General features: G+C 36.1%; 5 protein-coding genes and 2 long non-coding RNA genes across 7 annotated transcripts; 3 read left to right on the top strand and 4 right to left on the bottom strand.

Annotated features, from left to right (window-relative positions):
* Positions 1-8,121: 8,121 nt before the first annotated feature.
* LOC136818833 (uncharacterized) lies at positions 8,122-11,106 on the bottom strand. Its single transcript, XM_067075066.1, has 3 exons — positions 11,068-11,106; positions 9,136-10,622; positions 8,122-8,126 (listed from the first exon to the last, which is right to left on the bottom strand). Exons 1-3 carry the CDS (start codon positions 11,082-11,084, stop codon positions 8,122-8,124), a joined length of 1,509 nt encoding a protein of 502 aa, XP_066931167.1. The 5' UTR covers positions 11,085-11,106.
* A 25,466-nt stretch (positions 11,107-36,572) lies between these two features.
* LOC136818857 (uncharacterized) lies at positions 36,573-37,957 on the top strand. Its single transcript, XR_010848371.1, has 2 exons — positions 36,573-36,705; positions 37,088-37,957. It is a non-coding gene; the product is annotated as an uncharacterized lncRNA (long non-coding RNA).
* A 9,847-nt stretch (positions 37,958-47,804) lies between these two features.
* Positions 47,805-49,619, bottom strand: LOC136818832 (uncharacterized). Its single transcript, XM_067075065.1, has one exon. The coding sequence runs from the start codon at positions 49,617-49,619 to the stop codon at positions 47,805-47,807; it is 1,815 nt and encodes a 604-aa protein (XP_066931166.1).
* Positions 49,620-50,141: 522 nt separating this feature from the next.
* LOC136818831 (uncharacterized) lies at positions 50,142-51,251 on the top strand. Its single transcript, XM_067075064.1, has one exon. The coding sequence runs from the start codon at positions 50,142-50,144 to the stop codon at positions 51,249-51,251; it is 1,110 nt and encodes a 369-aa protein (XP_066931165.1).
* Positions 51,252-66,308: 15,057 nt separating this feature from the next.
* LOC136818828 (uncharacterized) lies at positions 66,309-66,710 on the bottom strand. The gene has a single exon (XM_067075062.1). The coding sequence runs from the start codon at positions 66,708-66,710 to the stop codon at positions 66,309-66,311; it is 402 nt and encodes a 133-aa protein (XP_066931163.1).
* A 9,864-nt stretch (positions 66,711-76,574) lies between these two features.
* LOC136818842 (uncharacterized) lies at positions 76,575-77,291 on the top strand. Its single transcript, XR_010848366.1, has 3 exons — positions 76,575-76,653; positions 76,841-76,948; positions 77,224-77,291. It is a non-coding gene; the product is annotated as an uncharacterized lncRNA (long non-coding RNA).
* A 17,796-nt stretch (positions 77,292-95,087) lies between these two features.
* On the bottom strand, positions 95,088-103,717 carry LOC136818827 (claspin-like; the record flags this gene model as incomplete). The annotated part of the gene is made up of 7 exons (XM_067075061.1): positions 95,088-95,195; positions 96,091-96,170; positions 99,976-101,347; positions 101,456-101,644; positions 102,300-102,425; positions 102,767-102,931; positions 103,657-103,717. Coding segments are annotated over 7 exons (2,101 nt in total), but the record flags the coding sequence as incomplete, so codon positions are not given.
* Between the last annotated feature and the right edge of the window lie 995 nt (positions 103,718-104,712).

Below are 104,712 nucleotides of genomic sequence, written 5' to 3'. Positions count from 1 at the left end.
TCCATTGTAAAGAGATTTTGGATATCTAAAGCGGGCGACATCATAATTTTATTTACGTGATGAAAAGGGAGACATTGAATGTCACGTTAAAAGTTATTTGGGCTAAAAATATGCATTCCTCAATCTTCAATAGCTCTTCAAAGTTTGCTCCATAAATTCGCCGAGAAAGTCACTGCGAGAATAGCTTTACCGTCAGCCGAGAAAGATCTTCTTAAACGAATCCCAAGAGAAACATAATGTGATTTCGAAGCAATTATAGAACTTGTTCTGACGTCACCAGGCATTGATGATAAACGGCAGATAATTTGGTGCTTTATAGTATAAAGTAAGGTAAAGGGAAAACCCTTTTTTATTAGAAGTCGATGATGGTGGATTTTCTTCATTAGAACATTAGAATATGTCAAAACAATTCTTGAAAATGCTTGCTTGTAAGTCACCATCTGATCCACATAATATGTTGATGCAAATTCTAATGATTTAAATCTAAGATTATGGTAACTAATTAAAGAGCCTCCGGTACACTTGAAGACGCGTTTGTCATGCTCTTTCCATGGTGGTGTGACAGTAGTGTATGTATTTTAGGCGTACAAACTTTCGCGAGCAGAAACTTTCACGAATCGTTGGATATAAATGAGAACTTTTGAATGAAAATTGCCTTAAAATGGAAAAAATATTACCTTAAATCGATAAAGACTGTTGCTCTTCGACTATAACAGGCATTAAACTATAAAATGATGTCGAAAATTTGATATTTATTACGATTTTGAGGTTCTATAGATTTCTAATTCTTTTGAGAAATTTTTACGAGCATAAACTTGGCCTGTTCAGAATTTTCAAAGACATTTACTTTCGCCAAAAAGGGCCAAAATTTGGCAAAAGTCGCGAAAAATTCTGCTGGCGAAAGTTTATGCAGAAAAGAAATTTCTCTTTCAGGCCATTCGCGAAAGTTTATGCAGACGAAAAGTTTTTGACGCAATAGAAAATCTGTAAAAAGCTGTAATAAATATAAGATTCGCACGGATTCATTGCACTTTTAGCCTGAAAAAGCCTCATTCACAAGTCAAAAGACAAAGGTTGCAATCTAATTCATTCAAGAATTGTCTGTTCCTTTAATAAGCCATCATTTGTTTAAAAATTTTAAAATTAACGATTCGTGAAAGTTTGTCGTAAACTTTGCGCTATTTCGGCCTCGCAAAACTTTGCGCTCGTTTGTACGCCTAAAGTGATCAGTGATTTCGCCAGATCCAGGTGCCGAATTTCTCCAAAATAAATATAATCAATTTATTGTGGCTTTGATGTGAAAACTACCCCTAAGTTATCATCATTCAGCCCCTTAACAATAGCTAAAAATAGTTTAAAAACATTTTTATCATCTCGGTAGTCAAGACAGGGGTGTTTCCACTTAAACATTTTGTATTGAATGGTTGTGATAGAACCTGTTTACCTGTTCCTTTTTTGCCTAATGTTAATGAATGTGTCCCCGGTGAAAAAAATACTGCAAATTGACAATCGAATATATCATTAGCAAAAAGGCCGCTTTGGTGATATGACAGCCGATGGTTCTTACAGCTGCTGGCTTACAATCATTTTGACTCAAGAAACCTCTGTATCACTATGTTACTGGAGGGTTTATAGGCGGTTATAGACCCTGTCGAACTTATTAGATCAAGAGATTTGTAATTGTAATTTCATTGTCTTTAACTATTGTTGCACTCCTTCGTATGCTTCCGACATACTTGCTCTATCGTCTTAAATCCGTAAGTGGGTGTATATAGTCGATATAATTAACAAACTAAATTTCGTAATCGTAACATTTAACCTTTAACTCAAATCAAAAGACGATAAGTTCAAAAATTTCAAAGCCGTCAAATGGTATGTGCTTATACACCCTGTGTCACAGATCCTCCAGCCCCACTGGAAAATTTGGCAAAATAATCAATGGGAATTTTTATCCTCTCTGTTGGAAAAAAACTCCACCGGGGCCACTGTGAGATAGGGGTGTCTTATTTAAAGTAAGGTAAGACATATACAGCTGTAATGAAGCAGAATGAGATACAATATTATGTTTCTAGTCTACCATTAAAGTTCTTACTTACTCGGTAGGTATTTTGTATTTATTTCTTTTCATCTCTTTTTAATCTAATCTATAAAACCTGCATCGACGAACTTGTGAACCGCCCGTAGTCCCACTGGTAACAAACATTTAATTAGTATTTAATGCGTGATTTACAGTACGGCGTTTCGTTCCAATTTCTTTCACTACTAAAAATTAGGCAAGCCTTGTGTAGTATATTGGGTTACTTTAACCATGATCTTGATCGCGCTAACTTCCTCGCACGTCCACCTGGTCCATCGTCGAACAATTATCTAAATCAAAATTGTAGTCTACTGTTGAATATAAAGTCAATTTTCTATCTCTTGATAAATCGGAAACCTCATCAAAGACTGGGTTTTATTATTCCGCTGGCTGTGTAGAAAAAAGCCGTGACCTCCTAGTATATTCAAGTTGAATATGAATAAAGTCAACAGTAACTCAAGTTATTTAAAGCGATATTTTTAGCGAACATCAAATTTCACTTGAAACAGCCATTTGTCCACAGCGATGGCGATGGCTTTTTGCTGATTTGATCCTGATTCATTGAAACCACTAAAGTGCATGTATACGTAATACGGGAATGTATAATGTAATACGGGAATCAAAACTAAATTCTCATATTGCAAAAAATAAAACTTGAAACAGTTTTTTCACAATGAACATTTAGCTCTCTCGCTTATCTCTATAATACCCATGTTTCACACTCAAAACAACACTAAAAATAGGGTTGAAATTTTTATCAAATCTATTGGGGTGTTTTGAAGTACTTTTTTCAATTTTCTAATGCGAGGTTGAAATTGAAAAGATGTTTCCCCACCGGGTACGAAATCTCGGCCCAATTTTTCAAGTGGAGCGGGAGTCGACACAGGGGTGTTTTAAAAAGACCGTTTGCTACTTTATTTGAAAGTCGGTAAAGTTTATGGGCTTCCGAAAAAAAATAATATTTAGAACTTAACATCCGAAAGTCCTGCGAAAAATAAGAAAAATATCTAATGAAATATAACGATATGATAGTAACCATAAGGAAACGAGACAGTCTAATCGAAAAAGTTCTTATAAAACGTGTTTGTTTCACCAATTCACTCTGAGGAAGACCCTCTCATCACGTGTTTAGCGTCCATAAAAAATTACGTGCAAAAAACTAATGATTGGTTGATGAGTTTTATTATTCACACTTCCATCGCACGCCCAGAAAATTAATGACCAATTAAGCGCAATCCGTATCTTTATGTCGTTAATTTCTCGGCTCACGCAAATTTGTCTCTTGGTATTTTTTAACAAATAGCACTTCAAATTCAATGTTTTTGTTTTGAAATGGCGCAGCATCCAGTCATGATGGTAGATCGTTGGAGTGACGGCAATTCATTCCGAAGTTTAACATTTTACGAAGTTAACCTTTCTGAACTTGAGATGGTGTTTCTTTCATAATGACCTGGCGGATTTACTTGTAACGTTTGTTTTCTGAAAGACAATAACACAAATGTTATGTACAGTAAGTTTGGTTGATTCTTTTTTTTTTTTTCATATTCCAGGAGAAATAAAGAAAAAACTTGAAAATCTGTCCGAAGTTTCCCCGACCTACGGTATGTACATTTAAAACGTGGAAACTTTTGTGATAAATTTGGAGATTTTCTTACACGTGCATTCAAAACGTAGAAACTTTTTTCGTGAACTTGACATTTTCTTCCACATGCATTTAAAAAATGAAGAAAACTCAAGTGATTTCCTTGCATGACAATTTATTTTATTTTATGACATTTTTTTGGAAATTTTGATTGTTTCCAAGTATGTGACATTTTTTGCTCTTGCAGCATGCTTTTGGAAATCAAAAAATGGCTTCTGTTAGGGGAATTTTTTCCTATCGACATTCTTTCAGATTATGAAATGTTTCCCAGTATATATATAAAAATGAGATTTTTTTTTTTGCATTCTGTCGGAAAATATGAAATTGTTTCCCTGTTTTGAAAGATTTTTACTTTTTAGCACGTACATTATTTCAAAAAACTCCAAAAGTTACTTTAAATTTTTACGTTTTTTACAATATTTTATACGGCAGGTACAAAATGCATAAAACGTAATGCATATTGCATAATGCATAATAGTATTGTGTAATTTACAGAACGATTTTATATTTTCTAAAACTCTCCTTTGCAGAGGCTAAAACCACGAAAACCTCTTTAGAAGAGTTTCTTGTAAACATTCCAATCAGAGGGATTTCCCCAGACATAATATTTACTTTTCGAATCCGAACGATAACAACAAAGGGTTTTCCGTCAGCATAAATAATAAGAAGATACAACAGATCAGAAAGGTTCCCCCCTTCTTCTTTCTCAAAGAAAACATAAACATTCGAATGTATAAATATTCGAAGTCTGTTTTCTTTGATCTAGCTTCCGGAAGCTCTTTAATTTATATTGGCTGGATATTGGCTTATCTAACAAAAAGCATTCACATCATGGTTAATGCTTTGTAAAAGGGAAAACCCGTTGAAATTTATTAGCAATTGTTCGAAAAGAATAAAGATCTTGCTATAAAATTTACGTTTTCGAGTTAGAAAAGTAATATACGGAGGAGATATTTTCGTTTTTTTTTCTACATTATACTACGTTCTGTAAAATACAACTAAGAAAATCAAAATGGCGACAAGCATTTTCAGTGGATCATGGATTTTCTTCATCATCCAAAATTCAAATTTACAGCTTTCTACCCTTTATTTTCTGGTAGAAAATGGTATATTTGTTTTGTTGAAAGTATTATCTTTCAAATTCTCCTTATTATAGCCTCTAAAATTGACATTTTCTAAATATTATGCATTATGCATTATGCAATATGCATTATGTTTTATGCATTTTGGACCTGCCGATATTTTATATATGAAAGTATAATGCAAAATATTTCATCTCATTTTGAAAATATATAAAATTTTCTTTGGTTTTATTACTGTGAAATATTCTCCTTTTTGTCATTCTTTCATTTTAAATATTTGCCCTTTTTGGCTATATAATATTTCTGGAAATCAGCGCTTAAAATAATAATTATATAATCAGGTCTTTTGATGTGTTCAACAACACTCTAATTGGCGGTGCGCACCTAACGAAAATTAAAGTTCCAGCCTATTTGATTACTGCATTGTTGTTCTCAGTCGGGTTCAGCTTGGATATATTCCGTGATCCGTAGCTTTGAACCTACAGTCATCTTATGAATAATCCTGTAAATACTGGCAATAACATAAATGAAATTTTGAAATTCTTAGGGACTTGTGTTGCTTGATGTTATCTGAGATTTAAAGCACTTTGAAATCTTTTGAGGACATAAATTATTATTTTAACATTTGTAAAGGAAATATTTATCCGCATCTTTGCGGCTCTTGTTTTTAATCAAAAGAATTTGCTTTGAATGAGGTGCTCCATTCACCTAAGAATTTCTTTCACATCCACGCTTTTTGCAGTAGCGTGTTGACTTGACCAAGACTGGTGAAGAAAATAGGAAAAATATTGTTTTTTTCTCTTAATGAGAGCGGACAGTAAATTGTTTCAGATATTTTTTCTCTTTTTGACTCAAAAATTTGCTATTTTGAACAAGAAAGGAAATTTTGAAAATACGGATAAAAACTGCCAGAGCCTTAAGAAAGGTTAGTACCCCAATTTGAACAGACAATACCATGATTTGTCAAACCTTAGCACCTGACCCCGACTGTCCATGATAGAGAAAGTTTCTCAACATAAGCAAATAGTCTTACTCTTCAATCAGTAAGTGAATTTACTTTTATGTAAAAAATGTATACTCCTTTTTTTACAAACTTCTCTGAAAAACTGCACCAAATTCTCAGTTTTGCAACTTTTTCGACTGAAGCAGCTAGGAGGTTAAGGCTTAAAGTATGGTATTTTTAGCCGACTGGAGTATACTTACCTGCATCATATGCTACTGACATCTTTAGATTCTGTGATTCAGACTAACTGCTAGTTTGCAACATCTTCAAGTCTTTTCCTGCAAAATATGCTTTTCTTTCGCTATTTTTCATCAAATTTCTCGAGTTTCAACTCAATATCTAACAAAAATCTCTGAAATCAAGATAAAATTCAGAAGTGACGAAATTTCATTGCGCCGGTTAATCTTGACTCTCCCTCAACAAATATTTTTCAATTTTACTATTGGGAGTTCTAAGGCTGACGATGTCCTGATAGTGCTTTTAGACTTAGTCAGTAATTCAATTACACCCCCTTCTCAAAGACATGTTAGGATATTTTTCAGCCAATGGGCTTTAAAAAAAGGGACTGAAACTCGATGGGATCGATATTTCCTTGCTTTTTATGGCTGGGAGCTGCTGGGAGACGATATCGGGCCAATTTTTCCACCGGGTCTGCGAGAACGGGGTGTAGAATTAGTTGCTATAGTATTGTAGCTACCTGGAGGGTACTAGGTTTGCGAGGTAAAGGGTATGTCTGAGCCAAAGTTGAACTCGTTGAACTCTTTGAGAGACTGATTTCGACGTTTTTGCGACCCTTTAAAGATTATTTTTCCAATATTTAGCTCAGATGACCAGATTTTAAGACCTTTTGAGGGACTCAATTTTTGATATTTTGTAAGTTTGGGACCCCTTCAGAGAACCAATTTCTAATTTATCGTTTTTTGTACCCCTTTTAGAGACTTTCGAGAAGGGATCCTTATGGCTCACACATACCTGATATCCATTTCGCCCAAGTAGTAATTTGAGGCGACTTTGCAAAATATCTAATTGTAAATAAAGTTGTAAATGAGGCTTAGTTAAAGCACCTAATCCAAACATTTTGTTGGTATTTCAAAAGATACGAGGTAGAAAGCCATCGCGTAGGCTATTCTAATAAAACGAATCCTACTTACTTTCATAACGGAACAGAACATCAACAGCTACTGTGTAAATGTCAATATACTAATAAAGCCCTGCCAACAAGTTTACGATATTTTCCCCAATACATCATAACTATGCTGGTCCAATAATAGCAGGGGTCGATTTTCGGAGGCTTAAATCCTACATTACCATCATTTTAGGATAATAGCCTTTTGTTGTGCCGATGTTGGAAAACTTTCTCTATTGTGACAGTTTCTAGTGAAAAACGATCTTTCTTCTTGGCTATTTTGTCTTGTAATCAATTTATTCACTTCTAGAAAGTGCAAATACAGGCTTTTTTACATTGAAGTCGGCTAATTAGGGAAATCATTGTCAGTAAGACTATTAAAGTCTATTCACGATAAGTGCGCACTCTTTTTTCTTTTACCTATAACTTTTGAAGGAATTCTTCAATCTTTACAAATTTGGTATCATCGGAAAGATATAAGTGAGTGGAACAATTTGAAATAAAAAAATATTTAAAAAAATTCTAAAAATGAAGATGAAAACGCAAAAGAAAAAAATGAAGATCTAGTAGAAAAGTGCTATAACTATCATTTTCACTGAAGTAAATCCTTGATTATCGAACGTTATCACTGTGAAAAAATATTTCAAAAATAATCATTCAGTCAAAAGATATCAAACAAAGTTATAAGCTGATTGACGTCTAAAAACGCTGTTTTCTGCTGTTTTTTGCTGTTTTTTGGGGTCAATCACTTATCAACTTTATATCATAACTTTATATTGAATAAACATTTTAATGAAATTTTTTCAAAGTGATGACCTCCTAAGATCAAAAAATCTCTCCAGTGAAAATGAAAGTTATAGCATTTATCTACAAGATCTTCATTTTTTTCTTCTTCATTTTCATCTTCATTTTTAGAATTGTTTTAAATATTTTTTATTTCAAATTGTTCCACTCACTAATATCTTTCCGATGATACCAAATTTGTAAAGATTGAAGAATTCCTTCAAAAGTTATAGGTAAATGAAAAAAGAGTGCACACTTATCGCGAATAGACTTTAAATACTTTTAGGGGCCGTCGACAAACGATTTTCCTTTTTTTTAACGGCTTCTGGCCGTAAGGGGTGGGAGGGGGTCACTGCAATGCTGTTAAAAAAGTTTAAAAAAAAAGGAAAGTCTCACTTACAAATTTCATCAGTCTAAAATGTAGAAACATGTAAAGAAAGGCTAAGACCAAAGCAACCACACGACATTCACCTTATTCCCGGTCACCAATTAATGCTTCGACAAGAAAAATGACTGGTCACGTGACGAAAGTCGGCAATTTTTCCCTCCGCCTCAGTTGACTCCTTGCTCCACCCATCCCGCCCTGACTTGCTGCGGGGCTTGGAGTTTCAAAATTGAAAGGTCACGGCTCAAAACCACATGTTTTTTCCGTGCGAAAAGAAGAACTTTGAGGATTACGAATTGAAAGAACATGGCGGCCATGGACCAGTGAAAGTATTTACTTTTGAAGAATTTTCTTGGCCGCTAAGACGTAGGGGGGGAGGGGGTCTGAACCTTAACGGCCTCAGGCCGTTAAGAAAAAGGAAAATCGTTTGTCGACGGCCCCTTAAATCAACATCTGTGAACTCAAGACACCAGCTAATTTAACAAATTATACCAAGAATGATGACGTCAATTTTTTCACTTATTTTTATTTTACTCTTATTGAGTATATTTTCAGTAATTTTTGTAAGCAAGAAAGTTGTTCAGAATTTTAATTATCTTTTCAACGATATATAATATGTAGGAGTTTGAAACACTTTTGGTTTTGAAAAAATTTTATTTCAAACGATGACGTCATTTTTCCAACTTTATTTTGATTTTACTCTTATTGAGTACATTTTCGGAAGTTAGTGTAGGCAAAAAAGTTGTTCAGTTTTCAATTATCTTTCCAATGGTATATAATATGACATGTTTTGGAGTGACATATTTGTTTGTCAACAAATGCTGACAGGGAGTGACAGGTGACATTTGACACTTGTCTCCCCTTAAAATTTTCATCTATAGACCATTTTGGACCACTGTGCAAAATTTTACGATTTTGTCACGATTTGCACAATTGTTATCCTAACTGACTCCACAAATTATGGTACACTTTTGTTCGAGTAGTTTACTAGTACCCCTCATTCTTAAATTCTACCCCCCGCCAACACAAAAAGTTACAATCCCCATTGCACAAGTTGAAGAGTTGGAAACAAAGGGTAGAATCTTCCCAATCTACCCAACAAATTCTCTTTTCTCTTCTGCATTGTTCGAGGCACTGTTCTTCTAGTGGGTTTGAATCTACACTTTGGTGGAATGAGGGCGTTGAAAGGCGTGGTGTTGCTGTGGATGATCTTTCTTCATTTTCTGAGGTAGCTGTACTTATTGGTGATTTCGAGGACCGCCCTTTTCTTTTTGTTAACCATTCAACAAGGTTGAGCGATCGCAGTGATCCTAGCTTCTCTTGTCGGGTGTCAGATACGGAGGTAGAGATTTTTAATCGTGGAAGCTTGCCGGAAGATTGTAACGCGAGTCCCCTGACTACGGAACTAGTTCGTTTCAACATGGTAGTCGCTCGGTTACATTTTTCTTTGCAGAGATTTGAAGCTCTTACACAAATAATGGGGTCGCGATATTCAACTTCTAGACAAGAAACCTGCTCCTTTTTACACTCTGTCAAACACGTACTAAGGATTCTTTTTGTAGTCGGCTTCACGGCTGGAATTTTTTTCGCTTTACAATGATGCAAGCAAGTGTCTGAACAAGCTTGCATACACAGGAGAGTTTCTTGGAAATCTTCAGTTTTGATTGTGAAGCAAATACGTTGTTTGACTTTACATCCGGTAAAACATAATTCGTCAGTTGTTTGCACATACTCATCTCCTGGAGTTGTACTTTCGTGTTCATCTGTGGTCAACGGATTATTCGTGGTGAATTTGTTCTCAAAGCCATCTCCTTTGAAATGTACCAAACAAGTTCTTTTACATAATCTATCTTCCTCTTCACAATCGACCAATAATTCAGTTTCTGGGCCAGGGTTTTCACACCTTTTTCTTTCTACCTTACATTCTGATTCACACTTGTCAAAATCTGTTGGTTTGGGACTGGGAACGAATCTATGTGAACATTCGTATTTACATGCTTGAGCAGTCTTTCGGTTTGATGTTTTTCGAAGAATAAGACAAAATGCGACACATTCAAGCTCGTCCCTGGGAACCATCCCAGCGATTATATTTTCGGTTGTCGTCTCATTGGATGTGACTTCAGTTGATGTTATTTCAGTATATGTATTTATTTCAGTGGTAATCACTGATAAGGGTGGTGATATCGTTCCAGTGGATACATTTTCGGTAGACATCATTTCACTGGTTGTGACTTCAGTTGTTGTTGTTTCAGTAGATGCTTTTCGAGCAGGGCTTGCTTCACTGGATGTAGTTTCGGTTCTTTTGCCATCATCAATTTCGAATTCAGTTGTCATAACTCGTGTTGAGTAAGGTATAGGGACAATTTGTGATTGTGTTGGGGTTGGCATGATTCTCGACGCCATTGGGTCAGGTACATACTCTGACTTGGATGGAAGTGTCGAAGTCGAAGATGAGGGGGCTGGAACGAGTCTGCATGATATATGCTGAATCAGCAAATATGCCACCAGTAACGATGCTAAAATACTAAACGTTTGAATAGTACATTAAGAACATGGAGTTTTATTTGCAGGTTTCTTTAAGAGCCCAGTTGGCACACAACGTTGTTTCAACGTTAATCTAACGTTATATGGACGTTGTGAACGTTAGATGAACGTCGAAAAAACGTTGTGTGCCAGCTGGGAGAGCAAAAACTCAATACTCTCGCCCTTAAAGAAGAATAGAACCTTTCCCTAATCAAGATGTCTGGCGGTAAACATTTTACCATCCTATTGAGTTTTTTCACGTCATTAAAAGTAAGTACCCGATGAAATTCTTTTATTTTCCTTCACTGAGACAGGGGTGTTTCCCTTCTTCAACGAGTTCTTCAATACAGAATTTATACCGTATAAAATAGATAAAAGGCTCTAAGTCGAAGGTAGGTCGAAGTTTTGAAAATTTTTCTAAGACTGAAATATAGTAGACTCATTACCTTAGCTTGAGTGCCATTTTTTTCTTCTCCTTGGTCCCAGCAACAGTAGTACTTTTTGTAAAATAGGGTGTAAAATCATAGAAATTTATATCCTAAAGACCTGTTTACACGGTAAACGAAAGTGTGGAGAATAATGTTATTTTTCTTGTTTATAAAGAGCCTTAAAAAAATCATGAAATGCGTCACGGACTGTGAACTAACAACATTCCAAGTTTTCCAACAGAGTCAAAAATTTGCAAGAAAACGAAAAAATTTCCGCGTATGCGCTTTTTTATACGAACAATTTTATAAGAACAAAAGCCTGAAAATTGACCAAAACCTATGAACAAATTAAGAACAATCTTGAGCCCCAGATTTCAGAAATTACTAAGGGAGTACCGATTTTAATTCAACAGAATTTAAACCCATGTTAAGTTTTTAAATAAAGAAATTAAGAACATTGTAAGAAGTCTGAAAATTTTCAAAAAATTAAACCAGCTCGGCCTCAACCAAAATTTACTGGTTCTTATAAAAAAGGCGTGTATGATAATATAAATATAGAAAAATCTAGGGAACAAAAAATAAAAGGTCAATCTTTTCCAAAAATGAAATTTTAAGAAAATTATATCCAACAAAGTTTACACCGAAAGATGAAGTGAAGCATTTATTATGATTCATGGCTAAAAGTTTTTGTAATTTTTACACTTCTGTGTTGAAAGTTTCCTCCACTTTTTGCTGAAATTCTTTAATTGTGTCGAAATCTTAGGTTAAAACTTCGTCTTACATTGGGATTGACACCGAGCGCGTCCTTTCTAAACATGATTCCATCTCAGCAACAAGAAGGTGGTTCTTATTGATGTGTATTTTCGTGCATTGCTGATCACAATTTTACCTTCTCCACCGGGGGGGGGGGGAGGGGTTGGGGCGGTACTCAACAAATCAATGTGAGGAAACTTGTAAAGGAAAGAAACAGAACGCAAATACCAGAATTAGGAGCGAATTAATCTCAGTGAATAGATTCCATTCTTGAAATTCGAAAACTTTGCTTCTGCAAAATAGAAAAATGTTATCTTAAAGATTCAAAAAAGCCTCAAGTCGTCACTCTCTAACAGTGGATTTTTCATTTTTTTGTTGCAATTTTTCGATATAGTTCAATATATTTCAAAATTCTTAATACATACATTTAACATTTTTACTATAAGTAAAAACCATAAAAATTAAGCAGAACAAAAAACTTCTATAGAAAAATTACAAAAGTTAAACTGTTAAAGATATTCTTTTTCATGCTGAAAAAGCAGAATTATCAAAAGAAATTTTGCATTGAGTCTTTTTGAAAGTGGTACCCGCATCGAGAGCGCTAGATCTACTTTGCTCTTGCAGACTACTGATTTAGCCCCGTTTGTCAACGGGCAAAGTTTCAACATTACAATGGCTTTACGGGTATGACTTAAAAAATTCCAAAGATGGCGGATATAGCTTGGTCAGGGGCACTGAAGGGCACTGATCTAACTACTTGATTGGATTGGGCTACCCGTATATAGGAAGCTTGCCCGAATTTAGAGCTAACTAGTCTGCCATTATGTTTTCAATTTTGGTCGTCAACAGCACAATTCAAATGTTTTGAAATTCTTACGTTCGAAAATCCAAGATAAATTTGAAAACAACATGTTGAACTAGTCGACTTCAAAACTGGACACACTTCCACGAGAAATCTGTAAGTAGTGTAGTCATTTCTAGTGTGTAAAAGGGTATGATATCTGAGGTCCGGTGTTTTTAATGGTCAGTGATTTTAACCCAGACTTAAACCCAGTCGTTTTACTTCGCTGTTTTATGATTTTGATAACGCTTATCAAAAGTACGGTATCACGCAATGAAGATAAGCCCAAAGGGCTAGAAGCGAATCTCTAACCTTTCTCAAGTAAGAAAAAGTGAAGCCTTAAAATATGAATCGTATCTTTGACAACGGATTGAATCTAACCATTTCTTTGTTTTGGAGTGATATTTTTTTTCGAAATTATGGACTAGGTCCGAGTTATGGACCATGAGCCATTCTGGTCTGTAAAATACTCCCATGGCTTATAACTCGAACCCAGTCCATTTTGAGATGCGTGTTGTGATGTTTTTTGGAATCAGTGTAAAAATACCTTTCCAATGGTATATGGTATGCCATGGTTTGGAGATAAAAATATTTTTTTGTATGCGCGGGAGCCGTTCTGGTCTGTAAATTACTCCTATGGCTTATTTCACGGACCCAGTCCATTTTGAGATACATATCATGATGATTTTTATAATCAGTGTGAAAAAACCTTTCCAACGGTATATGATATGAAATGTTTTGGAACAAAAATAAAAAATTTTTTCGGGCATGCAGACTGGTCTGTAAATTACTTCAGTAGCCCATAACTCGGACCCAGTCCATTTGTTTTTTAGAATCAGTGTGAGAAAACCTTTCCAACGATATATCATATGACATGCTTTGAAGATAAAAATTTTTTTTCTTCCCTGGGAGGCATTCTGGTCTGTAAAATACACAAACAGGTGTTCCCGAAGTGGGTCAGAGGCTTAAAATATTTCTTACCCCCTAAGGTACCACTGTACCAAATTTCATGCTTTCTAGTCAAAAATGCACAATTGTATTCATTTTTAGCACACTCTCCCTGGACTATTCGGAAACATAAACTTCTGTTTTGAAAACAAGAATATTCCAATATTGGAATTGACACTTTTTTTAAAAATGTTGATGGCATTGTAAAATATAATGGTTCTCAGGTCATTTTATTAAGAATTATATTTATACTCAATGTGATGCAGGAAATCTAAATGGATATGAATTGACGGTGGAAATGGCTTTTCATGCTCTCAGCGCACGTGTTTAAGGGAAATAAGGTGTTATATGTATTATATGTGTTATATGTGTTATACATTACTCTCATATTACATTTACTTTCAAAATCGTACTTTTGATGTATGTTTATTCTTTTTCGGTTGCCAGTAATTTTTTCAATATCTCAACTAAAGCTACTTGCCACTTCCCAACTCCAACGAAGCAAGTAACAACTCCTCGACCAGAATTGTTCCCTAACTCCTTCCCCTTCAAGTGCTTTTTACCAACATTCCAACGGATCGAATTTTTTCTGATATTTGACCCTTTTTTCATCAAGATCGCGCGTCTTTTAGATGACGGTGTCGGCGTCGGCGTCGGTGTCAGAATTTGATCAAACACTTTAGGGCATTCATCTTTACATTTACCGAAAGCATTCCAACATTTCGAATTTCTCTCACTTTCATCTTGAAAGGGACCAGTAGTACATTTCACTTGAGCGTCGTTGCACTTTTTTATACATTTGTTGATGTTTGCTGATGATACAATGTGCTGAGTCAGCAGTATGAAGAATACCAGTAATAAGGCACTATAACACAAAAAGATGACAATCATTAGAACTTAAGCTAAATGAGAGCATTCCCCTCCTCCCTTTGCCAAGATGACTGCCGTTTAAGCATGTAAAATTAAAAGACTGTCATTCCAATGGCTATCATATGGGCAACCGGCAATGACCCATTGTCCACAAATACAGCAAATTTTCAATGTGAAAGCAGTGACTTACGGTAAGTTCTAGCCTGGATACCCAGACCGTAAACTATTTCATCATCTAGTTTTTTTATAATCTTGTCTCTGGTTTACGGTCTGGTCCAACCAACTCCTCTGCAGGGATATTTGTCCCTGCATATGCGAGTGTATCTAATTGGTCAGTACGCGCCCAGTCACTGAGCGGAATTTTTGCAGGGTTTTCGATATTTCTCGATGCGCGCGCATAATTTATGGAAAAAGCTGACAAAAAAAAAGATAAACAAATGAAATTGAAAACACAGGTTTATTTCTAAACAAAATGGCTGATGGAATGAGCCTTTATGATTGTGGCTGACGTTTGGATATAGTTTAAGTAGTTTTGAAAGTTTATTGAGTTTGTAAAAGGTTTTATGGTAAGTTATTATGTGTGTCTGCCTGGGTTTCCAAAGTTTTGAGATTCTGTCAACAAGGGTTCACTCACAGACTGTGTCATTCAAAATTGTATCAGACTTTTTTAGTTGCACCAGACTCTAAAATTTTAGAATAAACTTTGTATGTTGAGGTAAGAGTTTTTTTCTGAAATTTTGAGTCTGGGTAAGTTCTACTCTGTACCAGAGTGTATCTCACGATTATCGTAGCGTAGTACAATGTACGACAATGACAATGACAACAGACCCTCTACGGCAATGAATTTTGAAATTAGCCGTAGATATCGGGTTTGTGTACAGACAAGGTAAGTTCCCAAGTCAAAAAACTTCACGTTAATTGAAACAGGGATATGTAATAGCGGAGCTGGATAACGCACTTTTGAAAAAGCCTTGTTCTGTCTCTGTACCCTGACATTAAAATTTGAAATGAAAATTAACTTTTTTAATGACAAACTCGTGAAATTTGGATTTTTTTGCTTCTGTATTTATCCTTCACGATTAAAAACTTTTGATTATTAAGAGGGTCTGTAAAACATTGGCGAATGACAATTAAAAAAAAAAAGAAAAACATTGTTTTCATTAGTAAAGTTATAAGAAATTTCTTCTGTAAGATTATAAATATCACTTTTTCATTTGAAATACCGCGCTACACCGCGGGGTGCATCACTTTCTAGCTGATATTTTCAGATAGCGAGTCGGTATGTCTGATTATGGAAAAAAGTCAATTGAAACAATATTTGTAAAAATATTTACATCCAAAATTTTAAAGAGGAATCATGAAAGCTTCTCAAATTTATAACACACACTGATAAAATTAGATGTCATTTACAAAGAAGCTTTTGGGGTATCTTCTGCAAATATTATTTTGATGAAAAGTGGGAACATCATAGCAAAATATGTACAGACGTACTGCATGAATACTTTGTCTGCTTCATTTTTCTTATAAAATTTTCTTATAAACACTCAAGGGGACAGAGATGGATTTCTATTATGAACAGTTTACAATAGAAAAGACAAAGAAGCAATCCGCTAAGGAATTCTCGTCCTTCATCCAGCTTCGCTATTACATATCCCTGATTGAAATAAGTATTCTTACCTGCTTTTCGAGATCATTTTAACCTTATCAACACGCGTGCTTTATATAAAAATCATATAAATCAACCACTACATCTCATACCTTCACTAGTTTAACATGTCGATAATCAAGTCAATTCGTATATTCGTAAACTTTCTTATTATCACAACAACCAAGACCAAACAAAGGCTTTATACTATTTATTTGGACTCGATGGAGATGTCGACCAAAGGAAATGCGTAACAGACAAAATACACACGGAAAATGAAACATTATGAGACATTATATCATGTAGGCTTGAAAGTCTTTTGCCAACAGTGCCGAAAGACCTAGATTACACCACATGATCCTTTCTCATACAAGCGAGCATGTATTCGAAATAAATCGAAGGAGACGGTGTAGAGCAAAGTTGACATGCCGTCCAAATCACCGTCCACTTTACTTGACGACGGCAAAAACATCAAAATAGCGAGGTTAAGCAAGTGTTTATTTAACCGTTCAATGTGATATCGTAGGCCTGTACATAACTTGACAAAGCAAACCATGCAAGTGAAATCTTATGTACAGGCCAACGATATCGCATTGAACGGTCTAGATAAACACTTGCTTAACCTCGCTAATACCGTCGTCTGTGTAGGTGAGCAAAGGCGAGTCATACATCAAGTATCGACTTTGCTTTGCGTCGAATTCTCCTATCGTTGCCTTTGATATCCTCCGGTATATAAACTCAAATTTGTCTGGAAAAGGGTTAAAGAATTTGTTTTTAGATAAAAGTGATATCATATTTAATTTACAAGCTTTTTAATTTTCAAAAATTACAACAAAGATACGATAAAATGTGGCACAGTATAGTAGTGTTCTCGTCGGGGGAGGACAATCATCTTAAACCTCTCCTCTCCAAAAAGAGAAAATATACAGTTGATTCTCGCTAATCCAAACTCAAACGGGAAATTGTTTGTTCGAATCTCAGAGAGAACCGAGTTATGGAATGTACATTATAAAAGTTTCTCCTTTACGAGGACTGGGAATAAGTTCGAATTATAGAAAGATTCGAATATAATAAAAGTCCTACAATGAGTGTAAAGGTGGGAAAATATGGCGGGGTGGTGTTATGGCGGTATACGGAAAAAAAACGGGGGAGAGTTTCGACTGGCAAACTCTACCGACTGTAAACTCTTTTCGGCAAAAAGCCCGTTTGCGAAATTTCTTTGGCTTTGGGCTTATTTCTTAGATGGTGATTTGTCTTAGACTATAGCATATTCTATTTGAGTAAAAAAAGGTAAAGATTTTCAGAAGAAAGAAGAACAGGTGTTAGCATTTTCTTGAATTAGACAAGATTGACCATTGGTTAACTTCATTAGACATAATACAACCCGTATCACACAACAAGTGGGACCCCCACCCCCACCTAAAATGAAAAATTTTTGCCAAAACTTAGTCCCCGGTGAGAAACTAACTTCAAAACTCAAGGAAAAGAATTGCATTTTAAAACAATCGCCATTGAGATTTCGAAAGAAATTTTCATCCCAACTGTGAGAAAAAGCCCCTCTTAGCGGGGCTGTGAGACAGAGGCGTCAAAATGAACCCTTTTCGAGGGTAAATGGTATAGTAGGAAAAAGACCTATTGACCTACAATGCAAAGCTCTTCGAAACCATCTCACTTCGCGTCAAACTCAACCTATGACACCTAGACTGGGTATAGAATACACCTAAACTGGGCGGATTACAATTTCTTTGTATTGTCAATAGATATTCAATTCCCAAGATTATTGAGTAGGTTTTTGAGATAAAAATATTAAGTATACAAGTCATAAAATTTGGCATAAATTATAAGGATTTTACTTTATATAAAAATTTGTCCGCTTTTTACGGGACAGACTGTATAAACAATTACAATCAATCAAGCAGAGCAGAAAAGCATCTACAAAAATTATATTAAGTTAAACAGTTTTTTCATACTCTTTTTCGACCGTAGTCTACTTAATTATTTAATTTTTTTTGACACATTTTTCTATTGTCTATAGGTGGGGAAAAAGGACTGGGACGGTTTTAGTGGGATAAAGTGGACAAAAAAATGCCCGCGTGGCAATTGGTGGCTACGGTCGAAAAGGTGTATTGGTTTCCATGTCTGTCAAATTTATTAACAAAAATATTAGTGGAGTCTCCATAACTCGAACATTGATAGGAGTATGGTTTATACGGCATTTCAAACTTCCAGCCCAGAAATCTTGTTCGAATTAAGGAGACATTCGAATTATCGAGGTTCGATTTAAAGAGACTCCACTGTAACAAGACTATTTGAAAAAAAACTGGACTCCGATGTTTTGAATATCGTATTTTCTTTCAAGATTCATTATTTTTAGTCAATCCCAGCCAGCGCCTCATTCAAAAGCTTAATAAAAATATTCAATGTTTTCAAAATTGTACCTTTTCAACTTTTCAATTCGTCATTCTCTGCATCCCATTAGCCCCTAGAGCCGGGATACTTGCAAAATGGGCGACCTGTTATGAGATTTATGATATCACAACTTTTGATATAATTTGGGATTTTACATTTTCTGAAACAAAATCTTCTCCTTCGAAAACAAGACATGCGATCACCGAATGATTGTGAGAAGGCTAGACATTGATCTTGATTTGCGCTACATTTCTTTCGACAAGGATTGTTTCGTTTCAATGATTTACCCCAAAAACTGAACGGACTACTGTTTCTAATATCGTACCATTTGAACATAGGCGGGAGTCTTCTTAGTGTCGTTGACGGCGTCGGCGTCGGTGTCGGAATTTGATCAAACACTTTAGGACATTCGTCTTTACATTTACAGAAAGCATTCCAACATTTCGAATTTCTCTCATTTTCATCTTCAAAGAGACCAGTGGTACATTTTACTTGAGCGTCATTGCACCTTTTTATACATTTGTTGATGTTGGCTGATGACGTAATGTGCTGAGTCAGCAGAACGAAGAATACCAGTAAAAATGCACTATATAAAACAATAAAGAAAATTTCTTATTTCTATTTCAAACTTTGTAGTAGGTACACGTTCCGGGGTACTACCCTTGCCGACTGACGGGATCACACCCCTGTGCCCCTTTTTGCCCAAGTACCTACGGACTCTAAGAAAAATACTCACAAAGCAGTGAAAATAAGAACATCTTAAGAACATTTTAACCTTCAAAAATCGATGTTTTTGCTAAAAATGTCCCTATTCCCTTTGCAAAGATGATACCTTAATCAAATTAAAAGAATGTCATGGCTATTACATCCTTAATTATACGACCTCTATGATTATAATACCTACTACTAAAATCTCGCAAAAAAACTCTAGATGTAAAATGAAAAAAATTATTTTTACCCGCTTTTCAGCATCATTTTAACCTTATTACCACGCGTGCTTTATAAATATTCAAATCAAAAATTTATTTTTCATCAAATCATTACGCTACCTTCGCTAGTGTTACAAGATGATAATCAAGCCAATTTATATTAATAAACTTTCTTATTTTCTCAACAAACAAGACCAAACAAAAGCTCTTTCCTATTTTATTTGGACTCGATGGATGTCGATCAAAGGAAATGCGTAAGAGACAAAATATACACGGAAACTGAAATAAAACGAGACAGTAATTTTTAGTTCTGGCAATTGTTTGCCAACAGGCCAGATTCAGTGTGTCCGGGAAAAAGGAGAAAATAATTCATATAATATTGGAAGGTAATGTCTAAGACAAAGCTATCTCACTTCCAGGCAAAGGTAGCTATTAGGTTCCATTGGCTTGAATTTCTTTCCCGAAATGGAAACAATGTTTACTGTCAGTCATTTTACACCCAGTTAGTTTAAGGAATGGTTGGGAGACATTTATTCGAGGTGCTGGCATAGCATGAAGGTAGAGCATCCAGCTACGGTGGACGAGCTCGTGTGTTCAATTCCCAAGCCGATCAAAACCAAAAACTTCGTACTTAAAGTATGTCTCAAAAGTATGTGGACACTTAATAGTTTTTGAGCTTTTCTCAGCACCCATCCATGCTATGTTAGATAGTTAAACACCGTTGGAAAGATATATGCAAGTAGACTAATCTAAAAGATAAAAGATTTTTTAAAAATTGAAAAATGAAGAAGAAGAAGATAAACAAAATGAAGATTTTTCCTATTTTTTTTTAAATCATGACATGAATTTTTTTACATATTTAAACCTAGAGCATCCAGCTACGGTGCACGAGCTCGTGTGTTCAATTCCCAAGCCGATCAAAACCAAAAATTTCTTACTTAAAGTCTTTCTCAAAAGTATGTGGACGCTTAATAGTTTTTGACATTTTCTCAGCACCCATCCAGGCTTTGTTAGATAATTAAACACCGTTGGAAAGATATATGCAAGTAGAATAATGGCGAATCTCGCAAGGAAAATGGAGGAAAAAATCGATGAAAATGACCAAGAATTGCCGCTTGAAAATGAGGTTTGCACCCCAACAAAATGCATTATTAGAGGAGAAACAACACCAAAAGACACTCTGACCTGCAGGAAGTGCCATAGAGATGTTCATTATAACTGTTCCCAGCTACCAATCTACCAAATACAGATTTGCTTAACGTTTAAATCTAGAAGTTTCCAATGTCAAAGTTGCGTTAAGATCTCACCAGAGCTGATGGAACGAGTTGAAACATGCAGAAACACCAAAATCGAAGGACTTCAAACGGAAATTAAAGCATGTGAAAACATCATGAAAGCTCAAAATGAAGAAATCTCCCAACTGAAATCAAATGACCTCAACGTTATTACAAAAGAAATCAAAAAAAACCTGGGAACAAAGATGAGCATACTCGAGAAGAAGATAGAAACAAAGATCGAGAACATCATAATCGAAAAGAAGCAAGAGCTGAAAGAGGTTAGTTATGCTGAAGCTGTATCCAAACAGATGAATCAACAATCAAATAAGGTGGAGAAAATGGCTCGAAGTGAAACAGTCGGCAAACAACGATCCACAGCATGCAATCTAATTCTCCATGGAATCAAAGAAAATTTGGAGGATCCCGAAAATACAACGAAAATCTACGACGAGAAATTCATAAAGTACAGAATCCTTGGATTACAACTGGGTATCAAGGACATAAAAATTGTAAACACACAGAGGATTGGAGTATTCACGGAAGAGAGAGAGGAGGAAGGGAGGTATCGACCAATCAAGGTAGTTTTCGAAAATGAAGAAGACAAGAACAAAGTCTTGAGAACCATCACGACATAAAAAGGCCCTCCTTCATCCTATCGAGCAACAGAAGACCTTACAATTATTGAACGATTGACAATCAAAGAATTTAGCAAGAGAGCACGCGAGCTTAATGCTCAAATGAAAGACAAAACTATTCAATTTAAAGTCAGGGGAAGCCCCAGAACAAAATTATACTTAAAGAAAACTGTAACAACAAGCGTTTGTAAAAAGATAGGTTCTTAGAGGCCCACGGCGCGCCTTGAACCTCAATCCTTTAATAAATAAATAAATAAATAAATAAATAAATAATCTAAAAGATAAAAGATTTTTTAAAAATTGAAAAATGAAGAAGAAGATAAACAAAATGAAGATTTTATTTTTTAAAAAATCATGACATGAATTTTTTTACATATTTAAACCTACCTTGCTGATTTCAAATATGTGTTCAGATTTTTCGTATCTTTTTTTAGATAAAAAGTTACAGCCCGGGGGGGGGGGGGTACTTAGGCAAAAATGGATGATGGGTATGTGCGGACGGTAAGGGTCGGTTTTTCAACTTTCAAAGTCTCTCTAAGGGTCGGAAAAATCAGAAAGTTTTAAATTAGTCTCTCTAAGGGTCGGAAAATTCAGGATTTTTAGGAAATGTTTTGATTTCCAGAGAAAAAATTGTAATAAAGTCTCTCTAAGGGTATGACTTTTTTCAAAAATCGAAAAAAACATTTCAAAAAGTCTCTCTAAGGGTCACCTTTTCAGCAAAAATCAGTCTCTCTAAGGGTCGGTTTTCGGAGGTTCCGTCCGCACATACCCCTCATTATTCGCCAACCCTAGTACCCCCCCCCCCGGGAGCTCCTAAAAATAAATTTTCTAACACCCCTGTTTCACACAAAAAATGTAAACATTACAAAAGCAGTTGAGGGATAATACGAGTGATGAAAGTCAAAAAGGCTGCAGCCAAAGAACAGATAAGTGCTTGAGAAGAAATTGGTCGAATGATATTTTGTATTGTCTTCAGCAGCAAAGAGCATACATTGAACAGTGCAGGAAATAAAATTTCTCCTCTATCTCACAAAACGATTCTTTCTCTGTGGTAACAGGAATGAAAAAGGGGAGCTAGTAGGTGTGAACACCAGAGCTGCCAGGGAAAACAAGTTACGTGTTCGAAAAACAAGAAACAAATATGACTCTAAAACGTTTCTTCATAATGGTACTGAAGTCTGGAATAATCTACCCAACGATCTCCGTCAATCCCAATCTATCGTTATTTTCAAGTCTAAAGCTAAATGTCATTTCTTTCAATAATTAAATATTATCTTTCTGTTTTTCATTCTCGTTTCGAATTTTGTTAAGTTACCATTCTGTTTTGTTTGTGGCCCTTTGTGGAAACAATTCCTCAGTTGTCTAAAAGCAGTTGAATTTTTCGGAGCATGCCACGTCAAAAAATAATTTCTGAGAGCGCGCGCGAATAGATTGTATCACGTCCATATATCAGTAAATTCACAAAAAGTGTTGCAAGTGGCTTTGGGAATTAGACTCCAGAATAGCATTAGAATTCGAGTAATTGATTATTAGAGTACAAGGTACAAAATTTATTTCCGAATGGCTAAACCTATTCTTCTCTCAACGTTTGTGAAAACCCAGCTGGCACATAACGTTGTTTCAACGTTTATCTAATGTTCACAACGTCCATATAACGTTAGAAGAACGTTGAAGCAACGTTTGTGAAAGTGCATAGCTCTGGATGTTTTATTGGTCAAGACAGATTCAATAATGTTGAAAAAGAAAACAAATGATGTTATGGGAGTGACAAATCAAAACAACTTAAAAATTTGAAAATATCTTGCTTGTTATCGTCAATTTATCTTCAAAAACATAATGTTTCTTATAACACAGTGTCTTATCCTGTTTTCAAAGCTATTTGGAGCATCTTTTAGGTCAAATGTTTCAAATATAGTTCAATATTGCGTATATAAAACGTCAATGTATATCTTTAATAGATTGCAAACGTCTTTGCTGCAAAAACACCTGGAAAACTTTTTTTCGACGTTTTTCAAAGAGTTCATAACTCTTGAAAATGACATTTGCCTGGTCATTTTGCCAGTGACGCCTTTGTCAAAATTCAAACTTTCTTCTTCTCGAAAACTGGTCCATATCATGACTCCAATAGAAGTATCCAACACCTTAGCCAAGGAATAGATATTGGTCATATTAGTCACTATTTCCATTTCGATCATGTCTTATGTTTGAATTATAATTCAAAATCATGCAAAAGACGAGATCAATCAAGGGCTTTTAGATCTCTTCGTATTGTACCACTAGTGAGGATCCATGGTCATTGTAATGTTACGTTTGATAAACCTGATGTGGGTCATTTTCTCTTCGTATTTGTACCACCACTGAGGATCCATGGTCATTGTAATATTACGTTTGATAAACCTGATGTGGGTCATTTTCACGGTCCATTTCTCGTGCAGTACAACTATGCTGACACAGCGAATTTTGTTGCATACATAAAATCATTTGCTGGTTACTCTTGTGCGAAGTCTCCATACATTGATTATCGGCTATTTCACACTTTCGCATACAGCACAGGTAGTCTTTACATTTTAAAGCTTCACAGAAAGTCCTTTTCTGGACGCATTCGTCCAGCTTCTTAGCTCGATATACGGGATTGAAAGCAGCGCGATATTTTAACGCATTGTTCGTAATATGTTCCGCATTCTTTGAAGCACGGAAAGGTCCGATCGATGACCGGTTTCTCGTAATGATGCCCGCTGGATGGGAAAGCAGAAACGAAAGATCCGGCGATTGCCATCAACAACATAAACTTGCAGAATCTATAAAAGGAAATATACGAGAAATGTTTACAAGTTGTGCCAGACAAAACTAGGTTCCCATCACTTTTTGTTATACAGCTTTTTTTACAAAGCTTTAAACACACGTCTACTCTAAAACTGGACGTTTGATTAACAGACCCTATTACCCCATTATGTCCTATTTAGTAATAAGCAGACTAACCTTTTCTTTTATATTATTTTTCAAAAGAGTATTATATAGGAAATTCTTAGAGTACTGTTGCCTCTCTAATTCGATCTTCAAGGAACAAAATTCGAGTTATTGAGAGCATTTCGATCTACTTTCAAGCTCAGAGGAGCAATACTTTGGTTATTATAGAGGTTCAAGTTGAGAGAGTTTATTGCATGCATATTGAAATGTGTGGACCTATAAGTTGTAGTACAGTTAGGAAAATAATCCTAATGCCCTAATGCAATGAAAAAGCAGTTGATGCAGACTTTGTAAAAGACTGAAGCTAACCGATCTAAGCAAGTAACTAAAAGCATTTTTCTCATAAGATATTGTTTAAAATTTACGCATATATTTACCTCGTGAAACAAGCCATTCTAAAGTACAATCACAAAGCTCGACGTATATATCCAATCTCTGTTAAAAACCACTAAACAAGTTCTATATTTTGCAAAACCCTTGACACAACTCCTCTTATATAGGTGTTTACCCCTCAAATTCCGTCATATTTGTCAACAAAATAATCTCCTACCAAGCAACAACAATATGTTGAAAAAACGTTCAAAAAACGTTGAAAAGACCTTAACAACAATAATGAATTATTTTCTCAACAAATAGTACCTTTACTCATTCAAAATCCTTTCGTGATAGATACAGCATTCCCTGATGAAGGAAAATACTTCAAATGTGTACGACTTTAAAAGGTTTCTGTCTAATAAGAAAGCAAGCTATAAGTCAAATTCCCAGAGCTCACCCACTCTCCTTGACCGTAGTGCAAAGGTAGAGCATTCGGCTGCGGTTCGCAAGGTCGTGGGTTCAATCCCTGACCAAGACATACCAAAGACTTCGTAATTAGTACGAAATTGGTACTTGATACTACTCAGCTTGATACCCAACAACCAACAGCAGACACACAAGAGATGATAAACTTTGTTATTGTTAAGAATTTGCTTATGAACATAATAAAGATGTTATTGGCGTGTCTTATCTCGCGTTCCCCTAACAAGCTGGCACACAACGTTTTTTCAACGTTCATTTAACGTTGTATGGACATTGTGAACATTAGATGAACGTTGAAACAACGTTGTGTGCCAGCTGGGTAACCAGCAATAGAATCCGTTATTCAAATATTATCTCCGTGGAATTCTTACTGAGATTCAAAATATTTGCATTTTGGAAAATATTTGCCATTACATAATCATAAGAAAATAAGTTTTGCGCTGGTGCTAGTACTCATCAGCGGTTTGCGTGAATGCGTGATTGGGCTTTTTCAGAAAAAAATTTTACACCCATTGTTGAGGATATTGATTTTCCGAAGTATCGAATCCCCTGCGGGATATCCTACTTTATTAGTAAAGACTAAAGACTCCACTTTTTAAAAATATGCTCAACCCCCTGGATATCCTCTCTTATAAAGATGCTTACCCCTGGATATCGTATTTTTTACTTGAAAAGACACTTTACCCCCTGGATACATATCCGCTCCCTTGTAGATATTTAACCCCCTTGATATCCACTTTTGAACAAAAATCGTTAACCCCCTGGATATACGATATCCTCAACAGGGGGGGGGGCACGAACTATTTCTGGAAAAGCCCAATGGGATAGAATGAGTTTGGAGGGTTTTGCTTTATACGAATCTGTAGACTAAATAGACTTTCTATTGCGTTATTTCACACACTTTCAACCGTCATTCAAAATTCACTGATTTAGGACCTAGAAACACTTGAAAATTTTAGGCTTAAACGCGTCATCGATTAATTCATAAGCCTTAGTTTCAACTTCAAAGTCTCTTAAAAGATTATCCCTTTTAAACAAATTTCCTTCCTAGCGATTGAGTTGTAGCAAAATAATTCAGATATCTTAGATTGACATTTTGTCATTACGGTTCGTTTTGCATATGAATGTGACTATATTTCCCGGCTGTTAAGCATTCATAAAATGGGAACCACAACTCGAACCTCGTAGCTACAACTACCATTTCTAATACACATTTTCGACCCTAACCGCCAATTGCTGCGCGGGTGTTTTTGTCCGTTTTACCACCCTAAAACCGTCCCAGTCCTTTTTTCGCACCTAAAGATAATAGAAAAAAGTGTAAAAAAAGGATTGGATCGAGTTTAGGGTGGTAAATTAAATAAAAGTGGCACGCGCCTGACCGTGCGACTACGGTCGAAAAGGTGTATAGCCCGGTGAAAGTTTTTCCTACCGTGGGTCGAAATTCCAATGGAGTTAGAAATTTTATTGTTCTTAAACTCGAAAAACCCAGTGGGGATGGTTTTAGAAATTTTTTCCTTGAATTTCAAATAGGGATGAACTTAAAGTTATCATGGCCCTGAAATTGTAGGGTATTACCATTGGGCTTTTCCAAAAGAAAACCGTATACCCCTGCTGAGGAGATTCGACCCTTTGTTGCTGGAAATGCTGTAACCCCCTAGGATTCTAGGTAATTCTAGGTTTAAATACCTCTGGAATTTTTGTAGGATTTTAAAAAGTTACCCCCCCCCCATGGAATTCCAGTTACTTTTGACAGATTTTCGTATCATCCTATGGAATTTCACGACATACTTAAACCTTATCTTCTTGGAACGGAAATTGACCTCCTCAACAGGGATATATGTTTTTTTTCTGGAAAAGCTCATTTTCCTTTTGATGAGATATACTGAATTCTCGAACATTTTAAGGTGGCTAGTACTAAAGACTAAATGAGGGGTAAATGAAAGTAACGGAGAAAAAAATCACTATCCACTGGGCTAAAAGAATTGGTTTCTATCATGATGTTCTAAGATGTGGTTTCTATTGATATTATGATAGAATTATCTTCTAGAGAGAAACATTTAAGCCAACCTTGTCCCCCATATATGAGGCCCCACAGCGGTAACTCTGATCATGATATCACGCAATTTTTTGTTTTCAATCACGATCACGAAAATCAGCCAAAAAATGGCTAATCACACACCCTGTGAAAAAGTCCAAATTTTGTATCACGGCTCAAAATGTTTTCAAATCACGATTACGTTTCAACTTCTCATCACGCAATTACGGAAAAAAATTCCAAATCACGTAATCACGCTTCAAAAAAGTCCCTATCACGTCATTACGCAAACCGCTTAGGGGGCCTCATACATCCTTGGCTTAAATTATGCGACTGATGGAAGCAATTGAAAAAAGGAAATCTCAGGGTAATATCTGGTTCTATCAGTAAGCAGAAAAAAACCGTTAGTAGACCGCCATTTTCACCCATGATCAGCCATTTTTCTAAGAGATGGCAGAAATAATATGTACAGGATGGTTTAGTATCATCTTGCTTAGCTCCAAGGCTTTTGGTGGTCCCGTTTGGACCAGTGTATAGTTTCAAGCTTGTTTTTGTTTCGTGGGTTAAAGTGAGTTAAAATTATGTGAGTTAGGAGCAGGCAGCTTGCTTGAGATTTGGTTGAAGATAGTGTCTGACTGGATTTTGCTGAATCAGTCTATACGCAGGAAATGAGGCTTATTTTAAGCAAAAATAGCGGTAAACAAATACATCTATGTAGTAGGAGGGGGGATTTTTTAAACCCAAGCATCATTCGCAAATAGGGGGAATAAACTTAAGAGCATTGCTGTGGGGAGGGGGTGAATTTTTGGCCAATCTTACAGGAGATTAGGAGCCCCATCTGACACATGTCATATTTACTAGACTACAATCCCCACCGTAATATTTGGCACAAAAGCGGAAATTCCCTCACATTTGAAAACCACAAGTGATTTTTAAGTGCTTCAAAGTACGGTTGGAAAGCAGAGTTTTAATATGAAATATAACACTTAGGACCTTTTAGGATCTCAGGATCTAAAAGCTCAAAAATGTTCCAATAAGGCTGAGAATATAGCCTAGAAGCCACTTAACCCCTCCCAAATCGAAAAATCCAATGAAACAAAGTGGAAGTACTGAAACTGCAATTCTCGCCCGATCTTTAAATTCTGAAAAACGTTAAAATACCCAAAAATGCCCATATATTTCGGCGCCAATTGTAGTCGCATCAAGGGTTAATTTTTCATATTTGTTTTCTGCAAAAAAAACCACGAGGAGGTGACTCAATATGATCATCCTTTAGAATCAAAACACACAGTGATTAAGTATTGCACAATCACCAGACATGATCGGTGATTTGGTTTTCTAACGTTGATGGAATATTGTTCTTAGAGAAGAGAGGCGCTAACACACCCGGAAAGTTTGTTTTTCAATTAGAGAAGGGATTTTCTAATATTTAGAGGTCAAGTTTGTAAGAGTTAAAACTAGCCGAGAGATAATAGCTCGATCTTGTACCCATAACTAAGGGACTGGATATGAGCTTAACTTACTTGTCCTGTAGAGGAACGAGGCCTATATAGAATAGGAGGCACCACAATATATGAGGATTTTTAGAATCCAGACGTTAATATTTTCTAAAGTAATCTTGAAAATAATAAACTTTGTGTGTCCTGATTTTTTCTTTCTTATAATTTCTTTGCTGTGGTGTGGGAGGTCCAAGGCCAACCAATACCTGTGTCAAATATCGATCACCAATACACCGATACTTTCATCTTATCTAGACCGTGGACAAGATGAAACTGTAATGACCCCGTTCCCATACTCAGTTGACCATATTGAAGCTTATCGGTGACTGGAGTAGGATTTTTATCCGACACGCTAAAGCTCTGAAGAATGGGAAATTTTAAACATCTGGAAAGTTTGAGTTATGGAATTTTGCCAGACTGCGTCAAGAAACTAGAATCGGGAGGCCTGAACTTAGCCCTTGTTTTTGGGATTGTCAGGTCGAATCACAGAATCTTCTTGCTTACGCACAAGAAAAATTGGGCCGAATGGGGATGTGGCACATCAAAAGCTCAACAATCCCTCTCCAATAAGCCCACTCTGAGCAAGGGTGGCCGCCAATCCACCACTAGAATATTAGATAGCATTAAATACATATACTGTGCGCCAGTGATTAAACTAATGGTTCTAATAATTGAGTTTAAAGTCCCGAAGGGGGTGTAGAGGAATCTACAACCTTTCTCAAGCAAGAAAAAAAGAAAATTTGAAATTTGCACCGCATTTAAAATGACGGATTGAATCTAGTACTTTCATATTTTTCAGAATCTGGCGAAGGGTTTTACTTTCAGATTGGCGTTTGTGTGGCGTTTGGATGGAAAATAAGTGGCTTCATTTCCAACCCAACACTGGGCGAAATAAGAGATTTCCAATCCTGGAAATATCTTGAAAATATGATATTTCCATATACTTTTGTAGATATGGAAATATGACTTTTTTATATTTCCAAAGTTGTGGAAATACCATATTTCATGATATTTCCAATTCTAAAACTTGAAAATATGATATCTCAGATTTGGAAATATCATGAAATATGGTATTTCCACAACTTTGGAAATATAGAAAAGTCATATTTCCATATTTACATCACATTTTCAAGATATTTCCAGGATTGGAAATCTCTTATTTCACCCAGTGCAAGAATTTCAAATCTAACCCTGCTCAATGACTCTAATCCAAGGGGAAGGAAGTTGAAAGTAGTGACTCAAGAAGATTCCAAAAAAGTATTACGTCATGTCCAAAAAAGTTTTTTATTACAGATTAACTGAAAATTTGAAACCAAAATAAAAGTTTATTTCCTTATTATGAATTCAAATAACAATAAATTTTGAAGCAAAATATTGCGTGTTTTGTATACTAATTGACCAAAACATATGTCAAATTATATTCCTTAAATGGAAAATTGCGATGAAAAGAATCATCAACGAATGAAATTTCTAGTAGCTTATATCAGCAGAAATATTGAGTAATGAATGAAAAGGGAAGGGCTAACATAGGTAGCTTGAAGCTGTAAAGGGGAAGGGCTATACAATGGAGTTTTTATAAGTCAAACACGCACAGGGAACACAAATTTGTTCGAGTTATGGAAATTTGAGTTACCGGGTGGGCAAAAAAAAACAAGTCCATATTTCATTCTTAATTGACGATAGATCGAAAAAAGATGTGCAATCACGATTTTGCACTTTTATTCTATAAGTATTTTCCCGATTTTTTGCCAAGTTTTAGCATCGAAAAATTTCATGGTATTGTTTAGTTTCTCCCCTGTTCTGATAATATTTTCACTTGACGTCAATTTTTAAACAATTTAAAAATAGATAGGTCCCTGAAATATCTTCTAACTCTCTTTTGAATGCGTGAAACTTTCTCAAACTTTCACAGAATTAATATAATATCTTTATTTTTTTCTATCCAAAGATGCCAGCTAAAAAAACGAATAGTGCGTCAAACATCCTAATTTGAAATTTGGACTTGTTTTTTTTAGCCCACCCGGTATAGAGTAAAATTAACTGAAAGGACCTGAAAACTTGTTCGAGTTAAGGAGTTATTCAAGTAACAGAGAGGTTCGAGTTAGACTCCTCTGTATTAGCTAATTACTGACTGGTTGTCATCGAGTTTTTTTGTAAAACCTAGATTGAATTACGATAAGGCTACTTTTCCTGGCGGCGAAGCATTGCATTGTACTCAGTTTTATTGAGATCGAATATTCTATTTTTCGGCCTATTTGGAGCAGAACATATAGTGGCAATAAAAACGCCGGACGATAGTGATCGTTAGCTTGATAGCGCTATGTGGGCGGTACTAAAAGGCAAATGATGTTTGAACAGGCAGCCAATAGCTTTGGTGAACAGGTTGACTATGTTATAGTCTAAGACGAACCACTATCTAAGAAAAAATCCCAAAACCGAAGAAAATTCACAAACGGTTTTTTGCCAAAAAAGGTTTACAGCCGGTAAAGTTTGCCAGTCGTCTCTTCGAACCTCTACCACCGATTTTTTCTGTATGCCACCATAACGGCTGTAAACTATACCGCGCGTATAATATTTTAAAGTCTTTACTATCAATGTACGGACGATAACATCGTCTAGTGATGAGTAGGTTGAGAGCGAACGGCCAGGCAGATGGGCGGAAGAAAGTGTGACAGAAATGGAAAATTCCGAAATACAAAGCTTAAGCGTATCTGCAACTGGTGCTGGATTTGCTCTTGACTTAATTTGAACTGAATGACTCATAGTCGAGTAAATACATTTAAAACATCACGAAGGAGGTACCATAGCTACTGAATATCTCAATATTCACCAACTTGGCACGCGTTGGCCTCGATATGCCAGTATACATAAAAGCGAAATCAAAAGAATAAACGGGATATACAAACAGAAAAAAGGATGAACTACAGATTCTATTTACGTGACCGTCAAGGAAGTAGAACTATTTGCTGATAAAAGACAGGCCCGCCTTACAAGCTTAAAGTTACGGTCCCTTACTAACTTAAAAACGGATTTTTCGGATTAAAAAGAATACCCCTCCTTCTAGTTATTGATTATTCAATTCATTAATCAATTTAATTTTTTTAGAGTCGATATTTTACGTGGATAACCCAGTAATTTAGGACTTTTAGACAGTTTTTCGATTGTTTTCACGGGGTCTAAGGCCAGCCGACTCGGCTATCTATGAACTGAACGGAACATTGAAAAAAGTGGGGATTCGAACCAAGAATCCCTGTTTTGAGGCGCTGAAGCCTTTGACCGCTTGGCCTTCTGCCCCTTCTTTTCAACGACCTTATTTTTTGTCCATTTTAAGGCAAAAAAAAGGGCTTTTCCGTGTCCATGTCAAATATACTTGACATGGGCACGCAAAGGGTTAAGATATAGGAATACAAAGTCGCAACATTCAGTTCGCCCTTAACCCCTTATTAGTACGAATTTAGCACGGCGAGTCAGAACCCTTATCATCAAGTAGACTAGCAAGCTCATCGTCTGCGTTTCCTTGAACAGCTTATAAAATGTTTGGAAAGTTTTATTCAGTGAACGTAGTGAGTTCATTGAATAGGTAAGCTGTAGCGAAATACAACGACGTGGTTTACTACCGTAGTCTAATCATCAAGTGAATTTCAAGCTGATATAGCCTCAACTCTATCCTACACAAGCCTTTCTCTTTTGTGCTTAATTGTAGGGGTAGGTGGAATAAGCAGGGGGGGCTGATACACCGGGAGAAAATCCATAAAATGGGGGCGGGTCAATATTAAGTGATTTCGGGGTGACTTCCCCCAAAAAACCCTAGGAAAATGAAGGTTTTGGCACTTTTTGGCACTTTTTCAGGAAAATTTCATAAAATGGGTGAGGTTATTATAAAATGCTATTGGGGTGATTTTTTCCGAAAAACTACAAAGTTAAGCACAAAAGTGTAGTCTACATTCTTATATGGTTTTCAAGCTAAGTAACGTATGACGGACCCTAGAGAGCCTACCTATTTCCATAAAAGGCTTTCTCATAAAATAAGGAGGTTACAACAGCCATAATTATAATTTAATTCAAGGATTAAAAATTGAAAGAATGAGAAACTACAATCCAATACTCCTTTTATGAAAGATGCCCGCCTTCCCGACATAACGGAGTGGTCGTTAAAATAGCGGATTATGCAATTCTCGAAAACCTAAATTATTTTAACCAAGCAACTCAAAGAGAACTATAGCTTCATAGAGCGTTAAGGCGTACCCGAGGGAGAAAAAATGTCTGGTAATGAAAATCTATTTTATCTCTGAGTCGTCAGGCCGACTAAAATAAACGCTTTGGTTTGAGCCAACCCCTAGAACATACCGTATCTAATAGGTAACGGTCCCCTTAATAAAACAGATTTTACAACGACATTTAAGCAAAGCACGAGACCAGCATTGAAAAGAAAAACAAATGAGTGGGCTTGAGTACATCCTACTTTCGACACATTTTTTTTATAAGCAACCAAGTCGTTAAATGCTCCAGGGCTCAAATTAGCCAATTTTTTCACCATCTCGTAAAGTAAAAGCTTTTTGGATATTATAACCATGGCAAACGATAGCTATTGTTCCAATAAGAATATATGGTATAAAATCAAGAGTGGTCAAAGCAAATTTTTCACAAAATGAGCTAGAATGCTAAGTAACCCCAGCCCTGGCCCAAAAACTGGAGTTGCTTATAAAACAAAATGTGCGCCGTACAGCAAGCTCATTTTCATTCATTTGTTCAATTTTTAATCGTCCGTCCTTTTTTTGCTGCCATAACTAGCCTACATAATAGAAAGCTTCAGGATTTTAACCCTTACACGCAACAAGTGTTTTACGCTCGAATCGAAGTTAGATATGGCGTAGCCAATTCAAAACTAGTCAAATATCTTAAGGCATCTAAGTCCTTAAAACAAATTGAAGCAACATTAAAGGTCGTAAAGAAGGCGATATTTGGGCGAAGGACATTCGGCTACGGCGGGTAAGATTGTGGGTTCAACCCTTCTTTAGTCTGAATCACAGAACCTCTGTGAACCACAGGTAAGTAAGTCTGCGACCGCAGTCGGAGGCGACCCGAAGGCTCCTCTTTCGATAGCTATCTACCCGAAGGTAGGGGAGAGCGTCACTCTTTCTCCCTGGATTTCTCCACTTACCCTTGATCCTTCTCTTAGTTGCTGGGCATCAAGCAAAGAGGCATCAAGTACCATTTTGGGAATCTTTGGTATGACCCGGCTGGGGGTTGAACCCACAACCTTGCGAACCGTAGCCGGATGCTCTACCACTGTACTACGGTCGCTATTAACCACAGATAGTATGGGAGCACAAATCTGAATGTCAGCACCTAACCCTAATTTGGGTCTTACAAAGAAAAGTAAGTGCAGAAATCAGTACCGTGGTGGCTGGAGAATCAGAGGGGGAACTGTCCCCTCCAATAAGCGGCCGATTTTTTGGGTGGCACCGAAAAGCAAGGGGTGGAATAAGGCGCCTTCGACAAATAATTTCGGCACCTTTTGCTTTTTGCACCTTAGTAATAGCAGTTTTTAGCCAAATAGAGAAAAATATCCAACAATTTTCCTTTTCGTATCGCTTGCATCATTTTTAAAAAGATACTTTACTTTTAAAAGGGGGGGCAAAAATCCCAACTTTCAAAAAGTGCTTCCTCAGTTTCGGTAGACCTATGCAACACTACTATACTAAATCTACCATTGGATAGACAACTACTCTCGGGTACCTAATAGCCGGGGGATTGGAATAAGCGGGGGGGGGGGGGGGGGGTTGGAAAAAATCTCAAAACTTAATAAGCGAAAATTTTTGAAAAGGAGGCTAATACAGCAGAATTAGGGCAAAAGAAGGAACTTTCAAAAACATTTTCCCAAAAATTAATAAGCAGGGGGAGGGGGTTGGAATAAGAATGTCCTGGAAAAATTAATTAGCGGGGGGGGGGGCGGCGCTATTAGGTACCCGAGAGTAATGAAAGAGAGTGCCTTCGGGTCGCCTTCGAATACAGTCGCAAATTGGAAGGACTATATTTTCCTTTGCATACGTGTCAAATAAATCTGATTAATCAAATACTTTGTATCCTTGTATGGAAGTGTAACAAGCGTTATTTATTCCAGTGGTAAAGACTTAAGTGATAAGAAATCCCTAGAAGAACAATGTCGGCTTTTATTGAGACTAATAAAGGTTAGATAAATCTTTCGAAAATGGTAGAAAACACACCAATTTGCATGACATTTTGATAAGGTCATAGTACTGTTTTAGACCAATTTCTCAAAAGATAGTAAAATTTATGTACATTGATGACGTAGGAGACCAATTAGCATAACATAACTTTTCAATAAGGTCATCCATCCCTAAAATACAAATTCTTGTATCATCTTTGGAAATGTTTTTTGAACCAGATGCCATCGATGAGAATGGAGTTTGGTCAATACGAGTCACATGACCAAATATGGAACAATCAAAGCATCTCTTCCTAAAGGTCAAACTGATTCTACTAAAATACAAACTTGCAAATATATACCTTATTAAGCCTGCATAGAACTCGAACTCGAAGCAACCTAATCCGTCAGATTATCACTTTGATGCTAATTCGACATTCTGTGAGATCTCCCGTCTGTAACTTTTAATCCCTTTTAATGTGTTGACTATAAGAACAGTTGTGCTTATGCTTAATTCGAATGTCGCCAAAAGAAAAGCAAATAAAAGTCAGTACCCAGCTGGCACACAACGTTGTTTCAACGTTAATCTAACGTTCACAACGTCCATCTAACGTTAGATTAACGTTGAAACAAGGTTGTGTGCCAGCTGGGTATCAATTAAAATGTACATCAACAATGCTAACAAAAACGCTATCAGCGATTGATAACAATGATAGTGCTCAAAAATCTATACTATCTTGTTTATATAGTGCAGTCTCTTTAACTGGAACCTCTATAACTCGAATATCTCCTTAACTGGTGGAACATTTTCGTTCTTTCAAGTCAATGCCATAAACCTTACTCGATAACTCGAAATTTCCTTAACTCGGACAATTTTGTGCCCCCTCCCTGAGTGGAGATTATGAGAATTATTGTACTATACTATTATGAGAAGCAGGTAAATCAAAGTACAGCCGAAAAAAAGTTTCAAAGCCACCTTAACACGCTCAAGGGACTATCACTTATTACCTCTAGTTGGAAAGGATCATTGTACATATACCATATCAATACTACATCCTTCTAAAAATTTATAAGGAAGTAGTACAGTAGGTTTACGTCCGCGTTCGAGGGTTAACTTCTATTTAGATGTCTACACGAAGGTAGGAGTCACTTCTTTCCCTGGATTTCTCCACTTACTCTTGCTCCGTAATCTTTAGTTTTAGAGATACATCAAATGACATTTTAAAATTTTTGATATGACGTGGTTGGGGGTCTAGTATAGGCTACGCACGGAATATAATGAAAGAAATTTAGAATGCATCGCAAGATCGATTCCTCGATTCCTTTGATCGATTTCTTTGGTGAGATCCACTTTCATGATTTTCGGAAAATAGAAGCCTTTGAAGCAAATTCGATTTTCTTGCTACTGCGGGAGCTTCGAAAGTTTAAGTGATGTCAAAAAATTGAATGTTTGGAGCTCAAAAACCTGGGCTCAAAACATTCGAAAAAGTCGCAAAGTGGAATAGACGTTAGTTGCGTAGAAAAACGCGGGTGACGTCTAATATAGGCTACGTACGGAGTATAATGAAAGAAATTTGGAATGAATCGCAAGACACTTCGATTTCTTATAAACTCAACCCTTTGCCTTATCAAGTTATCTCCTTAATATCCAGCTTAGTAATATCCATTGTCTCTCTGATTAAGTACTTTATGACTTTTATCTATACCTTTTATCTTTTACCTATACATGGGGTAGCGAGAGGGGAGATTGTTATAAAAGAGAGCTGAGACCTGAGATTGCTATTCATTTACTAGAAACTCTCTACTGCGCACAGTGTTAACCAAAGGACGAACAAGAGAAAACTGAGAGAACGGAACTTTGCAACATAACAATTTCGCAAGGTAAGGATATGTCAATCTTCAATATTGTGAGAAAGGAAACATCTTCAAAGGAGACAAGTTTTTTTCGATTCAACGTGACATTTTGACGGAGCGCTCTTTGTTATAGTAGGAAATAATGAGAATCCATTTAACCTACATAGCTATATCAGAGGAATTCCTCTGGCTATATGAAATGTTTTCTTGTGTATGGTCTGAGCCTAAAACTCTAACACCTCTAAGAGATTCTTCTTTTATTCTTCTCTTGATGCTTTGGGAATTATGTCGACGATTCCTTGCGTAGAAAACATTCAGGGTGACTAAAGTCAAAGTAGCTTTCTCATTTCCCCTTGGTATTAGTATCAAATACAAATCTTCTAAATATTTCTCATTTTCCATTTTCCAGAATCAACAAACAAACACGCCAACAAGATGAACACGTATACAACAATCTCAATCCTGGCCACCATATGCTGTATGGTCACACTCACTCAATCAAAACCCATGATGGATGATTCACTTTTCCTATTGGAAGAAACATACCCACAATGCTTTGGGGAGCAAGGAGCTAAAGATTGTCAATGTATCTGTCAAGGTGCTTTCACTAAGTGTCTGGCAAAGAAAGCGAAAGGCACAAAAGAATTTATCCCGAACGCTTTGTTTTGCGTGCGAAATCAAATGGTATGTAATCAACCGAACGTTTGTAAACCAGTCGAATTACTGAAGCTCAAAAGATGGGCACAAAATGTTAGCAAATCACTGATCTAAAGAAAAATGGGCTGGATATGTCACGCTGGAGTCTAAACCCCTCGATTGCTATGAAGCAGAGAAATGTCACGAAACGTCAGACAGTATCCTGGATGACTCCAAAACACACTATTGACAAATGTTTGAAGATCAGATAAAACTCCAATAAAAACTATAATGATATCGTGCTGCACATGCGTGCCAAAGGAGCGTAAAATCACAAACGATCAACTTTCTAAAGTCAGTCAAAAGTGGTAAAAATGCAAGAACTGTAAAAATATCTTTCTGTCCTACGTCCTCTCGGATCTAGATTGACGAGGTGATGATGATGAAAAATATCGTATCTAATTTAATAGATAGCTAATTATTATTCTACAATAGTTGATTTAAATTCAATTTTTCCTTTGTAAATAACAAAATTCAAATTTTATATATCATAGTTTAACAATGTAAATAGACCCTAAAAACGAAAAGTTTATATCTATGAGCCAAAAAAAAGATGAAAAATAAATAAATACTATAATTACAACCTAAAAAGTTTTAGACTGTTGATTTGAATTTAACCTAAGATGAACCCAATGTGTAGAAAGGTAGTTTTATACTACATCAACAAAAACAATCGAGAAACTCGAATCTAACCTAAAAGTCCCGGCCAAAGTCAAACAGCTTCGATCATTGTCAAACATTAGGAAATTCTTCGCAACACAGAACTATTCGAGAAAAAGGAAATCTGCCAGAGCGAATAAGGAAAAGCGGAAAATGGTAAGGGCTTAGATTGTAGTTAAATGAAATTTTGAGTAACAGGGAACTCTATAGAGTGAGCTTTCTGTATTTCTAGGTTATGTGATTTAGATAAACAGGATATTTGCCCACGATTAGTTAGCCTGTACCAACCCTCACACCGCATATTTGCTTTTTTGAGTTACTGTGGGATTTCTTCCTGCGAAGAAGAGTTTGGTACAGGCTAACGATTACTCCCGGGTACCTAATAAACGGGGGGCTTGGAACTTAGTAAGCAAAACTTAAAGTGTTCTGGGTGAAACATTTTTGAAAATAAGGCTAATACAGAGCATAATTTGGGCAAAAGCATTTTCCTAAAAATTGATAAGGGGGGTGTCTGGAATAAGAATGTCCTTTGTTGACGTCAAATGCACGTGAGAAAAACGTTAAATGAACGTTAAAAAGATCTGTTTTGGATGTTGTTATGGACGTTCGGTCGTTGGTTGATGAATAGAATAAACGTATACACATAATTATTGACTCTCTAATGAGTGCAACAAAAGATATCTGGAATGACGTCAATATCACTGGTAAATGACGTCATCAGATGTGAAGTTTTCCCATGATTCAAAGTAACATAAAAGGAACTGACGTCATCTGAAATACCTCGAGCATTTGAGCATGCATTACTGAACATTGCAGTTTAGCATAGCTTCAGAGGCCAGTGGATGGGTCCATCAAATGCAAAGCCTTAAATTTTAAGCACCCCTGTCTGTATATGACGTGGCAGTTGATTTTCAACGTTCACTTGGGCAAGTCATAAATAATAATTTTAGTTGTCTATTTCAGTTCAAACGAGATGATCAAATTGATCGCCCAGTATGCTAGACTTATTTCCTGAAAGCCTCGTTAAGGTCTCGTGAATGATTTTATGCCCGAGGTTCAAAGACGAATGGATTATTTTTCAATGAAGTAGGTCTGCATGTACTGAGCAAAGATACAAAAAAGTTTTCGAGAGCAGAGTATCAACTCGATTGACTTTAGATGGGCGATTAGATGGGTGAAGTATCGCTGGTCTATATTGGGGCTAGGTTATTCGAGAGCTGAACATCAAATCAATTAACGTTAGATGGACAAACATATCAAGGCACAGTTTTCAATTACTTCTGACTGCGAAAGAAAATTCCTGAAACAGTGCTCCAGCTGATCACAGGTGGTTGAAACTTGTTATTTACAATTCATGAAATGGATATAACAGTTTCTCGCTCAGTCAGTTTAGGAGCGAATGGAATAGTTTCATAGAGATGGCAGGAAAACTTCTAGATACAGTTACTCTGAGATCTCTAGCTTAGAGATGTCTGCTTTGAATACAATGCATTATTTATGCCCAATTTCTAAACGACGGCATGTGCCGCTAAAAAATGGCGTTCAAAATCGGACCCGTGCAGTACAGCTCTTGAGTAGTGAAAAGGTACTCTTCAAGTGCATTTTACCGAACGTTTCTGACCCCCTTTCTGAAAATGTAGTTTGGTTGCATGACTTATTTTGCTAGAGCCATCTGAAAATGAGCCTGAGAAGTGGACACAATGTGAAAAACAAATCAAAAACAAATCAAGATTTTTACTACCAGAATTGCGATAAAAACCGTAAAAAATGGTGTCACCGGAAAAACCTTTTTGAGAATATTTGTAATGGTAGTTGAATTTGAAATGACATAATTCTGCAAGTTTATCAGTAAGCAGTGATAAGAGTTTGAGTCAGATTTTGAATTGAGATCTTAAATTGAGATTTGGATATAAGATTTTGAATTCAGATTATCATTTTTTGATCAGCTCTATTGGTCATGAACAGAAAATGGAAAATGAAGAAATCATTCGATCGATAAGAGGTATAATGATTTCACAGTGATAATGACAGAAAATGGAAAATGACCAACGCCAGCATCAAGCATGAAGTCGGTATAATCAAGGACTTTTGGACAGTCTTTCGATATCATTAATTAGCAGGTTTCACGGCCAGTCGATTCATACCACCCTCATTAGTCTGGTATAGAATTAGTTGAAATTTCGCTTAAATCTGGTCAAAATTCCGAACAACTTGAAGTTGTTAATGAAATTGAAAAATATGCTTGTTGGGGTCGAAAAAGGGAGAGTCATCCTCAAATATCACCACATCAACTAAATAAGCGTTCTGACATCAGTACTATGCACTTATCTTAGCCTCCATGGCTACCCTTCATGGATAGACGGAGCGTATGTTGATTTTGAAGACTTTGAATAGCTTTGAAAATGTCAGAATTAGCAAAAAGGCTTTTTCTTATTCACGTATCCCCTGATTTGAGGCATTGCTCCACCACTCTCAAAGAAAGCGGGTGTAGAAAGATACTCAGCAGCTTATCTTATGGCAAGGAAACTAAACCTCACAAACTCCATAGGAAATCGAAGGTAGTTTTTTATAAAATCCTTCCATGCGGAAATCTTAAAAAAGTAGAAAAAAACATCAACAGAATTAACAAGATCAATCAAAAGCATTTAAATGAAGGTATAAGATGTAAGGAAAAGACTAATACATAAATAAATAGGTTATTAGCTACCAATTATAAACATCAGTTATATTTTCCGACCTTTGTAGACAGCAATTGCACAGTCAAAGCGGTAAACTTGAACCAAACCTCTCCACGGAGGAGATACTTTATGTCCTTTTAAGGAGATTCGAGAGGTTTTAGATCTCTTCTTCTCAGGAGTTGGGAAGATTGTCCTGCTGGTTTTAAGGTGCGACTGGCGACATGATACGTGAAAGTGCCTCAATATCAAAACAAATTTTTTCCTTCTTTCCAGAATGAATTCATTGACCAAAGATATACCAATGAACAGTCTATTGTATGTCCCCAGCGGGCACAAAACGTTGTTTCAACGTTCATCTAACGTAGTGAACGTTAGATAAACGTTGAAACAACGTTGTGTGTCATTTGGGTCGGTATAATGGAGAAATCGACTAATCTAGGTGGGAAAGTGGATTTTGACTTTTAAAAAACCACTAATTTGCATACACAATAGGCTTCAAAGAGCGGTATTTTGAATAGAAGTAGATGGATGGTAGATTATTGGCAATTGGCCATACACGACGTAAACAAGGCCTCAGCTCACGTGCAGAAATCTTTAGCAGAGCAAATTTTTGAATGACAGAGGATTGACTTGAGACATAAAATCAATTATGACAAGGAGATCTCCCAAGCTCCCCAAAAATGTAGACAAAGAAGCTTTTTTCATGATTCCTTAACCATGATAAGAATTTTTCACTTGTGACGAGTCTGTTATTTTAGGATATAATTTGAGTGAATACATATGAGGTGAGAGTGCGTTGACCCATAGTGGCTCACATCGGATTACCGCACTTGATCTAAAAACTGTTAGTGTTGTTAGTGTCTCGCAATCTAGCAGGCAGTATAAACTACAGCGTAAGATGGTTTTAACGAGACGACTCCTAGACCACTTACAAAACCGGGCATCCTCTGTAAGGAGAAGCCAGTCCTCATCATAAGGTATAAGATTATGGCTGCTAAATAAACAACAACAACAACAACAACAACAACAAAGAAATTGACAAAAATGACTGAATTCAAGATCACAATACGGTCCATTTTTGAATATCGTAGGAAGATCATATAATTCAAGACTGATGGTATCTATTTTCAGGACGTCAGGATTGGTTACCAAGCAACGAAATCGATGATGTCATCATGTTCGGACGAAGTGGTGGGAACGGAAATACCAAGACTTAATAAAAAAGGCTGCTTTACAGACTAAAGAACAAGGAAATGCCATGCCAGATTCATCAACAATAAGTATCTAGAGGCAATACCTCATTGCATTTACATGAGGGCAAACAAGGCTTTACTAACCAATATCCAACTTGAATATTATTTACACTCTGAATATCCAGGCTAGTTAACACATCCAAATCTTTAGGTTTGTTTAGCATTCCCATAATAGCGAGTTTTGACCCACAAAGTTGAGGACAATAAGAGTATTATTTATTGCTAACATTCGGCAGTAATGATCTAGCCCAAATCAAAGCCTCAGTAAACAGAGCACACATACATAATGAGCTCGACTAGCAAACTAGTCTGTTAATTAATCATGTCAGAGGGCGGGAACATAAAAGCGGCGGGCGTTTGCTTACTTTTCCCGCGTGATACCATTCCAGCCCGACTGGCGTGCCAGTCTAATAATGAGCTCTCTAATATCGTTTAAAAAACAAGGGAATAAGTTCTAAAAATGTGACGTAACGTTCAGACCATGTTGTTCTCACAGAAATATCACAAAAACGAGTACAAATAAAAAGCCGAAAGCCGAAGCACAGTAGTAGTAAACAATACTAAAGAATAACCAAAATAAAAACCCCCATAGGGCCAAGGGAGACAGACACGTGTGGATTATACAATTGTCGGTGAAAACTTACACATGATTCAGGAAATGGATCAACTTCCTGAACCAGGGTTTGTATTTTATAGGTGATTTTAAAATCAATGGTTGACTTGAACGGCTAATTACTACTTGCCGAGCTTTGTCGGTGTTGATTTTAAATAGAATATTGATTGTTAAAACCATTTAATAAACTTTTCAGTATTATAACCGATATCTATTTCTATACAGCTCATAATGTCAACACTTTCCGCTTCCTGTTGCATGCTGAGTACTTACTAAAAAACACTAAAGTAGGCTCAATTAAGTTAGGAAAAAATAAGAAGAAAGGTGTTTCTTCATTATACAAAGTTGCATTGAAAAATGCAGGGTGAATAATAACTACGGACGAGAATGTATAAAAGAAAGACCAGAAAAATCCAGTAATTTCAATATATATTACTTTTACTCTGAAAGCCAAAAAGTCTCTCCTGTAATCTTTTATGGCGCGCCGAATTACTTTTTATTACCAACTTTTTTTTCGACACCAACTTTTTTTTTCGACACCAACTTTTTTTTTTTCGACACCAACTTTTTTTTTCGATATCACACTTTTTTTTTGATACCATTTTTTTCCTTCCTACCAACTTTTATTTTCTTGTCTCGATTACCTGCTAACGTTGATTACTCAAAGTGTAAAAAGGCCTTTACGTTTATATAGCGGTAAATACATGCACATGCGCATCTGATCACAGATTTCTGTAAAGCCCGAAGGGCTAAGTGGAGTGCTTTAAGCTCTTCCAAGTAAAAAAAGTGAACATTGGAAAAAAAGTAGGGTTGAAGTTAAAAAAAACAGAAAGCTCACAAACCAAATTTGAAATAAAACACAAAGTACTTAACTATAAGGAATGACTTCAAGTTCAACCAAAACAAACTTCCAGACTTTGTCCTAAAGTCAGTCAGTATTCATGCTGGTGTTTCAGCTTTTTATTTTTCAATTCCATCTCGAAAAGTTTCACTTCATGGCGCGCAATTTGTTAAAGCCCCTTACACACATTATATTAATCAGGTTGGGTGGGCGAGACAATAACCAAAAAGGTTGACTTCGTAAAAAAGAAGTTTCGTATCCGGGTCTCGAAAAAAAGTTGGTATCGGAAAAAAGTTGATGGTGTTGGAAAAAAAGTTGGTGTCAGAAAAAAAAAGTTGGTGTCGGAGAAAAGATGGTATGAAAAAAACATGAGGTTTGTCCACTTAGGCACGTATTTTGATTAATTCGTCTCAGACGTCTGAGATCATCTAAATTTCATCTCAAATCTTGACTATTTTTTCCTTAAAAATAGCGTCTCAGACGTCTCAGATCATCTGGGATCTTTCGAGATCATCATTCTGAGATTCGTCTCAAATTTTGACTATTTTTTTCCTTGAAAACAGCGTCTCAGACGTCTCAGATCATCTGAGATCTTTCGAGATCATCTGAGGTTCGTCTCAAATTTTGACTATGTATTTCCTTAAAAACAACATCTCAGATCATCTGAGATCTTTCGAGATCATCTGAGGTTTATTTCAAATTTTGACTATTTCTTTCCTTGAAAGCAGCGTCTCAGATCGTCAGAGATCTTTTTTCATTGTAGATTTAACAGGTTTTATTGGTAAAAAATGAAATTAAATGTTATGATTTGACTGTACAATTTAGTGATCATGTATCTTCACAAACAGTTGATATAATATAGGCTAATCACAATTTTTGGAAAAACTTCATTTAAAAGAAAGAAATGACCATAAGACTGAGACGTACATCAGATAATCTCGTAAGACAATAAAATTGAGACGAACCTCAGATAATCTCGAAAAGTCTGAGGGCCCTGAGACGTCTCAGATGCACATTTTAAGGAAAGGAGGACAATAAAATTGAGACGAACATCAGATAATCTCGAAAAGTCAAAGGGCCCTGAGACGTCTCAGATGCACATTTTAAGGACAGAAAGACTTTAAAATTGAAACCAACCTCAGATAATCTCGAAAAGTCTGAGGGCCCTGAGACGTCTCAGATGCACATTTTAAGGAAAGGAGGACAATAAAATTGAGACGAACATCAGATAATCTCGAAAAGTCAAAGGGCCCTGAGACGTCTCAGATGCACATTTTAAGGACAGAAAGACTTTAAAAATTGAAACCAACCTCAGATAATCTCGAAAAGTCTGAGGGCCCTGAGACGTCTCAGATGCACATTTTAAGGAAAGGAGGACAATAAAATTGAGACGAACATCAGATAATCTCGAAAAGTTAAAGGGCCCTGAGACGTCTCAGATGCACATTTTAAGGACAGAAAGACTTTAAAATTGAAACCAACCTCAGATAATCTCGAAAAGTCTGAGGGCCCTGAGACGTCTCAGATGCACATTTTAAGGACAGAAAGACTTTAAAATTGAGACGAACCTCAGATAATCTCGAAAAGTCTGAGGGCCCTGAGACGTCTCAGATGCACATTTTTAAGGACAGAAAGACTTTAAAATTGAGACGAACCTCAGATAATCTCGAAAAGTCTGAGGGCCCTGAGACGTCTCAGATGCACATTTATAAGAACAGAAAGACTTTAAAATTGAGACGAACCTCAGATAATCTCGAAAAGTCTGAGGGCCCTGAGACGTCTCAGATGCACATTTTAAGGACAGAAAGACTTTAAAATTGAGAGGAACCTTAGATAATCTCGAAAAGTCTGAGGGGCCCTGAGACGTCTCAGATGCACATTTCAAGGACAGAAAGACCAGAAAATACATCAGTATAAAGGTATAACAAATGCATAAACAATCTATTATTGAGACGAACCTCAGATCATCTCAGACGAATTGTGCAAAATCCGTGCTACACTCGGTTTGTCGCAAAAAACGAAAAGTTGGTTTCAGAAAAAAAAATTGATGTCAAAAAACAAAAGTTGGTGTCGAAAAAAAAAGTTGGTAATAAAAAGTAATTCGGCGAGCCATAATCTTTGTTGCAAACGACTTTGGAATCTTTCTAAAAGTGAACCCCAATAAGGTGATTCTCATCGTCAAACAAGGATGCGAACCTATTCTTTAAAAGAAAGACCGGGAAATAAGAAAGAGTACGTTTATTTCAACTAGCATTCAAATTTTTCTTTAATTCAAGCTTCACGGTTGTTAAAGTTAGATCCTTATAAAAGATTTCAAACTTCTCGAATTGTAAATCGAACATAATACATCCATTGAGTTTGAAGCCCCGAAGGGGCTAGAGGTCAATCTTCAACCTTTTTAAAGCAAGAAAAAGTGAAGCCCTGCATTTAGAAATTTTGTTTGAAAAACACCACGGGTCCCGTATCCAAAATGGGAAATAAATGGCTTCATTTCCCATCCTAGAGTCTTGGATCTAGTTCCTTCGGGGCTTTGAAATCAATAAATATATTCCTCACTCAAGTTCGAATTAGAGAGTTTAACTGTTTTCTGAATGGGCTTTTAAAGATAATGCATAGAGGTCTGGCTATGATTACTTCCGTTAAGCCATCAAAAATAAGTATTTTTATAACCATGTTGGACAGAGTTCAATCATAATAATTCATGAAATCAATAAGTATACAATTGAAATTCTCAGTTTGAATTATATGTTCATTTTCCCACGAGTAGTACAACACTATAAAGAGATTATTTATTTTGACTGCCGAAATGTTGATATGAATTAATGAGTTTTGGTTCATAGAATGAATGAGCAAATAAAAAAAATTAGAATGAGATTGATACGGTACAAAAGCGTCAGTGAGGACCAAGGAATTATAAGAGACACTGGATAAATGACTCATAAAACGGAGTAGAGCGACCATTGTATTTCCTTTGTTTCAGAAACAATTGATGTTCTAGCTATGTCCGTAAAGGACAACTGTCATGGCGTCTCAAATGTATCGATTTTGAAAAATGTTTATTAATCTCATTTTAAAAAAGTTCTCTAGCGTTTTCATTTCGTACCTTTGCAGGGAAAAAACTTTGAAAGTAAGGCTAGAATACCAAACCGGATACATTTGTGAACTCTAATGTGAGAAAAACATCATTAGACAAGAAAAATCAAACAAAATGCTTATAGTAACACGAGATTTTCAATTGGGAATATCTTTCCAAACTTGTTACCACAAGAGCTAAAAGTAACAAACACTAAACTTGAGTGTCTTGGTGTCACTGTGATATGAAAATCTTTAGGAGGCACATGGTGGCAAGGTGGTTTTCTTGTGGTTGAAGTTTGAAAATTTCCGGTGTCAACATTCAATTTCTTATACACAACACGTCTTTTGGATCTTTCTCAGAGCTTGAAACGTCATAACGACATATAATTGGCAATTAAATAGAAGAATCTGACTCTCACAGGAAAGTTTTAAGTCTCTTTTGGGAATTGGATGAGTTATTTTTTATATAAAACGCAATTAAAATGTATCGAAAAATCATTTAATCAGAGAAGGAGAGTGAACAATAATATCATTACTGCGGACATAGCTAGAACATGAGAAATCAGCAAAAACCAGGTACTTGTATATCCAGTGTACAATAAATCCTTGTGAGGACAAAGTCCTATTTTAGAAGAACGAATTAACGTCTCTCCCCCGTTTGTCAATTTTTTTAAAATTCCCGGACCCCCGTTTATGAGAATATTTTCAGCTATCATAAGCTGAATTGCTTTATAAGCAGCTTGGTCTTAGTGTATAATTCCCTTATTTTGGTGGTTCAGAGGAAATTTTCAACCCCCCCCCCAGAAATTAGGCACCCCTGTTTATTAGATTTTGAAGATCCCCCCCCTTCCACTACCTTGTGAAAGAAAGACAAAACTGATTCTAAATTGTAACAAGATTCATTTAAATAATCCAGATCCAGCTGACAATTTCAAATAATACAATATAAAAGAAAGTCCGAAAATGTTCATTTTGACTTTTCAATACATGAAAAACAACAAAGTGAGTTTTTTAAAATTACAATATTTCGTACTCAAAACTAGTACATCATTCAGGTAAAAGTTCTCTTACAAACGTGTCGATGACTTTTATGTAAAAATCTTGCTAATTAAAATTAAAATTAGAAAATGTTCACTAGAGGATAAAACAATTAATCAATAAAATGTGGTGAATAGTAAACAATAGAAAAATATAAGACATGAGAACATAATTAGTCAAAATCCCAATGGAAAAAGAAAGGCTAAAACAAAGAGGCCTGAATAGGAGGCAAGACGATAGAAACGACTCAAGAGACAAAAATTAGACAAAACCTAGGAAAAAAGATATAAATCTCTTGAGGCTTTGAGGCCGTGGTTCAAAATAGGTGATTTTCTTTTAATGTATAATGCTTCTTTTATAAGAAGAATGTTCCAGTTTGAGGCTGAATCAATGATCTTTGTATTGTTCTCTACGCAGTTTAGGTAGTAGTCTCTCGTTTCAGACTTTGTCAATTCACCAAGTCCATGATGTAGAAGATTGGTCATGTAACGCATTTCTTGGCAACTGGTCAGATGATCATAAATTGCAGTATTACATGACTTATTCTTATTAGAGGTGGCATGCTCCACACAACGCTCGTGAAGATTTCTATCTGTTTTACCAATATAGTCGGCACTACATCCAGGACAAGTAAAGTGGTAGACGACACTTGATTTTAAAAGACTTGGTGTTTTATCTTTCATATTTGTAAAAAATGATAACTTGTTTGTAGAATATATCACTTTAAACTTTATTTTCTTGTCGGGCTGTACTGACCTTTTCAGCTTCTTTTCAAGTCTGTCAAGAAGTTGTTCACATTGGGTCCCATGATAGGTGGTCTTGATCCAAATGGTGGTTTCAGTTTCACGATCTGTATCAGGTTCCTTTGATACAGTGTTTTGGAGAGTTCGGAAAATCAAACTTTTGCACACGTGTTGTGGGAAACCATTCCAAGATGCGAACTTCTTAATTAGAGTAAGTTCGTGTGGAAGTTTATTATCAGAACATAAACGATTTGCCCTTGTGATTAAACTCCGTATCCATGAGGTTTTGTATCTCCATGGGGTGTGACTTTGAAAATTGATATACTGTCCAGTGTTTGTATCTTTTCGGTAGACAGACAGACCATCAGGAGAAATTTCGATATCAAGAAAATGTGGTGTTTCATTATCAAATCTATCAACAGTAAATTGAATGCTTTTATCGAAAGTGTTTAATTTTTGATGAATTCGATCGACGTCATTTGGTTTCACAAGGAGAAGCGTATCGTCTACATAGCGTCCGTAGAACTTAATTAATCCTTCATTTACAAGTGGCACAACAATAGACTTTTCAAGTTCGGTCATGATAATATTGGCAAGAAGAGGACCCATCGAACTGCCCATACTTACACCGTCAGTCTGCTCGTAGAGTTGACCATTACAGGAGAAAACGGTTTTCGTGCAGGTGTCTTTAATTAGTTTTTTGAGAGTTGATCTTTTAAGGGTGGTAGCTATCTCTTCATCTTTGTAAACCCGGTCGAGAATGATTTTTATGGTGCGTTGAAGGGGGACGTTTGTAAAAAGCGATACGACATCAAACGATACTAGCACATAGCCTTGTTCAAAAAGTTCATTAGGTATGTTTCGAATCCTTGTTGTTGTTTCAAAAGAATCTTTCAAGGTAAATTCATTAATTGTCAATGGATTGAGAAGATTTGCAAGATACTTCCCAACATTGTAATGAGTCGATCCGGTCGTATCAATGATGGGTCGAAATTTTGGGATTCGTTGGTAAGTTTTGTGTGTTTTAGGTAATCCGTGTGCGCGGGCCGGTTTAGCGTGTTTTGGTCTCATGGTTTTGTAGTCATCATCAGAAAGTTCATCACGACCGTTGAGAGTTTTTAAATATCGCTGTATTGTTTTCAGACGTGTATAGGTAGGATCAGTATCAATCTTTTTGAATTTTTTGGAATCAGAAAATAAAGAGTCCATAGACTTTTTGTAGTCAGCTATGTCGATTAGGACAACTCCATTACCTTTATCTGGTTTGAGGATTGCGACATTGCGACGTAGTTCTTTTACGATTTTGATAGATTTTAGATCCTGGAAAATTCTTTTGTCTTCCATATCAATAATATTGAACGAGAAAGCGCGAATCGAGTTTTTGGCTCTTTCAACACTGCGAGGATCTGTTTTCAGTACTTTTGAACGGTAAAGTTGCGACCAGACATCTTCAGCAAGGGCAAATGTGTCGATTTCGTTTGGAAAGGTAGCTAAGCCATGTGATAGACCAAAACGTAACAGTTTGTGTTGTGTTCACACTACAACTTTTCCAAACCAATAAACGAAAAACTAAACCGTAAAATTGACATTCTTTTTGCTGCTCGAGACAAACTGAATAAAATCACACAAAATCCAAATGTTATTATCACCAATCTATCTTCGCATATTCTTACGAACGACGAACACAAACTGTTACGTTTTGGTCTATCAAATGGCTTAGCTACCTTTCCAAACGAAATCGACACATTTGCCCTTGCTGAAGATGTCTGGTCGCAACTTTACCGTTCAAAAGTACTGAAAACAGATCCTCGCAGTGTTGAAAGAGCCAAAAACTCGATTCGCGCTTTCTCGTTCAATATTATTGATATGGAAGACAAAAGAATTTTCCAGGATCTAAAATCTATCAAAATCGTAAAAGAACTACGTCGCAATGTCGCAATCCTCAAACCAGATAAAGGTAATGGAGTTGTCCTAATCGACATAGCTGACTACGAAAAGTCTATGGACTCTTTATTTTCTGATTCCAAAAAATTCAAAAAGATTGATACTGATCCTACCTATACACGTCTGAAAACAATACAGCGATATTTAAAAACTCTCAACGGTCGTGATGAACTTTCTGATGATGACTACAAAACCATGAGACCAAAACACGCTAAACCGGCCCGCGCACACGGATTACCTAAAACACACAAAACTTACCAACGAATCCCAAAATTTCGACCCATCATTGATACGACCGGATCGACTCATTACAATGTTGGGAAGTATCTTGCAAATCTTCTCAATCCATTGACAATTAATGAATTTACCTTGAAAGATTCTTTTGAAACAACAACAAGGATTCGAAACATACCTAATGAACTTTTTGAACAAGGCTATGTGCTAGTATCGTTTGATGTCGTATCGCTTTTTACAAACGTCCCCCTTCAACGCACCATAAAAATCATTCTCGACCGGGTTTACAAAGATGAAGAGATAGCTACCACCCTTAAAAGATCAACTCTCAAAAAACTAATTAAAGACACCTGCACGAAAACCGTTTTCTCCTGTAATGGTCAACTCTACGAGCAGACTGACGGTGTAAGTATGGGCAGTTCGATGGGTCCTCTTCTTGCCAATATTATCATGACCGAACTTGAAAAGTCTATTGTTGTGCCACTTGTAAATGAAGGATTAATTAAGTTCTACGGACGCTATGTAGACGATACGCTTCTCCTTGTGAAACCAAATGACGTCGATCGAATTCATCAAAAATTAAACACTTTCGATAAAAGCATTCAATTTACTGTTGATAGATTTGATAATGAAACACCACATTTTCTTGATATCGAAATTTCTCCTGATGGTCTGTCTGTCTACCGAAAAGATACAAACACTGGACAGTATATCAATTTTCAAAGTCACACCCCATGGAGATACAAAACCTCATGGATACGGAGTTTAATCACAAGGGCAAATCGTTTATGTTTCTGATAATAAACTTCCACACGAACTTACTCTAATTAAGAAGATCGCATCTTGGAATGGTTTCCCACAACACGTGTGCAAAAGTTTGATTTTCCGAACTCTCCAAAACACTGTATCAAAGGAACCTGATACAGATCGTGAAACTGAAACCACCATTTGGATCAAGACCACCTATCATGGGACCCAATGTGAACAACTTCTTGACAGACTTGAAAAGAAGCTGAAAAGGTCAGTACAGCCCGACAAGAAAATAAAGTTTAAAGTGATATATTCTACAAACAAGTTATCATTTTTTACAAATATGAAAGATAAAACACCAAGTCTTTTAAAATCAAGTGTCGTCTACCACTTTACTTGTCCTGGATGTAGTGCCGACTATATTGGTAAAACAGATAGAAATCTTCACGAGCGTTGTGTGGAGCATGCCACCTCTAATAAGAATAAGTCATGTAATACTGCAATTTATGATCATCTGACCAGTTGCCAAGAAATGCGTTACATGACCAATCTTCTACATCATGGACTTGGTGAATTGACAAAGTCTGAAACGAGAGACTACTACCTAAACTGCGTAGAGAACAATACAAAGATCATTGATTCAGCCTCAAACTGGAACATTCTTCTTATAAAAGAAGCATTATACATTAAAAGAAAATCACCTATTTTGAACCACGGCCTCAAAGCCTCAAGAGATTTATATCTTTTTTCCTAGGTTTTGTCTAATTTTTGTCTCTTGAGTCGTTTCTATCGTCTTGCCTCCTATTCAGGCCTCTTTGTTTTAGCCTTTCTTTTTCCATTGGGATTTTGACTAATTATGTTCTCATGTCTTATATTTTTCTATTGTTTACTATTCACCACATTTTATTGATTAATTGTTTTATCCTCTAGTGAACATTTTCTAATTTTAATTTTAATTAGCAAGATTTTTACATAAAACTCATCGACACGTTTGTAAGAGAACTTTTACCTGAATGATGTACTAGTTTTGAGTACGAAATATTGTAATTTTAAAAAACTCACTTTGTTGTTTTTCATGTATTGAAAAGTCAAAATGAACATTTTCGGACTTTCTTTTATATTGTATTATTTGAAATTGTCAGCTGAATCTGGATAATCAATCTGTTAAGAAAAAATAAAAATAACACCTTTTTGAGAAGCAGAAAAACAGAATTAAACAGACAGATAAAACAACAAATAAGAGATAGCGATGATGCATTCGGTTTCTAATGGTGATTGGTGCTATATACTTGATACACCTTTACGCTCGGCGAAAAAATATTTCATTGAGAAGTATGAAAATTATGTTTGAATAAAAAAGTTTCTCGTCACTTTTTGCTCAACGAAAACAATTTTGCTTTCCCACTAAAAATCGTTAAAACTAACTTTATTTAGTCCCCTTGAAGTTGAACAAAAATTGAAACAAAATGGAAACGAAAATGAAAAAATTCCACCTCCCTTTGTTACCGCCTTTTTGTACACGAAATTCGGACAAAATATACTTACGCAAATTTTCGGCCTTTTCGTGAAATCGTTTTGCATTTCTCTTTCACAAAATTAAATTTACGCGAACAAATACATACATGTACATAAATCATCCACTTGAAAGTGATGACATGACCATGTCTTTCCATCTGACCCTGTTGTGCGCCAAACGAACCATCTCGCCTTTGTCAAGTCCAGTGTCTTGTTCTAAGACTTTGAGTAGTGTCTTGTGTGGACGACCTCTCTTCTTTGTTAAGAATGTTGGCTGCCAAAGGAGAAGTTTAGATGCCGGCTCATTTCCTCTGATGACGTGACCTGCTAACTGCAATCTTCTTTTCTGGATAAGACTGCTCAATCGGTGCAGTTTACCGTACAACACTTTGTTAGTAATGTGGACATTAGACTGGATGTTTTTGACTTTTCTCAGCATTCTCGTATACGCCCCGTCTAGTTTCTTTGTCAGAGTAGACGTTAGTGACCATGATTCACAGGAGTATAGGAGGATGGACTCGACAGTTGACTTGAAGAGTTGCACTTTTATACTGAGTGAAGCTTCTGATTTCCAGATTTTCTCAAGTGAATTAAGTGCCGACCAAGCTTGGGCAAGTCTTATCTCTATGTCATGGTTAGAGTTTGTGTAAGCTCCGAGGTATTTGAAATCGTCAACCTTTTCCAGGGCGATACCATTAACAGATTGGATGCCATCGCTTGTTGTAGGGTTGATGTGCATATATTTGGTTTTCTTAGCGTTGAGAAAGAGACCGATAGATTGAGTTGATATCTCTAGCTTGTGTAGGAGGTTTTCAGCTTCGACTACTGTTTCATTAAGAAGAGATATATCGTCTGCAAAGTCAAGATCTGCTAGTTTCTCGGTATGATGTCGTCTACTTCTGCGTTTTTCAATAGTGAATCCATCTTCAGAAGTAATGGCTGTCCTCAGAGCATAATCGAGCACAATAATAAAAAGGTAAGGTGCTAATGGATCACCTTGAAGCACACCAGTTACGACATCAAAGAATTCGGTTTCTCCTTCAGATGTCATTACATTGGCTCTGTTGTTGGTATACATAATCTGGATTGCGTTAACAAGCTTATCTGGAATGCCGTAGGCTAGGAGGATTTTGAACATTGACTCTCTGTTAACACTATCAAACGCCTTTTTAAAGTCGATGAATGTTAATACAGCTTCAACTTTATGGTTGTTGACTTCTTCTACAAGGCGCCGAAGGGCAAGAACTTGTGATGATGTCGATCGGGACGGACGAAAACCATTTTGATTGAAACGAAGCTTTTGATCAATCTCAGGGCGAATTCTGTTTAATATTAGTCTGTTGTAGAGTTTGGCAGCAACTTGAGTTAAACTAATACCGCGATAGTTGTCAACTTTGGTTAAATCACCCTTTTTGGGCACAGGTACAATACAGGATAGGCCCCATTCATCTGGGCGCTCACCGTTTAGGGTTGCATTGCAGAAGTGTAGAAGAACGGTACTGAGAGAATCAAGTTTCCAGAATTCCAGAGGTAAACCATCAAGTCCAGCAGCTTTTCCGTTTTTCATCTGTTTAAGTGCCTTGTTGACTTCCTCAAGAGTAAAGTCATCAATATTGATTTCCTCGTTCAATTGGAACACTGGATCAATTTCATTGGTCTCGCCATTTACGTTTTCAGGAATATTGTTTAGAAGGGTTTCAAAATGATCTTTCCACGACTTTTTTGGGTCGTCACTTTTGATAGAGACAGATGCTGCTTTTTTCTTCCCGCTTAACTCCTTGACAAGTTTCCAAGCATTTCTTAGACCATCAGTAGATTCTGATTTGTTTGCCTGGTTGAGTATATGAGTTATCCTTCTTTCTTCTTCTCTGACATAAACGTTTTTCAGATTGGTCTGGTTCCTCTGAAGGTCGGTAACTTTGGAGTGTAGGACCTGTCTGCGTGCGTTTGTTATTGATATGGGTTCACTGTCCTTGGTCTTTTTCTTGACTGGTAGGTGGTTCATACAAGCAGCCATACCGATTTCTGAGAAGTGCTTATAATCTTTTGTGGTACATTCAGTCCATTTGGTTTGAATTTCATTTTTAACAGCTGTGGCAATGGTGGGGTTTTCTAGTATATTCCAGTTGAGTCTATTTAAAGGTTTCTTCTTGGTAGAGCGAAGGCTCAATTTGCATTTGCTAACGACGATGCGATGATCTGATCCAACGGGATCGGATGATGAGTGGGCTTGGCAGTCGTGGATGCTATTTCTCCAGCGCTTTCGGCATAGAATATAGTCAATTTGTGATAACTGGTTGGAAGGTGATTTCCATGTCCAGAGGCTAGTTTTCCTCTTTTGAAAGCAAGTATTAGACGCGAGAAGATTGCATTCGTTCATGAAGTCCTGTAGATACGAACCGTTCCTGTTGTTTTCTGAATGGTACGAAAAAGCTCCTTTGAGATGGGCATTGAAATCACCACAAACGGATACGAAAGAGTGACGAGGAATAGATATTAGATGGTTCGTGAGGGGTTCAAAGAACTGTTCGACTTCAAGATCAGAGTGGCCAGAATGAGGCGAATAGCAGGAGATGATTGTTGTTTTTGGGTTGCCTTTAAATGTGATAGACACAATGCGATCCGAAATCTTGTCGATTGATTGTATTAGACTGAGAAGTGACGACTTGACTAGAATCCCAACACCGCCAATTGTCGCGTTAACTGAAGACTTCCAAGCTGAGGCTGTAAAGAGCGTATATGGACCTATAGTGTTGGTGCATATAGGCGGGTCACCAGCGGAGTGCATTATTCTATGTTCTTGTACAGCACAGATTGAGATATTGTAATTGAGGGCCATAATTGATAGCTCTTTTTTTGCAGACAAAGAGTTGAGGGTGCGGCAGTTGAGCTGACCAATAAACACATAAGAGGTTTGTTTTAAGAGTCCTTTTCTCTTTCTGAAATCAGTCTTTACCCTCCCAAAGGGGTTTTGGATATCAACTTCATTACGAGTCCTTTGGACACGATCAGACATGAGTATAGAACGAGATAATTCAGGGGCTTCAACCCTGGTGCTGTTTTGAGACATTATCATGTTTTCTTGTAGCCGATGAGATGCAACGATGATTGGCCGGATCTGTCGTTGCCTTGGAGTGCTCTGTCGCAGAGCAGTGCACCAAAAGAGCTGCAATGTGAACAAAGCCAGAGAGTCGATATGTTGACACCTGCCTTTGACACTACGACTACCCCCAAGAGATAGAAGTTGTTTGGTTTTGAAATCAGAGATTTCCCTTCTCCTAGGATAACTGCTGGCAACACTAACGAGCTCATCCCACCCGGGTTTTGAAATCAGAGATTTTCCTTCTCCTAGGATAACTGCTGGCAACACTAACGAGCTCATCCTACCCGGGTTTTGAAATCAGAGATTTTCCTTCTCCTAGGATAACTGCTGGCAACACTAACGAGCTCATCCTACCCGGGTTTTGAAATCAGAGATTTTCCTTCTCCTAGGATAACTGCTGGCAACACTAACGAGCTCATCCTACCCAGGTTTTGAAATCAGAGATTTTCCTTCTCCTAGGATAACTGCTGGCAACACTAACGAGCTCATCCTACCCGGGTTTTGAAATCAGAGATTTTCCTTCTCCTAGGATAACTGCTGGCAACGCTAACGAGCTTATCCTGCCCGGAGCACTGGTTATGGCGCCAGTTGACCCGCCTTTCGCCCACTCCTATCGGTTTAAACAGCCCCACCACGAGAAGGTTGGAGTGGACTTGACTACCATAGGCTATATATTACGCAAGTCCGTCTGGAGCATTTTATAGATATCGACTGCTCATTTTCGATATCACCCCGGACGATGGTAGACCAAACAAGGCCAAATAATAATAAATAATTAATAACAAATAATGAACAGCAAAACATTTAAAGAGACAATTTTATATAAAGTGAAAAGCACTAACAGACTCATAAGAATTTGAATTTATTGAAAGGAGTTTTCCAATAAACAGACAGTACCTTTATAATCATAAAGGTTGGCGAGCCCAGTCAAAACACAGATTTGATCTACAGCATCACGCTTCACCTTGCCTCAATAGTTAAGTCAAATTGAAACAAAACATTGCAAAAACAAACTCTGGTATTAGTTTCTTATTATTTCAGAGGAGTAAATTTTATATTATGACTATTATGGCACACAAATGTTTTATTCCCAAACGAATTCCAATTGTTGAGAAAAGCTTTGTTTATTCGATTGGGATAAAAAAGCTGGGTGATCTAGATAATACTCCTGTGACAAACACCGTAAACAAACCAAGATTGGTCGCTCTCGCTGGAAGTAAATTTTGTCTCCTATATCGCAAAGTGTTATAGTTTGGAATGCAAAAAGCTAAAATCTTTCTTCTCTAGGAAGGTTTTCAAAATTGGAAGCAAGCAACACAGATAGGTCTTATTAGGAAAAAAATCTTTCCTTGTATTAAAACGACCTTGCAGTATTCATTTTATTTTGCCACCTATGGGCCTAAAAAGAAGTATCAAGAATATCTGCTTTGAAGCAACCACCGATCTTTGTCATGAAAAACATTTAAAGCACATCAAAACACAAAAGTATCTGAAATGCTGGGTTTGGTTTCAAATGAAAAGCTGCTTGTACTTGCTATCAAAAAGAAAACCACTTCCATTCTGTTATCAAAGCAGCATTCTGTTTTTAACAATGTTTTAAGAGGCATTTGAAAAAAATTCATTAGTTTGATATGAACCCCAAGCACTCGTTTCCACTTGTTTTCATGTTTCCAGTTGTTCAGTGAGAGCAAAAAGTGACGAAAGATTTTTTTATCCAAACAACATTTTTACAATATTTTCGCCAAAACGTAAAGGTCCATCAAGTATATGGCACCGATCACCATTAGAACCCAAATAGAACCCGAATGCCAATTTATCTTTACCCCTAGCACTCGTTTTCATGTGTTTCCAGTTGTTTTTCATTCGTTTCCACTCGTTTGCATTCGTCTCCACTAGTTTCCCACCCGTTTTGGTGTTTAGTATCTACGCTTAAATACACTTTTTCTTGTAACTCGTACTATCATTTGCAAAGTGGAAACATTAAAAAGAATACAACGGCATAAGTAACTATTTCATGACCCCTAAAAAATCGTAACACTGTATTCTCCACAAACCTAGCATTCAGGGGCAAATAAATGGGACAGAGTAAATTCATCTACATTTTTTAGGGGGAGGGCTTAAATTATCCCTTGGTTTAGAAGGCTTCACTCAGGCTTCACGCAGGCTTCACGAAGGATTCAACAACAGGGCATATCAATAGGTTAAATAATTTTGAGGGGTTTTTATTATGAATTTTGGATATTACATCACCTCGGGTTAATAAATCTAAATAACCAACTTTTACCTATTGAATATCTGCTTAGTATAAATCAAAAAAGTTTTATTTTGCAATATTAATGTTGTTTTTTATATCTAGAACTTAGAGTAGTTAAAGTAGTTAACTTAGTTAGTTTACCTTTCAAGAGAATTTTCGTGAATTTTTCTTAAAATTTGGTTAATTGGATTACTGGAGACAACTGGCGGAAGCTGTGCGTTAAATTTAAATTGTATAAAGAAATAAAATACCCCAAGCTGTTTTCATGGCACGATTTTAAAAGATTTGTACTTTTTTGTAAATATTTGTGTATATTTTCTGTATTGGAAAGGCTTCATTTTTCAATTTTGAGCCTCCACAGCGAAAACGAAAATGCTAGTGTTAAAAATGCAATATGTCCTAAAAGATAAAAAATCTTTAAAATCTTTGGAAAATTCTTTTTCAGACTTATTTTTTTTGTCGTATTTTCTTTCCAATATGTGAGCGTTTTCTCAAAACTTAATTAGATTAGCTCCAAGAATGTTCACAAAAATCAATGTGTGTTAAATTGGAATTTCAAAATTTGAATAGAAGAATAGTTAACATAATGTGCACCATTTTTACCCCTTCCCTAACATATAACCCCCAAAACTCATCGTAAAACAAAATGTTTCCACCTAACCTAGAGAAAATAAAGTAATACCTGAAAATATTGGTTTTCACATCGCTGTCATACTTTTTGTGTATCTTAAAATAAGGAGTATCTTAAATGGAGTCCAAGAAGAAACCTATTTGGAGCTATCCTAAATTTTTTATATATCGTAAACTCCTGTGCCTGTGAACCATTGAGACCCGCCCCACTGGTCACCTCAGTGGAAAAGTTCCCCAAAAAGTTCCACTTGCTTGCCCCAGTGTGGAAATGGTCACCTTAGTAGAAAATCGGATATTTTCTCTCGCCCCAGTGGTAAAACAAAGATTTAAAAAGATCCGACCCACTGAAAATATGATGAAAGAACAATAAAAGAATTTTCTGACCCCACTAGAAAAACATTACAATTTCACCTGACCCTGTGGGTTTTAAGACTTGACTTTCATATCATTAAGCTTTTAGTACCCACTGAGGCACAGAGACAGGAATGTCATCGTGGTTCTATTTGCTGTGCAGGGGGTATTCAAACATGGAAAGTTTAAAGTAAATCCAATCAAAGTTTCAGTTTTCAACAAAATTGAAACTTTATATCGCACGCTTTAGTATATCATATATAAGTATATCCTCATTTCGAGACCAACTTCATTCCGTAAATGAGCATGGTGGTGATTACAGAAAGACTTCTCATTGCGGAGTATTATCTCCATCAAAACCTAACTGCCTACCGGCCAATTTTGGAACACTTTTTAAATAGTGTGCAAAATAAAATAAAAGAAAATGATATTCGCTCGAACCAAGAAAATAAAAAACGAATAGATTCTATCTGCCAAAAAGCATATGAATTTTGCAGGATTAGAAAAAGAAATATCCAAACAGAGACTATGGTTTCGACCCTATTTTAGCGCTGCTAATATCTATAAGAAAACTGCTAATGTTTTCGAATACAAAATGTGTAAATACAAGCAAATGAAAATATTTGACCTGGTCCCTGCGTTATAGTAGGGACCTCTTATACCTTGTCATTTACCCAGGTTAAGTGGTAAATATTCTGAGCTTCATTTTTACAGACCCAATGGAACCCTATGTTTATTGCGGTTTTGATCCTGTTAAATTGTATCGATTAAAATGTATCATATCTATTTATTTTCATGAAGCAGAACAATTGCAATTCGGTACGCTAAACTAGATTCAGCTGACATAAACATTTTCAACAGATTATGATGCAGGGGTGTGATTGATAACGACAGTTTGGGAAAGTTCTCAACAAGTTAGCCGTTATCGTATCGTAGTTATCGGTTGAGAGCAGCGAGATTTAGCAAAAAAAACGCAATCCTAAATGATTGAAAGAAATTAATTAAGACAAATAATCATTGCTCTCTCTGATTCGAAAATAATTTTGAATCTGATTCTATCTGAGTTAAAAAATAAACATGTGCAAAAGTTACTGTATAGAACTGAAGCTAATCAAGTTTTACTTCAAAAAATAGACGATTTTTGGTTGGATGACCTTTTTTATCAGCAGGTATAAAAATGAAACGTAAAACCAATAGCGGTGAAAAACAATCTTCCACTCTACTCACGATTTCGAAATATTGCGGAAAACTAAAGTTATGTTCATGGGGTTACGCGCTTTTTTATATAAGAATACGCCATGATGAAATTGGCCAAAAAAGTTAGAATTGTCCTAAGAATATGCCCATTCTAAAATTTTGTAACAAAAAGCAAGGATGTCCAGTTTAGAGCTTTTTAATCTGTGTAGCACCCATTTCTTAAACTGACCAAACTGACAAAGCGTCAACAAAATTCTTTAATTTTCCTTCGTATATAGGGTAGGGTTTTGATTTTAACCTAAGAATGCCTTATGGATGATTTCGACTAAAAAGTTAAGAGTATCATCTTAAAACAAAAATGCACCACCCTTATTAAAAAAAAGAGTGTGAATCAAAAACCTTATTTTTTTTATTGTAATAGGCCATCCCTAAAAGTTTTTCGTCTCCGCGTTACCGGTAGCCTGGAGATCCATGCTATAATTTCTTATTTTATATACTGATGGCGAGATATATAGCATGGTATGGGCTGATAGTTTGAATTTCCCAGATCCTAATAACGGTTGAAAACACAGCCAATCAAATTCTGTTATTTTTTCACTGGTCGCACTTTCTTGGAGAAAACGCAACTTCCGAAATTTGGTTTTTATTTTAAAAAGTGAGGACAGCGCTTAATGCGAATTTCCCACTGGTTCACAGGTCATACCCGTCCTGTATACATCAGATTATAAAAATACAGGACAGGTTTCCTGTCTACCTTACCGGGTGACGAAAGAAAAGACCTATTTTGGGTTTTACCAACTGTTATATCAACAAAACCAGACCAGACAGCTTTGACCATGCAAATAATGTCCCAAATCTAGAGAAAGTTTGTAAAACGAAAATAATTTATTCATTTTCTTGAGACCGGTTGACTCGAAAAAGATTATCAACCGGCGGAAACAAGTAAAATTTGTGGTGGCTTAAGGATGGAGCATTTTCCAAATAGAAAAGACTTAATAAGTCGTTTTTCGTTTTTAAAGGCATTAAATTAATGTCAAACTGATATCTTAGCTCTGACATTCTTATACATGACATCATTCAAACATTCATTTTTCAAACATATTTAAACGTCTAAAATGTTACATCGAAAAGATATTGTTTTAATATTTGTTTTATGATGTCTGAATACCGTATATCTATATGACATCGTTATCAGGGTCTGTAAATTACTTCTCAAAAAAGACATTAAATTAATGTCAAACTGACATCTTAGCTCTGACATTCATATACATGACATCATTCAAACGTTCATTTTTCAACATATTTAAAACGTCTAAAATGTTACATCGAAAAGATATTGTTTTAATATTTGTTTTATGATGTCTGAATACCGTATATCTATATGACATCGTTATCAGGGTCTGTAAATTACGTCTCAAAAAAGACATTAAATTAACGTCAAACTGACATCTTAGCTCTGACATTCTTATACATGACATCATTCAAACATTCATTTTCTTGTCTGATTCTGATGTCACTAAAAGAAAGATCATTGGCCCAGCGCTAGCGATAGGGCCTTTCATTTGCAACTTTCCGTCCGTTGCGTCCTTCCGCTGTCTGTCCGTCCGTTTTGGTAGAAACGGCGCTTGAAACTATAGTAACACACTTTTTAATTTTGCCGTTTGGAGAGGGAAAAGGTTGCTAAAGTCGGATACTGGCTATAAATGATATATTTTCTGATTTCGCGCTCCTTCAAAAACAAATTTCAAAACAAAACAAAATGGCGGTCGAAGCGAGGAGGTCGATTCATACTTTCTTGAACATTTTCTTTGCTTTAGTGGTCAAGAGACTTTCAAACCAAAGATATTTTGTAATGATTTTCTTTTATAAACCTTTTTCAACATTCTGCCATATCTTATAGTCTTTGCTCAAGTTTTCATAAAGTTTTATGAGTGAAAATTCTACCTTAAAAATCACTTTTATTTTTAGTTTATTGCTTTCGAAAAGACTTTATTTTTAGGAAATAATGACTTCTGACATAGAAATAAATAAACTGAAATGCAGCTCATGTGTAAATTTGAATAAGATTGGAACTTTTTCCTTGATGCTACACAAGAAAACAGTCACTTCTGGATCTGTCGCTAACAACGGTCAGTGGCTGCTGGTGGGACGTGGTATAATTTTCAAACTCGACACATGATTATTAAAAGTAAACTGATTCTGGAATTTGGTAATGGACACTAAAATGGAGCTCATGTGTAAATTGGAACAAGATTGGTACTTTTTCCATGAGGCTACGCGTGAAAATGGTTATTTCTGGATCTGTCTCGTTTGACGATTGGTGCGGTGGTTTGATTTTTCAAACTCGACACAGAATTATTTCAAATCTGATTATTGGAATTTGTTAGCGGAGACTAAAATGCAGCTCATGTGTAAACTTTAACAAGATTGGGACTTTTTTTCATGATTCTACACATTAAATAAAATGGTCAATTCTGGATCTGTCGCATTAAACAGGCGGTGGCTTGATTTTTCAAACTCGACTCACATACCGTCAACCGTCTCTAACTTGGGACGATTGGTCGAAACATGGGACTGTTGCATATCTGGTCTGTATTTTCACTTACTGTAAAATCGAAATAGAAATCGTGCATTTTTAAATACGCCTTTCCCTAACTCAAATCAAATGACTTTGGAAGTTCGGTGAAATGGTGGCCGATTGCCGTCCCATGTTTTTTCAGATAGTCCCAAGTTGGAGCAGTTGATGGTAATTATTCAAAGTATATAAACTGATTCTGGAATCTGCTAATGGCACTAAAATGCAGCTCATGGGCAAATTCAAACTAGATTGATCATGGTTGCAAGGCATGAACAGTGAAAATGGTCATTTCTGGATCTTCGCATTAACTGTTAACTCACATTAACCACATGAATTTTATTAGCTTGTATATGCAGACCGTAAAAACTATTTTACCGTCTAGTTCTTTAAAAATCATTTTTCTTGTTTACGGTCTGGTCCAACTAACATGCCTGCAGGGATATTTCTCCCTGCATATGTGAGTGCACCTAATTCGTTAAAAAGCGCCCACTCACTAAGCAGAATATTCGGGGGATTTTTTTATATTTTTCTATGGGCGCGCATAATTTATGGAAAAAGCTGACCTTGTGAAAAAAGATGAACAAATGAAAATGAAAACACAGGTTCATTTCTAAACAAAATGGAAAATACCTCAAATATGGCCTGATGTGGCTGATGTTTTGATGTAGTTTAAAGTAGTTTTGAAAGTTTTTTGAGTTTGTAAAAGAGGTTATATGGTAAGTTAATTATGTGTGTCTGCCCTGGGTTTTGATAGTCTGTCAACAAGGGTTCACTCACAGGCAGTATCAAACAAACTGTACCCGACATTTTTAGTTACACCAGATAAGATTTTTTTTTCTGAAATTTTGAGTCTGGATACACAGGCTAGAATTTTATTCGGTTAGTGTAAAACGCAGGTCACAGGTCACAGGTCGCAGGTCACAGGTCACAGGTCAGTGATGACAGGTTAACTCTAATCAATGTCATTGCAGAGGAAAGTGTTTGGAAAACACAAAGAATTATCAAAAACATAATTCTCAAGCAATTTCATCCATATAAAACCATTTCAAACATCAAAATTTAACCATGTGCTTTTATCGATCTTTCGCAGTTTGCGCCGTGTATAACGCAGACCAGAAAATATTTGAAACCATATTATACGTATAACAGGTATATTACATATTGTAATGTTTGTAATGTTATATGATGGTTACATATAATAAAACAAATCGCTCTAAAACTACCTTCTCAGAGAACTCACGAGCTACTGATTGGTGTAATTTTATATCCAGCCATATTGTTATCATCGCATTCGGCATGCTGAATATTTTTGGTGTTTTTCTCTTGCAAGACATGATATTTTGTAATTCTGTCAATATTTTTGTCAAAAATTGTCATTAAGTCATTATAATGACAATTGAATAATTAATTAGTTCCATCCTTCTAAAACCACTCTCTTAGGGTCCTTGCAAGCTTCTGTTTGGTGCCATTTTATATCCATTCACACCATCCACATCACATTATGTATAATAAATATTTTTCGTGCTTTTGTCTTGCTAAGCATCATATTTTATGATTTTGTCATTATTTTTGTAAGTAAGTGTCACTATGTCAAAATAGGTTGTTATTCTATTCAATTGTCATTTTATAATATCTAAATAGCTGTATTACTTTTTTGTAATTTAATGCGCTATGTATTGATGTTATGTTATGTATATGTTATGATCTTATTTTTTTTCCGGTCTGCACTTTGTTGACCTGTGACCTGCGACCTGTGACCTGTGACCTGCGTTTTACACTAACCGAATTTTATTGGAAAGTTGAACCTGCGCCTGTGTAGGCCCGGTTGGTAGGAGATCATTCAATAAAATTTCAAGCGTCTAACCAATGAGAAGTACCGCGGTGATTTTGAATTTTTTTTCCTGTCTTCACTTTGATCCATGTCAACGGGGTCATGCATTTGCTGTTTTGCACGCTCGTTTTCAACACGTTACTTTTCGCTGGGCCTTCACGCCCAACGGGCTTCTTGTTTCAACATCAAATGAATGTTCGGATACAAATGTCGTGTAATCTGATGTCATATTGGTGTTGAATTTACATCATATTAGGATGTGACGTAAAAATGATGTAAATTGAACGTCATAATGACGTCATGTGTTTGCTGGGGTCTGGATGAAAAGTACGAACTTACCAGGGGGTATAGCCATTTGCGTACGCTTGCGTACAGGGGGAGGGGTATCTGATTTTCGACATTTTAGTGCGTACGTACTATGTGGACGGCCCCATATCATCCGGGTTAAAATTTACACGCTTACCTGGTGTTGGTTGCTTATTCTTTTCCTCACTATTAATTTAAATGTCACCTTCAACTTCTTCTTTTTGAATCATATCTGTTTCACTGCTATTTTCTTCCTGGTAGTCCTCGTCATCGTTTTCTCCATTAACACTTTCCTCTGATTCAGAAATATAATATTCATCATCATCTCCAAAAAAATACGAGTAAAAAGAGTACGAATTAAGAACGACCACACGATTTTCAGATTACAGAAGCTCAAAGGATTTCGGGAATGCAGGTGAAATATGTTCGTTTTTTGCTCGAAATGTAAGTTGGTGGTTGGTTGAGTTGCATTCTGCTGTAAGTTAAGTCAGCCATCATTGGAATCTCAGGTTTGTTTTTTAATCTTTGACATTCAACGCATGCTTTGATGACTGTTTTGATTTCTTGTCTTCCACATAATATCCAATATTTCTGTCTAACTTCGGATAAGGTTTGATTTACACCACTGTGACCATTCTCTTTGTGATATTTCTCAGCAATAAGTGATGCAACATCTCCTTTTGGAATAACGATTTAATGTTTTGCTTCACGTGAGACAGGGGCATTCTTGAGTCTACCACCGATTCTCAAGATACCATGTTTGTCCAGGAATGGTTGGAATATATAGAGTTTGCTCTCCCTTTCAAATTCCTGTTTCTTTGTAAGGTCATCGATTTCTTCATCGAATTCTGATAGCTGAACATCCTTGATGACGATAATTGTTGCAGCTTTGATTTCTTCTGGTGCTAGGTATGGTTTTCCTTTATATCGTTCCTTCTTGGATTTCTCACGTTTCCTTTTAGCTTCAGTTCGAAGGTTACGGGTATAACGAAGAACCCAAGCCATGTAATCATGTAACGTACAATCTTGTTAAAGTTTGAGTAATCCGTGTAGGGTAACCAGGTTGAACTGTCCTGTCTAATCATTGAAATGAAGGTTTTTCTGATTTCGGTATCACCAGGGTCGATTTCTTCAATCTTCTTGTCCTTCCAAGTTGATTCGTTAAGAATGCCATTAAGAATGATGGTTCTTTGAGCCAACTTCGTTTTTTTAATTATTCGAATTTTCTTCACCATTAACGTGATGCCATTGTGAAGATTGTGTCACTTCTCGAATTTCTGAGACTCTGTTTGCTACGAAGGTCTTGAAACGATTTCTTTCATTTGTTATGTATTGGAGGGTCAGTGTTGAGTCACTCCAAAATGACTGTCCTCGATTGGCAACTCAATTTCTTTGATGATTAATCTGTATAATCGTACTGCAATCGTTGCTGCATTCAATTCCAATTTTGGTAGACGGACTTGTTTTGTTGTTGCAACTCTTCCTTTGGCTGATACAAAGCTAATGTTGATCGGTTCTGTGGTTGTTCTGAGATAAGCAACTGCACCATAAGCGTTTTCTGATGCATCGCCAAAGATGTGTTGTTGAATCTTGAATGATATCGGAATGTTGTAGCATCTCTCCAACTTGAACATGTCGATAGTGGATAGGCCATACTGCCATTTGTTCCACTTTATTTTAATTTCGTTGTTGACCGGTTCATCCCAATTTGTGACATCTTTCCATACATCTCGTAGTATCATATTTGCAGTAGTGGTGAAAGGTGAAAGAAACCCCAGTGGGTCCTACAGGGAGCTAACAAAGCTGAAAACACCAGATTGTTTCCAGTTGTTGACTTGACAGCTCGAAGTTGAAGGTGTGAGCCTTACCAACGAAGCTCAGTTGTGGTTGACGACGTGACGTGGATAGACAGCGTCGAAGCAGATGAGTTGAGCACAAAACAAAGTTATAGTGTGAACAGAGCCTTACCAATGAAGCTCAGTTGAGGTTGACGACGTGACGTGGATAGACAGCATCGAAGGAGTCGAGTTGACGACGTGACGTTTGATAGACGGCACTCGGGTAAGTTATGGCATGTCACAAAAACTGAAAATTACCATAATTTTTAGATCGCATTAGTCGACAGAAAATGACCAAACAAATGACTGAACATGAAGGGTGCTGCGATGAAGTTTCTAACCTGATGTGTAACCTAATTGTTTTTTCGCTGATTTTCGCGAAAAACCGCAAAAACGGATTATTACGTCATAATCGATGACGTCATAAAAACTAAAAATTAAATTTCTCAATAAAGGTTTATCCAATTGTCTTCAAACTTTCACCAAAGATGCATCTCACTAAAGAGGATCATTAGAAAAAAAAATTATTTTGAAATTTTGATGACGTCAGCAGAAATTAGTAAAAAACGAAAAATCCTATTTTTTGCTGACGTAATCAGAATTTCGAAAAAAACTTTTTTCCAAATGATCGACTTTAGTAGGATACATCTTTGGTAAAAGTTTGAAGACGCTTGGATAAATAATCCTTGAGAAATTCAATTTTTAGTTTTGATGACGTCATCGATTATGACGTAATTATCAGTTTTTGCGGTTTTTCGCGAAAATTAGCGAAAAAACAATTAGGTTACACATCAGGTTAGAAACTACATCATAGTACCCTTCATATTCAGTCATTTGTTTGGTCGATTTCTGTCGGCTAATGCGATCTAAAAATTATGGTAATTTTAAGACATGCCATAACTTACCCGAGCATCGAAGCAGTCGAGTTGACGACCTGACGTTTGATAGACGGCGTCGAAGCAGTTTAATTGACGACGTGACTTTTGATAGACGGCGTCGAAGCAGTCGAGTTGACGATGACGTGACGTTTGATAGACAGCGCCGAAGCAGTTGAGTTGACGACGTGACTTTTGATAGACGGCGTCGAAACAGTTGAGTTGACGACGTGACATATGACAGACAGCGTCTAAGCAGATGAGTTGAACACTTCACAAAACAAAGTTAAAGTGTGAACAGACAGAGCCTTACCAATGAAGCTCAGTTGAGGTTGACGACGTGACGTTTGATAGACAGCGTCGAAGCAGTTGAGTTGACGATGTGCCGTTTGACAGACAGCGTCGAAGCAGTTGAGTTGACGACGTGACGTGTGACAGACAGCGTCGAAGCAGATGAGTTGAACACTTCGCAAAACAAGGTTGAAGTGTGAACAGAGCCTTACCAATGAAGCTGAGTTGAGGTTGACTACGTGACGTTTGATAGACATTGTCGAAGCAGTCGAGTCTTTGCAGCTAGAGTCAGAGCAGTTATACCGACGTGCAAGCAGCGGTCTTTACCAAGGTCCCGTGGCTTGACTCGAACTAAAACCACCAGGTTGTCCTCAGTCGCAAAATTTGAAGCAGATTTCAAAGGAATTCGGATGTAGATAGAGTCTTACTGAAGCAATTGAAATCTTTGCAGATAGAGCAGCGGTCTGTACCAAGGTAGCGTGGCTTGACTCGAATCAAACCAATCTCCGTTGACCAAACCAGCAATCACCTCGATCCAACAGCCAGCAATCCCCTCGATCCACCAGCAAGCAATCACCGTTGATCCAAACATCAGATGTCACCGTTGATCCAACAAACCAGATCTCCTTTGTTCCAAACCAAGAGTCAAAGCAGTTGTCCCGACGTGCAAGCAGCGGTCTGGGCCAAGGTAACGTGGCTTGACTCGAATCAACGAAAGAATAAGAAAATACGATCTTACTCTTTAACAAGAAAGCAGCATTCTTCTTTCATCATTATGCAACTACTAATTTTGAAATCTTTATGTAGAGAATGAGTGTTGTGAGGTTGTTCAATAATTTGATACAAGTTCTGTCAAAAAACCATTTCAAAATTTGGCGTGAGCTACCCTCGCAACCTTCTCTGGTTAAATGAAAATTTCCACAGCTTTTATAGCATTTTAGACTAGTAAACTAGTCGGTTATTACTTATATAACCTTATAATAAAACTGTCAATCAAATAATGTAAAAATTAATTGAATACTCAACGCGCGTGAGAGAAAAGGAAAATAACCGACTAGAAGCTACTTCCAACGCATTTTTTTCTTCACCTAAAATCGTAAGGAGAGACATACAGATTTCTGTATGTCTGACTCGTGCGGGATTGCATTTATTTTTCTTTCTGTTTATTGTGTTTTTGGAAATACTCATTTATTTATATGTTCCCATGTTTAATGTTACTATGAAATATCATCTAGTCAAAAAAGTGAGATGGATTCTCAAAAACCTAAAAAAGGTTGTAAAATTGAACAACGTTTTTTGAGGGAAGAAGCTTCTAGTCGTTGAAATTCAGAAAAGACACGCAACCTCACCTCTTCGATTCTTTTTTTTTGGAGCTTGAATTTCTAGATAAGCTAGAAATCCCTAATTCCCTAATGACTGGATAAATTACAAACAAATTCTTCTAAGTCATTTGGGAATCAACACGTATATCAAATAAACTATTCATTTTAACGTAAACTAAATTTCGCATGTCATTTGGGAATATGACGCCAGTTCAGCAGCAATTAAACACAAAGAAATGCTCCTTTGGTGGATCGTGCGTCGAAGTCAGTAATAACACTGTTATTTAAACAGAGATTAGATCACACTTACAATTCAAAAAAATATCTTGATACAAGATTGCAAAAAATTCAAATGTCCGGCAAAGGTGGTTATGCAAGAGATTATCCGATTTCCAGAATATAAAAAGGTAAATTTTGGTCAAAATGTATCTTTAGAAAAAAACATTTTTTACTTTTTAGAATTTAGTATGATGTCAATTTCAATTCCTTGGAATGTTCTGTAATAATGTAGCGATTTAAAATCTTAGGAAGCATCCTGCCCTCTATCGATTTCAACCTTCAAACGTAACACTCCAAGATAAAGGTATTAATTATGAGCGAAGAATTTTGCGAAGAAAAGACAAGAAGACAATCAGGAACCAGATTGAAATTCATTTTATTACCCGTTAGGTAAACTCGGCAACAAAAGAAGAAAATAATGTCTCCCACGTATTAAGAAAGAAGAGTAATTTTCAGTTACCACGGGACGTGACCATTGCGGAATATTATGTTATGGATAACTAGCCATACTGAAACGCGCGCAAAATTATGAGATACTCATCCAACTTCCTTATGCGTACGAAACTATGAATGCGCTTTAGGCCTCCTGCGGTGGCATTAACACTAAAACAGTCTGAGAAAAGGAGTTTTCTTATCTCAATTTCATGAAAACTCTGTATCATCTGATTTAATTTTGATTTCGTAACTTTTATTACGATTGAAAGGGTCTGGATTCTATCCTATCATAAGCCAAACACATATCTTTGGAATAGACTGGCTTACGTTTTATGTGCGAGGTATCAGTGAAAAGGTGTGGTTCTACTGCGTTTTGGGAGCAAAGTGTATCAGCGGAAGGATCTAGAATCTAATGCGTTTTAGGTGCGACGTGTTTCGGTGGAGGAGTATGGTTTATCGCGTTTTAGGGTGAAGAGTATCAGTGGAAGGTTCTAGGTTCTAACACATTTTGGTTTCGAAAGCGTATCAATAGAGGGATGTGGCTCTATCGCGTTTTTGGTGTGAAGCGTATCAGTGGTAGCGTGTGGTTCTAACGCGTCTTGGGTGCGATTCGTATCAAACAAGGCATGTGGGAAGAGAAGTAGGCTTTTTACCTTATTGATTGTTTAAAATCTAGTTGTATGTTATTATTTAAAAAAAACCATTCTTTCAACAAATAAAAGTTGTAAAACAGTTTCAAAGGCACTCTACGTCTGGATTCCTCGATTTGGGAATCCTGAAAAACAAGAAAATCAACTCACGTTGCAGACCCAGACCAAGACACAAATTTTTTTTTTAATTTTCAAAAAATCACCCGCGTATGCGGGATGGGATAGGCTAACTTTGGCTGAACTTTGCTTCCTGATAATTTTGACGATACTGAGTTCAGTAAAGTATGTAGCCAGTAGGTAGATTCAGGGCATAAAAATGAATACTTTGACAAAAATGGCGCAATAGTCCGGGAGCTGGAGAGGTCAACTATGACAGTCGTAGAGGCACGTGCAAACATATATCATCATGTAGTGCTACGCCTGAAGTTTCCGAATTTACTTGTTTGCCGTCCGAAATTTTCTTGTAGATGTCTATTTTACGGACCGGAATGCAAATATAGCGATATTTTTTTGAGGTCAATTATATTTACTAAGTTATATCTAACTTTTAAACGGTTTATTGAATTCAAATGAAACTTTGCCAATCTGTTACTGATAAAACGGGCTAACTTTCAATAGCAAAAACATTGCTGTATCCCTTCCAGTTTTTTTCATTTCTTGGTAATTATGCAAAAGTTTTACCTTTTTTTCTACTCCTGCCGACTAACGTTTAAAAAAAAACATGTTTAGAAATTAATTTTTTGACGTATTTTTACATTGAATTAATCCTTAGCATGTAAGTAAGCGCTGTTGAAAATTTTGTTTCAAAAGCTTAAGTGAAACTCAAGATATTCTATTTCAAAGACAACCATGTATAATAAAAAACATAACAAAATGATAAAACTGACGTCAAAAAAGGAAAGTAGAAAATGCAGACCAGAAATATGAAGAATTTTAATGTCAAAGATGATTAAGATTTTCAAGCATAAAATTGAAACAAATTACGTAAAAATAGAGGAAATTAACATACGCAATACCTAAAGTATCACAAAATCAAAACTAACACACTCTTGCAGAACACTGAACCAACTAAACGAGCTTCAATGTTAAAGAATTTTACTTTATCCTAGGGAAAATTGTAATTTGAATTGGATTAATTAATGAGAAAATACAAAACATACAACGACTGAAGTAATATTCCTAACGATTGAAAGTAGCATGTCAATATTGTTATAAACAATGATATAAAATAATTATCAATCAAAATTACATTCAAAACCAATATTAACATAGTAAATTTCTCTGGTAATGATGCACATCTTCAATTAAAAACTCGCTAACATTTCATTGAATGTATTTGGATGAAAGTTAAAAGATTTAGCAATGAATAGCAACAAAGTAGAAAAGTTTAACTAATAAGGCTCATTTTTTGAGTAAAGAAGGAATAAAAAAGCTATAAAAAGTTATAAAAAGAACTGTTCATCGCCTTCATCCAATAAATCTTCAAAATCGATTACGTCAACGTCCATTCCCTCGTCATCACCGACGACTTCGTCGTCTTTCTGCTCTTCAGAGGCGATTGGTTCGTTCTCACAGTTCACACATTCACATAAATCGGTGCAAGGGAGTCCAAGCGATTTACATTTACATTGCTTGTTACAGCATTTAGTTTTCTTGCACTTGCAAGATGCAAACTCGAGAACTGCGTCAGGGGCGGGCTTGTTTTCCATCCAGTTGACATTAAGTACGCATCCTCCAAATAGGCCAAAACAACCCTTGTTAATCATAAGCCTACCGACATCTTTAAGTTCGATTTACTACCTTTACTAGCGTATTTGAAAAATTTGGTCAAAAATTAGCAATAAATATGAACGTACCATGCCCAACAGGGGATTCCTATTGATAAAACCGGTCCATTGCCAATTTCCACTCTCGGGTTTGGTAGCTAGCTCGTTTGATGTGTTGATACAATGCGTCTCTCGTTGGTGGAAGTCTTAAAGTAGAAATAAAACAATGTCCAGATCTTTACCAATGCTAGTGCCACATCAAAAGGATATTTCATTTAAGACTTTTGTAAGCTTAAATAGGTTGAATTTCATTAGCCTCTTGTAGCTATTTATTTCATGTCAACGGTAACAAACAATCACAAATAAACAAAGGATGCTCTATAAGGTAGAAGATACTTTTTGTGAAATTTCAAGGATGTGGACTGAAAACATACCTGTTCGGATCAGGAATTGTTTTTGACTTTGTAAACAAATGATAACGGACTTTGTTGATATTGGTATTATCAGTCCCGTACAGTTTGCACATGTATTCTTCTAACGTGTTGATAACTTTGTCCGATATGTTGTAGTTGTTACCGATTGATTTAGCTGCCTCTATGAATCTTTTATTCGACATCATCACTGTTTTGCATTTTACCTACAAAAATATTATCATAATATATCAAAATATATAAAATATATATTATATAAGTCAAAACAGATAAAACGCTTATTTCTCAAAATGTCAGAGAATGCCACAGTATAACATATTTAATAAGAATCGCGCACGGAAAGGAATTCTCAAATTTAAATTCTAAGTTGAAAAAGATCGCGTTCAAGCTCCATGCTCTTTGTTAAAAAATTTCATAGCATAATAAAGTAGTTGTACCTTTCCGATTTCGCTGAATGCACTTGTTGAATCACATCCACTGATTGCATGAAGAGCTTGTAGAATCTCTCGGAGATTATTGTCGATAGTGTTCCTCTTCAGATCAAACAATTTCGTTTTCGTTGATGTTTCGATTTCCAAGTATAGGGATCTAAGTTCCATACTTATATATTCCATACTTTTGATTTCTTTAGAATGCTCCAAAAAATTTCAACTGCTTTTAGGCAGCTGCCCTTTTTTTCTTCCCTGGCAACCTGTCAATTGGTGGTAATCTGGGTACTTTTCCATTCACCGTACTTGTAAGCATTTCTACTTTTCTTTTTCGTCGCAGACTACCACAACGGTGACGTAGAAAAAACTTTATTCCCATTATTTTTCAATTTCTCTTTGAATAATGTTAGTTTGGATTGAAACATAAGATTAAATCTCTTTCTGCATTTCTGAACATTCATAAATTCGACATTGTCTGCTTGGGTGAAACTTTTCGATAATTATGAGATCAAAAAATGCGACCATAAGACCTCTAATAATAAGAGAGATGAAACCCCCTCCCTCACCCTCCCCCTCACCCTCCCCCTTCATTTATCATATCTGTTAGCCATGTCATATTGATAAAAAATAAGAGATTAGAAATTCTAAAGCAAAACTAAAGCGAAATTTTGGGTTTTATTCCATCATCAGGCTTCTTCTTTTCATTTATGTTTTTTTTTTCCAGCAGAATATAATATTAATAGCAATAATGGCCAGACGATTTGTTGCATACAACCCAAACCTCATCGAAGATTTGATGAATGACAACCACATTAACCCAGATCAACCTCAACCTCCTGATTCTCCTGATCCTCCTGCCTCAAATGCCTCTACAATAGCTTATGTAAGTATTAGATAGCATCTGAGTTGTTTCCTACAGTTAGAATAGTTCTCAAGAATTTGTCAAAACTTTAAGTGATCCAATTCTAAAAGGATTTTTAGCCCCACTTGGTTGACACCCTCGGGATGTTTTCTTCTTTCTTAATTTTTGGGTCTGAGAACAAGTCTAACTTCTTTAAGAAGGAAAAGATAGCTTAAAGTGAAACTGGTTTTATCGGATTCATGGAACATTTCTCAGTTTTTAGGCAATTTTTGTTTGGTAAATCATTTTCATCCGACAAAGTTCGCAAAAGTAGATTAAAATTTGAAGCATTTTGACAAGAAATATACATGTTAGTTTAATTTTTCTTTGTATCAGGGCATTAACGAGGAAGGGGTCACAGCTGACCTAGTCATAGATATAGATCAGCCAGGCTAGGAAGATTCAGATCAGCCAGGCCAGGAAGATTCAGATCAGCCAGGCCAGGAAGATTCAGATTCAGATCAGCCAGGCCAGGACGATTTAGACCAGCCAGTAGAGCTAGCACAGAACAACAACGCTCCACAGAACAACAACGCTTCGCAGAACAACAACGCTCCGCAGAACAACAACGCTCCGCAGAACAACATTGCTCCTCTGAACTTCATTCCGCAGAACAACAACGCTGTAGGGATTCACGGAGTGGGGAAAATAAATTGGATAAGCGGTCACAAGTGTTTGTAACATGTGTGATGTATGATATGTTCAAACTGAAAATTGAAATTGAAAAAATACTAAATATTAATCACAAGGAAAAAGCTTAAGTCTAAAGTAAAAACTAAAGTATAAGCCTTTTTGAATGTATAAATTTGAATATTGATTGATGAATTGATTGAATAGTATTAGTTGAAAATAAAGTAAGCTATTCGTAGCCTAATCTTAATGCCTTATGATGCAAAAGCATCAAGAAAGAAAAAAAACAAAATGGCCGACAAAAACAAAATGGCTGAAAAAACTTACCAGCTTGCCTGAAGTGTGAGGCTTGAATAATCCAGGCAGTGGTGTGATAAAAATTTAATATACTGAACTCATATTGATGAGAGAAAAGTTTATAAGTTATGTGACTAAGTCTTGTTTGAAGTTGGACTTAGAAAAATTTGATGTTCACTCCACGAAATCTCTTGTTGAACTGATGTGAAAATGAAAGTCCTCGCTTAAAAAGCAAATTCTAGAAAATGTGTAATTTACAGAATGATAAATTCTAGGTCATAGGTCAAAGTTGATAAATGATAAAAATGTATAAATTACTGACCAAAACCAAAAATTGGAAAAATGCATATTTGAATAAATTAACATAAATAAACAAATTAGAATCCAAAATGATGAACACTGAGAACTGAAAAACCGAGAAAAATGAGAAACACAGAGAAAACCTGAACAAAATGTGAGGGAATGCCAAAAATGATGAGCAAAACACTGAACTGAAAAGGCTTGGCCGTTACAAACGCTTCACAGAACAACAATGCTCCGCAGAACAACAACGCTCCGCAGAACAATAACTCTCCTCTGAACTTCATTCTGCAGAACAACAACGCTCCGCAGAACAACAACGCTCCACAGAACAACACCGCTCCTCTGAACTTCATTCCGCAGAACAACAACGCTTCGCAGAACAACAACGCTCCGCAGAATAACAACGCTCAGCAGAACAACAACGCTCCGCAGAACAACAACGCTCCTCTGAACTTCATTCCACAGAACAATAACGCTCCTCTGAACTTCATTCCGCAGAACAATAACGCTCCTCTGAACTTCATTCCGCAGAACAACAACGCTCCACAGAACAACGTTGCTCCTCTGAACTTCATCCCGCAGCAGCAGATCGCTCCTCTGAACTTCATTCCACACATTCCGCAGCAGATTGCTCCTGTTGCTGTTGCTCAACACGCTCCTCTTTGAGCAAACCACCGGGGACGTGGAAGGGGACGGGGACGGGGACGTGGACGTGGACGTGGAAGGGGTCAGGGCCGTAGAGAGCCCATGCTCGAACTGCTGAGGCTTCAAATAGAAATACTTAATCGATTTTTGTAATTTTTTTTTCATGTATTTCTTGGTTTTTTGTGAATGTTTTAAAAAAAAATGTTTTTATGTATTTCTTTTGTTACTAAAATTTTTCTCTCAACTCAAATTCTCCCTTCTTCAGGGGGTTTTCTAGGGTCACTGAAAATTGTTATACTTTTCTTGCATAGATCAACATTATTTTTTATAATTAGCATCGTTGGTATTAAACTTAATGGATTGGCGGTTTTCGGACAACACATCTAAAACTTGTTTACTTTGTTCCTTTGCTGAATATAGGTCGATTTTCTCACTTTTCTATTCTCTCTAGTCGCAAAGATTTGTTGATTTGATAAGTTTCTGTTTGTAATATTCCTATTTCTTTTTTCAGAGGAAAAAGTTTATAACAATAATAAATTGAAATACGTTGGTTATCTTGGTTTGAATTCGAATAGTAAAATATGGCGTTTACTGGTAAGTAGCTTTTTTATCTAAACTGGATCAATCTGCATCACCGTTGATGAATGTCTGACAATATTAAAGACGTAATTGCTTTCGAAGTCCCAAAGTAACCCAGATTCACGTTTTTTAATTTCACAAGTATGCATACGTCTGCCTCTGAACAAACTGTTCTATATTTACTTCCGTACCTCTTTTATAGCTTATCCTATAAATCGCAAGTGATTTGCCTCCTATCACGGCACGTGAAACAATAGCATTGGCATTATAATGGCATTATTAAAATCGTGGTGTTTTCGTTTCGAAATAGGTAAGATGAATCTGTATGAATGAAACGAGGAGGTAAATCACTTCCAAAAAGTGTACGAGATTGAACATTTTTTGTGATTTTGGAAAATTTTGGAAAGTTTAGATTTTTTTGGATTTTATTTTGGAAAAGCGTACAATATTCTTTTTAGTGATTTACCCCTCGAAACGAAAAATAAAATTGCAAGTAATGGAAGAACTTTTAAGACTTATGTTGGCTAAGATACATTTGGAGGCTTTGCTGATTTTGAGTTTATTATTCAATTGCTTTCATTACAGAATTGTTTTGCAACATTGGTTTACACCTCTGGTATCATACTCGATTGTCAAGATGTATTCAATCATTCAATTTGATTTCATAATTGGAAAGATAAATTTCAAGAGAAATCCTTCACATCTATTTACTTTCTTGCAATAAAATACCACTTTCTTATCCTCCCGCCCAATGAAGTGAATCTCAACATCTACAACAAATGAATCTCTAACCTTTCTCAGGCAAGAAAAAGTGAAGCCTTAAATTGTGCGCTCTACCTTCGGGGGAAAAAATGTCGGAGTTTTTTTTCGTCGGGAAAAAATTTCGTCACTTTCACCCGACTAAACCGTTTAAAAGATTTGGTTTCCTTCACTAGCTCGAAAATGGATCTTGTAATTCGACGTTTAAAGTGCTAATTTCGGTAAATAAAGGTCTCAAAATATCAGATTCAAATTTTGGTAGCGATGATTCCGTCCGTCATTCTGAAAACGATACAAATTATTTAGGGCTATTCACTTTCCTTCCTTGCTCAATTCACATCGGGATGGGTATTCTTCAGATTCCAAAATAAATTGTTAGGGGGGGTTGAATATTTTACATCCTTACACTCTCAAGTTGAAATGTACAGTTACTCTCGGGTACCTAATAGCCGGGGGGTTGGAAAAAATCTCAAAACTTAATAAGCGGGGGGGGGGGGTTGGAATAAAAATGTCCTGGGTGGAAAATTTTTGAAAAGGAGGCTAAATCAGCAGAATTGGGATAAAAAAGGGAAATTTCAAAAACATTTTCCCAAAAATTAATAAGCGGGGGGGGGGAGATGGAATAAGAATGTCCTGGGTGGAAAATTTTCGAAAAATTAATTAGCGGGGGGGGGCGGCTATTAGGTACCCGAGAGTAGACCCAAAATCAGATTTTTATATCTAAATAAAGGACTTTTGAAAGCGCAGATTATATTTTTGTGAATTAATATACCAAGGTTGCTAACGAATCTTGCTCTGGCTGGATTGGAAAAATCGAAAAATAAATAATTAAAAAAATATCAGATTCAAATTTTATTTTGATTGCGGTATAAAATTTCGGGTAAATGTTTTGGTAGGGGATAAAAAAAGTACAAGTTTTGAGGAAAAATTTCGTCACCCCCTCAAATTTTTCGTCGCTTTGCCCAGAAATGTAGTGAAAATTTCCAATGTAAATTAAATCCCCGCCAAATTTTTCGAAATTGATCTATCGTCAAATCTTATTTTGGTCAATTGCCAAATTAAATCCACGCCGAAATTTATCCATTTAAGGTACTTCATTGAGCAGAGAGTTTTACTGGTTTGTAATTTTTTTTTTTTTTTGCTCTGGCAGGCTCAATTTTCTGTCATTCCCACTTGCGTGCAAGGTAAATTTTAAGTATTTTAGACTCAGATAAGAATAGTCCCTTATGCTTAGCAAAATTGATTTTTTGAGCCTCGAATATGCTTATGTAATGGTGCAATTTACACATTATGCATGTCTTTTTGTAATTTGAGAAATAAAGGTTTTGAAATTTTGTAATTTTACTAAATTGAAAAACGAATTTGAAATAAATTTTGGTCGGCTAATTAAACCTCGACATTTTTTCCCTGATAAAGGTTTTTTTTGGTCAAAGAAGTATCCAGAAATTAGTGAAAGTGACCATTCAAATTGAAATATTTTTATATTTTCTTCATATTGTTGCTTTCAAATGAGTGTAAGAAAAAGTAGCTCTGGTCAACGCCTTTGAGAAAAAAGAAACATTTTATTTCAATTTAGGAGAATATTTTTGCATTTCTATTGTTGCAATTTGTTGCTTTCAAATTAGTGTGAGTTGGAAAATTTCGAGGAGGGTGCTTCCTAATCCGAGTGAATGTCCCTCTCCTCACACCGAACTTGTTTAACAAGTTTTACAATTTGTACTTCTCGGGTCATAAGGAGTTTGTATTTTCGCGATAAAGAATAAGGGTAGTGGTTTATAAATAATCAAAATTCAAATATCTTTATATATCAGGTCATTCTATCCAAAGCACGTTTCAGCTTGTGTTGTACGTTCTGAAAAAAGAAAAAAAATCTACATTTATTCGAATGCCTACTATACAAAAAGAACGCGAAGAAAAATCAAATCGCGTCATACCACCTAAGGGGAAAGCAGCGTTTTTCTATTTAGTAAGTTAAGCCCTGATTTTGTTTTCATGTCGGAAATTCTGTTCAAGTGAGATTTCGGCTTGTTATCATTACCTCGCCAAACATCTGTGCCCTCTCCCTCTCCCTCTCCCTGTTATGGTTCGGTTATAGTTTCTTTAAGCTATTTAAAAGCTTTTTGAGACCTCATACCTAAAAAATACCTTGTCGGTAAAAAAAATAATACAGGATCCATGTTGTTTGGAGCATCTGTTAAACACTTTGATAAACATAGTTGAGCTTTTAAAGTCTTTGAAAAAGAATCGATTTTTTAGCAGAGTTCATACAAAAACAATTAATTTATAATTTTACAACTTTATAGTCGAGGTCATAAGTAAAAATCCCGCCAATTAGAATATTCATTTATTTTGCCACGGGGAGATAGCTTGAAAAATGTCGGAACTTCCCGCCAGCGGTTTTCGTGATGGTGTGAAAGGCGTTTTTGAAAAAGTACGTAATTTCGTGGTTTAAGAATCTTGAAGGTTTTAAATCTTGACATAAGAGTTTCCGTTTCATATCAGACACATATTTCATATCAGAACATGTCTGGCCTATTGTTATATTATGCTGATATAAACGAAATAATGTTTTTCAAATCTATTCTTCTTTCTGACCAATCTTGCTCCACGTCCGTGTCAATCCAATGTGAAAAAGCTTATGAATTAAAATAGACGAGTAAGCAAACGATATCACTCTTGTGCGTGATTGCGTGATCGGAATAACCAGCGTGATCAACGTGATCGTGATCGAAAGGCAATTTAAGTTCAATTTAAGTCGTGATAACGTGATTTGGAATTTCTTTGGCGTGATTGCGTGATTTGCAAAGGTGACTGGGGGGGGGGGGGGCTCATAAAATGACGTTCTAAATTTAAAATTTGAAACAGATTACTCGAAGGGCACGAACATTTCTGCTTGTCATTATTTTGCATCTTTACTTTGTAATTTCTTACCTCTTACTTTATCGGATTATACATTTCGCGAAAGTTTTTAACTCAGAAACCTTGAGAATTTCAGCCTGTATATTAATCATCAAGCACGTATTTCTATTGTATTGTATATACACATCGCTATAATTATGTATAAGTTTTTTTACTTTGATAGACATCACATCGTTTAGGAAAGTCAATACATATATAATTTTTACTTCTCGTCATCATAATTATCGAAATTATGCGTTTTCATATAAGTCAGCAAGCAACGCAGGAGGAGAGTACCACCTCTCAAGGGAATATCGACTTTGACTAACATTTTGCTTGAAACACTATTATCGCATCAATGATATCAAACCAGATCAAACATTTCGTATTGCAGTAAGGTGAGCGACGAGATGACAAATGTAAACCTGTAAGAGAGAAAATATATGAGGGTAAGCTATGTTGACGGATTTTCTTAATATAAAAAAAATGAAATGATATGAGGTCCTGACTACCTTAGCTTTTGACCTACCTTTCTTTGGTGGAGCTTTGAAATCATGCCTTCTCTATCAAGATCAGCGTAAAAGTTTGTGCTGCAATTTTCTGCACCTATTTGCCCTGCTGTTATTTGTAACATATCAGTGATTCTCGAATTGAGAGTGACATGGTTTGCAGTGATTGCAAGGTCGTATGTTCTGTCTCCATCCACTTCGCACGCCCAACAATAATACATTCCTCCTTTCTGATGGCCGCAATCAAGCTGACAAGCAGGGGCGTCTCCTATAAGATAATAGTTGATTTAAAGCTATCTTGAGAGCCTTTCTGTTTGCTGTAATTTGCATTATCTTAACCCTTTCCGCACGCATGATTTCACGGCTATATGACGGCTTCACTAAAATTGCAATAGAAAGTGATTGATAAAAGATATCACGATAAGTGATAGCTCATTTTTTTCACATGTAATAAGGGTTTTGAACTACCAAAAAAAAATTGAAATATGGCTGACACCTGGTCACGTGACTGAAAAATCGGTAGATTTTTTCGGAATAGCAAATTTTTTGACTTGGAATAAAGAAATAGAGTAAAAGACATTTGCTTTACGCCTTGAACTTTGAATATGATTTAGAGAATTGAATTACTGACCGGGTAAAACAATTTCATGTCATAAGCTTTCCAAAAAGTTGAGTAAAGTGATTTTTTGTCCAAAATTTTGAGCAATTTTTCCCTTACAGATTTAGCCTGCGTAAATTTACAGCAAACATTGAAAATTTATAATTCTAGTTGTAAACAAGATATCGAAAAGCGGTTTTTTGCAGGTTACGGGAAATTTATCTCAAAATCATTATTCAAAACCATGTTATTGTATTTTGGCACGAATACGGTTAAAATCTTTTACAAAGCTATTGGCCACCCTGTGGCCCGTCCATCATATAAGAACACGATTCATGGGCCACCCGGTGACCCATGCGCCATGCGTTCGGAAAGGGTTAAAAACAGCTATAATTTTTATCGTCGCTTACATTTGAAAAATCGCACTTGGTCATTTATTGGAACTTTGTTTATCTGGATTGGAGATGCTTCACATTTTTTAATGTCATCCAATGGAATTTCGCTGTACAGCAATTGGTTCTTATCTGCCGTGTAGCGCGCCAACATGTACGTCTCTGGTCACCCCACTGTTTCTTGGACATCGACCTTAAATCCTATGATTATGAAATAAAAATTTCACAAACGAGACCATACGACGATTTTATAAGGCATGTTTATCGTACAGTGTTAATTTTTTGGACCTACCTCCGGGTACCCCGGTGGAGGTTCTATAAATTAACCCATGTCCGTTCGTTCGTCCGTCCGTCCGTCTGTTACCAGCTTTTCTCAGGATTGGCTCATTAGTTTTTTCTGATTATTTGCACAATGATGCAAAATGGCAATGCCCAGAACGTGACGGAGCCCGATTTTTTAGAAAAATTTTATTTGGTCAAATTTGGGCCAAAAACTACCCTAAAAATAGGGTTTTTTGGACTTTGTGCAAAATTCTGTCATTACTTTTTTCTGATTTTTTGTACAAAGATGGAGGGCAAGATTCTCTAAAGAATGGCTGAAGTGGTTTTTCCCGGAAAATTCTTATTCGCCTTAAAAAACGGATTTTCGTATTTTGGGGAAATTCCCTTTAACCAAATAAGAAAATATAGCTTTTCTCAAAGTTGACTCATTATTTTTTTCTGATTTTTTGCACAATGATGCAAAATGGCAATGCCTAAAATGTGACGCAGCCCGATTTAAAAAAATATATATATTTGGGCAAATTTGGGCCAAAAACTGCCTAAAAATAGGGTTTTTTGGACTTTGTGTAAAATCCTGTCATTACTTTTTTCTGATTTTTTGTACAAAGATGGAGGGCAAGATTCTCTAAAGAATGGCTGAAGTGGTTTTTCCTGGAAAATTCTTATTCGCCTTAAAAGACGGGATTTTTTGTATTTTGGGGTGGGGATTCCCTTTAACCAAATAAGAAAATATAGCTTTTCTCAATGTTGACTCATTATTTTTTTCTGATTTTTTGCACAATGATGCAAAATGGCAATGCCCAAAATGTGACGGAGCCAGATTTTTAAGGAAAATTTTTTTGGGCAAATTTGGGCCAAAAACAGCTTAAAAGGTTTTTTGGGTCTGAATGGTTTAATTGATTTTCGTATTTGGGGAAATTCCTTTTTACCATTTTACATTATTCAACACACAAGCTTTATTTTTCCATTCTGAATTTTTGTACAATTATTGTCACTTTTTTCTTATTTTCATCTGATGTTAATCATTAGGTAGGTCCATTCAGCATGTTGCTTGTTGTTTCTTTGATTACCTCCCCCAAAAAGTCTAGTATCACATGTTATTACCTGTCCTCTGGAAAAATTCCTCATCCGTCAAGAAAATGGCTTGGTCGTACAGCGTGTTGAGTGTTACGGGAAAGTGAGATGCGCTCAAGACAGATGACGAGTCGTGCCAACATACAAGTGTTCTGGTCCTCTGGTACTTCTTTAAACGCAAGGCCTCGTTCTTGGGTCGTAATTTTCAAGGAGCCTATCAAATTCATCACTTAACTCCTGCTCGCCAATCGTTTCATAATATTCATCGGATTTAATCCTGAGGAAATCTTCGCTAAGCGTTCCGACTTGAAAAAGGAGGAATTCCTACTTTGTAAGCAGTAGGGCCCATTCCCCAGTGGGGGAGGGCTCATATCATCATATAACATCATGCTTTAAAGAATACCATATGTATATAAAAAATAATGCACTCTGATGCAATTCAAATAAAAACACTTGTAAAGACGAATATCATTTAAAAAAAAAAGTTATAGTTATGAGACAGTTGCGAGTAAAATATTTTCATATTGTACGAGAAACTGTCCGATAACTAGCTTATCAGCGACCCAAAAAAATTACAAACTTTCCCACTCATTATGAAAATGTGACATGGTCCAGCTTATGGATAACATTTACTTTCTTTCCCTTTTTTATAATCCTTTAAAGTCAAAGTGGAGGAAGGGTTTTTTTCTTCTTCTGAGGTGTTGCATTCTATTGTTTGGAAAGAAAAATATTTGCTTTCGTCATTCCAATTTTCGAAAAATAAAAACAATTGAGAGAGAGAAGAATTCGAGGTCAATGTTGCATTTTCCCTTGCTAACAAAATAATTTTCAAAAAATACATGTGTCAAAAAACACAATAAGTCATTTCTACTTTGGACACGATGCGAACGGTAGTGCTCTCAATAAAGAAAATAGTCAACTGGAAAAGCTCACTCCTGAGACGAATTCGAAGAATAAATCACATATCGTTTCCTTTTGGGTGGTGGGCCTTCAATCGGCTGTTGAGGAGGAGGACATTGATTATACAAATTAACTGTACAATTGTTGAAATTAAATGCTGATCTACAGTAGGTGGGGAAAGGACTTTGCGATCAATCAGGTTGAAAGTTCGTCGATGGATTCGGTTATCACTCACCAGCCAGTGTATTAGCAAAGTAACTGCTTTGGACTGTTAGTTATTATTGATGGATCTAAACTGGGAGGAACGTTATCAATTGCATGAGACATTTGTTGTTGCTGAGCTTCATCGTCACTATCATAGGCATCGAGCCCTTTTTCAGAATTGTGAACGGTGACAGCAATAATTTCGGGCTTTGAGTAACCATTGCTTTTCAAAGTTTTTACCACATTTTTACGAACAGAATGATTCATTAGTTTATTTGGCTTTTTCGATGGACTAGCAACACTTTTATCTTTGAAAGGAGAGTTTTCGACCATCCGTTTCATCAAATTTTCATCCAACTTTTATACTAAACATTTGTTGCTGGTTGGTGGATGGTAGCAAGGTACAATGGACCAAATGATCGTAGATTCAGAGGACATTTCGACGAAAACAAGCGGAAGAAATTTATAGGGTATTTTGCGGTATTTGAGGCAAATATTTTCGGAATGGAAGCAGTACACCTCATGCAGTCCACTCTGTCTGGTTTTGGTAATGCCCTCTAAAAGGTAACACTCGTTATCTTTGGCACCCTTTTTGAAAAAGAAATCTTCCACCTTCATTGAATGGTGCTCTTGACGCCAACGGAGTCCAAAATTTTGAAAAAGAAATCTTCCACCTTCATTGAATGGAGTCAGAAATTTTGAGAAAACTCACCAAATCGTGTTTACTAAAGACATTGGGATTTTTGCACCAAACTGATCAGAAGTCCACAAAATGTCCTTTTCTGTTCTGGTCAGGCTATCCGCTTTATTCGGTCGTTTTCCCATACTTTTTCTCTAAGAATCCTGGCCTTCCCCATCTTGATGTAGAAAACTCTTATCTCGAACGATTGAGAATTTGTATTCATTTGTTTCTCTTTAATTAAAATTGATCAATACCAGAAAGCATGTTGACAGGACAGCTTGGTTCACATTATTTACCGTTTTGCTTACGTATTTCGGCATAGAATATTTGAAGAAGAGAATCCAATTCTGATGATAGGAAGAGTTCGATTTCAAGTGTTGCATTTCGTTGTTCTGCCCAGGCGTGATATGTTCGTATCCATTGTTTTGTGGCCCTGGCTGTGTTTTCATTCTTGGATTTTTGTATCAAATTTTCACCAGTCCTTTAAGCGCTGATATGAAAATAGGTTTTAAATGAATGCGGGTTCCTTCCATGAATCTAGGTTCTCAGGACAACATCGATGGAGTTTCTTTTCAGGGGTTGAAACAAAAAAGTTATCGCTATTGTTGTTTCTTTGTTGAAACGTTCCAACTTATCTCATTATATTTAAACACCATTAAAAAGGAATTTTAGGAATCATATATAAGTGAGTAATAACAATAAGAAAATAATGAAAAATATTACAACCTTTGACTCGTGCATAAAGAGCATGTAGATATTGAGTGACAAGAAGCTTATAAACTTTTATCTTCTCGTGTTTTTTCTTTTGTGTTGATATTCTCTATCTCGATCACGAAAGATTATTCATTATTGCTGCTATTTACACGTTTTTTATATAAGAACATAAGGCTTTGATGGCCAAAAAAGGGCCACAATATTAAGAACAGTTTAAAACATTTTAAAGCATAGGTTAAAAACGAGTCTGCTAAATTGCGTGGGTTGCGTGGGTGCGTGGGTCAAAAACTTTGCATGGGTCAAATTTTTTGCGTGGGTCAAAAATTTTGCGTGGGTCAAATTTTTTGCGTGGGTCATTATTTTTAAAGTGGGTCATCAACTTTTGTGTGGGTCACTATTTTTTGGTGATTTTTTAGCTCACTCGATTTTTTTACCAAATTAAAACTTTCGAGTTAGCTAACTCGTTTTTTTTGTCAAATTAAAATTGTCAAAAATGTGTTGTGTATCTACGAAAACTAAACAAAAGCACACTGTTTTTTTGTAATGCGTTGTGGTTTATTTTGCACAGCTGCACTTATTTACTATAATATTATACAGAATCAACACACACCCGTCTAATTTTTGTAGACACACTTTAGGATCACACTTTTGAATTTTAGCGTGCTATATCTCAGGATTCCAGTGTCATGGAAATAAACACTATAACTTAAGGTAAAAAAATTAGATATGACCGTTCATTGCTTCTTTCCTTTCTATTGAATTTTTTCAATATATGTACTTAAATCAAATTACAAGTGGGGTGGACGAAATAATTGACAACGATTAAATTGTTTAGTAATCGGTTAAAGTTGAAATTAAACTTTAGGGTAAAAGGTTTAGTGGCAGATCAAAAATCGAAATACCGAAACCATATTTGGCCCAATGTTTCTTTAAAAAATAATTGATTGAAGTCTCGAGTTTCCTAAAAGAGTTTAATAAGGAGGGTTGTGTGTACACATTTTTTTATTTCATAAGCAACTCCAATTTTGGGCTCATGGCTGGAGTTATTTTATCAAGATTGCAGCCTAAAAGTTGCTTATGGATTTTGAACCAAAAATACTTAGCTCGTATAGCAACTATTTAAACTTCCCTCAGCAGCCCATCGGTTGTATATAACTTATAAAAGAATGTGCGATTTAATTTGGTAAATGACATAGGAAAATCACCAAGCTTTTCTTTTTGAAAAAATTATTTCGGATACCTTTTTTCGACGCGATGTTGATTTCCCAAGGCGTTGGTCGTAAATCTTTTTTCAAAACCATGCTTTCGTATTGCGTCCATCACCAAACATTCGTTGAATTTTGGTACACGGTTTTTCTTGAACCAGTCAAAAAAACCAGAGCTCTTCCCAGATCGGTTTTAAGCTTTCCAGTTTTGCAGAAAGATCGTCTTAGTCACTAGCATCAGCAAGGCCCTCTCGGAGAACAACATCTTGTTGACTCCCATATATGTCTGCCATTATCCTGTCTCGATTTTCCAACGTCTTGCATTTTAATCGAAGCTGTTCAGCATCATTGTCTTGGAAATGTTTTGTACACCATAAGCTTTCAGATGCCCGAAAGATATCTTTGAAACCTAAAGGAATAGTAGCATTAGCGAAAATTGCTTTTCCTAGTAAAATATATATCCTGTTGCCCCTTTCGGTCTGACGCAGATAGAAAAATATATGGCCCATTCTTTTTAAAGAGACAAAAGCTATGGAAAAAATAACTTATCATGCCTTGAATTATAACTTCTACAGTCAACGTGTTTTCAAACCATCATATTATGGATCATGCTGCACAGTATGAATCTTGATGTTCGGGGCTAAAACTACATACTTTAATGGAATACATTTTCGTGGGATTAAATTTCGCGGTTTAGCCCATCCGCGGAATTTGAGTATTTCGCTGGGTTTTATTTTTGCGGTTGACGAGATTTCAAATCTTTCGCGTGGACTTATTTTCGCGTTTCCCCGAATTAATTATTTCTGAATAGTAACGAACGAAGTTTTAAAATAGTTCTTGTACTAAAAACCAATTTAATCATTGAAAAGTGTCAATCGTTCACTAAATATTTGAGACAAAGGAGAGTTACCGGTGTAATTTTGAACACCACAATTGATTTTTAAGCGTCTTAAACTACAGTTGGAAAGTAGAGTTTTAACATGAGACTTAAGACTTAGGACCTTAGGATCTCAGGATTTAAAAGCTCAAAATTGTTCGAATGAGGCTTGGAATATAGCCTAGAAGCCACCAAACCCCTCTAAAATCGAAATATTCAATGGAAGAAAGTGGAAATGCTAAAATAGCAATTCTCGCCCGAACTTTAAATTCTGAGAAACGTTAAAGTACACTAAAATCTCAATATATTTCGAGGGAGATTGTAGTTAGGCGAGAAGAAGTTAAAATTTCATTCATAGAATAACTTAATAGCGGATCAGAAGATTTTTATAAATTTACGCAGAGAAAAATTCACTTTGTAATGTGATAAAATGAAAAGAAATCGTGCTTTTTATATTGTATTTCCTAATCGATTCTCTCCTAGATGTAAATCCACTCTACTAGTGAAATCGGTTGCTGTTTTGGTCAGTTTACTAAAAACCGTTGAAATTTGGCCTGCTTCTTTTTGTCAAAAGTGGACAGATTTTATTAATGATGAAATAATTTAGTTCGAAAAAATTCTCAGAATTCGTGAAATTCTGCAGTGTGATTTTTTTTAAAGATGTTTATATATATTATCGCTTATACCAGGGCTTCAATGGTGGCATCTGAGATCAGCATTAGCTTAGACAAGGTCCCGTGGGTGTACAGTGTGATGGTTTTTTCAAAGAGCTTCATACATATTATCGCTTATACCAGGGCTGAGATCAGCATTAGCTTAGACAAGGTCCCGTGGGTGTACAGTGTGATGGTTTTTTCAAAGAGCTTCATACATATTATCGCTTATACCAGGGCTTCAATGGTGGCATCTGAGATCAGCATTAGCTTAGACAAGGTCCCGTGGGTGTACAGTGTGGTGGTTTTTTCAAAGAGGTCTATACATATTATCGCTTATACCAGGGCTTCAATGGTGGCATCTGAGATCAGCATTAGCTTTGGCAAGGTCCCGTTGGTGTACAATGTGCTGGTTTTTTCACGGTGTGAAGTACTGAAATGGCCTAGCTTAGGTGCTCTGTGTGTACTACACAGTGTGTTGATATTGTTTTGGCGCTAGAGGCGTAATGAATTTGGCGTAAAGGCGGAATTAGCCAGATTACCAAGATTACTGAGATTACCACTAGCTTAGGGCTCTGTGGGTGCAGTGTGTTGACACTTATAGCCGTGTTGCGAGGCGCTAGATACGTAATGAATTTCATAGAATTACTCAGAGTATTATCATCAGGCTAGGGTTCTTTGCTTAATGTGTCATTGTGTGTGTAATGTTCGATCCGTTTCTATTTGTTTATAGACACCCCAGGCATCGGTTTTACTTTTTGTTTAACAGACAACCAGACATCTATTAGCTGAGAGACCCGTCTACTCTGTTCGTGTGATTTCAGAGTATAGCATTTAGTTAAAACGAATAAAAATATAGAAATAACAGAGTAGCTGGGTATTTTTGTAGATGCCAAATCTGGTCGCAGAATTCTATTGCACTTTTCATATTCTACACCCTAATACGCTTCCAAAAAGGTATGAATGAACACCTCTTGGCGAGTGCTATTGGTGATTAAAAATTACAGAACATTTGGACATGCCTTAAAATGCCTGAGCCACCACTACCACAACTTCCAGCGTATTCACTTTGAGCAATGTTTCTACTGGATCCTTGACTGCTTGAATGAACACTTGATGCTCGTGTTCTGCCACGAATTTTCCTTTCAACTTCAGCTATTCGGTTCAATTCCCTTCTTTCGCTTTCCTCACACTCCTGGATCTTCCTTGGATCAGTTTCCATTAACAGGTACTCCGTGTTTGTAGCTCTAAACTTGAGGTACCGTAATGATGCTCATACATCTGGGGATATTCAGCTGGTTGTTGACTTGCAATTCTATTTGATCTCCTCTTTCTAACAGTCTTTGATACTAACAGAATCAGTAGTCAGAGTAGATATGTTCAAGAATGAGGCGGAAACAGACGAACAGTTTGGAACTGGACCGAAAACAGACGATGACCGGAACAGACGATGCCCGGAAAAGACGATGCTCGGAACAAACGATGTCCAGAACAGATGAAGCCCGGAAATAACAGACAAGAGACAGACTTGCCTAGAACTTAAATCAACTACCCAAATCTTGTTGTTGAGGGGCCATAGGAACTAAGAGAGGCAGAGAGAGAGGGAGACGAATGCTGTAAGGTATACCTGAACCACACTCCAGTCCAGCAATCTCCACCGCTGATCTCCTTGGCGCATTAAAATATTTTCTTGAAACTTTGTTTAGGGATATGTAAGTTCTTGTAACGATTTTGATTGTTCGTTATATTCGTTCAAGGTAAAAACTATGGAAGCTCAAATGCACAAAAATATCGCAAACCTAGGTTTACGCTTCGTAAACCTGGGTTTATGAATTAGAGTCTGCTAAATTGCGTGGGTTGCGTGGGTGCGTGGGTCAATATTTTTGCGTGGGTTAATATTTTTGCGTGGGTCATTTTTTTGCGTGGGTGCGTGGGTCAAAATATTTTTTGCGTGGGTCAAATTTTTTGCGTGGGTCAATTTTTTTTGCGTGGGTCAAATTTTTTGCGTGGGTCAAATTTTTTACGTGGGTCAAATTTTTTGCGTGGGTCATATTTTTTGCGTGGGTCATTATTTTTTGCGTGGGTCAAAGTTTTTGAGTGGGTCACTATTTTGTTGGTGATTTTTTAGCTAACTCGATTTTTTTACCAAATTAAAACTTTCGAGTTAGCTAAGACGTTTTTTTTGTCAAATTAAAATTTTCAAGTTATCTTATACAAAAATGTGTTGTGTATATATCTACGAAAACTAAACAAAAGCACACAGTTTTTATGTAGTAACACCTTGTGGACCTTGTGGTTTATTTTGCATAGCTGCACTTATTTACTATAACATTATACAGAATCAACACACACCCGTCTAATTTTTGTAGACACACTTCAGGATCACACTTTTGAATTTTAACATGCTATATTTCAAGATTCCAGTGTCATGGAATTAAACACTATAACTTTAAACAAAAAAATGAGATATGACCGCTTCTTTTCTTTCTATGGAATTTTTTCCTCCCTTTTCTCTTGCTTTGAAAAAAAGTACAGCGTCTTTATTTCGTCCAATTTTTTAAATTGGCCTTAATGTACTTAAATCAGAGAAATTACAAGTGGGGTGGACGAAATAATTGACAACGATTAAATTGTTTAGTAATCGGTCGCCTAATCAATATAACTTTTGTAGAAAAAATTTCAGATTTTGTCGCCATTAGCTTTGTTCTTTAACACTCAAAGGAAACCCAAAAGATTAAAGCGTGCTATAAGAAGCTATAAAGCTTCTAAAAACATTCTATAAAGCTTCCTCTTATAAAAAGACACTCCTTTGTTGGAAACATTCTTTCCGACCTCGTTTATTGGAACTAATTCACCATATTGTTATTCAGAAAGTACGGAACTGTACAGCTATGCAAAATAAACAAAATAAACCAAAACGTGTTATGTAAAACAAATCCAACATTTTGGATGTGACCAGTTCGAATTTCAAGGGAAGGCATTTTTTCGAATTACAGAGAGAATTTTGACCCACGCAAAAATTTTGACCCACGCAAAAAATAATGACCCACGCAAAAAATAATGACCCACGCAAAAAATATGACCCACGCAAAAAATATGACCCACGCAAAAAATTCGACCCACGCAAAAAATTCGACCCACGCAAAAAATTTGACCCACGCAAAATTTTTGACCCACGCAAAAAATATTTTGACCCACGCACCCACGCAAAAAAATGACCCACGCAAAAATATCGACCCACGCACCCACGCACCCACGCAACCCACGCAGTTTAGCAGACTCTATGAATTAAAACCAATTTTACGCTTCGTAAACCTGGGTTTCCCCCCTTAAACCTAGGTTTGTGGGTTTAGGACTTTTTACTAAGGTTTACATGAGTAACCAATCAATTCTAATTCTTCCCTGAACCTATTGTTCTCGTATTTCTGACCAATAGGAACTGAGAAGCGAATTCCATAACTCCAAACAGACATTTTACAGACTGTGAAACCAGACTACGGTTCGGGTTTGCTACCACCTCAAACAAAGCCAAAAAGTGGAGCCTATCAAATTACACCCGGCAACTAATCAGCGCCCATCCAGTCTATCAAAAAGTTATAAGTGGCCCCCGAGCTAACACAGTAACCCATGTCCTAGGTATTATGTTAACATAGTCCAATCAGATTGCCTGTCACATCCAGTCTCTTCTTCGTTCTTATGACTATGAGTTGATATGGTCAGCGATTTCAACAATGTTAGAGGACTATATATGCTATTATTCAAACTGCAAACCTAGGTTAACAAAGTGCAAACCCAAGTTTTAAAGTACAAACCTAGGTTTACCGGGCGTAAACCCCTAATCTGCATCACAAACCTAAGATAGTGATTAGTTAGAGTTAGGTTTGAAAATCTTGGGTAGTCTGACAGTTTTTCAAAAATCATAAAAATGACAAAACGATGACATGGTGATGATGACCCATTGTCATTTTCTTTGTCTTTCCATTTTTTGACAATTTTCAAAACCTAAGTAATTATTCCTTCCTAAAGTAGTCTTAAGTTCTATATATGATGGTCTAGGGTTCGGGTATGAGATTTTTTTTTTAAAGCTAAAATTCATTTCTCAGGGGTAATTTGGCATGCACTCGTGTCGTACTCTCAAACTGGCCATAACGCTTAGGTTTGCGTTATTTTTTTTTTGCATTCTGGCAATGCTATTCTTCGGTCATTTGGTATAGTTTTTCGGTCCTTTTACGTTTTTGATAACTTTTCAAAATTTGTTTCAAATTTGTCTAAACCTAACAGTAGCTTTAAGTTCGAGTCATTTCGAAAGCTCAAAACGTCGTTTTCGTTGTTCGAAACAGTTTTAAAGTCTGATATTTTGTAAAATTCCGTATAGAGGGTTAAAATTTATTGTCAGCCTGTTGAATTTTCATGAAACAATTAGTGAAAGTTTTAGAGGCCCTGTAAAAAAATCGAACTGATGACTACATAGACCGACCCATTTCATGTCTATTTGAGGTTTTGACTCCATTAAGGTCAATTTAAAAAAAGACCTAGTTAGAATAATATATCAACCAAAAGTAGTCCTTGACTTTTAAGTAGCGGTGAGAACGAGATCTTGATTTAACATATCGACGAACTGAAGAACATTGTTATATATTCGCAGTTTTTAGTCGAAATTGCCAGTTGATGATAATGTAAGAAATGACCTAAAAATATAGCAAACGGATTTTTAAAAATGTTATTTAATCACTTCTGGGTCAATATGAATTTGTCAAAGAAATCGAGCAAAAAACCCTTCTAACATCTCAAAGAAAAATGAAGAACAATGTAAGACGATTTCGGTGTTGAATGGTACATTTTCTTTTTAGCGTGAAATAAAGTACTATAAAAATATTTACAGCTCGGTGAATTTTAAAGAAGATTTGTAAAAATTCTTAAAAACAAAACACGGCATTAGAATACAGTTTCTTCCATCTTTTAGCTTAAAAATTGCGATTACAAGAATATTTTCTTCACAAATAGGAAGTTTAATTAAAGCCTCCAAAGTTGATTCTTTTTAACTTTCCAACATTTGCCAAGAATTTACTTTCTAGCATTTACATATTTACTTTCTATATGAATATACCATATTTTTTTACCTTTTGCACGAAATGGCGCGCTAAGTTCAATATGTGCAAAAATAAATTCCTGGGAGGTTACAAAATCTCAATTTCCATAAAGTTGCATAAATGAGAAATATCTCAAAAGAAAGTCGTACCATAAATACATATCACAGTAACGAAAAACTATCGGGGAATACTTTTCTTTAAAGCACGCGTGTGCCGGTAAAATTGGCGAGCTTCTTCGAGCATTACGTTTAGGATCTGTATCTTTGGCACATCACTTTATCATGTATCTCACCTTCCAATACACTTCTTGACTTGTAAATTTGAGCGTAAATTCTTTGTGTTTGTCCACCGACTCCTCCCAAATTTTGGAACTTAACTCTCTATCTTCTATCATGTCCCGTGACATATAAAGCAACTTCATCACACACGAGTGAGGGTACTTTGCCTGGAACCAATCTTTCTTATTTGATTTCATGTCTACATCTTCTTCCAGTGCTTTTAGACGTTTTGCTATAAGTAATCAAAAAAATATTGAATGTGGATTAGAATGAAATAATTTAAAATGATTTAGAAACTTCGCAGACATAACATCAAAGATATTGTGTTCTATGCTACCATATGACGACACGTCACATGTTAAAGAGCAGCCCGCGAACTTATGTAAATCATTACTTTTTTTAGTTCTCATGGGAACAGAACATCAGATTAAGTTTGTTTGTTTTAGAATGTTTTGTCACACGAGATCATATAAAATTAACTCTGGTTCACTTGCAAACTTCTTGTCTAGGATTACTATCATTCATGTCAGATCGTCCTGCAAATAGAAGGGACTTTTTACACAAAAAAACGGATGAGCGTTATGAAAATTCTTTAGATATTGGCTTTTCGGGAAGTTCAATACCAAAAGTCATGGACGGTTTCCAAAAGATGATTGATGATAATTATCAGCTTTTATAGAGAAATAAGGATGAATAAACTCCCACCATTAGTTTCTGTCAGATCCTCTTCATCGTCATCGTCACTATAATCCATTTTTCACCTAGATAAAACAATGAAACCGTTAATTAGTAATTGTTTACAGGATATCCCATGAGAATATTCGCTTTGATTTACAAAATCGTTGTAAAAGAAAGTTAACTTTGCATCCCTAACAAAAACAGAGATACTAATCTTACTATATTTCTCAATGTTGTACTGCAGTTCACTACTTTGAACGTTAAAAATCTTTATCAGGAGGAATTTTTACGCCACTGGCTCATGTACATCTAATAAGTAGATATTGTTGGTTTTAGGGAAAGCTTTCTTCACCATTAAAATGATATGGAGGCTCACTTCCTCGGTTACTGACACTAAATAAAAATAACGCAATATGAAAATTACCAATATCGTACTGTATATGTTAATTAACAGATATTTTTCTACAGAGTAAAACTTAAAATACATCTTACTGGTAACTTCTATATTACATTTCATGAAAGGGACCCAAGTTATTGCAGAAAATAAATGTCTGAGTGCACTAACAAGAAATATTATGTTTTAAAACTTGTTCTCCATCCGGCAAATGGTGTCTTTTAATGTTACAGAACACATTATGGCAATAACTTTCAATGGTTCAATCTTCCACTTCAGCCAAGGCCTGTTCGATGGTAGGCCAAACTTCATCAACGTCTTTTATTGTCATTATTTGAAGTTTGCGGTCCAAATCTTTGAAGTGTCTATCCTATGGCAATTATTACAAAGAGATTAGAAATTTTATATATAAAGAAGTGCAAATTAAATTTCAGTAACAGTCACTTCCACTAAAGAATCCTGCATATGTCCCCGTTATATATTGCACATGCATAGACTCAAACCACAAGTATTACACGCAATATACAAGGAGAAATGAAAACATAGGGGTGGTAACTTATGAGAAATATTTTTTAATAAGAATATTGATCTAACCATTTGTGACCTCCCAAGCGATTTGGAGTACAAAAAAAAATCAGATCGCACTCGATGCGGATAGAGCGGTAAAATGTGCGGCTCGAGAGCGGCGAAGCGGTTATCGAACCGGTTTTAAATACCTCTTTTATCAGTAAATATTGTGTCAGAGTTCTCTCAAATGTTCCTTCAAAACTTGTGTGATCAATCATTCTCTGTCTGACCAAAGAGTCTTTTCGAACTTGGACCGGTCTTAGGTGCGATCTTTTGACCGGTCAAAACGTTTCCCGGCGAACAATAAATCATAACAAACTAGTATATTATTCGGAACGTTCCAAAAAATGTGATCATTTTACAGAACAGCAAAAATTTCAACAGCGAATCCTACATTCTGTCCGTTCCTTAAATTACTCTTCAAACAGACGCAAGACATTTCACGAGGAACAAACATCACCCTGACCTTTTTCGCCTGGACTTCTGAAAAAGGCATGGAATGGACTGTGGAATCAAATTGGAATGAAAGACAAAATAATCTTTATATGGTAAGTCTTTTTTAGGATTTTAAAAGCTCTTCTTTTCAATGAGAAATAAAGTTCCATCCATTTCAAGATTAAGACGCAAACGATCGACTGAATGTGGCATGTTTTTATTTGTCCTGGTGCTTGATTGATGCCTGGTCTGGAGCTACTTACTTGAATTTTGTCTCGAATTTCAGCTAAAACAGAATCTCCTGGGAACCCATCCTTACTGAAGTTTGATTGAAAGCATGCGTCTGTGGAGAAAATATCATAGTGAGTACACTTATTATATGCACCTATTTTAGGCCAGATGGTCGTAAGCGATTATGGGAGCATTTAAAAAGTACGTTCGTCGCTGAGGGAGGAGGGTCGACAAGAAAGCGAACAAAAACAAACAGGGGGATGGGGTCAAGTCGATCTGTGTATGGACCGGTTTCATGATATGTCATTTGCTCACTCACGTGACTTACCGTCCAATTTTTTGGAGGCAAAAAGAACATAACATTAGCTAGAGGCGAGCAGATTTTTTGTTCTGACGATGTGGTAACTTTTGAAAATAAATTTTAGTATGTTTTCTCAGAGGTATATAGGCTTACTATTCATAAATTTTGAAGAGATATAACTGGTAGTTATCAAAACGGGCAATTGCCCGCCCATATCAGTTTGCCTGGGCAAAATCAAAACATTGAAATCCGTCTATGTTTGCTTTCAGTCGGGGTAATTGGTAAAAATTTGAAATGAGTACGAATGCAGACAAACAAGGGCAACGGGGTCTGAAAATAAGAAAATTTGGATTGACATGCTTTCTGATGCCCAACTGACCCTTTTTTCAGATGCGAAACATTCCCTCCAGATACAATCGATAAGTTTTTCCAATTAATGACCAAAATAAAGTTTAGCCAAAATTTGTGAGGTGATACTGAAATAATTAAGCTAAGTTATAATGGATTGCTTTGGAAAAAATTTGTGAATTCTGTTTCAAAAGGTTAATGTTAAAACAGGCATTTTGACTCATGTGTTTACTCTTCAAAAATCTCTTTTGAAAAAATCTAAATCTCATAAATAAATTGTGTTCAGAAAACTTTTTAGAGGAACATTCGTAGATAAAATAATGTAATATAATTAGTATAGGGATGCTGATTGAAAAGAAAGCAATTGTGAATTTAAAAGAATTTATGAAAAAATTAAAAGTAGGGGCCATCCATATAGTATGTACGCAGTGAAGGGGGAAGAGGGGGGTTTAGCAAAAGCGTACATCTATTGTTTAAATTAAATCATTTCTATTGTTCTCTGCGTACAAGGGGGGTATCAAATTTTTGGAAAATCTTTGCGTACGTACTATGTGGACGCCCCGTACCTACAAAGACTATAAAGAACTGGGAATGAAAATGAGGTGTGAATTCTCGAGTGTGTCAATGAGGTGAATTTTCTGGTCTGTAAAATTTATCAAATTTTGCGATTTTCATAATGAAGAGTATTGAGCTCAAATTTAAACGTATAAACAAGTTCAGAATATTGTTTAATTGATTTAATGTGAAAATATAACCTTTTAACTGAAGTTTAGGGCAAACTCTTTTGTTAAAACTGTCAAAAATCGTGAGTAAACGACCACTGAAGTAAGGTCCCAAAATAGCTGTTTATCAAAAAAAGCAACGACTCGGCCGAGAGTTAAGGGTCAAAAACAACTGTTTAGGGTGGCCTGCACATAGGGGCACCTGATCTATGGTCGGGCTAATTTTAAGGCTTAAATATTTTCTTCAGGAAGTTATTTTGTCCAAGGAAATTTCGAAGTCCAGACTTTGATCTCCTGTTATTCGAGATAGAGACCATGAAAAAATAGCCCCGACCCACGGTTCGGTCCGCAATTTATCTGGCTTTCAAGAAAATTTAAAATGGCTTTTTGATAGCCAATACAATTGCTGCATTTGCAGGTTTAGTGGGACCCATTACTCTGCTAAAGAAAATTCATTGGATTCTAGGAAACATCAAAATTACAGACCAGATGAAGAATTACGTAATGCCCTCTTCAAGCCACTGTGATTGGCTGATCGGGAAAAAGACGCGGAATCTGATTGGCGTAGAAAAAAAATGAATTTTTTTAAGAAGGAGGCGGGGAAGAAAATACAAGCGAAATGACCCAAAATGAACTTCAAAAATCAAGAAACTTGCAAAAATTGAAGGAAAGAAATTAATTTTATTCTTCTTGTGAATTATTTCATTGGTCATTCATAGTACAGGGATGTATCTAAACTTGAAGGACTAGATATCAGATTTAAAACAACAAAACAAGGTGACTTTTTGATACACAATGCACGATATATTTTAAACTTTCTGTTGCTCAGACATAAAAATCCAGAAAAAATGACTCCAAAACCATCTGAAATCCATTCTTTCTACATCCTGAAGAAGAAAAAGAAAGAATATAAATAAATTTAATATAAATCAATGTTTGTGTCATTCCTTAGAGATAAAGAGGATACTTTCAGTGAGACAGGGATGGTTAGCTTAAATACCCATCTTATACTTCCATTCTCTTAAAAGCATTTTAATCTACTTTCTGCCAGAATAGGGATATTAAAAAATGAAAGAGCCTTAGCTCATCTGTAGGGAAATTAAATATCTAAAGTGAGGTGAGTGAAGGGGGTTTAGCATTTGCCAGCAAATAATAATGAGCTGAGTCAGGCTGGATTCTCCATGAATTTCGACCAATTTTGAAGTGGTAGAAGTTTCACAACTCCTTCTTCAGTTGACAGTGAGAGAATTCTCTTGCTCTTGTCATCTGCTTGACTTGAATAACATCAAGAATCCACAATTAATAAAAGTTAACTAACCTTTGGTTTATTGCAGTTGAGCTCCAGCAAGCATTTCAAATTCAAAAACATCTCAAAACTGAAGAAAAATTGGTTCTTTCTTTTTCCCATCTTCTTGGTTCTTAATTTGCAATAACAGCTTTTTGGAGAATAAAATAAAGAATTGTAAACAACAAAGAGGTGAATAAAAATCAAAACTGAAGCTATAACTCCCAATAAACTTGTGCATCCAAAATACAGTACAATATACTGAGAATTGTTTCCTGATTATAAATCATAATTCTTTGAAAGAAAATACATTTTGACTCTATTTAATGAAAAGAATATACAACATTTAGAAAAAGAAAATATCAGAGTCCTTCCCCTCTCAGAAAAAAGGATTTCAATGATTTCGAAAGATCAAGAGACAAATAAGATTCTCCAGACTGTCCAGATTAAACGTAGTTACTAAAATAAATTGTTTCAAAACATTCGAAAACATTTGCGCGCTCGTGTGAACACTCAAAAACATTCGATTTTCAAAGCGCTGTTTACATTTTAAAATTCGAATGTATTTTTGGCGTAAAGCTCTGTTTAGACTTAAGCACGGAAAAAACTACAGACTCGCAAATTTCACCTCATTGATTTCCTCGAGTTGTTTTGTTGGACTGTGAAAAAAATTATTTATCCATTTTTAAATTTGAATGTGTCACAAACATCTCTTCTTGTAAATGTTTTTCTTTTAAACAAAGGCTGTTTTCTCAAGAAAAAGAATCCCTCACCTCAAGTGTTTAATACACTAAGAAAAATAAATATAAAAACTGAGAACTTTATAATTACAAGAAACAAAATCCTCAATATATCTTAAATTGTAATAAAAACAAATCAAATTGCTTTATTTCAATGATCCAGGCTCAATTATTTTGTTAATCTTGCCATATATCTATATTTTTGTCCCATAAAGTTGAAAATATTAGATTTGCCAAAAAAATTCTGGATGAAAATTGTCAGAATTTAAAACACTTCCTTCTCAAATATAGACTCTTAAAATGAAGAGAGACAAATACCAAAATCATGTTAAGTGAGATCAATTTAGTTAGTTGTTTTACATGCCTGACAAAAAATTAAGTTGATTTGGTGGTGCTTTTTTAAATTTTTATTTTTTCCCCGACTGACCAGCCCTTTCTTTGGGTTGCTTCTTGGCCATAAAACGACAAAATTAGATTGGCCACACCTTAGAGAATTCATTGTAAAATTTCCTCCAGTTTACCTTCTTTTATAAGTTGTGTCCTTAGAGTTTGCCGATGCCGTTTCAATTTTGCAGTCATAGACTGTTCAACAAATGGTTTTAAATTTGCAGGAACATCAAATTTAAGATAAATTGCGTCGTTGATCATTGTCATTGTTCTCTGGTCAAATTGTTGTAACTTTTGACGGCAAATGATGTTGCATGTTCTGCATGTTAGTTTCTCTTTGATGGAAAACTTTCCCTTGATCAATTCAAAACCATATTCAGCTGCTAATTTTACTCTTGGATCTTTATTTTCAGATGTTGTTGAAAGAGTAAAAATATCCTCTATCTCTTGGGAAGATTGGTTTGCTGTCGATGGTGTGTTTCCATGGTGTTGATTTGCTTGATGGTTGAAAGATTGTCGGCTTTGTTGCTGTAGTTGAGCTTGCTGGCTCTGCTGCTGTAACTGGCTATTATTAATTGCAGGCTGTTGTTGAAGATGATGGCTGGAGGCTTGTTGACTTAGCTGCTGGTGGTGATGTTGAGGATGTTCATCTGAGCGTGCATTGAAAGGTCTTGAATATTGTGGTGAAATTGTTGACTGTAACTGGGACAAATACGATGGATTGATGCTGTCTGTGTTGATATAATTTAAAAATTCATCAGTTTGATTGTTGTTGGTTTGTGCAGAAATCAAAGTGTCCAGTCTGTCTTTTATGTCCTTGAATTCTTCAGTTACGAAAACTCTGAGTGCTTTGACCTCATCTCTTAGTTCTTCAATGCTTGTAGCAGCAGATGGAGGGTCATGGCGGCTAGGTGATGACCCAATCCTGATATAATCTGGGGTAGCATTCCTTGCAATTATTGTTTCAACTGGTATCTTTTTGCTTGTTTGGTTATTAGGAAGTGGTGTTTTTCCTTCTGATTGTAAGGAAAATGACAATGATCTCTTTGGTGCATTTTCTGCCAACTTAGAACATTCACCTGATTCATGCGATGCTGAAGCAGTAGACAGGAGAGGATCCTCTTGTCCACTGAATGAGGGTAGCAAATTTGATCTTGGGGATAACTTAGGTGATGATGTGTTTGACAATTCACTGATTGGGGACAACGTAGAGAAGGAATGTTTTGTAAAGGACAGTGTTGGCGATGATGACTTATTTAATGAAGTATTAGACAATTCACTGATTGAGGACAAAGTAGAGAAGGAATGTTTTGTAGAGGACAATGCTGGCGATGATGACTTACTTAATGAAGTATCTGATAACTGATTGACTGGGGATGGTGAATGGGATGTCAAGGGCAATTTAGATTGTTCTGTTGATGGTATTGGTGTGGTGGCAGTGACTTCAGTCAGTTCTTGATTGAAAGATGATGGTGAATTTCTTGTTGACGATAGAACGGTCTGAGGCTGTGGTGAGTCAACTGGAGAAAGTTTTGATTTTTAGATGGACTTGGATGATGATGATGGTTTGGATGCGATTCGAGAAGCATCACTTTTGGACGCCTCTGACCTTACCACAAATCTTGGTTTGTTGGTTTTTGGTGACTTCTCCAAAAAGTTCTTTCGCTCTTTTGTTTTAATCTTTTTGTTCTTGGATGGGTCAACTTTTTCGACCAAGAAACCATTGAAATTGTTCATTTTGCTGGCTTGGCGTTCATGAAATGCTTTAATAACATCTGTCTCCTTTTGACTCATCTCTCGATCCTATGAGAGAGAAATTAAATGACACATCAAAAATGTGGAATTGTTGGGTGATATTTTCTAAGAGTTAACAAAAAACAATCCATGTATAAACATGAACATTGGACCAAAGCCGAAATTAGCAAAAAAAAATTCAGCAAAAGAATGCTGACGTCAGCAAAATTTCAAAAAAATATTCAAAATGATCCTTTTAATGGTGTCCAAATATCATGTTTATACCATTAGACAAACTGGTGTTATTTTAAAAATAAGTTTTGCTGACGTCAGCATTTTTTGGTTTTTCGGGAAAATGAGGGTGTAAACGATTGGGTTATACCCCTACAGGGAAACTTCATCATGGTACCCTTCTTATTCAGTCTTTGCATTTCCGCTGGCTAATGCTTTCCAAATTATGGGAATTTTTATTCAAATCAATGTTTAAATAGCCACAGTTCGCTGTGCAAAAATTATTTCTTTTTTGGACATGCCATAAGTTACACGAATCTAAGAAAAAGCAGTGTCGGTTGGGTCCTTGAAACAATAAATTATTTTTTGATATTATCTTAAAAGAAATATTCTTCTCGTGTCAATTTAATACAGCATTTCTCTACTTCATCCTCAGGTCTTATCATGATGAGAACAGTTGGAAAAAAAACGGTCACTAGCTTCAAATCATCACTTGGCATTTATTAGAAAACGTAAGTCGCTTACTGGTTTCTGGACCACTGTTGTCTTTAACAGAATCTTTTGCCCTTTCAGATTTGTTTGCTTTTGATTTCGACTTTCCAGTTGATTTTTCTGTTTGCTGAAATTGAAAAATTGAAAAATAAGTTCCAGCCAAAATTTTTTGAGGTTTTCAATATTGCCTTAAATAAATGCTTTGAGGTATTTTAACTCCACTGAAACCCACTTGGTGAAAACAAATCGCAATAAATATAATGCTTTTTCATTCATAAAACTAAGTTGTTTAAAAAGAAGATCACGATATAAACCTTCCTTACATTATTTAATTATCCTTCTGCAATTTAGAATGGTTGAAATGAGTAAAGAGCAACGAGAGAGATCCTGGACATTCAAAATGAGATGAGTTATGGTACAATGCTCTCTATTGAAAAACTCTCTATTGAATATCTGTAAGTATCTTACTGGCTTTGATTGTTTTTTGGTGCTATTAATGTTTTTCTTCCTTGACTGTTTAGTTTTGGATGATTTGGTTAATGGTTTTGCTTTTTGGGGTTCAGCTGGCTTAACCTTTTCTTTCTTTTCTGATTTTTCTCGCTCTCCTTTGTTTTTTGATTTTCCAGTCTCATTCTAAAATAGAGCAAAAAAAAAGTAGTTAAAAAAGCTTGCAATAAAAACATTAAAAATAATGCACAGATATCCCTTATCGCATTTGTTGATTTTTCTTAAAAAAAAGCGATGCATTGTGTGATTGTTATGGGAGTATTACAATAGAAACCTCGAAACTGTTTACTCTACTTCATCCCTTCAGGTCATATCATGATGAGAACAGTTGGACAAAAAACAGTCACTAGCTTAAAATCGCTACCTTCATTCAAAAGGGGTCTAAGTCCTGTGAGCCTTAATTCAAAAGGGGTCTAAGTCCTGTGAGCCTTAATTCATTAAGCCTAAGTCCATTTTGGTCATTTTGAGAAAATTATTCTGAAAGCATTTTTGATAGTAAAGCTTTTAAGTAAATGTTTTCTGAAAGCCATAAATTGAACTTGTTTTTTTTATTCAATAAAAAGGCATTCTTTTGGAGAGTAGATATTTTTACGTACCAGGTGCAACTTAGTAAATCTTGCAGAGTGGACTTAGGCCTTTTTTGAATTAAACATGAATTTTGAAAAATGTGTGACGGTTAATTTCTGCCTTTTAAAGTTCAAAACCTGCACATATAACCTGCACATATGACACTCCAAAATAAAGCCACATACACCTAGATTCAAGATAAAGAGAAAAGACAATATCAGTAAGATAAAAATTTTTTGAGGTTCAGCTGGTTGAGGATGCGTCGGTGGCTTTGACTTCTTAACCTTTTCTTTCTTTTCAGATTTTCCTCGTTCTTCTTCGTTTTTTTGATTTTCCAGTCTCATTCTAAAATAGAGCAAAAAAAAATAGTTCAAAAAGCTTGCAATAAAAACATTCAAAATATGGGTTCAGTCAGAAGTAGACTCTAGTCTAGCCTTTCATATAATACTCTCTTATATCTATTTTAGATCAACGAGCCGTGAAACAATGTAGCACAGACTATTTGAAACGGAGATCGACTAGACCAACCTATAACGGATGACTTCTCGAAGCTATCTTGGATAATACGCTCGACAACTGAAGAAAGTTTCGTATAGACGCCTTCAAATGCTTTCGTCTCGTTGATGACTTGGTTCATCTTAATACCACTGGAAACAAATCAAAAGCAGTTATCAACTCTATCGATCTGGGTTGATTTTGCTCAAAAACTTTGGAACATCTCAAAGGCAGAATCTCTTGAAATAAATTTGTTTGCCTCTTTTCTCGATTCGCATTTCTTCTTCCCATAAAGATCTAACGTCTCCAATTCAGTCTTCGTCCCTACGAAATTAAACATTAGTAATTTTAATCTAGTGAAAGGAGAACATATTAACCCCAACCTTTTGTTGTAACAACGTGGTGGACTGTTCATAGCCTGGCCTTTGACAATAAATAAAATAGCTAAGAAACTCGACAAGGTTGAAAGGAGAAAGGTCCTTCCTATTCCGACGAGTATACAATTTCTCCCAGAAAACCTCTTCACTTTACAGATCATCTAAATAATGACGCAATGTTTCGAGCTCCAACCCTGACCCTAGCTGATAAGATCGAAATAACCAAAAAGCGAAAAGGTCTTAGAGGAAGAATAAAAAACTCCACTTTTAGCCGTCCACAACCTCGACCGAAAAGTGACTGAATCACTCCTACCCCCTATATTACGCATGCGTGTTAATGCAGAAGTCTACCTATTTTTTAAGTCTTCGGAATGGGACCTTTCTCTGACTGCTTCTATCCGTGAAGCACTGTTATTTACCATATAAGGACAATTTGTTCTCATAGTAACCAGATGGTCCGTACATTTT

The sequence above is a fragment of the Clytia hemisphaerica genome, unplaced genomic scaffold (genome assembly GCF_902728285.1).
Source record: "Clytia hemisphaerica strain Z4C2 unplaced genomic scaffold, Clytia hemisphaerica genome assembly, whole genome shotgun sequence".
Lineage (NCBI taxonomy): Eukaryota > Metazoa > Cnidaria > Hydrozoa > Leptothecata > Clytiidae > Clytia > Clytia hemisphaerica.
This window is presented reverse-complemented; position numbering and strand designations above follow the sequence as displayed.

Excerpts from the sequence above, each read along its gene's own strand:
- LOC136818832 (XM_067075065.1), bottom strand. The coding sequence starts at position 49,619 with ATGGAAGACAAAAGAATTTTCCAGGATCTAAAATCTATCAAAATCGTA.
- LOC136818831 (XM_067075064.1), top strand. The coding sequence starts at position 50,142 with ATGGAAGACAAAAGAATTTTCCAGGATCTAAAATCTATCAAAATCGTA.
- LOC136818828 (XM_067075062.1), bottom strand. The coding sequence starts at position 66,710 with ATGATACTACGAGATGTATGGAAAGATGTCACAAATTGGGATGAACCG.